Here is a 144,179-nt window from a genome sequence, read left to right on the forward strand (position 1 = left end):
GACCTGGAGGTGTAGATTTGTTGGGGCTAACCTGGAAACTGACACTAGACGCGGTCTTGTTGGGGCTAACCTGGAAACTGGCAATAGGTACTGGCGTATCAGTTCACATGAGTTCAGCCTTAGGTCAGGTTCTCCAAAATAGAGTCTGAACCCAAAAGATCTAGTCTCTCAGCCTCGGGTCACTCACACAGAACGTTTCCACTCCCAGGCGTGGAATGGCTCTGTAAGAGTTGGTTCAGGCGATCCCAGAGCAGCCCCTGCTCACAAACAATGCAGGCTTTGTCAGTCCACTTGGTTGCTTTACCATAACCATAGCCTGAGACTGTCGCACACTTCTGTCACAATAGGAACACCAAGCTGAAACAGAGCTGGACAATTTCTGTAGGCTGGGTAGCTTTCAAATTTACCATGCAGATGAGAGGGCTTGGGAGGAAGGCATCAGATGATTAGCTCTCTGAGAGCCCAGGAATCACAAAAGCAACACTTTAGGAAAGATGTTGGAATGGGTAACCAACCTCCTTCTGATTGGATCAGAGACACATTCCCTGGGTGGGAACTTATCACCCTATTAATAGCACACACTAATAAAGGTCCAAGGAGGGGGATGGAGATTAATATTGTTTTCTAAATGAATCAACATAGCACCGAGCTGCCTTTTAGAGACATTTATACCCTAAAAAAAAAAAAAAACAAAACAAAAAAATAAAAACCCAAAAAAACCGCTACCCTTGGCTTTAGTCAGACAGGCCTCCCTGCGGCGAACGGCTCTGCATGCAGAGAGGTGCCAAGATGCTGAGAATAAGCAACAGCTGAGGCCTCCGCTATAAACAAGATATCCACACAACTTCTCTAAGGCTCAGGGAACGCTAGGAAGAGAGACTAGGAAGGATGTAAGAGCTGGAAGACAGAGCAAAGGGCTGTGGAGCGACATTCATATTCATATTCATATTCATAGTCATATTCAGCACAACCTTTGCAATCACGAAAGCACAACTTCGGTTACACAAGACTGGGTCTGTCAGCCATCAGTGTTGGAAAGAGGAGAGGCTTGTGCTTAGCACCTGTTAGAGCTAAACTGCTGGGCTATGAAAGATTATAGGACAGGATGAAGTCGTTGTCCTCGGAAGGACAGATATCCCTGGGACTGGGGGTGGGGGGCAGACAAGGGTAATAGAGAAATGGGAAAGGGGGAGGAGAGAATGGTCAGTGTGCATTATGTGCACAGGAGAAGTCCTTAAAGAGAAAATTTAATTAATAAAGAACATGTTGGACGGGAACCTCTTACAATTGCACCTCCGGGACAGCATAGTAATAGGAGTGTATTGCAATTGTCAGAAGGTCCTGAAGGTTCAGTTCTCTCCACAAGAGGGCGCTGTATAACAATCACAGTGGCAGCCCTTATGCTGTCCGCGGAAGAGGAGCTCCTTCAGGACAACCTGACTGAAGTTGCATCAACACACGTGAACTAGCCACGGTAGCGCAGACTCTCTTGGCAGGGTACGTAACTTGGATATTGGGAAGAAGAAACTGTGTTCGCGGTTTGAACATGTGACTAATATTTATTCAAAACATCACGTAAACAAATACCTTAGAGGGGACAATATTTCGTGAATTTCTTATTGGGAACAACATTTTGTGAACGTCTTTAGAGTTTCGTATGAATGTTAAGAAAGGGCTGTGAAGAGCATAAGATAAAGCAATCATCACGCTGTTTCCAGGAAGCCTGCCACTCCATACTAGTAATTTTCTTGTTCTGATTTACATCGCTGCGTTTTGGATTGGCAGTTTTGCTTGGTTGGTTGGTTGGTTGTTGGTTGGTTGGTTGGTTGGTTGGTTGGTTGGTTGGTTGTTGGTTGGTTGGTTGGTTGGTTGGTTGGTTGGTTGTTGGTTGTTTGTTTGTTTGTTGGTTGGTTGGCTGGTTTTTGTATAGGTTGCTTGCAGTGTTAGGTTTTATTATAATGTTTTCAAACAAACGTTATTTCTGCTGTTTTTTCCTCTCCCTCCTCCCTAACCACTTTCTCCTCTGCGTCCCTTCACACCAAGCAGCCTCCTTCGGCCTTATCAGCACGTGTCCCTTTGTCTTCCCTCCGTTTCTTAATATCGTTCCCCCCTTTGTGGTTTCCTTTATAGTTTCATACCCTCTACCCAGGCTCATGCCCACATATAAACATATATACACACATATGTATGTATATATGTATGTATACATGTATGTACACCTGAGTTTGGGATCCTTCTCTTACACAATACTTTCCAGATCTGTTTTCCTGTGAATTTTATTTTTCCTTACAGCTGAATAAAGATTGCAATGTGTGTTCCACATTTGTATTTTCCCTCTGTGTGGTGAGGCCTCTCAGTAGCTTCCATTCCCTGGCCGATGGTGACCAGGGCAGCAGTAAGCATGGATAAGCAGGTATCTCTCAAGTATCGAGATTGAGTCTCTGGGTATCTGTGGGTCACACAGTAGTTTTGTTTTCTAGATTTTGAGACACTTCCATATTGATTTTCACAACTTATTTCCTTTCTCTTTTTTGTTTTTGTTTTCTAAGAAAGAAGCTCTCTCTACATAGTCCTGACCGTCTTGGAACTCACTATGTAAACCAGGCTGGCCTCAACCTCAGCGATCTGCCTTCCTCTGCCTCCTTAGTGTTGAGATTAAAGGTGTGCACAATCCTGACCAGCTTCGATTGATTTCTCGATCATACACATTCATATAAGCACCAGAAGGCAAAAAATTATTGAGAAAACAGTGTGAAAGAATTCTTTCTAATTTGTAGAGAGACAGTGTGACTGAGATAATGAAATGTCCTCCTAAGAAAAGCACACCCTGTAAGCATCAAAACAGAACTCTAGTTGTGTGGATTCTTAGCTCAGGCAGTATGGCTTCTGTCAATCAATGTTGGTGGGCAGGAATGAAAGGAGGAATGTATGAGTGTTCTGTGTGCTATAGGCAAGACCAAAATGATGTTCCCAGGTGTGGAAATGTACACCTTTAACCCCAGCACTCGGGGCAGAGGCAAGCAGATCTCAGTGAGTTCATGAACAATCTGCTCTATGCAATAAGTTTCAGGCCAATAAAAGTTATATAGTAAGATTACATTTCTTTTTTAAAATGGTGTATTTATTTATTATATAAAAGTACACTGCAGCTGTCTTCAGGCACATCAGATCCCATTACAGATGGTTGTGAGCCACCATGTGGCCGCTGGGAATTGAACTCAGGATCTCTGGAAGAGCAGTCAGCGCTCTTAACCACTGAGCCATCTCTGCAGCCTCCTTTTTTTTTTTTTTTTACAATAACCATATTTCAAAACACCAACAACAACACCTATCACCAACATCAACAGCACCCAACACTAACATCAACAATAATAACACCCACCACCAGCACCAATGACAACAACAACACCCATCACCAACATCAACAACACTGATCACCAACATCAACAATAACACCCATCACCAACATCAACAATAACACCCATCACCAACATCAACAACACCCATCAGCAACATCAACAACACTGATCACCAACATCACCAACACCCAACATCAACAACAATAACACCCATCACCAACATCAACAACACCCATCACCAGCCCCATTGACAACAACACCCATCACCAACATCACCAACACCCAACATCAATAACAATAACACCCATCACCAACATCAACAACACCCATCACCAGCCCCATTGACAACAACAACACCCATCACCAACATCAACAACATCCAACATCAACAATAACACCCATCACCAACATCAACAACACCCATCACCAACATCAACAACACCCATCACCAACATCAACAACACCCATCACCAACATCAACAACACCCATCACCAACATCAACAACACCCATCACCAACATCAACAACACCCATCACCAACATCAACAACACCCATCACCAACATCAACAACACCCATCACCAACATCAACAACACCCATCACCAACATCAACAACACCCAACATCAATAACAATAACATCCATCACCAACATCAACAACACCCATCACCAGCCCCATTGACAACAACAACACCCATCACCAACATCAACAACATCCAACATCAACAACAACACCCATCACCAACATCAACAACACTGATCACCAACATCACCAACACCCAACATCAATAACAATAACACCCATCACCAACATCAACAACACCCATCACCAGCCCCATTGACAACAACAACACCCATCACCAACATCAACAACATCCAACATCAACAATAACACCCATCACCAACATCAACAACACCCATCACCAACATCAACAACAGTAACACCCATCACCAGCACCATTAACAACACCACCTATCACCACCATCAACAACACCCATTACTAACATCAACAACAATAACACCCATCACCACCATCAACAACAAAAACCCAGCAACAATGTTTATTTAGGAAAACTCAGGGGTTTGGAATAAGAGGACAAAAATGACTACCCCTAAACGAAACCTCAATCAACAGGAGTCTCTTAAAAATAAAGATCATCAATACAAATCATTATAAGAATCAAAGGGAAACACACTACAGGGTATGTTTATAAGCCATTTTTAGTTGACAGAACAGTCATAACCTAAATGCCAGGCATGGGGACAGTTAGGTATCTGGGTTAAGGAACCACCATGCCATTGTTTTCTCTCTCATTAAAATGCAGGAACCCACCAAATCAGCTGTTGGCCGCAGCTCTGTGCTATCGTATGTTGGTTCACAGTGGGTGTTCTATCTATGGAATAGACTGTTGGAGTGACCTTGTTGTAAGGAAAGCTAGCTAGAAATGTGGTTTGTCTGGTCTTTTCATATTTGGTGTGTGTGTGTGTGTGTGTGTGTATGTGTGTATATATATGTGCATGTGTGTATGTGTGTGTGTGTGTTTATTGAATAAATGCCACAGTATACCTGTGGTGGTCAAAGGACAAATTGGGGGGGGGGGTAGGTCCTAGAGATCAAATTTGGGTAGTTAGCTTGCATTTATCCACGTGGCTGTCTTTTTTTTAAATCTATCTTCTGACATCTACAAGAAAGCATTCAAGAGAGGCTAGATTAGCAGTTAAGCAAGGAACAGTCAGGCTCCTTAGTTTCTTTATGATGGTTGATAGATGTTTGTTAACTGTGGGTTTGTTATAGCGATGAGTGTGTTGACTGTTAAGGCTTTTGTTTTCTGTGCCTGGCCCGTCCTCTCTGCCTCTTCAAATGTCCCCGAGGGACTATAGAATTTTTTTGGTGGTTTTCTGTCTCACTCTTCCTCATGTAGCTCCCGAGTAAACAACACAGAGACATCAGACTTTATTAACAAGCTACAAACCTAGACTGCACAGATTCTGGGTCTATTAGAACCGAGCCAAGCTGGTAATAAGCAGATAGATGCCCCATGACTTGCCAACTGAGTCTGCTCTGCCGCACGTGTGTCCTCAGTGTGGGCTTCCTCATGGTCCGTTCTGTCTGATGGTGGCCTTCTTCTCTCTCCTCCTTGTGGCCTTTACCTGAGACTCCTCACTTAATCACAAGTCCCTCCTTCCTCTCGCCTTTTATTAACCAATCAGGGATTGTTGGGGAACATTTTTTACGGCACATTATTAGGTGCACCCAGGACCTCTCAGTCAGACTCAGGTAGATTTTAGTCAATGGCAACTCACCAGTGAGGTACACTGGTTTAGAGTCCCTCAAAACTGAGACCCATTCAGGTCCAAGTAGAGTTAAAAATGTGATAATGGTTTCTTACCACTGAGTCTATTACTGTTGAGGAAGGTTGTTAACCAGCCCAGGTTATCTATGCAGACTTAACTCTTAACTCTCTCCTATTACTGCCCTAAGTGTGCCAGAACGGGACCTCTACATTGACAGAGGAGCCAGTTCTAATTCTAATGTGCCTTTGTTTGTGGACAGCCATCTGCCCTTAGGGACTACACTGTGTCCTGCACCCCCGATTCCATTCCCACTGAAGTACAAACAGCTAGACTCTCAGGATCTGACTGCATTTAGAGAAAGTTTTCTTGTGGATTAAATGTGAAATGTCCCCACAGGCTTATGTATTTGAGTACTGGTGTCCAGCTGTGGCGTTGTTTTGAAAGGCCATGGAAACTTTAGAAGGCGAGGAGGCCTGAAGATTCAGAGTTTAATCTCAGATCTCATAAGGTGGTAGAAGAGAAACGACCCCAAAGGTTGCCCTCTGACCTCCCCATGACTGCTGTGCATATGCACACACGTACACAGATTAAGTACATAGAGGTCATAATTGAGAATTAAACAATGGAGTTCCAGTCTCCGTAGGGAGCTGTGCCCTGCTCAGTAACAAGCCAATCATCAGCATTCTTGGAATACTGTTTTGCTCACTCGGGACTTCAACCAGTGGCTCTTGGAAGACAGAACTTACGGCCTAAAGAAGGGAAAATGGAGTTCACTGTCAGCGAACAGTTTAGTAATACATAAGCAAGTGCAGAAGATTATAAACAGTGTTGAGGATCAGCTGACGATGGGTTTTCATGTCCAGTCATGGTGTCCACAACGTTCGTCTACATAATTGTTTATCGTCTCGTGTCTAGCTTTTGTTCTGTTGGTTGGTGTCTGCTGTAGTAGTGGGGGTCAGACTTAGGATCATGCACATATTACATGTCTTAGCTACTATTCTATTGCTCTGAAGAGACACCACGACAAGGTAACTCTTAGAAAGCATTTAACTAGTGGCTTGCTTACAGTTTTAGAGGATTATTCCATGGTCATAGCAAGAAGCAGACAGCCATATCACTAGAGCAGTGCCTGGAATATTTACATCCTGATCCACACGCAATGGGCAGAAAAGAGAGACACTGGGCATGGTGCAGGCTTTTGAAATTTCATAGCCCACCCATGAGCATTTTCTCCAAAAAGGTCACACCTCCGAATTCTTCCCAAACATTTCCACTTTCTAGTAACCAAGAATCAAACACATGAACCTCTGGGGGCCTGTCTCATACAAACTACCACATTAGATAACTAATTCTACCACTGAGTTATGGCTTTAGCCTTTATAATAATATAAAAAACTAGATGTTACCTTAGGATATGTTTCTTGATTTGTGTACCCTGTGACTTGGCCAATGCTGTGCTCCGATCAAGGACCCGATTTTCACAGTAGTGAGTGGAGGACAAGACTAAGCAGAGTGGCTCTCAGAGAACAGAAGGGAACAGCAGCTCAACGGTTCTCTAACACGGGCTCAATGTTTCTTTAGGCCAGTTTAATGTGTTTGATCAGAATGGAGTAGATAGACCTAATAATGATCACTGTCTACAACACAGTGCACATGTGTAAAGTACTTAGTATTTCTGCAATTTATCTCTATATTTTTATGTATGCATGTATGTTTGTATGTATGTAACTCTGTAGACCAGGCTGGCCTCAAACTCAAAGAGCCTCCTGCCTCTGCCTCCCCAGTGCTGGGATTAAAGGCATGAGGCACCACCACCTGGCATATTTCTGCAAAATATGTAAAAAAACTAATAACAATTAGATGCTAAATAAGACAGGAAAGGAGACAACATCCCTCTAGCCAAGAATGTAAACAAGCTGAGGGCAGTTAGACATTTCAGCCCTCAGGAGGCTGCAGAATAGTGTTAGTGACCAGCCAGGGTGACAGTGCAGCTGGCTTCAAGACATCCCTCAAAACAAAAAGGAAAAGCAAACACTTGCCTTATACACTATGGATAGCTAGGCACAGTATTGCACATCTGTAATCCCAACACCAGAGAGGCAGAGGCAGGCGGATCTCTATGAGTTTGAGGTCAATCTGGCCTACATAGTGAGTTCCAGGCCAGCCAGGGCCTCATAGACCCTGTCTCGAACAAGCAAACAACCCCTCAGACTTCAAGTACAATTATAGCAGTATTTCTGTATCAAATTACTCTGGTTAAATACAATGCTACACACACACACACACACACACACACACACACACGTTTATGAATATATATGTGTATATATGTATATACATATACTTGTAGAAATGTATGGAATGCAGATGAAAAATAGTTTCTGCAGCTTATTGAACGACGCCTTCTGTGGATTAAACAGCTTCATCTCTTTCCACTTCAGTTTGGCTTTTGAAAGCAGGATGACGCTTTGACATTCAACCCTTTGCAAGACCCTACAGCTTTGTAAAGCAAGGCAGCATTAAATAAGAGAGAAGCAATTCTTATTGCAGTGTAATCCTAGCTACCTCTAAAGAGTCTCAGGAATTTTGTGGAGGATATTTTTTTGTTGTTGTTCGGTATGGAATTTTAATGATTTATATGGGTATTTGTTTTGCCTGCATGTAAGTGCATAGACCACCTGTGTGCCTGGTGTCTAAGGGGATCAGGCCTCAGGTTCCCTGGAAGCAGAGTTATGAATGGTTGTGAGACACCACGTGGGGACTGGGATCTCTGCAAGATCAAGTGCTTAACCACTGCGCTAACCTCCAGCCCACACTGTTTGCTATTGTATTTTACATGTCCATGAACCACGGAGTCTCCGGTTTCCACCCTCCATTCAAGTTTGAACATATCTGCAATTCTATTTGTAGAAACAAAAAAAAATTTTTTTTTAAAAAAAGATTTGTTTATTTCATGTATGTGAGTACACTGTTGCTATCTTCAGAAACACCAGAAGAGGGCATCAGATTCCATTACAGATGGTTGTGAGCCACCGCGTGGTTGCTGGGATTTGAAATCAGGACCTCTGGAAGAGCAGTCAGTGCTCTTAACCACTGAGCCATCACTCCAGTTCCAAAAAATTTCTTAATGGCATAAAACAAACAAACAGAAAAAGAAACCCTAAGCTTGGAAATAAACTAATTCCTGAGTTTTTATCAACAACTTAAACATTCTTGTTCTCCAGAAATAATTTATATAACACTATAGTGAAAAAAGACTTTTTCTGGCTCTAAGTATTTGAGTAATATTAATATTTTAAAGAGTCTGGTGCTGAAAAGGCTTGGAAAAGTCTATTCTACAGATAATTGTCTCATAATTTAAATTATTACTAAAATGCTAATATGTCTTATCTGTGTACAGCAAGTGGCCCTTCCTAATATGATTTTTTTTTCATGTTTTAAAGCTGTGATTAGACTCAGCTTGCTAAAGCTCATGGTCTGCCACTAAGCCATATCCCCAGCCCTTCAAGTCTTAGATAATTCAGCACAGTAATAGTCCTGCAAATTAGAGCACCGTTGTTCTACAAAAGCAGGCGTTTGTGAAGGGTATGGAGAGAGCATACCAAAGTCTTCATAACTGCTCTGAAGCCTGACAAGATTTACACTCCACTTTTCTATGTGTGGGTGTTTTGCTTGTATGTCTGTCTGCACCCCTGTGCAGTGCCTTCAGAAGAGGCTCTTGGATCCCCCAGGACTGCAGTTAGACGGCTGTGGGTCCTTATGTAGGCATTGGGCCTCCAATCCGTATCCTCTGGAAAAAGAACCAGTGTTCTTAACTGTGAGACAGGGTTTCATTGTAGTGTGGGCTGGCCTTAATATTTGATGCTCCTGCCTCCACCCCAAGTGCCAAGCTAACATTTGTGCACAGTTGGCCCATTTGTGCAGAGCTGGTGAGGGCTGCACATGCTTGGCAAGTACTCTACCGGGTGTGGTGGCTTGGGTATGCTTGTCCATGGGAAGTGGCACTATTAGGAGGTCTGGCCTTGTTGGAGGAATTCAGTAACGGTGGGTACTGGCTTTGCTTAAGGACTCTCCACCTAGGGCAGAAGAGTTTCCTACTGGCTGCCTTCTGATCAAGAAGCAGAACTCTCAGGTCCTCCAGCACCATGTCTGCCTACAAGCTGTCATACTTCCTGCCATGGTGATAATAAACTGGATCTCTGAACTGTAAGCCAGCCCCAACTAAATGTTACCCCTTATAAGAGTTGCTCCGGTCATGGTGTTTCTTTGCAGCAACAAAACTCTGTCTTGTAAGTTAAATTACAAAAACATCCTAAGAGGCAGCTTTAAGGAAAGATTGTTTTTCCTGCTTCTGGAATAATCATATGCCTTTGTGTTTGAAATCTAAAACTTCATTCATTTCACACACAACACCCTCTCCTATCTTTTACAGCTGTGTCACATAATTTGAGAGTTCAGGTGCATCTCAAAGATTTTGGCTTTCTTTGGTAGTTTTGTTACAGAACATTCATGGTTGTAAGCGTCCCTGGGCTACCAGTAATGTGTGTGTGTGTGTGTGTGTGTGTGTGTGTGTAAAAACTATGTTCAGATGCCCAGGAACAGAATGGGCCATGTGTCTCCTCCTGCGTCGCATGCCTGCTGCCAGAGGAAGTGAGAAGACTTGGGTCCCTCAGAACTGGAGATGTGGATGGCTGTCACCTACCATGCAGGTTCTTGGCATTAAACCCTGGTCCTCTGCAAGAGAAACAAGCGCTCTACCCACTGAACCGTCTCTCTAGCTCTCGCATCTCAAAGGAAATACGTTCATGATGACATTTTTCAAAATTTCCTTTTTCAAATGTGTATGGGTGTTTCACCTGTATGCCTGTATGTACGCCTGTATGTATGCCTGTATGTACGCCTGTGCACACGTGCAGTGCCTGGAGGCTAGAGGAGGAGTCAGATTCCTGGGACGAGAATTATGGATGCTTGAGAGGTACTGTGTTGATGCTCAAATTGAAATCCAGTCTTTTTTATGAGCAATCAGCTCTTTTAATCACTGAACCATCTCTCCAGTCCCAGAGTGCATTTTCTTGACACTCGTTGCTTGCTCAAAGAAAAGAAAGTACATTAAAAGAATTAAAAAAAAAAAAGTAAAACAGTTCACACGCCAAACTTAAACAATCTTTTTTATTATTATTATTACTTAAAAATCCACCTCAAAATTCAGTTCTGGGTTTTAGCTTTTGTTTAAAAAGAAGCGAACACTTAAAAGCATCTAATGTTACTATTCTACATTTCATCTAGTTATGAACACAGCTGTGGACTGACTGGAAAAGCAAGTGAGAACACAGATTAGGCACAGTACTGTGGCCAGTGGGCCAGAAAGCAGGGCACATTGTGTACTAAAGCAACAGTTAAGAGGTCTGAACGGAAACCGACAAGCCTTAGCTGTGGACATTCTGTTCTGTGTCCCTCCCCAAGCCACCAGTGAGTCTCAGAGCAATGCAGGGATGTTCTACTTACTTGGGTTAAAAAGGAAAATGCTACCTGTTTCTCAAGCTATGTGTCAAAGCTAGACAGACAGGTGTAATCTCAGTGACACTAATCCAGAGTTGGTTGTTGTGTTACAGGTGAGACTCCGTCCTCTGTGGACTCGGATCGGGCTGGGCGGTGGTCACCACTGCAGCCATTCACAGCACAGCAAGGCTCCAGCAGGTGGAGAGTTGGGCAGTGAGCACAAATCACAGTACAAAATTCTTAATTCATTTACTCACAAAAGCAGTAGGTGTTTGCTACATACAAGAATCACTTAAAATGACAGTTTTTTAAAAATGCAGATATAAAACATTAATTGCATAGGGATTTAAATATAAGGCCAAGAAGAATATTAAGTAAAAGAAAGAAACATAGGAAGGCCTCTGCGGCATCATTCCTAAGAGTAGTAATCTTGAATTACTGTCTCATTCATTCAAAATCACAGTATGTTGCTGCAACGGACAGTGAATGCCAACTGTTTCTTCAGTCCTAGACCAAGGTTAGGGTCAACAACAAACACCTACCTGACCACGTTAGCACATCAGTGCCCTGAACGTACCTGATCAGTCAGTCATATGATCTGCCTTTTGCAAATAATGTCTAATACACGTGAACAGGAACAAGAACAGGTCATCAATCCGTGCTGTGGATGACTTGTGGCCTTACTAGTGTAACTAAGGCAGTTTTTTAAAAGGTGCAAGATCCTACCCAGCAGAACCTTCACACAATGAACCCAGGACACTGTAATTAACAAAAATAACAAAATCCTACTATTAAAACCTAAGAAACATGAGTCAGAGAACTGGGCCTTGACACCAAAATATACATTATCCCCGGGATTTTTGTAAAACAATGGACAAGTCCAACTATATTCTATAGCTTAAGCTAATGGTTACCACCTTTAAGGGAAAAGCAAATTTGTGAACTCATTTCTCATTTTAATGGTGTTAGCCCTGTAGCTTCAACTGAAATGTCCAGAATTAAAAGTAGCTCAGTTTACTTAGTATTGTTATATAGAGTAGTGTGAGGAGGTAAAAGGCCTCCTGAGGAAATTCTGTAGGGTAGATCGGGAAGACCCAAACCAAGGTTTGAAAATGAAAAGTGCATCAATACAGCAAGACTCCAGGTGTTAGCGAGGGACAGACGCCTCTGAGCACTAAAACACTATTTCCCCAGGTTATTTACACGTCACAAATTCAAAACCACACAGCACCACTCCCAACCTAATTTGCATGAACACGTGTGAGGTCCTTTGCTCCGCCCCTGCCGACTTGAGGCTCCACCGAGGGAGCAGAAGCGGCTTCACTTGGCACCTCTCCTGCTCAGTCCCTGTCAGCAGTGGCGATGGTGTGTTCACTTCACATTCTTGGTGGGTGTCTCGGACTCTGTGGACTGCCTCCCGTCCGTCCAAGCTTCCCTGGTACTCTTCAGGGCCAGAGTCTTCTGTTGATCCACCACAACATAATCCACCCGCTCGTCGGCCATGCTGCTTCCCGAACCACTGTTCTTTTGCTAAAAACACAAAGAAATACCCCAAGGGGCCGGTGGTTCTGAGTGAAGACCAGGATTTGAAATAGATACATTAGAAACAGGTTCACATCTTTCATGCTAGCACTTGAGAGGCACAGGGTGGTAGGTGGATCTCTCTGTGTATTAGAGTTCAAGGCCAGCCTGCTCTATGTACAGAGTTCCTGGCCAGCCAGGGCTGCATAATGAAACCCTGCCTCAAAAACAAACAACGGTACATGGATGGACATATGCAATCCTGACTCACACACACAAAGGATGGCATGACCTCGGATCAGTGGTATCGTCTGTCCACTCCAACTTCACACTAATCCTCTTCATTTTAAAATGAGAGAACCATTCAAACTAACACTGCCATCACAGACAACATCCACAGAAAATCTAGTCCATCGAACACACAGAGGCCCAGACGCTCTTTAGCTTATGTTTAATTTTTATTGTCTGGCCCGGGTCAGCACCAAAGAGCTCTTTACTCTTTGTGCAAGAAAAGTACTTTTGGGGGGCTAGAGAGATGGCTCAGTGGTTAAGAGCATTGATTACTCTTCCAGAGATCCAGAGTTCAATTCCCAGCCACCACATGGTGGCTCACAACCATCTGTAATGGGATCTTATGCCCTCTTCTGGTGTGTCTGAAGACAGTGACAATGTATGGACACACATAACATCTTTAAAAAAAAAACCCATACTTTCGGCAAAGTCATATTTGTGGGACAACAGACTATAAAGCTGCCCCTCTTCTCTTAACCTTCAAGTAGATACACAGTAACCGAACCAGCTGAGCCAGGAATGCTCTGAACGCTCCTAGACAGCAAAGACATTACTGATATATGTAGGGAGGCGAGGGGAGGGGCCACCCTCTATATGGCAAAAGCCGCCATGAGGGTGGAGGGACACAGTGCGGCGGGGTGGGGGCAAGAGGTGGGAACCTAGGATACTGAGAACCAGGGCCTGAAGGAAGCTGATGTGAGCCGAGAACAGAATCTCACGGGCCTCCAAGGGAGGGCACTGGAGATGCTTTGTGGGGAAAACTCAAGTCCTCCAAGTTCTGCCATGAATTTGTAATAAAAATGTATAAACATATAAGGAGACAAGCCATAGAATGTGGGCTAACAGATACAGGACGTGCAAATTCCAGCCTCCAAGGACCTGAAATACTGAAATTACCACACGGCATTGTGAAGTGTGCGGACAGTGTTAAAGGATAAGCCAGAAAAGGCCTTAAACATACAAGTAACACAAAGAGACTGATGCCAGTTAAAACGAATCAAACAGCATTTCATCCCAGAGATAAATATAAAACAACAACATCAAAACAAAACAAAAATAGCGAAAAATCTTCAACAAAAAGAGAATCAGTATATCTGATGATAAAAACTATCCAAAACTAAACAGAGAAGTCATAGAACAGAAAAATAAAACATGTGGAAATAGCAGGTGTGCTGTATGTGTAACTAGCAGGTAATAAAAAAAAAAAAAGCAGAGAAGCAATATGTACAGTGATAGCATGTGTGTTGGTGTGTGCACATGTGCATGTGTGTGTAAGTATGTGTGTGCATGTGTGTGTGAAAGTATGTGTGTGTATGTCTGTGGTGTGTGAATATATGTGCATGTGTGTATGTGTCTGTGTGTGTGAATGTGATTATGCATGTGTATGTGTGTGTATGTGAATAGCACAACTTTCATTCAGATTAGTGAAAAGACATCTATGTCTACACACACTATCAGGAAACTGTAAATTCAGCAGGAAACCGCTGAAAAGCAGCCAGAAAACAGATAGGAAGTGCACAAAGGGTGCATTTAACAGAACAAGAGACTTGATAGCCACAGAAGAGGCTCAGTCAAGAACTGCTCTCAGAGGCTGGAGAGATAGCTCAGTGGTTAAGAGCACTGACTGCTCTTCCAGAGGTCCTGAGTTCAATTCCCAGCAACCACATGGTGGCTCACGACCATCTGCAATGGGATCCGATGCCCCCTTCTGGTGTGTCTAAGACAGCTCAGTGTACTCACATACATACATCTTAAAAATAAAAGAACGGATCTTAGTAGCTCAACTACCCTGACAGTGTGACAGCAGCCTTTTCCACGTCACATTACCATGACCTGCAGTGAGCATTTCTCCAAACAGATAATGACATCTTCTGTAAGCAAATCTCATTATTTTCAAAGTTAATTGTCAAAATTCAAATTATATTGAGAATTATCCATTATGTCACAGGGGAAAAAAAAGAACTATGATCTCAACAAAACCTGTTTCTAAAATAAAGAGACTTCAGCTACAACACAATCTAAAAAGAATTTACTACCACAAGCCCGAAAGACCTTCATTTACAAGGATGTCAACAGGACATGCTGCAGACAATCCAAGCTACAGGAGGGAATGGTAACTCAAGGGTGACACAGAGGAACCGGGAGGAGGGCCTGGCGGGGAAGGCTGTCAGGCCAGGTCCTGGGAGCCAATGCCCTCTTCTAGTCTCTGAGAGACCCTGCAGTCGTGTGCATATAACCTCACATAGGTTAAACATTAAAAAAAAAAAAAAAACCAAAACAAAGAGTTATGATAAAACTGTGCAATTGGTAGGTTTAATACAAATTAAAATTTAAGACAAAACAGCATATGACTTTAGCTTTGGACCATATTTTCCTGTTCTTTCTTTTTACAGAGAATTCTCTGTAGCACTGGCTATTCTAGAATTAACCAGGCTGCCCTCAAACTCAGAGATGTGCCTGCCTCTGCCTCCCCAGTGCTGGGATTAGAAGTATGGCTACCCCAGTCAGCCAAGCCATATTTTCTTCATTCTAAAGACAGCAAAGGCACTTGATGAGTAGAAACTGCTACCTACCCGCCTTTAGAAAGGGAGAAACAAACCATCAGTCTTCACAATTCTCTTGCTTGTGACTTAAGAAACAAGTCATTAAATTTAAATAATCAGGCCCCCCAAACCTCCCCAAAAAATATGGTCCCTCAAAGTGTGCTTGAACTCCTTAGAGAGAACGGGCTCGCTTACCTTCCGTGGTGGTGTGGATTTCCCAGAATCTAGGTCTAAGTCTAGGTATTCGACTTGTTTATCTCCTTTGGGTTTGATCATAGGGCTGTTCGCTCCATCAAGGCCGTTGCTGCCAAAGAGATTCTGAAAGAGAACAGCAAATAGTGGGCAGACATTCGGGAGACTCCCTCTTCTCCCACCCGTCGTCTTTCCCCTGGGGCATGGGGAGGGTCACTACATTGTCCAAAAATGGTCTTGAACTCCTGGGCTCTGAAGTTTAATCAGTTAAACTAATACTCAGCCTAATGAGAGTCAGGCAGTTTATGGCCGCCAAGGGAGGCAGTCCTATTTCTCAGTGGGGTAACTAGCCAGCTACTGGGTAAGGATCCCTAGCTCAAGTGAATAAGTCCTTCCTCATGCTTATGCAGGCTACCCTTCACACACACACACACACACACACACACACACACACACACACACACACACACACCCCGTGAGGGTCTGAAAGAAAATGGTCCCCTCACTGGCCCATAGGGAGTGGCACCATTAGGAGGTGTGGCCTTGTTGGAATAGGTGCATCACTTTTAGGTCTCTTTGAAGTCTCAGAAACTCCAGTCTGCCTCTGGCTCACACATTCACTTCTGCTGCCTGCCCATTTATTTCCTCCTCAGGCACCATGCCTGCTTGGATGCTGTCATGCTTCCCACCATGATGATAATGGACTAAATGTTTGAACTATAAGCCAGTCCCAATAGAATGTCCTCCTTTACGGAGTTGCCATGGTCATGGTGTCTCTTCATAGCAATAGAAACTCTAAGAAACAACACACACACCACACACAGAGTTACGAAAAGAATAATAATAAAAAAGTCATAGACATCAAGTTTTGGATGGCTGCAAAAGCTATAACAAGCATTCTTAAAACCATACAGGTCTGGGTGTGAAAGTGCACTTGTAATTCTGGTACCCCGGAAGCAGGTGAAGGATTACGAGTTCAAGACTATTCTGGGCTACAACTGCAACATTAAATCTTAAAACAAAGCAAAAGAAAAGAAAACCATATATGTATGTACTCAGTTACATTTTTATAGTGAGGGATCCTAATAATTCTTGCTTTCAAAGGAAAGGGGGATAGGAAAGAATATGACCAAAATACATTGCATTAAAAGTTTAATAAAGGGGCTGGAGAGATGGCTCAGTGGTTAAGAGCACTGACTGCTCTTCCAGAGGTCCTAAGTTTAAATTCCAGCATCCACATGGTGGCTCACAACCATCTGTAATGGGATCAGATGCCTTCTTCTTGTGTGTCTGAAGACAGCTACAGTGTGCTCATATATTCATACATAAAATAAATAAATCTTAAAAAAACAAAACATTTTAATAAAGAATTAAAGACCCATATTTAATTTTCAGGTATTTAGAAAAGAATGAGTTCAGAGTACATTAACTAATGAATGTGGGTCATGACTCTGACCTTTCCAGTAACTTCTCTGCTTTCTCTTAGTCTGATACCATTCTTTCTTAAAGAAGCATATGATAAAAGTCTAAAATCATGTAACAAAACCAGGAAGATAGAGGGCAGCACTAACAAAAACAAACAAGCCTGATGTGAAGAAACGGAAACAGACTTTGGCAAGAACTTTCAGACTAATGACACAGCTCACAATAATTCAGAAACATCTGGATGCCGAATTAAAATGGCTGGCAGCCCCCCACCCCCACTTCCTAGGTTATGAGAACAGAACCCTGAAAAGTGCAATCACAATCTTTTTGTCCTCTTAAGGACACCATCTTTCACTCTCAGCTTGGGGTGAGAGTAATACTGTGTCTAAAGGTGACCAATGCAAACACACCCATGCCTATGTGGCCCTGGCTGGGACAGTTTATACAGTATTATAAAGCCATAAAAGCATCAATCCTGGGACCTGCACAGTTAACTCCAGCTAGCTGTTCCTCAAGAGAATGTGTCAGCACTCCCAACTGTCCAATTACCAGCAGACTAGACTTTTCACCTTAAAGTAGGGCTAAAACTCAGTTTCTAGGAGGCTCTAGTGGCTCCTGTGAGGCTCAGTGGGAACAGCCTGTCTCTAGTCTCTTACCTAGTACATCCCACACAGGTTTTAGAGAAACTCAAAGATTCAGGGACCTGTTCTGTATATTCTGTGTATCAAGTCACAAAACAAAACAATAGTGCTAGGTTTTCTAAAATTCTTAAAAAGTACACAAAACGGCGTGATGCTTCTGTTACTACCCAGGAACAGTTACTACAGTAGCGTTGGACCGTGAGTCAAGTTTAGGCCACCTAGCAAGAGTTCATTATGGATGTGTGACTTGACCTTTATGCACAATCAGATGTGCTATGAATCTATCCTAACTTTTCTAGGACTAGTAATCTTGTTTACACCAATCTGATAGATTCAAGAGCAGGTTGGGTCCTGTGAATTTCCGTGGTATTCCGTCTATAGCAGAGTTCTGATGAACCTTACTTAACAATCACCTTCTCATCTGATGCAGGCTGTGAGGGTCACCGAGTCTTGGAGTGGGCAGCACAGCAAGCTGGGGAGGGGACAGTTGACTTCTCAGTTGTACCTGGCACACGGCTATTTCTACTTGGGTCATTAGAAATTTAAGTATACATGCGTGTGTTTGTATGTGGACATGCAAATGTGTGCGGGGACTTGTAGAAGGCACTAGATGCCCTGGGGGTATTGGTGCTGCCGTGAACTGTCTGAAGGGTGCCGGGAGCTGGACCCCAGTAAGAGCGGCAGGTGCTCTCAACTCTGGTTATCTCTTCAGCCCCTGTGCCAGCCACTTTTGCTTATTTGGAATTTTGAAAACTCATCACCTCATCTCTCTCTCTCTCTCTCTCTCTCTCTCTCTCTCTCTCTCTCTCTCTCAAGATTTATTTATTGTTTGTATATGAGTACACTGTTGCTGTCTTCAGACGTACCAGAAGAGGGCACCAGATCCCATTACAGATGGTTGTGAGCCACCACGTGGTTGCTGGGAATTGAACTCAGAACCTCTGGAAGAGCAGTCAGTGCCCTTAAGCACTGAGCCATCTCTCCAGCCCCGTATTTCTTTGACATACCAAACAAGTCAAAGTACTTTCCCACTTTAATGTCAGAATGTATGAAAATTCCAAATCTCATTTCCTCAGTTTGACCTCTGAGTGCAATGTCTTTCTAGTCTTCCCTTTCATTTAACTTGAAAATTATCAGAGTCCTTTCTGCAAATGACAATTTCTCCTGAAGCCTGTCATGACCTGAACCTGGAGGGTTTCATTATAACACACTGTCAGTGGATTTTCTTGACAATACTAAAAAGCAGAGACTATAATTAATGAAGTATAGCCAGGAACCGATTGTAATCCTGTGAGTATGGATGTAAAATGTCCCTCAGAGGGTGATGGTGGGGGGCTTGATGTCCACAGTGGCACTACGGAGACACATGGAATTCTTCGAGGTGGGGTCTTAATTTATGTCACTGCAGTCCTGTCCTGAGGAGGGTGTGGGACCTGGGGTCCTCTTCTCACTGCACTGACACGTGTCATCAAGGCCCAAAGAGACCAAACCGGGCACTCACAAACACCCCTAACACTCCAAGTCAGATAAACCTTCCCTCTGTGTAAGTTGACTGTCTCAGGAATTTGTTGCAGCTACGGAAAGCTGTAACAAAATCCTTCATGTGTTTTACTGATTTACAACTGCACAGACAACAATTTGGCCAAGGGTGATATCAGACTTTTTCGTTGTGTTCTCTAGTATAGGAAGAAAGATGTGAGGGTAAACACGGACAAACAGTAAGAACGTTTTAAGCGGAACTGGTTCCAGAGCGCAGCTCAGGTAGAGAAACGAACACGGGGCAGCACATACCGGGTCTTCGCCGGCCAGGTTTGGGTTCATGGGGACATAGTTCTCTTCGCTGTCGTGAGAGTCGCTGCTTGATGTCGTGCTGTGCACAGAGTCAGGCCGTGGAGACACAGGGAACCTAGAGGAGCTGGAGAAGTGGCCGCCATGAACCTCTAGGAACAGGTGTCAAAGCGCCCCACATAAAAGTAAGGGAGAACATATTCTTTCTGGAATATTCATTAGCTTACAGTTATAAAGTTATATCGGGCATTTTTATTATGACAAATGAGGGCACTCTTGACTTTGGGGCTTCTCTAGACTCGGTGTCAACCCATCTCCCTCGAGATAAGCCGTTTGCAGTGTTCTGCTCCAGCTCCCTGTTTTCAGTAAAACACTTACTCCCGAGCGAAGCTCCTGGTGATGGGAGATCTGACTGGGGCTTGCAGCTCTTCCCATTCAGACAGAGGTTTAATTTCTAGAGGTGCTGGCTTGGCTGAAAAGAAAGGGAAGGAAGGCGTGAGTGCACAGATCTTCGCAAAATAAACAAGGCTCTTTCACTGTCGAAGTGCACACTTGGTAGGCAGACACTGTCTTACACAGCGAACAGATCTACAGTGCCAGAGTCCGGTGCTCAGTGACAAAACGTAAGATAACGACGCTGCTTGACTCAGCTCAAGGTCCAACCTCTACTTGTAAATATAAATTAAACAAGAGAACAAAGGTGTGCGTTGCTTTAAGGTTTCTCTGGGCACTGTTCTCATTAATGCATTGTTTTGTGAATTTCATCTTCAGGGGACAATTAATTAAGTCATCTGTGTAAAACTTGTTCCCCACTATTGAAGCCTCAGTAAAGCATGACATGTTGTAAAATGATGTATAGAAAGCACTAGAAGCTTTGCTACATCCCAATCCCAAGCAAAACAAAACCTCCCAGGTTTTCTTACTCTGGGTTCAAAAATATGTAATCTTAGTCAACTCTTACCAACACCACAAGAGCACAAAGCACCCGTTTCAAAGCTGCAGATCACACAGGCTCACGGCTCAAACGTAATGAAGACAGTTATTGAGTCTGAGTTAGGAGCTACCTTTCCATCTGTACCCTTAAAACAGACACATGCAGCATCCTGGGCTGAAGAAAGGTGGTTTTCCTCATGTTCCTTTTTTTTTTTTAATCTTAAAAAGCTGAATAAGAGTTTATCTGTCATTTTCTAAGTCATGCCATAGTAAAAACACTGAAATTATTTCTTATTCCATTCACAACAGAAAACATATACATATACAAAGACAGGAGACAACCTGGGCTCACAGCAGCCCACAAGCAGAAGCGAAACATGCTGCTGCCTAGAAAGGGAGGGGAGATGTGGAGGGAGACGAGCCTTACTGCGAGCACATGCCATTAATCCCCATGCCTGCAGCTGCGGTCAGAACTCGGGCCCACTACGCATGTCGAGAACCATCACACTGGGAAGCAGTTTGCAATAACAGTCCTACTTAAGCTTTCCTTCCTTTTCATTTGAGGAAAAAAAAAAAAAAACCCGTAAAAATAAACAGAATGCCCCATACAGGTACATACCCTTTCTTCTTGTAGCAAAGTCACCTATGGTTTGTGAATCAGTTCGCTCTAAACCATGGGGTTTGGGTCTTAAAATTTTAGGACTCTGACCTAATTGGTAGAAAGAAGACTCTCTCATTAAAATTGTTACTTTTAATTGGAAAATGGGTTCTGTTACACAAACAAAGAATAAAAGAAGCGGAGCCATGTGCAGAAATGTGACATTAAAAGCATAAACAAAGACTTGTCAGCAAAAAGCATCCAGTCCCGATAGACAGGATTCATGCTCAGTGCAACCTAACAGAGGAGACGGCGTGCTACAGGCTCAGGGGAACAAAAGAGGGTCGGCTGAGGGGACAACCAACTGCTTGGTTTTCTTTACTTGAGGAAAGGAAGGAAGAATGTGTACCATGTTAGCGTTTCTTCTAACATGTCTTAGACGAGACAATGGAAAAGGCAGATTAGGTGGGGCAGTGAGGCTTCCTTTGGCTTCCCGCTCACTCGGGGCTACAGCCTTTACATGGTTCTTCCGCAAACAGGCCAGGTGGCTCGTCCTCTGGAGCTCAGTTCCGAGTCCTCCAGGTTAGCCTTCGACCTTAGACTCAGTGGTCACACACTGAGTCAGTCAGCTCAGGTCGAGCAGAACAGTGCTAGCTAGCACACATGTTCTTAGACGTGGAGCTGCTGCTGCTGTGAGGACATGGATGTGGCTTGGACATGACCTTGTGAAGAGCACACGCCACCGGCACATCACAAACGGTTCTTCAAGTTATCTTCAGTTTGCTGTTCACTGACTGGCTGTCCTACACACTTTTTCAGAAGGGCCCACAATGGGTTTATATTCCTCCTGACTTTTTCTCCTTAGTATTCTCCAGATCTTTTGTTTGTTTGTTTGTTGAGACAGGGGCTCCCTACACAGGCCTGGCTGTCCCAGAACTCAAAGATCTACCTGCCTCTGCTTCCTCAGTGCTGGGATTAATTAGAGTTCTGAGCCGCTGCGCTAGGCTGCAGTCCCCACATCTTATATGTGTTTGGGGTTAAGTAATGGCTGCTGTCTTGCTGTGGTTTCTCACATTTCTTTAGCTTCATACTCCAACTGCCTGCAATTGCTGTCCAGTGCTTAATGTATCACATGTCTAAACCTGCTGCACTAGCAGGGCCAGCACAGGGGGCAGAGGTCGATCCTCAGGGGGGTACAGGAAGAGACTGGCATCTCTGAGCAGCTGCATCTAGTCTGAACATGTCAATGAAAAGTGTAAATACAAAGAATATCCAATAAAATTTTAAAAAAAAAGAAAAGAAAAAAGAGCTTTTAACGGAGAGGTCATCTAGGGAGATGATAGCCTTTGTGAGCACAGCCCTGATAGCTCCTGTGCAGAATGACCTCATCTGTGAAAAACAGTGAGGCTTGCTGGTCAGTGGTGGCACCGCCTTTGATCCCAGCACTCAGCAGGCAGAGGCAGGTGACTCTCTGAGTTTGAAGCCAGCCTGGGCTACAGATCCGAGTTCCAGGACAGCCAGGGCTACATTGAGGAACCCTGTCTCAAAAAACAAAACAAACCAAACCAAAAATAGTGAAGTTCTTAAAAACAGTAAGCTCTCTTAAAAAATCCATGTTTTAAAGGGGTGGGATTGTCCACAGACAAACCAGCATCACCAAGGATATGGTTACAGAGTTTCTAGTCCCAACTCTCTGGGGTCTCACTGTGTTGGACTTGTTAAATGTTTAGTTATCTAGGAAGTGATTTTGTTTCGCTGTACTTTTTTCAGGGAGGAAGCAGTTTCAAATCAGTAAAGCAGAAAGTTCCTATCTACGTTTCCTTAAGTTTCTTCTATTAAAATCTAATATTGGTAAAACAAAACAATAAAAACTATGCTTAGAGGAAGAAAAATAGGAACAATTGACTATTTGTAAAGTAAGCTCTCTCTCTCTCTCTCTGTCTGGTCTCTGTCTCTCTCTCTGTCTCTCTCTCTCTCTCTCTCTCTCTGTGTGTGTGTAATGTGGGTATGTTTGTATGAGGGTGCAGGCATGTGTAAATGTGGAGGTCAGAGGACAACCTTTGGGTGTCAGTCCTTGCCTGAGAAAGTAATCTTGGCAGGGACTAATGAGAACTCAAAGGTCAATCTTGCTTTAGTCTTCTCCAACTAGGAGAAGAGATTTCACTGAAAGGCAGAAGAGCCTGAAAGGCATCAGCAGCCCTGCCATCTAAGGCAGCACAATGGAGCATCCAGTCACTTTCAATGAACACGACATGAGCTGGTTCTGGCAGGCGACAAGGAGTTAACAGAGGCCCCTGGTGGAGTGGCTGGTGTCATGGGAGGGGCTGCAGATGCCCTTCTCCTCATAGGCTTCTCAGGAATTCCACGCGCTCTGCACTGGTCAGACACAAGCCTTAGTCCTGATCTCCATTCTGACAGCATTATCAACCCACCTCCCTTCTGAATCCATGTCCACCCTCTAACGAAGCTCGCTAGGTTACATTTCATAAGACTGGCCTTGATGGACACCATGGCCCTTAGCCATGCGGAGGACGTCTGGTGGTCAGGTGCCGTCTGAACTCACCCAACCCTCTCCGAGCTTTCAGATGAAAGTATGACCAGAACAAATATTCAAGTGATCACTGAGAAGTGAGGCTGTGAGAGTCCCAAGGATGGCTTCTACCACAACTGGAATCCTTTGAGTCTATGTGGAGGTTTCACTTTTTTATCTCCACGTGTCTACTCCGGCCTGAAATCCCTACCTAGGTCATGCCACCTGTATAGTGAGCCTTCCCAAGGGCACTCAAGTGTTCCACAGATATGTCTTCACAATTATGATAACTCTTGTTTGTTTTATTCCAATTCTTCAAGTGTCCTGCAGAAAACAACCTTTCCAACAATGATCTCCAGGCAAAAAGAACCTCAGAACATCTCCACTATTCCAACCAAGGATCAAGAAGACCTGGGTCTGGGAAACAGGGGAGACGATAAACAAATGTGATTTTTGTACCATTTTATATCGAAGTTTAATTATTTCATTTTAAATCAGAATGAGACATCTAGTGCCAACTGATTGTCAATGTCTGCATAAAGTTCTTCAACAGAGTTCTCAGAATAAAGCGTCACCTCATTAGCCTGGACCAGGGTGTCCCCTCAGGATGTGAGAGTGTTCTTTCTTTCCTGAGCTCTCCTACTGTCTTGGCTGTGCCCACTGACCCCTGACTGAACAATCTCCCCGTTGGGAAAGATCTCCCTGCCACTTACTGTACTGAGCTCCAGCACCCCGGCACTGCCTCCTCGCCCTTGCTCCAGCCCCTCACTTCCACCTCCTTTGCAGGCTTGGCTTAGAAGAGTTGCCCTTAGAGTGCCAAAAGCTAATCAGGGCATTCACACATATGTGTCTACCTTTCCACCACCTCTGCCAAATCTAGATGGTGATCTTATCAGGGAAGCAACCCTGTCTTTCCTTGGGTTTTAGACTCCATGTCTAGCAAGGGGGATTTACTGAGGGTAAAGCCCTTAGCTCTCCAATAAACAAACCTCATTTATACTGAAGCAATTTCAGAAGTGTTCAGGTTGAATACAGTCAGGGTCATCACAAAAGAGTCCCATTTCAAACACACAGGTGCAAACCTTTGGGGAAAGCCCTGCATACAAACAGTCTCCTAATAAGTGACGCCTACATAAACTCAATGCTACTCCAGAACTTTCTGAATTGGCTTCTAATAAAATGCAGGCATACTCTTCTAAAGTTACGGGACTATTTCCAATGGGTACCCTAAAACCAAGGTGGAAGAAAAGTAACTGACAAGGTTACTTACTACCTTGGCTAACTTCAGCAGGTGACTTGAGGCAGTTGTGAAAATCATTTGTACTTGTTTTAAGTGTGTGAGGAGAAATATAATACTTTAATAATGGTAACCATTACACAGGGAAGCTGTCCTTGGCTTAGGTAAGGACATGTTGTAGGGACATATTCCATACTGCCTTCCTTTAAGCTCTAAAAGTATTATCAACAGTCCGACTTAGGAATTAAACATTAACTCCTGCTTATGAAAACTTAGTGAAAGAAGGCAGAGAGCTAGGTCAGTGGGTCAGTGGGTCAGAGCACAGGCTGCTCTTGTGGAGCATTGGGAGTGATTCCCAGCACTGACATGGTGGCTCACAGTTGTCTGTAACTCTAGCTGCACTGGATCTAATGCCCTCTTTGGGTTTCCTTAGTCCGCTACGCAAGCACTTGATGAATATAAACGTTTTTTAAAAATCTTTAAAAAATTAGTTAAGGTACTAGTATCATCCATCTGGTCTTTAATTTATTAAGAGCATAATTTTAAAGAAAGCATAATTTTTAATGATATTCAGAAGCTTCAAGGACTTGTTTTTAAAAAGTTCGAATAATAAAATCTCTATACAAAGACTCAGCAGAGCAAAACACCACCACCGTTGGTGGCTCCTCCCTCTGGAATGACCTGGAAGATGGACGCAGCAGAATCCAGATGAGCCCAGTGGTTAAACGGGGCCCTTTGTGCCATGGCTTACCTTTTCTGAAACTCAATAGATACCTTATAGAAAGTCTCCAGACCTCACACAATTCCTTTCCATTAGACACACCGAGGTGTCATAGCTACTTAAACTGTTTCATTCTGTCCCTAGAAAGTGACTTCTCTGCTTTTCTGGTATCTCCTACAATGCACTCAAATTAAAGCTCTCCTCGCTGAGCACTACAGGGGTAGAGCAGACTCCGAGCTAGTGATCAGGCTGTGATCAGATGGCTGGAAGCACACAGCAGGTGTCTGCATGCACAGCACCTCTACTTCTGCAGCTCCCTTTGTAGGAAGCGCTGGAAAAACCAGCCAGCACTATGTGTACTCTGGGGCAGGGTAAATAAAAACGGGCAAAAGCAAGACCACGCTGTCAATTGTCTGCCGGAGACTGAGAAAGCAATTCAAACAAATAAACACCCGGCTGGCTGGGGCTCTGAGAGGCATCAGGAACAACCGACAAAATCGTGTTTTCTTATGAATTAGTTCATAAGACACTGAAATAGCGGCTCACCTAATTTATCTGCAGTGACTGAATTATGCAGCTAAAGTCCTCATCTCTTGCTATGCAGAGCGAGAAAAATCTCGTGGCACAAATGGGGCACATCCTCCCAGCTCACACATATTCAAGGATCATTTAGTTGTGAGATTATAGTTTCAGTTTTTATTTTGTCTTTTTATGATTTGGATTGGGGTCTTACTGCATAGCCCTAGCTGGCTTAAAACTTACAGAGATCTGCCTGACTCTGTCTCTAGAGTGCTGGCCCCAGGCAGCTGGAACCTGGGTTTGAAACTGTGCTTTTCTTAACAGTTTTCTCACGGTGACCTGGCAAAGTATTTTGGATGCAGCAGACACTTTCATAGGCCTCCTCCCAGGAATCTTATTGATTGAAATTAAAGGTTCAAAAGAAAAGTCAAACCCCTTCTACTAATACTAAATTTCAATAGCCTCTTTAACCTTTGGCCAAGTCTGTCTCTGAATGTAGTCCCCCGGGGACTCTTTGTCAGCTCATCAAATATCTAAGCAGATCCGCCAAACAACTTATCTGGCCAATGAATCTCGGTGTGGAGCTGGGACTGGGGCTCGGAGCCTTGCACGTACGGTATACCTGCTCCTGCTTGTCTCACACTTGCTTGGTTTTTAGAAGAGTACCTGCCTCCAAAGAGTGATCCACACTTGCTTTGTTCTATCCCATGGAAATAATGTGCTGGTTTAGCTTTTAGAAAGGGATCTCAAAGCCAGGCAGTGGGGGTGCACAGCTTTAGTCCCAGCATGGGAGGTATAGGCAGATGGATCTCTGAGACTGAGGCCAGCCTGGTCTGCCAGACAAGTTCCAGGATAGCAAGAGCTACACAGAGAAACCAATAAAATTAAAAAAAAAATCTTTTAAGTTAAAATAAAAGAATTTCAATACTTTGTGTCTACAAGGTGTATATTGATCTTTGAGAGACCTGTGGACCAATTACAGATCTCTTCTTGTTCACTTATACTTTATGCCAAAAAGAAATGAGTGAGATTTCTAATTGAGTTAAAGACAGAGACAAACAAAAGGGACGAAAAGCCTGTGGTGCTCGCACCCTTTCTAAGACAACTCCAAAGGTGGTCATGAAACATGGGTGTCTGGGAGACTATGGCACCACACAGGACCATCCTCAACTGTGAGGCCAGCGGTGGGCATCTGCCCCAACAGCAGCCAGGCTACTGTGAAAAGATAACCTGGACCACTTGAGCCATCTCTAAGAATCTGAAGCCCGAAAATGATGGAAGAAGCATTGGGGGCAGATGCTTACAGGGCGGAGGAGGGATCCATGCAGGAGAACTGAGGCTACAGAAAAGTGCTGCAGGCCAAGGGTGCGGAAAGCAAAATTCAGTGAAGGGAGAGAACACGGGGGGGGGGGGGGGAGGAGAAAAGAAAGGGAGCAGACAGAGAAGATGCAGAGACGCCCCACAAGACAAGTGCACAGGGCAAGGATCACATATTACCATGGAGTACAGGAGAAACACATCCTTCTATGTAAAAATATAACCAACCCTTTAGTTTGAAGAAGTCCAAGTCTCCCACAACTACAACGTAATTAGTGTTAATGATTTAAGCCCAGGTTAATAGTAAGTTTGCATAAACATTACATGCCTGAAAAAGCTATAAACGGCACATGGCTTTTCAAATGACCTTAATTCCTCTGCAAAAAGCCAGAAATCGTCACCCTATCACACAAGGCTTAGTTGTTTATCAAGATTAAGCCATATACCACATGTGTGCTGGCACAGTGGGTTATGTTTAAAAGACGTAAGCCTAAATTTGTTTTGTTTTGTTTCTTGAGATGGGTGCAGCTCTGGCTGACGCAGAACTATGTAGACAAGACCGGTTTTGCATCACAGAAATTTACCTGCCTCTGCATCCCACACACCGGAATGAAAAGCTCGGGCCACCAAGGCTAGTCTGAACCTAAGTTTTTAAGGCTTGAGGAGACATTACCCAAAGCTCTGAAAGCTTCCTCTGACAAAGAGGACCAGGCCTCACATGCCCCCCTGCTTCAGAGGTCAACCTAGCTTACAGCATCCAGGACAGGAGCCGAAGACGCTTCCACTTAGCCCAGAACCAAGGCAGATTTTCTCTTAAAGCCACGATGTGGTGTGGTGAAAGAGAGAGGTTATACAGACATCTTCACTATTCTTAAACAACCACATCTGTGCACTATAATCTGGACTCTGACTTGACATATACAAAAGAGCAGAGCAAGGTCCTATCTAGTGCTAGGCTTGGTTTGCTTTACTTTACAAAAGCAAACTAGGCGGCAGAAATTAACAACAAAAGAATCGAGACACTGACGCACACACAACCTGGGACTTCAGGTCTCTCTTGACATGTGTGAATGCCATACATGAGCAGAGGGGACAGTCAGGCACGGGTCAGGAGCTCCACCTACATCCTCCGAGAAGAACATTCCGGATTCTCCGAGTGCTAGCCTGCTGCTGCCATTGCTCTGGGCATTCTTTGTTTGTAAGCTCTATTGTAGGTCTGAGACCTGAAAACTCATTTACAAATAGCAGAATTTCTGGACTTAAGGTCAGGACCCAGGCTTCAGTGCAGTCCCATGTCAGGTTCCTGTTTAGGTACGGTTAAATGCAGCCCTAACTGCATGCCCCCACCTTCCCTTTATTGGCCCCCACCCCCTTACCTTTTCTGTCAGGCTTGAGGTTCCTATCCACTGGGGGTGGTTCACAGTCAGCAACAGGAACTGGCCTCCTGGGAGGGGTCTTTGGGCTGGACCTGAAGCCCATATGAGCAGGAGGAGGGACTTGCATCCCAAATGAAGAAAAATCAAAGGTCCCAGGGGTCATTGGTACATAATTTGGCTCCTGAATTGGCTCGGTAAAGCTGCTGGAATGCTGTCGTGGTGGTGAGTTGGGGTTCATGGGAACGTAGTTCTCGTCCAGTTCTTCACCCGATAAGTTTCCTGCTGTCAACACGTTTTTGATTTTCTAAAACACACATACATTTCTCTTAATAAGCAAAGCCACTGTCACACAGTGTCACACACAAGTACCATGCCTGTTCCTATGGGACCCATAGTTACTTTCAAATTTCATGGTCATATTTAGAGTCTGGGCTACTAAGTCTAAAAAGTCAGAAAATGCCAAGGCCAGTGGCCAGTTATACTTACAAACTGGTTATGGAAGCCTTCCAGGGAACTGGATCTATCACCTGGAAAGGTCCGTGGAATATCATAGCAATCCTGAGAACTAGCATCTGGAATTAAGAAAACACTGTCAGTTTTTGTCCCCTTGTTGTTGCCAGCTTGTGGGTGCTCTCTTCACACCTGTCCAAGCACGCACATCCGTCAACCTTGAAAGGACACTCATGCAGCAGGATCTCTAACTGACACACTCAGCACACACCTATAAGTTTACCAATGTCATGATCTGACTATGACAGCAATCGAATGCACAAGCCTGGCAGGAGAAGGCATCTAAGGATGGAGAAAAGGAATGATATCCATTTTGAGCCACTACACTTAAAATAGGCTATCTAGCTTCTTTGAAAACCCGGCAATGGAGGAGAGTAAAGGCAAGGGTCAGAAGTTTAAGGTCATCCTCAGGTACATAGTGAGATAGAACTACATGAGATCCTGTGGCAGGTGAAAGGAAGGAGGAGGGGAGAATAAGAGGGAGGAAGGAAGACAGGGAAGAAAAAAACACATACTGATAAAATATTTTTATTCTATATTAACCCTTTGCCTTTTTTGGGGAACAGCTAGATAACTCTACCACAAGATACAGAAATGCTAACACATAGACTATAGGGCATGCGCACTTAACACCTGATTTTTCTTTTTTAAGCAAAGATGCCCAAAATACACACTGGAGAAAACATTGCTTCTTCAACAGGCAGTAGTGGGAAACTGGATATCCATATGCGTAACAATGAAACTAGATTCCAGGAGCTCATCCTGTCAAAACCAACTCCAAGACCGTATGGAGGGATCTGACCTGAGACTCAGCAGAGGCTGGAGAAGAAGGAAAACACTCCTATATGTGCACAGGCAAAGGACGCCCTCAACAGGACTTCAGCCACCCAGCACGTGGAACCAACAACTGACAAACAAGACCTCATGAAATTAAAAACCGTCTGAAGATGGAGCAGTGATCAAGTACAGAAAGGTTAAGAGTGAGAAGGAACCTTTGCCAGCTGTGAACCCAAGACGGTGCTGAGAACAAGAATGAACTAAAAAACTAAATAAGAAAACTACCTAACCAGTCAGTGGGTTAATTAGGAGCATATAGCACCCAAAGGGTGGAATACAAATGGCAATTAAAACACACACACACACACACACACACACACACACACACACACACACACACACACACAGCAATGACAAACACCTAACAAGTTCTGGCAAGGATGAGGATTAAAGAGGACCTTCAGACATCGCTGGTGAGAACATAAACTAGACCAACTATCATGAAAGTTGCCTTAAAAAGTAAGTAAGCATCACCCCATCTATCATACAGCCCACCATGCGCCATCCTGAGTATCTCCGAGTGGCGGATTGCAGGGACTTGCACAGTCTTTACCGCAGCACCACTCACAACAGCCACATAGCAGTCGATGGAGCGTCCAACAGAAGGCTGCATAAGGAAATGCGGGACATATACCCAATGGGATTCTTCTCCTCCTTAAAGAAGGATGAATTTGGTCCAGATGGCTCAGCAAATAAAGGCTAAACCTGAAAGCCTGAGTTTGTTCTCCAGGACCCACATGGCAGAAAGAGAGAAGTAACTCTTAAACGTTGTCCTCTGACCTCCTACACATAATAAACAAACAAATAAAGGTAAAAAACAAAACAAAACAAAGAATGAAGCCATGCCACTTGCTAGAAGGTGGAATATGACATAATTATATCAAGAGAATTAAGCTAATCTCATAAAGACAAATATATTTTAGGATTACTGGATTTTGTATTGATACATAAAATCATATGTAATATGAAAGTAGACACAAAACTCTCTAGGAGATGAGGAGAGCTAACAGGAAGAGTGAGAGTTGAGGAAAGGGAAGGCAGGGGAGATGGGGACAACATAGTCAACACACAGTATTTATACTGGACAGAATCTCAAGAATCTTGGAGAATTAAGCTAGACAATATCACACTCCCAAGATCTTTAGCAGGCTTTATGGGATAAGATAAGCATGGCCACCTTCAGCTAAGTTGAAGAGAGAGAGGAGAGGCTCGGTGCTCTAAAAATTGCAAAAGGTCAAAGCCCAACAATGTCTTAATTTGAACAGTGTCGTTGCCTATGAAGACAAAAAGATAAAAGCTGCTAATCGTGGAAGAAAGGCGAAACCCGGAGATATGACAGAGAAATGGTCGTAGTGACACCCAGACACAGGCAAGGACGTCGCTAGAAGTGTTTCTGTTCAGACAGCCTACCTCTACAGAAGCCCAGAAAGTGAGGGGAAACCATAAGACCAGGTTTTTAGGCATGAAATGATTCAGCTCTTTTTCTTCTAACAGAGCAGGCATATAAACATGCATGCACACAGGCAGGCAGGCAGACATGCACACAGGCAGGCAGACATGCATGCACACAGGCAGACATGCATGCACACAGGCAGGCAGACATGCATGCACACAGGCAGGCAGACATGCATGCACACAGGCAGACATGCATGCACACAGGCAGACATGCATGCACACAGGCAGACATGCATGCACACAGGCAGGCATATAAACATGCATGCACACAGGCAGACATGCATGCACACAGGCAGGCATATAAACATGCATGCACACAGGCAGGCAGGCATGCATGCACACAGGCAGGCATGCACACAGGCAGACAGACATGCATGCACACAGGCAGGCATATAAACATGCATTCACACAGGCAGGCAGACATGCATGCACACAGGCAGGCATGCACACAGGGAGGCATGCACACAGGCAGGCATGCACACAGGCAGGCATGCACACAGGGAGGCATGCACACAGGCAGGCATGCACACAGGCAGGCAGGCATGCACACAGGCAGGCAGGCATGCACACAGGCAGGCAGGCAGGCGGGCAGGCATAGACACAGGCAGACACATACACACAGATACACACCCCCCAAGCCCCCACACAGACAGACACAAACACACAGACATACACACAAAGACACATGCAAGACACTGACAGATACAGACATACACACAGAGAGACAGAGAAACACAGTCAGTCATGACACGCACACACACTTCCTTGAACACACTCTACAGGGATGTATGACTCTAATATCATGGCTACATGTGTGGGAGCTGCAGAGGTGCAGAGAGAAAGTGATAAATACTCTTTATCAGCCTACTATTCGGAAGAGAGCAATTACTGAGAAAATGGATTTTCTTGCATGTGTGTGTATGTGCACACGTGCAGTGAGTGGAGACCAGAGGAGGATGTTGGCTATCCTTCTGTATCACACTTTCCCTTATTATCCTGAGACAGAATCTTTCTCTGAATCTAGAGGTAGGCTGGCAGCCCACAAGTGCCTGTAATGCTCTGGACTCTGTTCTATACACATCCCTAGGATCCCAAACTTGAGAGGGCACTAGGATCGAAGCGTAGGTCCTATGCTTGTGCAGGAAAGGCTCATACCCATAAGCCATCAGAAACAGGCTTTCTATCACTGTCCCTAAGAGAGCAGAGCCTGCCAGAGGTTTACCTTTCCGCAACTTGTTCAAATCCACGGTGGAGACGGTGTTACTCCGGGAGGGCGGCATGCCCACTGTAGGGATACAGTAACTGCTGTCAGTGTCTGCGGCCGTGCGTGGGACTCCACTCGTTTCCACAGGAGACCGCTCATGAGTTGGATGTGGCTTTGGTGGCCGAGGTGGGGGGATGTCAGGAATAGTGTCCAGCTTTGATGACTGTGCCAGTGTGCCTTCTGGAAATGTCCGTGGAATCTGGTAAGTGTTACCAGGTGTTGGCGGAATGTCGTAACTAATAGATACGTGTCTCATCTGAGTCTCTACACTTGAAGTCCCAGTTGGGGTATTAAACACGTAAAGCTCTCCATCTGCCTCAGTACTTGAGGGAGATTCCTTTGGCAACACATCATGGGAATAGCTCCTGGGCAGGTTATAGAGGCTGGACTCTCCAGACACAGATGTAACCCGGGATGGTGGGCAGTCATACATCATTTGCTGCTGAAAAAAGCCATTCATTCCGTGTTTGCTCTGGGAGGAAGCAGGAGTCTTATGGGAAGGGACGTTGTCATTGCAGTCTGTCTCAGAAGAGGTGGGCTTGGCAGAGTCAAAATGGGTTCTGAATAAAATTGTAAATGACAAAAAAACAAACAAACGGAAACAAAACAATAATCAAGTCAGACAGATACGGTTTTGACACACACACTGTAGCTCAGCAATCAAAACACATTTTGTTTGTTAGATTTTTTTTTTTTTTTTTTTTGTGGTCTGTAAGATTCAAAAAGCACAAATGTTCTTTGGTTGTTTATAATAGAACTACCACCACCAAACTGCTAGAGCATTCTCAGTAATTCCTGTTCTATATTTGCCCATGCCCCTAGCTGCACCAAGGAAACAGGCACGTACGCACGCGCACACGCACGCGCAAATTAACTAATGTTAAAAACACAAAAACAAAACAGCAACCCGGAGGAGCACTTCCATCTGAGAGCCTGGAGGGAGGACTCCTGGAGGGCATGTGTGTGAGCTGAGTCCTGGTGGTTAGAAATAGTTTCCGCTTATCTTAGCTGCCTTCTCGAGAAGGTTTACTCTGAGCTGAGTCCTGGTGGTTAGAAATAGTTTCTGCTTATCCTATCTGCCTTCTCGAGAAGGTTTACTCTGAGAGCTCCCAGGGTGACTGAATCTCAGGGCACTGTGTCCTGTGTAATCTGTTTGTATTGTCACAGCACCTAGCACACCAGTGGACATGTGCTGGGGACGTCATAAATACTTGTTATTAACTGTCATTTCAGCCGAGTATCTGCACAGTAACTTGAAGAACAATCTCTCCTGTGCAGTAATAGTGTTCATCAGCGAAATCAACTAAAGGCACTGTCATAAGAAGAAAATATACCTAACAATGTCATTGGTCAGTTAGATTCTTAAAAACCAAAACAAACAAAACCAAACCACAGCAGCAAGTACCAGCGAGTGTCCGTAACAGAAAGCATCGGTTAGCTGCCAGGACACACGCTCACAAGTGTGCTGGTTCCGTATTCACAGCAAACAGCAGTCGTTCGTTAGTTTCTGATAGTATTAACGAGTGTTGACTTACACAGTTTTCTTGCTCTTACAGGTAAAGTACCATTACAACAGACAAAACCAGCCATGGAATGGGCCCCAGCTCCTTCCACTATCCCTTGGAATAACTCACAGAAACCGATTCTGGGAGTTTTAAGTTCTACATAAATTGTTTAAACAACTACTCTGCAATCTTATTTTAACTAATTATTTTTTAACCCAAGAAAAGAAACATTTTTGATATAAAAATAAAGCTTAATTCCTTAACACCGTATTCTATCAAACTCCCTTGTGTGTAGCACACAAGTCATTGCTGTCTTCACGCTGTAAAAAGGATTCTAGCTGGTGGCGCTGTCACCAGTAGTCCTGGGTTGTAAGCAGCAGACACCAGCTTGTTTATTGGTCTTCACTTTCCTGTCACTTCTTCAAATAATAACGTAACTTGTTTGGTTTCCTCTGCCACTTTATGCCTTTTAGCTTTTCAATATCAAATGCCAAAGATGATCAAGTTAAAAGATCTTCAGGCTTAGCATAGGAAAGGTGTGTGTGTTGGGGAGGGACTTGACGACCAAGCATCTGGAAAAGGATTTTTGGACCCTCTGGGTCAGGTATCCACTCCGTATCTCTATTTTAAAACTTGTAAGTCACGGCTTAGAGTCAGCACTGCTCCATGGCTGGGAAATGTCATTGCCACCTGGTCCACCTCTAGGATTGGCCATAATGGGATTTTACCTGTATGATTAGTTCTCACACAGACCCAGAACTACAGCACACTCACTGCAATGGAATCACTTTGCTTTCAAAGTCTTCTAGTAGTAGGTACTCCTCTCCTTCTTCAGAAACAAAAGATGACCCTTGGCTGGTTTACAATCACATAAGAAATGGAGCAAGGTCACCATTTACAAATCAGTGACATCTGTCAAGCAAGTAACACTGTGAGTGGCTAACAAAGACTGTGAGACTTTCCAAGTCAGCCTGTAGGCACAACTGTGATCTGCAATGATCGGAGAAAGTGTCGAACAACAAAAGACCTCCCGTGTAACAGAAATAATTAATCAAGGATTATAAACCTGCAACGCAAATCTAAAGTGTAAGCCTATAGAGAAGGTGCCATGTAAGCTTCAAGGTTTAAAAAATCTAAAGGCCTTTAAATGCACACACGCACGAACGCACCCACGCACGCACGTAATATGATAGTATGCACATGTACCTGGTGGGGTCAGGCTTCTTGCTTTGACAGTTGATCAGCAAGAGGTAGTCTTGTGGATCGTCCTGGAGGCCGAGAGTGTCCGGGTGTGGTGGGAGGCTGATGAGCTGGTAAGAAGGAGGTAGCGCGACTGAAGATGCTTCCGCCTGGGCGGAGACTGGTGCTGTAGTTATAGCGAAAGGTGAGTCACCAGGTGCTTGTGAGGAGCTGGCCAGCGGCTTCACAGGATCTGTAATCAAGTTTAAGTTTTAGGCCATCACAGTTGATTCTGTCGTTCTTAGACGATGCTACCTTAAAAGTCTGGAAATAGACTGTTTTAATGCACATAACCAGAATCAACAATGGAGTGTTAGTTAAAAAAAAAAAACAAAAAAAAACCAAAACAACAACACTACCTGAGGACACAGATAGTGGTACACACCTGCTATGCCAGCTAGTCTGAAGGCTGAGGTGGAAAATTGCTCACCTTAGCAGTTCAAGGCCAGTCTGGGCAAAAGATCGAGATGATATCTCTGTACTAAGCAAGAAATACTACCTACAGAGCAATTGTTATATGTTAATTAGCTCTGGTCAAAGACATCTGAAGTAGGACTTTATTTAGTTCAGGGGCCTGAAAGAAGTCAAGGTTAGGCCCGAGGAGATGCTCAGTTAGTTGGTAAAGCACCTGTCATATAAGCATGAAGCCTTGAGCTGAAATCCACCAAACTCACATGAAAAGCCAGGTAGATCCCGAAAGCTCACTGGCCATCTAATCTAACCCTCTTGATACACTCCAGACACACTGAGTGACTCTGACTCAAACGGACAGAGATAGAGAAAAACACCGGATACCAACCCCTGGCCTCCACATGCATACACATGCATACATGTGCATGTACACACACACATACCTATACCTACACCCAGTGAGGTCACACTAACGTAACCTTGAAAAATACTTAGTTTTCAAACTACTTAAAATAAAAATGTTGTATGAAAACATTTTAATGTTAATATAATTTAATGTGCATAGCTGTTTCACCTGCATATAAGTCTGTTTACTATATACGTGCTTGGTGCCTTGGAAGGGCAGAAAAGGGCATTAGTTTCTCCTGGTACTGGGGTTACAGATGGTCATAGACTCTTGTGTAGGGGCTGGGAATGGAACCACTACGCCATCTCTCCAGCCCCAAGAGACAGCTTTTTTGTTGTTCTGGATTCTACCCCGCCCCCATGACCAGGAACCTTTCAAGGAGACACTGACATTCACTGGCAGCCTAGATTCAGCTTAGATAGCCACAGTGCTGCTGAGAATTCCTGGGTCTGCTCTGCGGGTTTGCCTAGGTTGTTCGGAAACGTCTCTCTAATTCAGAATGAAGGCAAACTCATCTTCAATGTCAGAATCCCTTCCCTGAACTTTCAACTACACCCGTCTGTTTGCAGAGTTTTCAGGAAGAGATGGCCATCGAGTAAAAAAACATTTCACAATCTCTTAAGCATGTTCCAAAAAGATAAAAGAAAATAGATACACGTTGTGGAAGGTTATAACTAGAAAATAAGTTGTACATCTAGAAATAAAACCCCTCTGTAGTTTTGGACATAACAAAGTATGATTTTAACCGCCCTGACAAACTAATCTGTTATTCTGGTTAGACGTATGAGTCCATAAATAAGTAAGGAAAAGGCCAATAATCAAATGTGAAAGAGCAGAATGGATAAGGCTGGTGAAACGCAGATTTCAAACAATAAAATACGTAAAACACACTAAAAGGAAGGAAGGGGTGGATGGTCCGTCAACTCAGATTGAACACCAGTCATTGCCCGGCTAACACCCTTCTCTGGATTCCTGGAGCAATCCACACACTTTGATGGGTTTCTGTATTTACCTCATTAATAGGTGCACCACATCAAAGTTTACAATGCTTCCCCTTTGACAGGAATGCCCAGAGCATATCTTAATTGTGGAGCCTGAAGATAAGAGTATCTTGCTACCCAAGGGTCTCCATGGTGATCAGAATTGTTGCGTTCATTACTGTCTTTCTTACATGTAGCTGAGGTGTGCGGGGAGCACAGGGAGACAAGTACAGGGGAGCAGATTCAGACTCACTTTCTGTCAGACTGGAAGAGAGCTTTAAAGAGCAGGAGGCTCCCGAAAATCCCGACACCCATTTGCCTACATGTACAGCCTTGGGGTGGTTCCTTGAGATCTCTTGGAGTCCTGCTCTATGCTAACAAGGTTTGAGAATCACTTAGATTTAAAGAATTTGGCCTGATTAAATGGATAGAAGTTCTAACTTTTAATTTATGAATTTCCATGAAATGGTTATTAAAATTTTGACTTATCTAGTATGATCTAACACCCTTTGTCAGGAGTTAATTCTTATTTATGGAAGCAGAAAACACATGTGGGACCATTTACCAGTCTACGACATACTATCCAAATTTCAGTGTTTACTCTTAAGTTCCTGTTGCTACATCTAGGACAGGTTGATTATAAAGTGAGGTAGGCCGCCCCCACAAAGTGTTCAACTCTCAATTCAGTTGCTAATACAGAGATTTAACTTCAGGAGATTTCAAATGCTTCAAATTAGATGATGATTCAAACTAAATCCTTCTGGACTTAAGAGAAGTATGAAAAAAATATTTACTATTTAAGGATGAGCTCAAGAGAAGTACAGCCAACATTATCAGGGAAAATGGGGAAGCAGTTAATACATCTCAAGCTCTCTCCCAAGCGTGTGCACTTGCTACTTGGTGGCTCTCCAGCTACAGGCATGGCACTGCCAGCCTGTTCTGACGGAAAGAAAACTGAACACTGTAAAAGAACGGTGCTCGCCTTGTAGCTCTGGAAACTTTCGCCAATGATGATTTCCATAGGTCGCCTTTAGTGCTGGTTTTTGTTTGTTTGTTTGTTTTGTTAAATTTCACAGCCATAAAATAAATAAACTGAGGACCTCTCATGGGGAAAAGAAAGTTACCCTGGCAGAGGACAGCACTCCCCGACCCTGTTTTACTGTCACAGATGGACCCAGCTTCATCTCTGAGCTTTCATTTTTCCCACCCATGACTGAGAAAGACAATGGAAACTCTTGAAAACAGGCTCGGGACTCAGAAGGTCTGTTTAAAAACAATAGAGAGTCAGGCCTCACCTGTGTCTTCAAGAGACAAGAGCTGAAGCAAAAACTGCACTATGACCCAATGCAAGTTCACGAAAGGGAGACATAAGCCATGCCCCAAAGACCCCAATGACTGTGGTAAACGCCAACTTAAAAAGGGCAGAGATCACAGCATCATCTCAGTCTGGAAAATGCATCTTCAGCATCCTGTTTTCTGGGACAGTTTACTTGACTCGAGCAGACCATCTACCTGGTCCTGAGTGTGTGGATATAAACACTGTATTGTGCAGAGCTGGTGGATGGCTCAGCAGGTAAAGGTCATAGCACCCGATGCCCTGAGTTCACTCTCCAGAAGTACACTTGTTCTCTGACCTGCACTGTGGCATATATGAACACACACACAATGTAAATTAAAAATTTTTTTGAATTGTGCCTAAATAGTCTCTAAGATTTCTGCTACAGTCAGTGCTGGTCCAAAACAGACTTCTGTTTGGCCTCACAGGCGTGGGGCTTCAGCCTATTCTGGGCAACAAGCCCAGTGGTATAGATCATTCTGTTCTCTGCCTTGTTTTGATTTCTGACTTATTGCTCTAAGTATCTTCTAAGAAACAAACACTGGCTCAAGGTTTGCTTACACATGTAAAATCATTTCCCAGTTCTTAACTCAGAATGCACCAAGAGTATAATTAGCATCCATTAAAGGCCTAATAAGCCACTGGGGCAAACTACTAATTGAAACTTACTTAGAAAGCTAATAAGCTAATGTGAGGCCTTCCAGCAAGCAAGCCTTCAGTGCAGAGGGGGAGATTATGAACAGATCCACAAATGGACTGGCTCACAGGACTCCTCACCCTAGGTGCTGGTTTATCCTATTTAGGTATGTCATGCTTCCTGTTGAAAGGAAAATATAAGAGACCCACCAGAATAGGGACAAGAGGAGAGAGGTGTTGTGTGTGGCGGTGAATATGATAAAAGTACATTATGCATGTGAGTGGAAATGTCATGTCAAACCTATTATAAATTACATGTGATAATAATACCCTTTAATGAGCCAGTGAGATGGCCCAGCAGGTGTTTGCTTGGCTGTCTTAGATCAGTCCCCAGGACCCACATGGTGGAACAAGAGACATAACTTCTGCATCTGCAGGATATCCTATGACCCCCACACAAGAAACACACACACACACACACACACACACACACACACACACACACACCACTAAAAAGGGTCACGTAAGAACAGCTGGAATGTCCGTCTGCGGAGGCTCACACAGACCCGTCTGTATGAGAGGAACAGGATGGGGTGCTCAATGGGGAAAAATTGTCACATACTTCTATATGGTGACTTTTATGGAGGAGTTAATCCAGACTCAATGATTCTGCCTTTATGGAATTTAAACAGGCAAAATTCCTGAATGGGGATAGAAGTTAAAACTATCCTGCTAGAGATATGGCTCATCTGTTAAGAGCACTGACTGCTTTTCTCTGGGTCCTGAGTTCAATTCCCAGCAACCACATGGTGGCTCACAACCATTTGTAATGGGATCCGATGCCCTGTTCTGGTGTGTCCAAAAAAAAAAAAAAAAAATCTATCGCAAATCTACTTTGATGAGGGATTTCGCTGGAACTGAATCCTGAAATTTTAACTCTGAGCTAGGACTCTAAAGCTCTAAAGCACATTTATGCACATCCATGTACAAATGTGGGCACAGAAAACCTCTAAGCAATGCACTGACAACCGATGCCTGCACAACAGTAATAATGAATGTTTTCATAAAAACAGAAAGAGCAGCTGGGCTGCACAGCCTAAATTCCAGCACCCAGGAGGCAGAGGCAAGAGACTTGCTGTTTGAAACCAGTCTCGTTTTTTTTTAAAAAGTAAAAAGAAAAAATGTAAAGTAATTTTTGCTTATTAGTTTACATGAAGTGGTTTTTGTTTGTTTCTAGTTTAGTGTTTTTCCTTGTTTGTATACATGTCCGTGCTATTGGGTCCCCCAGAACTGGAGCTACAGACAGTTTTAAGTCGTAATGTCGGTGCTGGGAATTAAACCCTGAGTTCTCTGGAAGGGCAGCCAGTGATCTTAACCTCTGAGCCATCTCTCCAGACCCAGGAAAAAAGAAGTTTAGAAGTTCTTGGTTAATTCTGCTTTAAAGGAAAGATGACAGCCTCAAACCCACCCAGCCCTACACTTTCCTTCCACCTCTGAGAAACGTTTTCTATGACTCTGTGACCTTGAGCCGCTGATCCTCCTGCACCAGCTTTCAAGGGCTGACATTCCCTTATGGTGTGTTTGTGCTGTTCTGAGAATCAAACCCAGACTTTGCACATGCCGGACGAGCGCACTGCTAAGAGGTGTCCTCAGCCTGCATCTTTCTTCTTAGGTATCACATTATCTTACTAAAGGCAAGAATATCAAACAGAGAATTGCATTTTTAGATTTAAACTACTATGATCTGGACACTCTGAGGAAAGCAATTTGGGTAGCTTGCTCGGCTCATGCCCTAAAATTAGCCCAGAGGTTTTGCTAGCTGTCAGTGGCTTCCTGCAGCCCTGCCGGCCGTCCCATGCTTGTTTAGCCACTTTACAGCTTCCACTTCGGTGAGCCCAAACCAAAATAAAAGGCCAATCTGCACGTTTCCAAGAAAAACAAAAGAACCCCCATTTCTATCCCCCAATCCACTAAAGAAAAACCTTAGTAGGAGCCACACACAGTTCAGTGGGCTAGATTTTAAAAACAGGACAGCCTGCCAGCTTCCCTAGTATTCAACAATAGCAGTGGTCACCTGGGGCAGCGGAAATAACATGGTAATGATATTTTGAGAGGTTCCTGGAATCAAAACACAGGTCAGATTTTTCCCCTTTCTTTTTGTTTTGAGGGAAAAATTAGTTATTCTCAGAGGGTTCAGGAGACTTATTTTCTCAGACAATGCTGTCCAAGCATAGTCTATTTCTTCCCACATCTGGCTTAAACTCAAACAGTAAAAAGTATCTCAAGGTATCAGCCAACTTCTGAGAAAAGAACAGTGTATATTCAGCCTTTGAATTGAAGAGCTCAGGCCTTGGGGACAGACCTAAGAAAGGCCAAGGTGCCCACTGCTCTTGAGGGATAAGTTATGAGAAATGGTCGGAAACAAGATCATATAAGTTGGTGATAGAGGGGCTGGAGAAATGGCCGGTGGTCAAGAGAACTGGCTGTTTTCCAGAGGACCCTAGCTCACAACTGTCTGTAACTCCAGTCTCAGGGATCCCAAAATCCTCTTCTGGCCTCCTCAGGCACCAGGCATGCATATGATACACGTTAATACATGCAGACAAAATACCCATACACATTAAAAACCAACAAAAACCCCATCTGTAATTTCAGTTCCACGGGATCTGACACCCTCTTCTGACCTCATCCTGGGTTTCTCTAACACATGATCAGGTCAGGATGCCTGCCACAAAGCTCTGTTCTGCTGTTTAGAGTCCACCTCATCCTCAGATATAGTGAAGTTGGCACTGCAAATGCACGAGGAATGGCTGACTTTAATGCCATTACTTAGATGGAGTTCATAAACTGTAGGATTTACGGGGAGATGGAAATTCTAAGGGACTGGCTGTTTAGGGGCCAAATACAAACAAAACTGTCCTGGTATCCAGCTCACAAACCACAATTTCATATTTGTATAATGATTTATAAATTAGCTCACAGTCTTCTACCCATCATACATGATAGAAAAACACAGAGTGACCAGATATATTGTCCTTGCTGATTTCAAGTTTCATCATGAAAACTAGCCCTGTTAAGCTAGTTTGTAAAGCAAACACTGACACCTTAACCAACAAATGCTGACACCTAAAAATCAAGGAAAACATTTAATTAAATATTGAAAAACAAAAGCACTCAGTGCATTCATCTCACATGCAGCCATTTCAAAGTGTCCTTTTCATGAAGGTAGAAAGGGACACGTCTGGCATGGGGGAGTCAAGAGGGAGGGGAGCAAATGAGGCGTTGGAGGCATATGACAGGAAAGCTCAAGGGGACAACCATGAAGAGGAGGACGAGTGGGGTGGGTTTAGGGGAGGGATGTGCTGTGGGGCATCAGTGAGAACAAAGCATATGTCACAACCTATGACATAAGGTGGCTCTGTAGTTAAAGCACTTGCCACCTGAATAGGACTCACTCATAAAGTGCAAGGAGAAAACAGACTTTTACAAATTGTCCTTTGATCCCCCAGACTCACAATGTAGCATGCACATGCCACTCCCCTCCCCAAATTCTTCATGAAGACAGTTATTTAGATTGGTCCATATTAGTTAAGTTTCTCAAAACTTATACAATTTCCCTCTAAACTGCTTGGTGCATTCAGTGCCTGCTCTACACGTCAAACTCCTATTGCAAAAACAAAATATTGGCACATATCACTGAAACACAACTTTGTAACATTTCTAAAACCATCCCCCCAAAGGGGGTGGGGAAAGGTTTGCAATAACTGAATACCAAAGCCTTAAACTCCGAGTCTGGAGAGATTGGTTAGTGCTGAAAAGCACGGTCCGTTCTTCTAGGATGCTGGTTCAATTCCCAGCTCCCACATGACCAAGAAAAACCATCTGTAACTTCAGTCCCAGAGCATCTAATCTCCACAGGCAACTGCATGCATGTGGTGCAGACATACGCACAGGCAAAACACCCACACACAGATAATAAATTTTAACAATGTAAACAACATGAAACCTGGGACCTACCTTCTTCTGTGGGATTGAACCCACAGATATCACAGATACAACGGACCCACTTGTTCATGTCTTCCTCACTATCTGCCACCAAGTAGAAAATCCGGTCAATGGTGTTGATATCGAAGATGTAGCTGTTTTCAAACTCCTTCTTGTTGAATGTCAACCCAGCATCAACTTGCTGACATAAATTTAAATCAATAATCCGGATAGGCTTCTTGGCATGATCGTTTTTGTAATACTCCAGTACGTCGGGGTCTCCAGTCAAACGGCCACTGCGCAACACAAACCACCTTCTCTTCCACGCCTAGAAACAAGCAAAACACCCGCTTGCTGTCAGGTCGAAGCATTTTGTAGTGGAACACATTTATTAAGCTAATTTTATGAATGCATTGTCTGGAAAAAAGTTGTAGTATCTTGTCTCAGATCTATGACACAGCAAATAAAGCCAAATATAAAATCGTTTCAACAAATAATGTCGGGAAAATGTATCAGCCAAAGAACAAGAACAGATAGCATGTTAAGCAAAAGAAGCCATTCACAAAGGGCAGATACTGCGATCCTGTTATTTAAATTCAGAAACGGATTGTGGACTAGTTTTGAGGCTGGGGTGGAAAAGAATAAAGTTCTAGAGAAGAGGTCAAAGTAGGTAACAATGTGAATATATTAACACTGGACTGGCTACTGAAAATTAGTTAAAATAGTAAGTTGCAGGTTATTTTACCACTTTAAAAAAAAACAGTGATTTTTCTATATCTTAATGTCTAAGAAAGGCTGGAGAAAGCAGAACATGACTGTGTGTACTTCTCTATCTATCCTCTGCTATACAGAGGAGAGATAAGAAGGATGGCCGGGGCTTTCCAGGTATCAGCCTAGCTCCGTGCTCAGTGAGACCTTGCTTTAAAGGGATATGGTAGAGATAAGATAAGATAGGACTTCACTTGATGTCCTATTTGAGCCTCCACGAGCTAGCACGAGTTCTCTCTCTTCCTCCCTCCTTCCCTCCAACCGCCATCCTCTACCCCCCACACAATCCCCCACCCCTACGCACAAAAGAATATACTTTTGTGCTTCTTCAGATGTTAATATGTAGAATTATCTGTTTTCTCTGGAATGAGACAATTCGAGAGGGAAGAACAGGGTTAGATGTTTTCCTGGTTGCTTCCCTGAGATGCTGGGAATGAGTTTTTATTCTAAGGGCCAGTCTGTTCTAAAACTACTGAGATCTGTATCCCTGAATTGTCATGCTTTTTTTCCTAGCTTACATATGTGCAGTCATGCATGCAATGCGGATCTATACTCAATATTTCCTTCTTCTATATCTTTAATGACATTCCTAAAGACGGCTGGGGGCAAAGTTATCCTAAAGATGGCACAGGAGTTAACAGCACTGGTTGCTTTTATAGAGGACCCAGGTTCAGTTCCCAGCACCCACATGACAACGCACAACCATCTGTAACTCAACTTCCAGCCTTTTTTATGGCCACCAAGGGTACCAGTGTGTGTGTGTGTGTGTGTGTGTGTGTGTGTGTGTGTGATGCAATACATACATGCAGGCAAAACAATCAACACATAAATGCTAAGCCTCGAGAGAATGCTTGAGGAGTGTGTAATGCTGCTCACCACCCCCCTTCCCTAGAGCCTATACTCATTAGGTAAAGCAGGACTAGGTGGCTAATAGTCTAGTCACCTTTGACCCTCCTTCCCAATCTGGCCCTGAACCCACAAAAAGCCTCGCTGTTCTTTCAGTTTTTTCTTTGGCATACTCAGCTAAATAGCAAGAGGCAGTAAGTCTCGGTCACGAAGACACGTCTATGCTCCAGAATGAACACAGGAGATGAGGTTACCCTCACATGTTTCTGTAGCTCTAGGGCATCACGTGTGGCTACTGTTTATGTTGTGCAGCACCACACTAACAGCGTCGATGTCTTAGTTTTAGGAAACGGTACCTATACAAAGTGCATGCCCTTCAGTAACAGTGGGGACAGTCAGCTCGGGACCACAGGGTTTTCAGAGTCCATCTGCCATCCAATGGGAGTTCGGTTTTCTATGGTCTCATCAGACCCACAGTGAGCTTCATGCTTGTGCTGCAAACCTACGCCTGGCCCAGCTCAAGGACTCTGGTGTGTTCACCAACACTCACAGATGTGTGCTCATTGGAAAACACCTACAATTTAAAGCCTGCAGCAGCAACATGACAAGTGCTGCAGAGCTTCTGTGTCACAGATTTGCCAAATTTAACGGAATGGCATTGTAGTAGAAAGTCAAAACCAGCTTCACTTTATTCAGAAAATACATGGCAAGGTTTAATAACTAACATAACATCCGTTTCTCTAGCACATATTGTGGGTTTAGCCTCCACACTAACCAACTTTCACTCTTAGATTTGGACGGAGGTGCTAGGAAAGCATCAAAGGGTCTGTCTGGGGTAGCGACGGAGGCCCGAGCACCCTCTGTCCTAGTCTTTACTGATTCTCACGAATGGATTGCTTTTGGTGATATGTTAGAGATATTTGAACTCTTGATCTTTCCGTGTCCTAGGATTAGAACCTGCAAACCTTGGTTTCTGTGGTGCCGGGGAGCAGGCCTAGGGCTTCCTGCATGCTAGGCAAACACTCAGATGAGCCACACCGCAAACCCCTGACACTAATAACATGCTGCAGACGAATTTCTCAAGGAAGCAACGGAGGCGACCAGAAGAAGGTGACAAAGTTCTGTGGACGGTCTAAGTACCGGGAAGTCCCAAGGTCACAGATCCACATGAATAGGGCACTTCGTCACACACCTTCATTTATTTAATTCAAATAAACAATAGCCATCAGAGAAAAACTATCCCCCTCGAAAGGTGTGGTAGTCCACATAAGACTCTGCCCTCAGACCTTTAAAGGAATCATAAATATTAAGCCTGACATAGCAATCGGAAGCAGAAAGTCAGAAAACAGTATTTGTGCAAGGCCATCACAGGGGCCTCTCCCTCAGTAGTGTCCCCCCACCCCAGATTGAAGAGGTTCTGTCTTTAAATACACAAGTGACTTTTAAAACTTTAATGGCTCACAAAGAGATCTTTCTGAAATGCCTTACTACATAATTCATTGAACATAAGTCATCCACCTCTCCAGTGGCTCAGGCTCAGTAGTACAGGTGTTGACTTCCAGACTGCATGTCAGGGAGGGCCATCAGCCCCACCCCTAACCAACCCACGGCTGGGTCTGCCCAGTTCACCTAACAATTTTAGGTATGTGTGTGTATGTGCGCGTGCACACACACGTGTGCAGTGTGCATGCATGTAGAGGGTGGTGCTCAAGCTTGAGCTTGTTTTGGTTTTTACTTTGGTCTCACACCAGCCTGGAGCTTGCTAAGGAAGGTAGGATGACTAAACTGTGAGCCCCAGTGATTTGCCTCTGCTAACTTTTCCAGGGCTGGGCTTAAAAGCACATCCCTCCATGACCAGCTTTTTTGCACGAATCTCACTCAGGTCCCAGTGCTTGTCTGGTAGAAACGTTCTCAGCGAAACATCTGCCACAGTCCTTTACACGACTTTCCGCCCATCCTCCTTACATTTTCACCAACCATCACTTCTGTCTCCAGTCTGTATGTTCTATTTCCAAAAGCCCATTATATTTTCCTTCCCAAACTTCTAGGCCTGTCCTTCCTTGGCTACCTGCAGAGTTCCCAAAGGAAATAAAATTGTACAGTTTTGGGAATAGTAAATGCAGTCTATGGTCTCATTAAAATTTGATCAGTGCTTTTCAGACATCTTCTATGTGAGGAAAAGTCCCTGAACGGGGCATACATGTGAGAAACACATGTAAATGCGTGCCCCAAACACTGCTGTGGGAACTACAGAGCCAGTAGAGACTGGGTTTGCAGTCTTCCTGTGTGCCTTTGAGACACCTTAAGTATCACTTTCTACTTCCCATTTAACCAGATTTCTTCATTTGTACCTTCCTGTACCCAACTTCCAGAAGGCCTTTAGAAACTGCCCCAGTGCACAGTGGACCACGGAAGCTGAGTAGCCACTACCTGAGACCTGTACTCTTGAGACAGGAAACGGCAGCATCAAGACACAGAACCGAGGCAGGCAGCACCTGCCACTGTTTATTTATTTTTAACATGGTCCAAATGTGAATGTCTCGGTCACAAAATGAGTCACTCTCATTGAATCTGGCACCAATCAAACAGGAAAAACAAAAGCAATTACATAAACTTACACTTTAACAGGGCACATACAAAGGTTCTCTGGATGGTGGGACAAAGCACAATGTAGTCACAGAATAAAACCCGATGCGTGACAGGAGTTCTGTCATCAGCACCCTTGCTAATCACAGCACAAAGACTTCTCTGTTTTGTCCGAGCACAAAACAGGCCTGAATAAACCAGTCTTTGTTATCTGAGAATATCTGGGATTCTTAAAGTTTGTCCTATTTTTGCCCTGCTGTCTCGGGAGCCCCAGAGACAGCTGTACACTGCCTTCCAGTCTTGCTTGAGTAACAGACAAAGCAGATGAGCTTTCTTGAAACCCTCAAAAGCAAATACTCATATCAATTTAAAATAAAAATCTCATGACAAGCCATTCTAACTGTTAGACGTCCGTGGTGTACAGATAATCGAGCAGCATCCGTAAGGTTAGTTTAGAAAAATTACATAACAACTTATGGTGTGGTCCTCGAGCCTCACATGAGCTTCAAGCTGGATAATCAATTAAGAACCAACTTTAATGAATCTGCATATTAATGAACCTTTAGATGTGCCAAACTCTGATACCAGTTCCTTCTGCTTACTGGTTGTCTGCTTTGTATATGGGAGAGCTCAAATTCTACGAGAGGGCATAATAACTAAACCCGTATCTCCTCGAAGGCTCGCCATCCTCTTGAATCTGTCTCCTTTTCTGCCTCTGGCCCTACAACACATGCTGTTCCTGAGCACATGAGCCATCCTGGACTCAGTTCAGCCCACTTTTCCAAACCACCCCTGAGCTGACCCTCCATCCTCACTCGCCTCCCAGTCATATACTCTTTGGTACTCTTACATCTGAATTACTTGAGGGTTTGGGGAAATCTTGTCTCTGTGCCTTTCCTCCATTCTCATCCCCCTGCCCCAAAGGGAGCTTGTATCAGCATCAGATGCAGGTAAATCCTCTGAGGTAAGAACCATGTGGACATTCTCATATGACCTACACATCACAGGGAAACTGGTCTGAGCACAACCTGCTTGGCCTATTCAAGAATTGTCAGGAGAGGATAGCAGTCTATAAATTTTCAACTAATTTTCTTTCAACCTCTAGGCCCACAGGTGTCTATGAACTTCAGCTGAAAAGAACTCCGTATAAGCCTATCTACACTAAAGCAAATTAGGCTATGCTAAGCTGAGGGTAGAGCCGTCACACTTTGGCAGGATCTTAAAATAGGCTTCTCAGCTACTGGGTAAGAGTCCCGAATACACTGGCACAGAGGACAGAGAATCTTGTCTTAAGAATTCCCACCTGGACTAGCCCCTCACCATCCCTTGCTATGCTGTTAGCAACTTTACAGAACATGCCTAATTACCCTAAGTGATGCTTACGTTCAGAGCTGAAGAAAACCACTGTCTCTGCTAAACACTTGTTCTAAGCCTTCTGTAGTTACAAATAACTGGAGGCCTCTGCTTTACAGGAGGGAAGTGACACCTTCAGAGCAGCTAGCCCGTCACGATGTATACATGTGCTGTGCTTGGTGTACGTGGAGTAGCTGACTCCAACCTCTGCACTGTGTCCATGCCTCGAGCTACTGCCCTCACTCCACATGGGACCATTCTTCTCTTTCTTCTTTAAATCTTTGGGGGGGGGGATCAGCAATAACAATTAACGAATTATTAAGGTCTTGAAAGCCTTGATATAAACAGTCTAGTGTTTTCTGCCTGCCAAGATCACCAAAGAGAGCCAGTGAACTTGACGAGAAGATCTCTGGGAAAGAAACCACAAGTGGGAAGTTGGTGCAGTCAACCATCCATTACAGGATGGCACATGAGCCGGCATCTTCCAAACCAGGCTGTCTCCTGAGCTCTCCCCTCACACCCTCACACATCATTCCTCACCCGATGATCAAGTTCCTTCAAATCCCACATCAAGAAACTCACTTAAGACCCCCAACTCAGCCCTAAGGTGGCAGAATACACCTTTAATTGCAGTGTTCAGGGGGAAGAGACAGGTTGATCTCTGTGAATTTAAGGCTATCCTGGACTACAAAGGAAGTTCCAGGACAGCCAAAGGTACATAGAGAAACCCTGTCTCAAAACAAAAAGAGAACAAAGCATGCCCCAACTCCCATCCTTGTAAATCACTTGCTACTTCCTGCGCCTCCGTGCTCTTGGTAGACAGCACCCAGAGAACCCATCCACTGCCTCACTGGCTTATGGAAGCTAAGGAGAATTCTCTGGGACCCTCATTTGTTGCCAAAGCCTAACAAAGTTTCTGGGGACAAAATGCGAATGGCCACAGATCTCTCACCAGCCTGCGCCCTGAGAAGCTATGCGGTATGGAGGACAGAGGCAGTGGGACTTGTTTTGAAGTCTGCTAGAAGGCACCACCTACCTGATAGTCTGTGGGTAAACACAATGGAGTTCTCTGATGGATTCAGTGCAAACTCTACACATCACCTAGGAAACTCGTTAACTCTCATAAAAACGCTAGAGTGTTTGCTGTTTGGGTTTAGACTTTTGAGGCAGTTTCATGTAGTTCAGGCTAGCCCTCGAACTTGCTATTTAGTAGATGACAGCGCCTGTGTCTGCCTCCCAAGTGGTAGGATTGCAGTGTTGGCCACCAACGCTACTGAGAACACTGAATTAGCTTTGCTTGTTTGTTTGTTTTTCAAGGATGTTTTGTTATGTAATCCTGCCTGCCTCTGCTTCTTGAGGGTTGGAATTAATGTGCGTCCACGTCTGTCTGAGAACACTGTTTTTTAATGACAGTTGCAGAAAAATGGTTAAATTATGCAATACCCATGCAATAAATCTGTACAAACCATTTTAAGAATATAAAAAATATATGAAAAATGCCCAGAAGTTAATTGTTAAAAGAAAAAAAAAGGCGCACGGCTCTTGTCTGTCTATAGCCACAGCACCTGAGAAGCAGGAGGGCTGTGGAAACTCAATCAGACTGGCTGTTAGCAAGTGAACTATAGGCCAGCCTGAGACCTTGTCTCAGCTACACAATCACAAAGCCAAAACTGCAGCTGTATAGAAGGCAGGGCTCCATTCGTCTGAAATAATCATGTTTACGTAAATGTCAACAGTTTGGAAAGATCTGAAAGCATGCACATCCAGTGTTAGCCAAGACGAGTCTGTGATGGCATTAGAGCTGAAAACACGCTCCACATGCCCTGTTTTCAATGGTCTTCCACTTATTGCCTCTATGATAGAAAATTTTATATACTTCGAGTTTATGCCTAAAAAGGCTTTGAAAAGAAAATACACTTAAAAAAATCTAGGCATGGTGTATATATAGTGAATAGTTGTGTCGCCTGGAAATGCCATTTTGTTCCTCTGCAATTAGTGAATGAATTTAACGTTTCTCTCAGATATAGAATTCCAGGATACATCTGGAAGCAGTGTAGTCAGGAAATGGCTTAGACAGAGACTTGGTTTTGAAGACTGGATACAGGGGTTAAAAACAAACAGGCCAGCAAAGCCGGGGACACTTAAAATAGACAAGCCCATGGCTGCCCTCCCCCATCTAACATCCATAATGCTCCCACTGTCCTCTAAAGCCAAGCCAGTTACAGGCTTACACTCACAGTCTAAATAGCTGAAAACATAAAGTACGTGCCTAGGGATTTGTTTTCTCCATTAAAACTACTAAATTTCCAAAATACTGCTCCAAGTGTAAATGAAATGGAGAAAAACAAATTATCCACGAACAAGGACAAAAGCAAGCCGTGTGCTTTAAAACACTCAGTTGTTTTCCAGGAAGCTTTATTATCTTCTCTCCTCCAGCAACATAAGGAAAAAGCAGACTTCGTGGGAATTTCCACCCTGCCAGCCCTATCATTACTGCCGTCTGCTCCACACACAGAAGCCTAAAATTTCCTGTTTTCAAACCATGGTCACCATTTTCTAGACTTGCCCCGTTTGTGCTAACTTTAGCTTGATAATATAAACACAAGAACACGCTGGGGAAAGCTGCACACTGAGCCTGGCTCCAGGCCCCCAGCTGTCCAGTGAACGTCTGAAATGTCAGAGTTTACATGCTCGGCTTGGATGGAAGCAGGTTAGGCAGGTGTGGAGAGGGTGAGGGACTCTAACAAGGACCACCGAAGACCACCAACTACTACAAGGCAAAACCGCTTCGAAGGTGGAGGTGAACTGAATACCCAGGTAGGGACCCAAGCACTCTAGCTGCACAGAGCCAAAGGGTACAGGCATCATCATGAGCCCCAAACACGCCAGAGGAGGCATGGTGGCGGCAGAACCAGAACATCAGTGACTGTCACAGACAGAGAGCTGATTTTCTGACTTCACTTAGATTTGGCTGCTGTGGCCTGCAGCTGTCTTGTGGACAGACACTACAGCTTGAAATGACAATTCCATCACTCATGTGCGACACAGCATCTTGCTACAAAGCACAGCTCCAAAGGATTAGACCCACAATGATCACAGTTTAAACTGCGCACTACTGTAAGCTGGGGTGTCTACTCTGTACCACAAACGCATGCTACCCGGGTTACTTCCATTGCTATTTGGAAAACAATGGCCTTGTGTATATAATAAACTGGCATTAAAAACTGGTGTTTATGTGGTGGCACACACATTTAATGCTAATACTTGAAAACAGAGGCATACAGATCTCTGTGAATTCGAGGTCAGCCTGGTCTACATAGTGAGTTGCAGACCAGTAGGGATATATCACAACGCCTGTCTGTCCCAGGCTTTGGTGTAACTCAGCTGGTAGGGTGGTTACCTAGAAAGCATGAACCCAGCACCTGACATGTTGGCTCACGAGTGTGATTTCAGCATTTGGGATATGCAAACAGAAGCATCTCACATTCAAGGTCAAACTACACTGTAGAATGCTGTCTCCTAGCCATGGCATGGCTGTTACCCTCTATAATTTTCAGCAGCTGTGATTGTCTACAGGCTTCTACATAGGCCTGGGCCTGTAACATGAGGCCCCAACCCTCATCAAAGATTGACTGACAGCTAACATTGCTGGAAGGAAGAGAGATATTTTTCTTCAGTGGTAGAGTCGCTTGGCTCCCTGCAAACTGCTGGTGCTCCTTTAAGTAACCCTAATTAGGCACACTGGTTCACCCTGCTAGACTTGGGTGGATCACATCTTCAGTCCGTGGTTGGTACCTTTCTGGAGTGAATAGACTTTCTCCCCAGAAAAGTTCACACATAGGTACAGAGTGAATCTAGGACCAACATGGGCTAGACAGAACCCAAAGCTCATCAAAACATCAACAGCAATCTTGATTCTGGCTGGAGAGATGCTGAAGAGTCATGTGTGAGTATTGATTTTCCAGAGGACCAGAGTTGGGCTCTCAGCACCCACATCAGACAGCTCACAACAAGTAATTCCTGCATCAGGAGACTCAACATCCTCTTCCAGTCTCTACAGGTACCTGCATATATGTGCATAGCTTCCACACACAAGTACACATACACATATCTGCACGTGATAAAAACATTAAAAAGAACCCTATGTTTTGTTAAAACCCCCAGATTTCTCAATTCCATTTCTTGTTCGCCCACCCATACAAAATATTTATTTCTGGGGGTAAAATGTATGTTTGTTTGCTTCCGAGTTTTCAGCAAAATATAAAAATCATGCTTACAGTAAGGGGTTCCGTTTTGTCTTGTATGTTTTTGTGGTGTGTTCACAATGTATACTAAAGCAGAGCAGGCCACAGTAAGACCCAGGTGAGAGAGGTGGGCTGTCAGTCAAGTGAACATGCTGTCCCTACAGAGGACCGGGGTCAGTCCCTAGCACCTCTATGGCAGCTCATAATCACCTGTAGCTCCAGTTCCAGGGGAATGCCACCTTCCAAACTCTGAGGGCTTCTGCACACACAAACATACCCATAAAAACAAATAAATGCATAAATAAATAGTTTTAAAATGGGACACAGTTCAAAAACATCACTTTCATATCAATCACTGAAGGCATTAGCAAAACAAATCTCAAAACAAATTGCCATATGGTATTATATGAACTAAGTCTGGATGATGCTCAAAGCCACTTTCTTCTGAACATACAGCTCAGTTTAAGGTGTCCAGGCAGAAGGAATGAGGCAATTATGAGTTTCCCTAGGGAAAATCCTTCCAAAGAGAAAAGTCACGCTCTCGAGTTACCCATTCAGGTACGGTTTCCTGCAATATACAGAGTTGACCTGATCCAAAGACAAGGACCAGATACAAAGCAGAGCTAAAGATGGCCACCCCTACACAGAGAAGTAAGTACATTCTCTGATGCAAACTTGGAAGGCCCAGCTCAAGTGACCAAGTGGCGTTAGGGACCCAGGCATGGCTCTTCGAGGAAAATGTTCCACTCACGTAAGCAGCAGAGACAGCGTGGTCTGGTCAAGAAGAGCTGCTGACTATGCCCTTATCCCTTTTTGCACTAGCTGGTGTATTCTATGCTGTGAACCCAAACTGAGCCCAGCCTTCCTGTTTCCTGTCAGCTTTCCACTGCCCCCTTTACCACACTGGTGCCTCGTAACCTTTGCCCCGAGGACTGAAGGTAATGGCAACAGCAAGGATCTGTGTCCACGACAATGTTGGAGGGCTGGAGCATGGTCGGTGTCGTGGGAAAAGGGTTACAGTCTTTAGGGTCTTCTGCCAAGTGGCAGCACTTGATATATCTTCAACTGGAATCAAAACTATGGCCAAAGTCACACAGTTCATAGAAACAAAATGAACTCCACCAGACAGTAGTACAGTCACCTGCATGCAACCACACTGGGCAGTTAATGCTAGACAACCTACACGCTGACAAGCTCTGAATGCGCTGGAAACCCTGGGAGACAATCGGAGCCATTGAGTGGAGTATTTGAGGTACAGGCAGCAACCACAACGGCCTCTATTCAATGGCCAACTTAGCAGTTCACTAAGGTCTGTAAAAGCTAAAAATAACCACATCAACATGTTTACAGCATTTAAAAAACACAGGATCCACACAGTCATCTAAATATAGCCCGGGTTCAGACCACAGAGGCTGGCTTTGAGGACATGTCTCCTGGGACACCAGGGTACTCACATTTTGCTGTTTTACTTCAAATATGCACTCATTTGATGTTTAATTAGAATGAAGGAGGAGTGGACTGGAGATAAGGGAAGGGGGCAGCAAAGAAGATCATTTTGCCTGCCTTTAACTAGAGCATTTCAAAACTCCGTCCCAGTACAGATGGGGGAGCCTGACCTCTGCGGGGTGTCCTGCTTGTACTTTTCCACCCGGAACATCCACTCTCCATCCCAGGGCTCCCTGCTCCCTTCCCTGTCTTCACTTCTCACACAGAAGATTCAGAGAGACACAGACAGGCAATGGAGAAACACACACAAAAGTCCCTGTTAGGATTCCATCCAAGCTCCACCCCACGGTTACCTGGCACTATAAAAGGGGCTGCTTGCCCCCTCCTCACTCTCTTGCTCTTACACCTTTGTCCTTCTTCTTTCCATCCCCTCCCTCTCCCCTCCATGTGCTCATGGCTGACCTCCTCATCCCTCTCCCTCCCTCCATCCCTCCCTCCCCCCCCCCTCTCTCTCTCTCTCTTTCTCTCTCCCTCCCTCCCTTCCTCTCTCTCCACTACCTTCTTAACTCCCCTCCCCATGCCCTGAATAAACTCTATTCTGTACTATACCTTCCTGTGGCTGGTCCCTCAGGGGAAGGGATGCCCAACATGGGCCCGCCAGAGCCACCCCCTACCTCACCACACTTTCATAGAACATACCCCACAAACCCGGGACATATCTTTTCTTTATCTTTTTATAAACACAACAGTGTGTATAGGCATGTGAAAGACACAGTATGTGTCGGCGTGTACTAGACAGCAATTTGAACTCTAATCCTGTACTTCTGTTTGACTGCTTTTATTTTTTTTATACAGGGTCTCACGACATAGCCTTGATTGGCCTGGAATTCCCTATGTAGACCAGGCTGGACTCAAACTCAGAGATCTGCCTGTCTCTGCCTCCTGAGTGCTGGGATTAAAGGTGTGCATCACCACTTCAAGCTTCTAGCTCTGTACTTGAGAAGCAAGATATTCTTAATTGAATCAGGAAAAATATTTTCGATCAAAGCCCTAACACTGTTCTCAGTGGGATCCCAAGGGAGTCTCACTATGGCCCTGGCAGACCCAACTGGGCACATCATCACTGAGCAACTGTGAGATATAGGTTCAGATACTGTTGACGGAAGTTGTATCCCGCTGTCATTTTGAGAAACCTTACAAATTCAGCCGTTGTGTCTGTGTGTATGGGGGGGGGGGGGACCCAGCCCTATACTTCCAAATGATACGCTGCAAATATCTGCATCTCTTAAGTGACTGTGGTAGAATTTTCATTTCTGAAAGTTGCCCAGTGTTTCAGGAAAACATTATGAGTTATCATTTTTGCAGAGATAGTATTGTTTTCTTTATCACATTTACTTTGAAGAAATTAGCAGTAAAACTGATAAGTTACAGGACAAATATAAATAATATTACAATAAATAATATTTTCCATATTCTGGTTTTTGTTCATGCATACATACATGCTTTCAAGTACCCAACTGATAGAGTTTTCTGCTGTAGATGGAGCTTGGTAGATGCCAGGTGGGTACTCTACACTGAACTGCCCTCAGCCCTCAGTCTTTGGAGACAAGGTTCTACTAAGCAGTGTATGCTTGAACCCCCAGCCCTCCTGTCTTAGCTTCCTGGGACTGAAGGTGCACTAGCAAGGCCTGTTCTTCTAAGCAGTATGAAACAATCAGAGATAGAACGTACACAGCACCGTCCTTTTCATGAATTCCCCTTTTCGCCCCCTCACAGCTTGGTCCTCTCAGCATGGGCCTCCAGGGCCACCGTACCGACCGTGTGTATACTTGGACTTTTGCCCTCACTCACAGCCACTCTCCTCTCAGATTATCTTTATTTACCCTAACACACAATAACCCAACAAAATGGAGTGTGAGTAAGAGAATCAATATCCTCACGTACAGAAGAATGCTAAGCACCAAGATAGTCATCAATAAATGATCATTAGGATGGTGCACATACCAGAAGAGCAAGAGACACTCGGTCACAATCTGAGGAATTCCCACTCAACTTGTACAGATAGGAATATACCTTAGATACAGGAGACACAAACTGAAAGCCATTATATGAAGCATGACTACGTAGGAAGACTTGCCCCAAGTATACGGGAACAGCGAATGAGGACATGTCTGCCCCCTAGTGGAGCGCCCATAAGCAGGGGTCACTTACAACAGTCTTGCACTGCAAAAATACCAAAACAGGACGGGGCAGAAAATAAGACATAAAGCCAGAGTGAACTTCCATCTTCTACAGATTCACCACTCAAGAAAAGGAAGGTGACTGTGGAAAGTACCTTTGACCGAGACTTAACATGTCTACACCTTGGGCAAGTTGCTTCCTCGAGAACCTTTGGACAGTGATCATTACCTTGTAAGGAAAACCCCTCACCTGTAGATTGTACTAGTCACTATGTGGGTCTCTCCACAGATAACAGCCATTAGGTGCTAGCATCTAGGCTGAGAACCTGGCCCCTTTATTTGTTTTCTGCATGTCCTAAACACGAATAATTAAGATAGGAACGTTTGCACAGAGGGCCCTCAGGCTTGCTCTCCACAGGTGCAGGCGAAGCAGTGTGGCTCCTCCAAAAGCACACTTATCTCTGTGAGGGTCTTTCTGTGGAGAAGGGGTGCATGGTTTGCCATGACCTCATCCTCAACCACAGCTGCCTTTTGAAACCCGAAGTTCCTTTCATATTAGAGTTCCTCACTAACACACTTGCAGTTCCTGATAGACAGGATGACAGACAGGGTTGCTGGCCGGTGTAGAGAATCCATCGGCAGACTCCTCCCCTGGGAACTTGTGATGTGGCTTTCCAAGACAGACAGCCACAGCTATATTAGAGGCATGTGCAGAACCAAACACACAGCTATATCAGAGCATGTATAGAATACAACATAGAAAAATAATGCCTAAGGTAAGACACAAGTACAGGATATAGTTTCTGGCCTTAAATGATGGTTGGTTTACTTTCTTCATTCCTAAGCAGCCAGTCTCCAGAGGAGATTCTAAATTTCTTCCATATTTAAGGGCACATGAAACTTCTTCTGCATCAGTAGAAATTCCACTTCCCAGAGCTGTACAGCAGTCAAGTGAGACAAGACATTCGGCAATATTCTAACCAAAGCACAACAGCGCTTACTCAACCACTGTCTCACCTTCTACCAAAGTATACTGGACCGACCACTCCAGCAGTGATCAGCCTTACTGATCTGTGGCCACGCCTTGCACAGATGTAGAGTTCGCTTGAAAGACCCCTACCAGCTTTTCTGAAGGAAGAGCTGAAACAGTACAGATGGAGTACACAAAGCTTATTTATATGTCAAGCAACATCCCAGGATATAGGAAAACAAGGACTGGACTTTCTTGCTTTTCAACTGTTGTGAATGCCACGAGAGATGGACCAGTCCGGAAATTCTGAATCCATCTTCCTCTCCATTGCATTTGAACGTAATCCTTCTGCAATGGGACACATGGAAGACAGAAGGATGCCCTTATCATCACTTGGGATCTCTACCAGAAAAGCAAATCTCAACTGAGATGCCTTCCCCAAGAAAAGATTTGTTTCAGTAAAAGTTTCATGTGTCAGGAGGAAGGAGGGGGGGAGAATTTCCCCAGCTCTCTATAATATTAGATATAGCTCCCCAAGTTGATTTTTATCCCTGTCTCTTTCTGCCTTCCTGCCAAATTGTTTATGGTGGGGGAAAACAGCTCAATAATTTGCTTTCTTAAAATTCACTATATTTAGAGAATGATGTCACCACACAGTCTGAAGCACATGATATAAGACTTAAAGCATGCTTCTGTTTCTAACTTCATGTTCTGGAGTCAGTTCAAATTATTCATTAAAATGAGTAACAAAGACCAAAACCCAGAAGTAGCAGCTGTTGCATTTGGACGTCTGATTTGCAGCGAGTAGTGTATTTATAGTTAAACAGCAAACTGGGCTACGCAGGAAATCTGTTGTTACTCCTGGGTGGTTATATCACAAAAAGTCATGCAAATCGTTTACTCAAGGCTTAGTTTTTATAAATGTGTTTGTGTACATGTGTGGAGGTCAGAGGACAACTTTGGGAGTCTCTTCTCACCTTCGTCTTTGTTTTGAGACAGGGTCTTTCTTGTTTCTGTCTAAATGCTGTACTTCAGGCTAGCTGGCTCCAGAGCCTGGAGATTCTCCTGTCTCTCCTGTTTCACACTAGGAGGGTGGGAATTATAAATACTCACTAACACATCCAGCTTCTAATATGTGTTCCAGGAATCAAACCCAGGTTATCACTTCTCTGACTCCCCGCCAAAATTGTTTTTTTTACATACAGTGTTAGTGTTTTTATAGGTTCTGAATTAAACTTTTTTTTATCAATCAGAATTTGCAAACAAATCGAGGCAAGCCACGCTTAATCTGCTCCTTACCTCCTCAGTCTTAGAATGCCTGACTCTCTGTCAGCATTAGCTTTATGTATTCCCCCAAGTCCCCCTCTCCCTGCTGTTCCGAATGCCCTTGGACTGCCCCTAGGTCCACTTGCTGTGCTTAGACTTTTAACCAACAAAACTGATGCACCACCAGTTGGACAGTTTCTCTTTTAATTCTGAGGTTTGCATCAGTTTAAATCAACAGTGTAGTCACGGGTACACCTTCCCTAGGTCCCAAGATGGTCTAGGACTATATTTGCTTCTCTGCTAGCCTAGTGTCCTTGTCATGTCCCCATGTCACTCATGTATTCTCCCAGAGTCAGGCTGCTGGGGTTCGAATATGAAGGCTCCTCCACAGGCCCATGTGGTTGAACACTTGGTCCCCAGCTGTTGTCACTGTTTGGCGAGGTAATGGAACCTGTAGAGGTGAAGCCTTGTTAGAGGAAGTGGGCCACTGGAGTCGAGCTTTCAATGCTATACTTAGACCTCACTTCCTGTTCTCTCTCTGTGAGCTTCCTAAGTGCAGATGCTGTGTGATTACCCAGTTGTTGTTGACCCCAGAACCACCTCTTCTCCATCACGATGGACTCTGTCCCTTTAGAACTATAAACCGAAATAAACTTTTTTCCTGTAAGCCGTTTCATTGGTCAGGGTATTTTATAACAGCAACAGAAAACTAATATGCACCCTCTCCAATGCATGGGCACACTTAGCAGTTCTGTGCAGGTAGGTTCTGCTGGCATCTACCTTGTCCCCTTCTCCACGCAGGAAGGGGAGCTCAGAAGCCAGGAGATCTCTGCAGCATGCTGTCTACCTACTGTGTTCATTCTGTTCAATGCAGGGCCTGTGAAGGGTGTAGAAGTCAGGCCCTAAAGGACATAAGATATAATGATTAATTGTGTTTTATAATTCGCTCTGCCTAACAGAAAAGCTGTTTTAGTTCTTGCTGCACTGTCTTAGAACACGGAGAACAAAAAGCTTTGCAGGTTAAGAGTCCTGACTGAAGCCTTCACTGCCTGGGTTGCTCAGTTCCAACCATCTTGTCAAGTCACCCTTTGGCCTGGGAAAAATGAAAGCCAGAGTTGAGCTTCCCTCTGGCTTACTTGGCTGCTTATTTGTTTAGTGGAGATCATTCAAAACTCACAACATTCTTCTTAGCAAAAATGTATCTAAAATAATGCCAACTGGCAACTTACTTCCATGTGGGAGAGGGTTTTATTGGGATTTTTACTCCATTCATCTGCTCATTCATCCCAGAATATGCGCACTGCGTACTTACAAGTGGCCCTGCTGTCACGGCTGAAGGGAGGTGCTTTAATGGAGCAGTGCGTCTCTGGGTCGCAAACCCAAACTCTAGTAAAGGATGACACAGACTAACAAAAGACAACTGACCTTTTTTAAGTCTGTAATTGCCACAAAAGAAAACTCAAGCTGCTCTGTAAGTCCCAACCTTCTCTAAATCACCCTAAAGACAGGGAGAAGGGCTCTAACAGGGTCCCTGAATGTATGTCAGCAGACCCTTGACATGGTCCCTCTGGGAGATGACAATTAGCAAGCTTTTAGGCTCAGATCCTAGTTGCTGCACAGGCTTAAAAGCTCTGCAACCTCGTCCTCTTGAACCATCAGCTAAGACGATGAGGTAATCAACGTGCAGCTTCACTGTGTAACCCTCCAGTCGCATCACCAAACACCCATCCCTGGCCACCCATCACTCCACTCCAATATCCATCAACAGAGCGTACAGCTAGAGTGAAGAGAGCGAGGGAGAGAATATTACTTTATTACATTAGAAAATCTAAATAACTAAATATTCGATAACAGCAACTGTGAGTGACCAGCAAGGTGTCTAAAAAACTAAAGAGCAAAATATGCTGACTATGTATGTAAAAAGGGCCTGCGGTGAGCTTTACAGCCTACGGTTACCTACGTAAAAGAAGTGGAGTGATTAATCACACGAGCACCAAGAGGCCTCGAGGATGCTGACACTGAACACCCTCAAGAAGCCTCCAGCTTCCCCAGATACTTTCTCTCACTGTCTCCTCTCCATCTCTCACAACCACCTGAGTTCTTTTTCTGCTTTACCAAAGTACATCAAAGGACTTTAAAAAATTATTTATTTTATGTATGTGAGTACACTGTAGCTGTCTTCAGACACACCAGAAGAGGGCGTCAGATCCCATTACAGATGGTTGTGAGCCACCATGTGGTTGTTGGGAATTGAACTCAGGACCTCTGGAAGAGCAGTCAGTGCTCTTAACCACTGAGTCACCTCTCTGGCCCCATCAAAGGACTTTTGTGTTTGCTTTTTCTGAGGCAGGGTCTTTACTACATAGGCAAGGCAGGCCTGGAACGCGTCAATCTCTCCACTCAACCTCCAGAGTGCTGAGATAATGAGCCATGCGTGCGTCAACATGCCCAGCGCAAACGACCTTTGACTTCCCTTAACTTAGAAAGCATCTCCGTTTTCTGCTTATGTCTCCTTTTTTTATTTTTTAAAGCTTATTTTTCACATTTGGGTGCAGAATCAATTTGATTTTGTTTTCAGGAAAGTATTCACTATTTAAAAACAAAAACAAAACAGCCTTCCCTTCTCAATGCAGAAACCACAAAATGAGTTAGATAATTTGGATATGTACCAGCTGAAACCAAGAATGGATTCAGAAGCTCTCTCAGGGCTCTCCCGTGCACAGGGACACTGATTAACATTCACCAAGCACTCATTAATCCCAGACATTGTTCTGAGTACTTTATACATTAAGTTAATCCTTACCATAAACCAATGAGGCAGGCTACAATTATTCCCAATTACAGATTCGAAAACGAGTCACAGAGAAATTAAGTAATTTGCCCATGTCAAACTGAAAATGGTAAAACCAAGACCTGAACCAGCATTGGCCCAAGAGTTTACACCTCTAACCACAAGCATCTTGTCTTTGCGGGGTAGCAAACATTTTGTAAAGGCTAACTACTGTGAATATCTGTCTCCTGTTCTTTTTTATGCGCCCCTTCAAAACAAAGAACTTTCTTAGACAAAACCAGCCCAGCAGTCCACTTTGGTGATTTCTAAACTACAGAGTGTGTGTGTGTGTGTGTGTGTGTGTGTGTGTGTGTGTCTGTGCCTGTGTGTGTGTGTGTGTGTGTGTGTGTGTAAATTCTAGGGTAAGGTAAGCACTTGTTAATGTGAATGTGTACACACATGTCAATGCACAGAGGTCAGAAGTCAGGGGCTTTCCTCCAGTGCTCTCCTTAATTTTGGGGACAGGGTGTATTAGTCACAAACTGAGACTCATGCAGTTGGAAAGGTTAGAGCTGGACAACTAGGTACAGGGATCGAACCCAACTCTATATCCTACCCCTGGTCCCTCCTCCTCCAGGTCCCTGGCTCCCTCTGCAAAGCCTGTCTTTTTACAAGCATCCTGGGGATCCAAGTCGAGGTCCTCACACCTGACCGACAGCCACCTCCCAAGCTCCAGGATTATCATTTCCTATGACCAGACTACTCCTTGCAGAGACAGTTTCGGCAAAGACAAGCTCCCGAGTGAGAGTCCAAGCAGTCTGACACTCCACAACCCAGGACCCAACAGCAAACAACTGCACAGGTACAGGCCAGATGAGGAAATGCAAACATCCAAATCCAAGCACCGCTTTTGGTCCATGGATGCGCACAGGACAGACTGCTCTCCTCCCCACAAGAGAACCGGGTGTAATGGTCACAAACAACCTCGAGTTTCCCAATGACACTTACCTTCTCTACCTGCTGGACTTAATACTGTGCTGGCAGCACTTTCTCACTTAAGAATTAGTCTTTAGTCAAAGTCTCTTATAAATGCTGGCTCTTGTGTTCTTCTCAAATATTATCTATGCTGTCAGAGCGAAGTAAAGCAGTGCATTAACTAGTGTCTCCGTGCTCCCGGATTTGAACACCACCAGCTTCCGTTCTCTTTGGTCGTCGGAGGACCTACTTACATAAAGCACTAAACTTATCATGTTCTCGTGCTCTTAGTACATTACAGTTTCTGACATTAATTATCTTAGGTTACATACGACGACTTAAATGTCTTTTAAAAGTCAAAAGTCCTAAATCAGGCTCAGTGGGTAAAGACACACACTTGCCACACAAAGCTGGTGACCTCATCTTGACCCCAGGGACCCTCTGGTCTTCACAGGTGTGTACCCACCTCAAAATGATAAAATTGTTTTAAACCCAAGGATCCACCGTTCTCAGGTGAATTAAGTCATTTATACTGGCTCTCAATCTACCAAGATACACAGCTCCATCCACAAACCCCACCCTCAGATGTTGCTCCCCATAAGTATTTATATAAAGTTCGGCTAATTTTAGCCAGTGGGGAGGGGTGGTTCTTAGACACTAAGAAACCATCTCACTTTTACTTTCTTTCCTATTAAGTTAGGGCCACCTGTTTAGAGTAACAGCACTTATTCTTAGCAGTTAGACAAGAGGATACCTATAAAAACAGAAACAGTCACCCCTTCTCTTCATCAACATCACCGCCTTATCCAGCGCAGGGCTTCACATTCCACAAAGCTCCCAGGGTGTTACTGCTAAACATACTACGACAGATGCTTCTAAAACACCCACACAGCAGGTTAAGAATCATTCTTTCCCGATCCTTCTGACTGTTTTCAGCAGTTTCTAAGCTTGGAATGGAAGGAACCTGAGGTCTTTGCTGGCATGTGACAGTATCTGCTGAGGTCTTTGCTGGCATGTGACAGTATCTGCTGACAGGGTTCATGGCACAACTTGTCTGTTTTTAAGAACGTGTGTGTCTCTGATGAGGCAAGCCGTTCACTTCCTACTGAATGTCTAACCTCAATTCCTTCCTTCTACATGCAGAAATCTCTGTCTTCAACCCCTTGTCTCCTGGGGGATAGTGACACGGGAAAGAAAATCACAGTAAATATGTGTGTGATTGTCTCCTCATACAACAGCTGTGATCTAAACTAGAAAGGTCAAGACCACAGCCCGCGCTTTGCCGGGTCTCCGCCTTCCCTCAGAACTCTGCAGTAACGACAGCACTTCCATCAGGTTTCTTTTAGAAGCCAATGTGCTTTGCCCTTGCCGGGTCAGATTCCGGGTTAGGCGCTCCAGAACAGGCCGTTTAATCGTACACACCTGTGAGCTACAATCATAATGATCAAATCATGGCAGTAAACGTATGTACTCCTTAAGCATCACATTTCTTTTAGTTAATGTAATAAGCATACGCGTTTGTAGGGCATAGTGCAATGTTCCAACACACGCACACAATGTGTACTGTCACAATCAGGGTCACTAATGTTTCTGTCCTTATTGTTACTTTGTGTTTGTGGCAGCACAAGTCACAAGATGTGGAACCCAGCTAGATGACCATCTAGATGGCCACTGGTATAACGGATAAGAAAAAAAATGACATGTCAATTTCATGAATGTATGTAATGGAATATTATTCAGTCATTAAATGATATCCTGGGATAGGTACTGAAGTTGATGAAGCTGGAAAACATCATGTTAAGTCTGGTTAGTCAGGCATGGGAAGGTCACATGTCCTCTCTTACACGGAGATGCCAAGAGTCCATGGCATGTACAGCAGTGATCATAAGGGGCTAAGGGCTCTGGGAAACAGAGTAGCCAATCACAGTCAGAGAGGATTAGAATGTCCTAGAACTCCACAGCACAGTGGAGGAGATATAGATTAACAGCTAAGAAACAACTTTAGGAGAGGATCTGGAAAGCTCCGAACACAAGGAGAAGCAGGCCTTTCTGTCAAGGGAGCTGGGAGAGAGGGAGGAGGGGCCTGGCTAAGCGATGCTTGCTGTATGCTCACACAGCCATTCTTAGTCCTTTTGGGTTTCATCCTTTCAGAAGCAGGCTCTCATGTAGCTCAGCCTTCTATGCCTATGCTCTTTCGGCTGCCCTAGAGTTTTGGATCTCGCCTCCATCTCCTAGGATTATAGGCATTTGAAGTTACTGTAGCATCTTTCCACATGTTCTTTTCATGCTATTAGTATATGTTTAACTCCAAGGTTTTCCCCAAGTTTAAATTCAGTATTTGAAGGATTTATCTCATAGAAGATATAGGGTCTGCGGTATATATAGCTCTGCCTTTCCTTGCCCTGACATTGAGATCTTTATCTGAAATGCTGATTTAAATATTTTCTCCACTGTGGATGAGTAGTAACTGGATATACGGAGCCCAGGTAGAAGGGGTGTTTCCCAGGCTTTCTGGCAGTCTGTTGTGGACAGGTAACCTGAATCTCTCAACAGACACAGCAAAAATGACAAAAATGTACCTTGTCTAAGTCCAGGCCTACTGTCACCGGGCAGTCTGACCTCCCACGCCTCTCTCTGCTCTCCAACTGAGACACAGGCATAGCACACTCTATCCCTGACTATGAAGATGTCTCTACCAGAGAAGATGGAGCAGCAGGTGGGAGGAAGCAGAGTCCTTGAGTCCGGTTCTGCCGGCAGCTGTGGTGTGTGCCTGCAATGTCCTCCCCACCAGGGCAGCAGAGACTGTGAGCTTCTGTGGGTCAGGTTCTGAGGTCTCTGTGTGGCAGCACAGGCGCCATGGCTGGTAGCAGCGTACACGTGAGCCTGCCCCAGGTGTGTCCCATGGACGATCTCATGCATGAGTTTTGGGCACAAGCCCTGTCATTATTCCCTTATTCCCTGCTTTGAAATCAAGAAACAGACGTGGTGGCTGGATGTCTTATTGTCCCCGCAAAAGCAGTGTGGCCTGGTCCAACGGCCTGCGTGGTGTACAGTGCTAACAGCTAAGGACCACACAGATGGTGTGTCCTCAGGGAGAGCTCCTTGTCACACGGAGTCTCTGAGCTATTTCCTCTGTAGACTCTCTCATGTATCTGGGCCAGAAACAGTAGCTCAGAATTAAGGGGTTTATATTTAATTTGTTCACAAGTACACTTAATGCACTGTCTACTTTTTCCTACATTATGAGAATGTGTGTCCCACGTGTGTGCGCACGGCTTGCTGCACAGCGGCACCTTCACCTGCTACGCCACCTCACCAGTTCCCTAAGCCTCTGGACTCAGGGCCAGATTTATGTAAAACCCAAAACTTTAAAGGAAGCAGCCCAGCCAGAAACGGCTTCAGGAAACTTTATAAATCCTATGGAGGTTGCTAAGTGGTGGCACAGCAGGCCTTTAACCCCAGCACTCGGGAGGAGGCAGAGGCAGGCAGATCTCTGCGAGTTTGGGGCCAGCTTGGGCTACAGAGCGAGTTCCAGGACACCCAGGGCTACACTGAGAAACCCTGTCTCAAACAACCACCACCACCACAACAAAACCCAATAGATAGCTAGATAAATAGATAGCTAGATGAATTGGTAGATGACAGACAGACAGACAAGATTCTACTGTGTCTCATGTAAGGGAGTTCTGTACCACTGTCCACTCCTGGAAAACACGGGATAATTAGAATGAACTCACCGCCATCTGTGCCGACTACGAAAGGGCAGTGAGGCGCGGTTAGCACCACACAGGCTCTCCTAGTAAAGGAGGCTACATGCCGATACTCTCCCACCTCAGAGATGCCAGAGACACGAGCTGTGGAGGATGACGGCGCGAAGGAGATCTGCCTGGAGGATGACGGCCTTTTGTCCTTTCCTCTTTAAAAAACTTTCATCTGCCCATCTGGGTTGTTATCCTAACTTACGCTGGATAAAAACTCTACATTAATTTGCTTTTGTTCTTCAACAATTTGAGTCAGACAGGCAGAAGGAATGAGACTTCGTAGCTTTCCTTCTTTAACAGACAGGAGTTCCTGTCATCATGGGCCTGGAAGCCCCATTGTATCTAAGTTTCAAATAGCACACTGGACTCAGGGGAGGCCCCACCCCCCACCCCTGGGACTGTCTTTCCTGCTGATTCTTTTAGAAGTTCCTGGTTATCCACCTGCCTTTCCGATGTTGTGGCCAAGCTCACCGGGTTTTAATTAATAAGAGGTGAGTGAAGGATGTGAGCTGGGGCCAGCAGGAGCTAGTGTTTTTATCTATTAGTCGACTCATTGTGTGCTTGGTTATACAGACTAAGGAAGGAAGAGGCGACCCACAGGGTCAGTCATCTCCATCCAAATAAAAGCTCCCCTTACCGTAGTCTGGCTGTGGAAACAAGAAAACTCACAGACACTAGCTGTGGGTAAGGCCGTACTGTGTCACTCACAGGCAACTCTGCTTTTGTGCTCCTCCTTAGGTCTCTCCCTGGCACACCCTGAGGTTAGGGAAATGAACCCAACTTCACTGTGGAGATGCCATCGATATCGTCCTATGGATCCATTCACATGCAATCAGCACCCTCTTCTGCCCCAGTCAGAGAAAAAGCAAGGGAAAAAACACAGGACAATCTGTGGGGTGCAGGGGATGGGGAACACCCTTGAAATATGATCTATAGGGTGTGGGGGATGAGGATATTCTTGAAATATTGACATGTCACCTTGACAGCAGAAATTCACATGACAACATTAAAATAAAATCCTCTGTGTGTGTGTGTGTGTGTGTGTGTGTTTACTCTCTACTCACAGTGGCTAGAGAAAGGCACTGGATCCCCAGGAGATGAAGTTCAGTCCATTGTGAGCTGCCAGGGTGGGTGCTGGAAGCTGAACTGAGGCTCTGGAAGGGCAGGACATGCTCATCTTTCTAGCTCCCCTAAACAACTTCTTACACTCACCAAATCACTTCCTGCCTTGCTCCAAAAATCTATCTCCGAACGCTGCTTCATCAGCAGTTACTTGCACATCAACCATTCTGCTGGCTACCAGTCCTCGGAAGCATGAAGTCCCAGCTATGCCTTTGCAAGGCAATGGCTCTCAGTTCACCAAGCTGCGAAGTGTGGCACTAACTATCGGTGACTCCTGTCATTTCATTTCTCCAAGTCCCTAGTACGTGTCGGCAAGCTTCCGAAAAGGGCAAGATGGTAAATGTGTTGCACGTTGAAGCCTGAGTCTCAGGGAACTCAGCTCAGTCACTGTGCTATGAAAGGAGACACAGACACTCCACAGGCGAAGGCATGGCTAGATCTCAGCGTAACTTATTTGGAAGTACAGGTGACACCATCTACACCACTGATTCCTCATCCCTATTCTATGTTCACAGAACATGTGTGCTAAAGTGTGTATTTCACAGCCTCCCTCGCAGACAGCTATGGCCAAGTGACTATTCCGAATAGATGGATGAATGAAGGTGGCCACACAAGTCCAGACCATCCCTCTTTTCTTGAGCTAAAATTAGGAGAAACTATGTTCGATTTCAAATGTCAGAGTAGCTTTCAGAATGACAGAAACAAGCTGGAAGGAATCACATGGGCTGGAGGAAAGAGGAGGGGGGAAGGGAGAGGGAGGAAGGAAGAAAGGGAGGGTGAAGAAGAAAAAACAAACCAAAGGGGGTCTTGTTGTTTAGGGCTTTGGAGATCTTCCATAAAAATGTGAATTTCCCTGCTTAGTTCTGGGCACAAAACTGTAATTGATTCAGAAAGGAAAAGTAGCTTTATTTTACAAAAACCCAATGATCCAAGCACACCTTGGAATCTAGTGACAATCTACCAAAACCAAAACATCTAATACATTGCATATAAAAGCAACCTCCCTCTTACTTTTAAAACAACTGTTATTATTGTCACTTATAGAAATGAAGCTCGGGGTTGGGGAGGGCTGGAAAGATGGCTCAGTGGTTAAGAGCACTGACTGCTCTTCAGGAGGTCTTGAGTTCAATTCCAAGCAACCACGTGGTGGCTCACAACCGTCTATAATGGGATCTGATGCCCTCTTCTGGTGTGTCTAAGGAGAGCTGCAGTGTACTTACATACATAAAATAATCTTAAAAAACAGAAAGATGGAAGGAGGGAAAGGAAGGAAGAAAGGGAGGAAGGAAGGAAGAAAGAAGAAAAGAAAAGAAAAGAAAAGAAAGAGAAAAAGTTCGAGAGTATTTGCACAGATGTCTTGGGGACACAGAATTCTTAGCCACATTCTTTCCTCCAAATCAACTCCCTTGGGGGAAAAACAAGCCACAGTAACATTTAGTTGATCATAGGGCAATATTTAAGAGATGTCTTTGTGACTCTGGGTTTCAATTTTCAAACTGAGAAGCAACACTAAGATCCACTGGCAGATGGCTTTGGTTTAATTATGACTCTCCTTTAAGAGCCAACTAAACCAATAACACAAGGTTAAGTGCCTTACCCCGATTCCTTTGAAAAACTATGAGAATGCCAAGTGGATTTCATCAGAGAGCCACAAGGACTGCCAACCCCAGTCCTGCCTGGTGCCCTTACCTCTTCCTTGCTTGCCCAGTGGACCTTAACAATCTAGATGCTTGCTGCACCAGGAGTCTGCTAAGCAGGAGTAAATCCACTAGTGATTTTCCTATTTAATTTTCTGCCCTGTCTGTCTGGTGTGGCATCTATCCCTGCTGGAGGTTTGGCACCTTGATGGGGGCCATCTGGTTCCATTTCTTTCACCGCCCCGGCCTTTCTTGTCCTATGTTGTCTGGAGGATCAAGAACAATCAAGTACATCCTCAAGCTACATCACAAGTAGATAAACTCAAGTTAGTTGCAAAAATAGTTGACCTCACTTCAAATGAAAGGCACAACTGCTTTCAGAGGTGTTTTTTTGTTTTTTTTTTTTTAAGCGGGGGGGGGGGGGATTATTTGAAAACTGTACAGCTATGAATAATAGCCAATTAAGATTAATTATTCTAATTAATTGTTGCTAATCAAAAGACTTCTATTATATATATTATATATGTTCATATATGTGTTCATTTTGTTACTTTTGCAAAGGGTAAGTCTTTTATTTAAAACATAAAGTTTGCATAGTCTCAATTAAACTTTGAAACTAATTATTTTTAAAACTAGAACAGAACAACCAGGCGAGTGTGGCTTTCCAGGAGAGGAATCCTGGTGTCTTAGGGTTTCTATGGCTGTGCTCAAACACCACAAAAAGCAGCTTAGGGAGCAAAGGATTTACTGTGCTCACACTTCCACATCAAAGCTCACTGTTGAAGGAAGTCAGGACAGGAACTCGAGCAGGGCAGGAACCTGGAAGTGGGGAAAAATGTAGAGACCATGGAAGAATGCTGCTCAGTGCTTGCTCAGCCTGCTTTCTCTTATAGCACACAGGACCATCAGCCCAGGACTAGAACCATCCACAGTGAGCTAGACCCTACCACATGGATTATCAGTCCAAAAAAGCAAAACAGTGGCCAGTGTAGTGAGGAGATTTACTAATGTAAGAGAGTGAGGTTCTGTCTTCCACAATGACTATAGCTTGTGCCAAGGTGACAGACCCAGCTGTGTCCCTATCACTAGGAAGGCCCAGGCGAGAGATCAGGGGTTTAGGGGCAGCCTGTATTCCATGAGCCAACACCTTAAGATTTCTATTTAAAAGGCAGAGGGGTGTTTGGGAAATGATAGTCAGTAAAATGTTTGCCATGTACGTTTGAAGATCTGAACTTAATTCCCAGCACCACGTAAGACCTGTAATCATACCTCTGAGGAGGCAGACAGGGCCTGGGATCCTTGTCCAGCCAGTTTAATGAAATCTGTGAGCTCCAGGCCCAATGAGAGAGTTTCTTAGAGAGGAAGGTGGGGAGCAATGAGGAAGGTACCCATGTCAGCCTCTGACATAAATGCACACACATGAGCATACATACAAACAAAATAGTCTTTTAAAAAGAAGAGGAAAGGTGATGTCTTTAAACTCTGCTTTTTAATATTAGTGCACATTTTTCTCCAACTCTTTATAAGAAAGAACATACCAGATACAAAACTATGCAGCTAAATAATAGTTGCCAAGAATAATCTGGAATGTGGGAAATATACTCACATACTATGCTTTATAAACCTAGATTTCCAAACTATTTTAAAGTATTTTTCCAAAACGAATGGCTAGGGCTGTTGGGTGCAGTGGTGCACACAGAGAGACAGGAGAATTAGGAGTTGAAATTCTATCTCAAAACGCCAGGAACAAAATATATGAAAGTAACTCTCTCAACATTTTAACAGGTTTTCTATGATTTGGTTAAATAATTATGTTCTTCTTTATAATTTAAGAATTTGAATTTCTTTCTATAAAGCATTGTAAGAATATAGCTTTATTATTTATTTAGTATGTCTGGAATTTAACTCAGGGCCTCACATATGCTAGGCAAGTGTCTACCTAGTTACACACCCAGCCTACACACACACACACACACACACACACACACACACACACACACACGTGCATGCCCCCCCCCCCCCAGTTTTCTTTAAGACAAAGTCTCTCATTGTATATTTAATTTTTACCTGAACCCTGAGTCTCCTGCCTCGGCCTTCTAATTGTTGGAATTACAGATGCACCACTATACCCGGCCATTATTCATCCATATATATTTTTTAAGAGAACTAGGTATAAAAAACACCACAACACTAAAAAGAATAGACTTCTCCTTTCATGTATCAAGAGAATTTTAAAAAGTAGTCTGAGGGAATAGAACGAGCTCATCTCTCTGAATCATTGGCTTTGGAAAGCTCACAAATTAAACATCAAGTGAGGTCTTGGGGACACAACAGTAGGACTCTCGGGGACACAACAGCGGGACTCTAAGTACAAACCAGCAGCTATCCCAACACGTCAAGATACAGGGTCTAGACACCACAATACGCCTGAGTGATGTCCAAATTTTATTAAATTGACAGTAAAAACAAAGGGGGTGGGTGTAGTTCTCATGTATCTGTGGTCATTATGATGTAGAATTTTCCTAGGGATTATAATTCACAATTACTGTTCTTGAATTGAGAAAACAGAAAAAAGCCCCACCAAAACCGTTGAAATAATAACAAAGTGAATGTATATCACAATGTATATCACAATTTATCAGTGATTGACATCAAGTAGAATCAGTTTTTCCTTCACAGTAGAAAACCACCCCAATCATTTAGGAACACACGTGAAAAGAAAGTTTAAGTCTGGACAATGGTATCTTTCCCATTTCCACCCAAGAACCTGAGAGCTGCATTACTTATATTCAGTTATTATTAATTACAATCTTTCAACTGCACAGGCGAACACCACTGTCCTGTCTTACTGAGGGTCACATGATCCTTGGGCACTCTTTCCCAGACTGTATCTTCCCTGGCAAACAATATCTCCTTTCATGATGCCAACAGATCATCAAAGCAGCCTCCGTTCCCTGAGCGTCTGTGTTCTTCAAAGCATGGAATCTTTCCAGAGCCAAACAAGGAGCATTCCAGGAAAGAGCAGGTAGAAAGTTCAGAAAAATGCCGAATAAAATTCCGCTGCCTTTTCCCTAAACCGTTTCCCAAGTTCCAAATACCACAGCAGAACCCAAACACAAGTGTGTTCTTCGGCCACACTCCTCGAATGAAGACTCACTGACTCCAGTTAGAATTCTCTCACACAGCATCATTCCCTTAACATGGGAAACGAAAGCCAACACCAGTAACAGGGCATGTTATAAAGTGCCTACAGAAACTGCCAGTCTCCCCGAACAATTCTACCTGCAGTGAGTAGACAGGAGTTTGTGCAATGATGTCACAAAAGACTGGGACACACACACACACACACACACACACACACACACACACACACACACACACACGGCAGCAGGCAGCCTAAGCAGAGAAAAGCAGCCCAGTGGGGGAAGGCTGGAGACAGTGGATGGGATTCAGATCTACTTACACGAATAGGATGAAGAGAACAAACACACCTTTCATGTGGGCTGCCCAGAGAGGCAGCTTCCCTGGCCCCCGACTCCCAGTTCAGGAAAGTAATGTATGACTTCGGTAATGCTGCCTGGCGTTCACCCAAGTCATGACTTCAACTGCTCCACATTAATAACAAAAGCCAGCCAGAGTGGATGCAGGGAGCAGGGAAGAGATGAAAGACCAGGGCAGCCCCTAAGAGGACAGCTACCTCTTGTTAAAGAGGCAGCCAAGGCCGGTGTTTGGAAGCAAGAGTTTCCTCCAGTGAGCTATTAGCTGCTAAAAAGCCTGCTGTGAGTCCACACTGAGATCTAACAACACAAAGCTCTTCACTGCACAATGGCAGGCATGTTCTCTGCACTCGACACAACTTAGAGGCTGCCGGACAAGTAGCTGCCATCAACCTCCATTTGCACTTCAGGAAAGTGAAGTACTAACAGGAAGACACTCTTCACAGTACAAATGTAGGTTGTGTGGCTCTAGAGGCTGTGGGAAGAGGAAGAGCCATCACACTGGCTCTCAGGGTGAGCGCTCAAGGACCGCAGCTCAACCCTCGGGGCATTGCAGGTGAGCTGCACACACAGAAAGAGGGCAAGAGACTGACATTTGCTAAGTGCTCACTTTGTGTCAGATCCTGTCCTATTCCACTTTCTGTTGCTGTCATAAGGACCATGACCCAAAGCAATTTTGGGAAGTAAAACATTTAATTGGCTTATATGTTTAATTGCAGTCCATCCTAAGGAAAAGTCAAGGCAAGACTTCATAGAGGAACTCTAACTTTCTGGTTTGCTCAGATTCTTATTTATACAGCCCACGGCCACCTGCTCAACTACCTACAGTGGGCTGTCCTCTCCCACATCAGTCATTAATCAAGAAAAATGCCCATAGACTTGCCTACAGACCAATCTAATGGAGGCATTTTCTCAGTTGAGGTTCCCTCTTCCCAAATAAGCCCAACCTGTGTCAAGTTGACACGAACAAACAAACAAAGCCCCCAGCACAGCCCCTAGGTCTGGGGCAGGGTGGGTACTTCCTGCTATTCCAGTGGACACAGTTCACTCTCTGGTACCCAAGCACAGCCCCTCTAGGGCTGGGGCAGGGTGGGTACTTCCTGCTATCCCAGTGGACACAGTTCACTCTCTGGTTCCCAAGCACAGCCCCCTGGGAACTCCAGCTCCTGGGGATATAGCATTCCCTGTGGCCTCCTAAGGCATGTGCATACACATGCATGCACACTCGAACAACAGAAGCAGAAGCAATGATTCATGCTGATGTCTGTAACAAAACACAAATACTCTGACGAGGATGCCCATCATTCAATGGGTCAAACATAAGATTCCAGGGAATAGGGCACTTTGTTTGAAATTACTGAGAGGTAGAGCTGGCAATGGAACCATATTCCTGTCTCCACAGAAAGGTTAACTCTACAAAGTAGCGGCTTCCTCAGTCAACCTGAGATCAATCTTCCAGATTTTAATGGATACTTCTTTGGTTTGGGCAGGGACAAGGAAAGGGGAAGTGTATGCCTGCAAACTCCATTACAACACAAATAGACTCTCAAGCCCCACAGCATGCCCCCAAAGGGCTTCATGCTGAGCAGCGCTGTTCAAAGACTGTATTTCTGTCTTGGGGGAGTCAAACCTCTGTAAGTCATGACTATAAGTCAAAAGTCACTAGACCTTTGCCAAAACACTAAGTGATTCATTTTTACAGTTTAACGGAACTGAAGATCCTGCTACTACAAAGAATTCTGAGGTTAAATTCATTTGTAAAGGTTACATTTCTCTTATAATGATCAAACTTTCTTATTCCTTGAATTCTCAAAAGAGGTGATAGTCTATTTTACACAGATTTCTTAAGGTATAATATATAATCACTCAAATTATTTTATGTGAGCTCACTAGGTGGGTTAGCCTTAAACTAGAAGACTGGGCTACTCTACAGTCCCTCTGTGTTTGCATCTCTAAGGACTGCTAAACTGCCTCCCATGACAGCATATAAATTAATCTGCATTTCACAGCTTGGCTAAGACCATCTTGAATTGAAAAGTAGGCATCATAGGCCTGATGATTATAATTATAAAAGCATAGCGAGACTGTGACTCACAGGTAAGAGGGTAAGAGATTTAATCTTACATGGTAGAGAGGAAGGCCAGGGAGCAATAGCGAGAATGAGGGATGAGACAACAGGTGGAGGAGGGTAAGAGCGGAAGTACGTTCAAGACAGGTAGATGACAGACAGACAGATGATGGATGGATGGATGATAGAGTATGATACATCAACACATAGGGATCAAGATAGATGGAGAGTCGAGAATTGAAGTCCAGGAGTTAAGTAAATGATGTTTTCTAAGTCTTAATAGAGTCAGTGAAAGAAACACTAGACTCATTGTAATGTTGTCTACTTCCACACAGGTCCCCAATACCAGTCCTGCAATGTTAACAAAACACTAGTGTAAACGAAAGGAAAAGAAGCCTGTCCTCCTTGACACCTTACTTTGTATTAACTGTCCTGTTCAGTAAATACCCTAAGACCAGAAGAGCAGGTGAGAGGAGACCACCTCCTGCTTCAATAGTAGTCTAGTACCTCAACATCTACTGTGTAAAGTCGGCCACAATCTTACAGAGGCTAGAAGGTCTGACAACACCCTGATGTCCTCTGAAATGGCTCAGGGCTGGCAGGTGAGAGATCCTTTCACTCCAAAGGGGCACCGTGTAGTCGCTAACACTGCCATTCCGTCTGCTCCTTGAATGGTAGCACCTTGACATAAACATCAACATTCGAATACTTTCAGGTAGCCCAGTGGTCCGCTCTTGCAGAAAACCCAGGCTCTGTTCCCAGAACCCACATAGCTCAGAATTGTCTGCAACTCCTCTTCTCACCTCTCCCTTGGCACTAGGGTCTGGTGGTGTGAAACTCTCTGAGGCCAAACAGAGAGTGGCCAGAGCTGGGCCTGTGAGAACTGTGCAGAACCTGAAACTGCCAGAAGTGACAGAGAAAGACACTAGGGCCGGGGATGTTTATCCTTAAAGCCACCTTTTCCAAGATGCAGATTTCAGTTGTTGTTAACTGTTTTTTCAATTTTGACTCCTGAACATAAAGTTGATGACAAGTCCCCACTGACTCCTGTTTGGATGAACATATCCCTGCCGGCACAACAACGTATATTAAGAGATGAGGGGCTACATCAACTCTGAGGGCCTGGCAGCTTCACTACCACACATGATGTACTGTTTCTACGCAGTGTTCCACTTCACATTCTGACCGTCCAGAATTAAGGATCACTTGTTTACATGAGCATAACTAATGATAACCACGCTGACACCTTTCTCCGAGTTCCTTTGCACTTCCTTTTAAACATTTGCAGACATGCACTAGCCTGTGTTCACAGAGCAGTATGTATAACGTACAAAGCTGAGCGATTCAGTGTAACACAAGAACCTCCACAGAACTCCCACATGGTACGACGGGAGATTACAGTAAGAAGTGGGAAAGTCCCCTCTGCCCTGAGGCTGTGCCAAGGCATCTGACACGATCACGTCTGCCAGGACTCTGCAGTTATCCAACCCAGAACCCCCACCCCCTTCTTTTTGGTCAAATCAGCATAGATATTGTAATGTTTCAAAAAGTTCCAAAAAGCATTTCTTGGTCTTGCAGGAATAATTAACTTCTTGATGTTTGCCAAAATATTTGTTCGGAGAAGAATGTCTCCCTGCTAAGAGATTTCAAATACAAAGTACAGAAAGGCAGGCTGGCTTTGCAGTTATTAATTTTGAACAAGCAAGTCACCAGCATACATAGTCAAAAGGTTTTCCAGAGAGATTATATCAAGTTTAATATTTAAAGGAGGTTATAAAAATAGAGAACGGAGAAAACTCAAAGCCCGGGAATGCCTATGAACAAGAACAGGAGGAGAAATTCAGCTCCCAAAGCCTCCTGACACCTTCTTAGTTACAAAAGAAAGAACCGTCTAAATAGGGCACAGGACACCAAAGGCCTTGAAAACACGTGTCAGTGAGATCTTACCCTACCTCAGAAATAGGTGGATGACTCCAGGGTGCAGCGTTCTGCCATTTTCTCTTGGGATCTAGCTAAAGAAAGGTCCTCAAAACAGAATCTTTGAAAAGACACAGTAAGAATAATAGATAGAGATCAAAGCAGAAAGAGCTGACATGCAAGAGAAACTCTGAATTGCCTCATGTCGGTCCCAAGCGTCCCCCGCTGCCTACTCTCTGTAAGTTCTGATGGAAAAAACAACATAAACCCATTTAAAAGCTGTTTGCAATCAGAAAGTACAAAGTGTGAGAACCAAATTCTCTAGGTTATTGAGATGAGTCTTAAAATAACCACAAGCAGCTAATATTTAATTTGGTGTTCTTACCTTTCTTGTGAGGAAACCTAGTAAGACACAAAACGCCCCTTATAAAACATAACAACCCACGGTAGTCACACACACGGGCTCCTACAATGAGCCTCATCACAATGTTCGAGAGAGAAAAACCAAGTTGGCTTTCTGGCAGAGGGGAAGGAAAGGCAAATCAATACCTCTTTCTTAATATGGCTACTTAAAGTATCTTTCAAGAAGCTGGGGTACAGTTCTACAGGGCTATGCCAGAAGTCGGGGTCCAGTGAGTCCACTGAGTTTGCTAGGTTCATTTGAACTTGAGAAATGCTTACTGTGTGTCGTGCATTTAAAGAATAATGGGTCTAGACACTAGTTTTCCCGGGATGTTAATAAGTCCATATAAGCTTGTACTCTCTTACAGCTGGTGAGGCAGCTCAGCAGGTGAGGGCGCTTTACCTTTCTCCTTTGAAAGTCACATTGTCAGCTATGTATGGTGAGATGCATCTGTAACTGAGGCAGTTCAAGGCCAGCCTCAGCTACATAGTGAACTTAAGGTTAGCCTGAGCTATATGGGCCTCCCTCTCAAACAAATGAAAGAAAGTCACAAATAGCCACAGTCATCTAATCAGAGTGAATATGTGATATAAATCAGGCAGTGATGGAGCACCCCTTTAATCCCAGCACTCGGGAGGTAGAGGCAGGAGGATCTGTGAGTTTCAGGTTAGCCTGGTCTACAGAGCAAGTTCTAAGATTGCTAGGGCTACAGAGAGAAACCCTGTCTTGAAGAACATAAACAAACCAAACAAGCCAAGCATTTAAGTCACATTTACTTATTATGTGTGTGTGGGCACAGATGTGGCACTTGTGCAGAGGTACACGGGCAGCTCCTGAGAATCAGCTATGTCTTCTATCATGAAGGTCCTAGGATGGAACTGACCTGAGAACAACCAGTCTTTGACAGCGCCCTAAGTTAAAAACTAAACCAAACACATTCCCTAGTGCTTTGGCAGTTAGTGAAGACTGAACACAAAAAGGAATGTGGCTCACGAACAGAGGCCAGATGAACTGGACAGAGCCCAACCACAGCCGACGCAGTAGCAGGGCCCACAGGGCAGAGTCTAGTCTCCAACTTTCTTTTAGGGTTTACCAGAAACAAGAAGGAAATAACAGAAGAAAGGGAGGGTGGTGTGCCTTCACAATGTCCGAAGACAAGTAATTTCGCTTCCATTTTTACCTGACTATTCTTGATGCTCATCGAGGCAAGGACAGAGTTAGAGAAGAGCTAAAAGAGGCTGCTTTAAATTGTGGACATGTCTCGTCCTTAGCGACCAACAAGCCACCTCGCCACTGTAGACAGTGTGTGGATAAAATGAGACTGCAGATGACGGCATCAAGAGTGCTCGTGGTTCACTGCCATGTCATCTTGAAAAACATTTTTTCAGTTGTTGTTTACTTATTTACCAATTTACTTATTTATTTGTATTTTATGCATGTTTTTGCCTGATGTATGTCTGTGCACCACATGCATGCTTATATGCATGTCTGGATGTATGCATATGTCTGTGCACCACATGTATGCTTATATGCATGTCTGGATGTATGCATATGTCTGTGCACCACATGCACACCTGCTCCCCACTGCGGCCAGAAGAGGGGACTGGATCTCCTGGAGCAGGAGTTAGGATTGTTTCTGTGTGACAGCATGTAGTAAGGGCAGCAAATGCTCTTAGCCACAGAGCCACCACTGCTGCTCCCTGTAATGCCATTGTAAAAGAAAAATCACTTAGAGATTGGGAACAACCTGGTTCTAGTTCATCATTTAATGAAACAATGAATTAATCACTTAAATGAAGTTTGAGAATGTGCTTATCAGCTCTGCAGATGACAAAGTTAGATGTGAGACAATATTCAAAAGGACCTCAAACTGGAAAAATGGCTCAATAGTTAAGTACACTGACTGCTCTTCCCAAGGACCCTGGTTCAATTCCCAGTACCCACTCAACAGCTCACTAAGTTAGTTAACTTAGTTAACTGCCATAACCATGTGTAACTCCGGTTCCAGGAAATAGGATGCCCTCTTCTGTCCTCTACCAATACCGAGTGCACACAGGAAGCACACACATACCTAAAATTTAAACACGCACACACAAAACTAAACAAAAAAAAATAGGATCCTGACAGAAAATAAAGGGTGGATAGCAACGAACTTACACTTTAAGAGAGAAACACAGGTTACTACACCGCATACATGAATACACTGTATAGGCAGAAAGTGCCAGGGAACTGGCCTAGTGATACTCTGACACTGAGCCTCAACCAGTGCATTCTTCTACTTTTATCCTTTCACAGGTATTCAATATTCAACTGCCTTACTAAACAAAGAAAACAAAAACCTAGCTCAAGGAAATAGAAGGCATTAACCTGGAGACACCAGGTGCATTCTGGGAGCAGCAATTTAAGAAGGGATATTCATTATCCACAGAAAGACTTGCAGTTAAGGGACCAAAATCATGCTGTGTGAACAACTTGATCTGAATGGGAAGGCTGAGCCCAGGACCTGGGACAAGGTGGCTTTCTCCAGCAATTTAAAGGCTGCAACGGAGAGACCTTCTGAACACATCCCAGTTTGCTGTTGGCTGTCCCAAATGAACAGCACTCCAAGGCTTGCTGGACAGGAAGAAAGTAAGCAGGACCTCTTGGCACTCAACTGCAGGATGATGACGCAGCCCAGGCTGAGCTTCTTGGTAACTCTATCACCTGGTTGAGCCATAAGGAATTGAAACCTGAATTAAACCACAGTTTTCTCGTGACCGGGGTTAACTGCTGTCTCCACTGTTAGCGCCGACGGACAGCATGTTCTATACTCACAGGTTCCTTGTCCGTCACTACCCTCCAAGATGCTGCTGTCTGACCCTGGGCACCGAGAACAAACCACGCCCACACTGGCCGTTCAGTAAGTGTGCACGGAGTCAGTGAGAGGGAACAGGGAAGCTGTATGGACAGAAGACCAAGGCAAGAAGGTAGCTTTGTCTCCTAGAGATCCAAAAAGGGAGAGGGAAAGAAAGAGGTGGCCCGGTGAGATGGCTCAGGGACAAAGATGCTTGTTGACCAGGCCGACAACCTGAACTGCAAGCAAGAACTGACTCCCACAAGACAGTTTCTGACCTCCACAGGAATGCCGAGAACTGCCCGCTGTAACACAAGCCTCCCTCCACTGCACCGAAAACAAACAAACAAACAACATGCACAGTAAAACAAGAAGTTACAGGAAACAGATGTGAATGCAGAGAAAACTCTTTCTATTGGGATCATTCAGCAATGCAAATGAACACACCCTTGGAGTAGAAGCTTGTTCTCCTTAGCTGAATATACTCAGCTGGATGCTGAGTAAATACGCTAGGGTACTTGGCAGGGTAACTTCACACACCTTTGAGTCAAGGAATCCACATACAAAGTTCTGCGCTGTCAATGTGTTCTTTTATCAGTGGGGCAGAGCAGACGGCATCCTTTGTGAATACTAGCTTGGTGCCTGGCTTGGTGGGCAAAGCTGCCTTATCCCTAGGACTCATAAAAACCAAACCAAACCAAACCAAATCCAAGCACACCTCAGGAGGAGGAAGACAGAGACTTGTGGCCCACCATGCCATCCACCGACCTGCCCTCCAACACACGGCACGGGCAGGCTACAGACATGCTCTTGCCATCCTGACACACAACCCGAATGTGAAACTCTGAAACAATCAATAAGCAGAAAAAAAAAAAAAAAGAATGACTTCCCTAAAAATCCACCCAGAAAGAAAAATAAACTTGCTGTCTTTTAAGTCCTTAGTTCAAGTTCTTGTTGAAAATTAAAAATAAAAAAACACCGATAAATTAACAAAGTTGAGAGGAAGATTGACGTGTGAACTCGTGCTCTCGGTGTGAGACTAACTCTCCCCAAGAACCAGGCTAACAGCACAGGGCGGTACTCCACGGTACGTAAAGAACAGCCATGTGCAGAGGTCAGTGTCTGTTAAACAATCTTGTTTCTAAATCTGGGTTTTGATTTTCCTTCCCATCATTGAAGCGAGCTGTTCTGTGGCAGTTATGAAAAAAATGCTTGTACAACTGGGAGGTGGCTGGAGGTGGCTCAGTCGATGAAGTGCTTGCGGCACACAAGTGGGCCGGGTTCCATTTCCGACACCGGTGGGACGGACCAGCCTCCTGTGGTAGTGTCTGCCTTTAACCCCAGTGACTGAGGCACCTTCAGCCTCACCAAAGCTCGTCACTGCATACAACTGGTGACCGTTCTCTCCCTCCACCAGAACTAATGTCTTCATGAGTCAGGTTTCAGTTTCTCATAATTACGGGAAGCGATTCCAAAGATCGTTTCATATTAAAAGAAGCTGCTATGATGTTGCATGAGAAACTCATACGGCAACAAATACGCAGTTTTCAGCAGTTGTCCACAGAAGTGCAATTGCTCCGACACGGAGTTGCGCGCATGAGTGAGCAAAGCAGGAAGCACAGGATAACACAGAATGCAAACATGTATGTAGGCCCAGCACTCAGACACTGACCACTGAATGAGGAAACTCTTCTAACTTGGAAATAGTGGTTGCTTCTCTGCAGGTTCTGGGAAGATGCAGGCAATCTAAGCGTCGTTAACGATCCAGCGATTTGAGTTATAGGCTTTACTTAACATGGCAGATCTCTACCAATAAGAGGATTGTTATTCAGAGTCGTGATCTACAACACAGGAGGAGGAGAAGAAATGCCGTGCAGAGAGGTGGGGGAAGAGAGGTGTGGGGATGAGAAAGAATAAAGTAAGTTACAGTTCATAAACTAGAATAGGAAAAACAAAGTTTATTTTGCAAATACCAGCAGAGCTTTTCCCGTGAAAACACAGATGTCCATAGCCAAGCTCCAGAGATACCAGTGATGAAGGCTTCATGGGTAACTGATCTTGCGAAGCCTGAGCCACTGAACACTGAAGACATATTCTGCTGTGTGCCTGAGTGACTGTGCATGTGATGGTGGCCCAAAAGAATAATACATTGTTGCAAAAACTACACACACTAAAAGAAACCATTAAAAAAAAAAGATGTGTCCTTTTTCTTTTTCATTTGGGGTGGTAGTGGCCAACACTCCAGACAGAGGCAGAGAATCTTTGTGAGTTAGAGAGTTCCAGGACACTCGGAGCTGTTAGACAGAGAAACCTTTGTCTCAAAAAACCAAACAGATACCAGCCAAAAGTGAGTATTCATAACACGCATATATTATCCTTATGAACTATCACATAGACTTTTTCTTCCTTCCTTTCTTTATCTATTTACATTATTATTTTATTTATTTATTTATTTATTTTTCAAGACAGTTTCTCAGTGTAGTCTGGCTGTACTCTAACTCAAAGATCCAACTGCCACTGCCTCCCCAGCGCTGGGATTAAAGGTATGCGCCACCACGCCAGCATCACAGACTTTTAAAGTAAAACTATCTGGATCTTAAGTCTTTACCATGCTACTTTTATGTTATTTTCTTGATGTGTCATTATTATTTTTATGATTAAAAAAAAGAGCTAGAATAAAAACCCACTGTATGGTTTTTAACACAACTGCAAAAGCACCCGAACCTTACGACCAAATTTGACTAACAGGACCCATGGGGTGAACAGACAGAACTGACTCTAAAAATTCACTTCTGACCCATGTGTCTGCAAGCATAAATGTGTACACACACACTCACGCACACTCACATACATACACATACACATTCACTCATGCATATACACACATAGAACATACATATACACACACACACTCGAGCCCACACACACATAAATACATTCAAAGTAAGTAAAATAAATTAGAAAGGCTAAATCTCTTCAAAGTTAATAACTTGTTATGCCCCAAAATACAGCGAAAGAAAAGAAATAGCACCACGCTGTTTGCTTCTAGGCTTGTGTCCTGAGCAGAAACATTTCCAGGTCTTGAAAGGGTGACGCTGCCATTGGTTACGTGATAATGTCACTGTACTTCAGTTCACTGTGTATAAAAATAAATTTGGTAACAGAACCACGTAAGTCAAGGAAAACAGGCAAATGGATAAAGTAGTTCCGAAGCCACAGGGTCGCTGTGTCACATCTGGAAACCACCTCTAGGCTGAGTTCAAGTCTTTAAGTGAAAGCTGATCTGACCTCTGTGCGGTGTGGTCTTTCTTATTCATGTGTGAACCCTCCAGAACCATTGTGCAGCCTGCTCTAGGCACACCACAAGTACACTTGAAATAAACTACCCATGTTTGTCAGATGAAGGAGATTCATTTAATGTAATAATTTATATTCTCAGAAGACAAGGCGTCTTTTGCTCTAGCCCTTCAGCAAAGAAATGGCCCATTGTTCATTAATATGAAAAGTGGTTAAAAAGCTGCCCGGGAGACATGTGATAGAGGTCCCCACTGACTGACAAGTTCTCACACAGGGCTTGGATGCAACAGATTTATTAGAACTCAGAATGCATGTTCCCATAGAAACGATGTCAGCTATGGTTTACTGCTTCGACCAGCAGCCGAGAGACACTAAACACCACACACACATGCAGAAACTACTCAAAGCCTGAGTGGAAACCACCTGCAATGCTCTCCAGAACAAAGACTCCTTCAAATCAGTCTAGGAATGCATGGGCAAGGACAGAGAGAAACAGCAGACTCCAGCTCTCCTTCTGATCCTTGCTCACTCAAGACAGATACATAGGTAGGTGTTACATAGACAGGCAAATTTGCTTGTTTATTTATTTGTTTGTTTACTGGTGGTGTTGGGGAAGGATCCCTGGGCTTAACATGGTCTACACCTTAGCCCTACATTTTGAGTACCACCTACATGTCACATTCCCTGCTAGACACGGGTTTTTTTCCCTTTTTTTTTTTCTTTTTTTGATTTATTTATTTAGTTAGTTAGTTAGTTAGCTAGTTAGTTCGTCAGTTAATGTGTGTGAGTGCCCTATCTGCATGTATACTCGAATGCCAGAAGAGAGCATCAGAACACATTACAGATGGTTGTGAGCCACCAAGTGGTTGCTGGGAATTGAACTCAGGACTTCTGAAAAAAGCATCAGTGTTCTTAACCACTGAGCCATCTCTCCAGCCCTAGACATGGTTTCTAACATCAGGGAAAAAACTAAAAACAAAATAAATAAACAAACAAACAAATCCTGAGGGGTTAGAAACAAGAGGGGCAAGAGCAGAGGGGTATGAGGAGTAGAAAGAAAATGGCAGTCAGGAAAGCTGGTTACTGGGTCCCTCTTCTCCATTTGCATCTGTCCCTCCCCTGGGATGAAGAGAGATGAACAGGAACAGATCACCAAAAGGACACACCGGGAGGTTTTATTCTGAGTCCCTTCTTCCACCTCTTTCAACAGATCTTCGTGACAAGGAGCATGGGGAAGTACTCATCTGCACAGATGTGGAGTGGGGCAGGGTGGAGGGCAAGCCAACCCAGAAGCTGCTTGCTGGATTTAAGGAAGAGCTCCGTGTGACCCTAGAACAATGGAGAGAAGCTGGAACCACAATACACAGGTTGAGGCTGCACAAAAAAGCAAGAACTTCTCAGCCCAGCAGAGAAAGACGCCACTCTGTATATTTAACCCCGTGTGCTCCGCTGTAGACCCACTGCACCCATGGCTTTCAAGAGCATGCTCATTCTTTCTGCACTATGACTGTATCTTGGTGTGAGGACCATTCACACACATTCCTCAGCGTGTATGCGTGGGGTGGGAGCTGGTACTAGGTTCAAGTTCCTTCTACAAATGCCAGAGTATTTACACAAAACTTACCCACATTCTCTGTGCTGCCTAAAGCACCTTCATTCTAGTAACTAACACGTGGACATATTCTTAAAGACCCGAGCCCACGCATATAGAGCACACAAAATGTTTTCCAAGTATTTTTTACCTATGATTATTGAAATCCAAGAAATACCAAAGCCACGGGAACACATAATTTTATCCCAGGCCCAAGCACTATGCAGTTCTCTCCAGAAGGATGAGCAGAACACTCTAGACACGTTTCTATTTTGCTTATTTTTTAGTTTTCTATTTATGGGTGTTTTACCTTCAAGACTGTATGCATACCGTGCACATGGCCGGTAGCCCTGGAAGCCTGCAGAGGGCTGGAGTTACAGATGTTGTGAGCTGCTATATGGATGCTGGGAACCAAACCTGGTCCTCTGGAACAGCCATCCACAGCTCCAGCCCAGCAGCCACATTTAAATCCTCACCCTTTGGGAAGTGAATTGCAATGATCCTGCAAGGTGACGTCAGGAAAGGAGACAAAGCAGAGGTCAGACTGGATGGAAGTTATCTCGAGGCCTGGCGAGTCAGAAGGGAGGTGGCAGAGTAGCCTCAGAGTGTGAGAGACCTACAGGCGGACTCTGGGATTCCTACAGGGGGGCTGCCTAAAGCAACAGATGCAACTGCAGCATGGGGCATGGGAAAACATTGAGAGTGTTCTAGAGATTCTAACCCATTGCCAAAAAGGAGGAAGAGTAGCCACACTGAAAAACAACTGAAAACCAGAAGCACAGAACTGCACCTGTCCCAGAACAGGGCAGGCTTTTTTTCCCCTTTCTCTGAGATCGTTGTACCTCTAGGCTGATTCAGACAGAGAAGGTAGGCAGAAAACACAACTGCAAATTACACAACGGCAGCGGTAACTTCCTGCTTGGCCAGTTCACTCCACCTTCTCTGGAGCACCTGGCCAGGATCCATTTTCCTTTTAAAAGTGTGTTCTGGCTCAGGCAGAGGTTTCCATTCTGGCCCTTTTGGCTTGCCTCCTGCCAAGCTAGAAACAATCTTCTGATAGTCCCTACTTCTCTAAGGTGCCCCTGAGCCTGTTGGTTTCTTTCCTCTCCTGGGACATATGGATTCCTCCTGTGAAAGCTCCTCTAGACTTAAAGCACAGGGACTCTTTCACCCCATGACTCCAGAGCCTATGGTGTTGTCCCTCTCCCTCCCCCCCCCTCCCTGTCACTTTCTGGGAACATCTTTCAACTCAAAAAAAAAAAGATAAATCACTGGAATCATGGATTAAGGGATGTCATGCAGAAGCACCCTGAAAATTACCTCTAAGAGAGGTTCTGTGTTCTCCTCTAAGAGATTTCTGTGAGGAGAAAACTGGTTCAAAGGCCAGAGTAAGGGTTTTGAGCAGTCATGTGTCTTTGAATCTGTCACCACATTCTAGCTGCGTAGGCTGGGGAGCCATTCTGAGCATCCTTCTGTGTAAAGAAGGGAGCAATGGGGCCAACAGCAACAACAGCAACAAGGAGGAGACAACCTGGCTTCTCTGGAGAGCTGACCAGAGGGGAGTCCAGGGGCTAATACCCTAGAGCTACAGGTCTCTAGAAGGGCCACTTGCACAGTGACAGAAAGTGAATAGGACAAGGCACAGCAGGTGCTCAAGGTGTATGTCCAGGCTCATCACTGAACCTTCCGAGTTCTGGAGGGTACAGTCTGGGAACGATAACGTTTGGAACCCTAAAATAGAGGCCCACTGGAGCTCAAGGGATGATCAAGACTGTGAGGACAAACATTCCACCGAGAGAAAGGGGGAGGGACTGAGAAACACAGAAGAGCCACCACTGAAGACCACTAGGCCCACTGTGCTCCACCCCTGCTTGAAATAAGCCTTGAGACCCCACTCCTCAGCCACCAACCACATAGTAAGTCTTCCCTAAACCAAGTCCCTACTTTTGTACTATTGTGAGAATACTGGCTATTGGTTTTACTACAGCTTTCTCATTACTATTAACAGACACTTCATATTTTTCCCATTCATTCTTCGTGTGTGGGGCTATGCATGGGGTGAGTCAAGGTCAGAGGACAACTTGCAGAAAGTAGTTCTTGCCTTCTGCCGTGTGAGTTCAAGGGACCGAGTTCGGATCCTTTCTTCCTGGACAGTCCCCCTGGCCCCAGATAATACTGTTTGGTTAGGGTATTTGGAAGAGTGGGGCTCATCTTTAATTCTTCTACTTGACCACATGTCACATGTAATGAAGAAATGTGGCACATGTGATAATCGATTCTTTTCTGTTACCCAGTGTCTGAAATCCCCTTCTTGGGTCAGAAAATTCTTAACCCCAGAAAACTGAAAATCTCAGATAATCATTTTCTTATGAACTCTGTATCCCAGTGGCTCTCAACCTTCCTAATGCTGTGACTCTCTAATACAGTTCCTCATGTTGTGGTGACCCTCCCCCAACCCCCCCAGAGAAAAGTACCTTCATTGTTACTTCATAACTGTACATTTGCTACTGTTATGAATCATAAGGTAAATATTTTTGGAGACAGAGGTTTGCCAAAGGAGTGACAACCCACAGGCTGTGAACCACTGCTCTCTAACCTAAAATATAGGCACAAGAGCCACCTCACCGGTTCACTCAGAAAATCTGCCCCAGCTTTTGAATCATCTCAAGGAGCAAGAATGAGGCCCCAGACATGGGTTGCTGAGTCCCAGAAAGCCTATGAGCTATGGCACCCCCAAAGAAAGGAAGGGCTTGAGGGAGGGAGGATCAGGTGACAGCTACTGTTCTAGTCAAAGCCATGGATAAGTTTTCAGAGCAAACACGTAATGAATCACCTTAGTCAAAGTCTCTAAGTTGCTGAGCAAGCACTCATTGGCATTCCTGAATCATTTGTTCAGATTAATGAAAAAGGATCAATATGTTACCATAGTGTTCTGTGGTTGTCATTTTGGGTTTGTTTTTGTTTGTTTGTGTTTGGTTTTAGAGACAGGGTTTCTACATGTTGTCCTGGAGCTCAGTTCTGTAGACCAGGCTGGCCTTGAACGCAGAGAATCACCTGCCTCTGCCTCCTGAATGCTGGAATTAAAGATTTCCGCACCACTGCCCAGGGCTCTGAGGAGCAGCAACTTACAAGGAAACATTTTTTAGCACAAGGGATGGGGAGGGTTTGGGGAAGGGAGTTACAGGAAAAGGAGATCACACTGCCAGCTAGCCCTCATGTTCTTGATGCTGAAGCTACTTTTTAATAAAATGTCCGAGGAGAACGCCTCATGCTAACCCTCATCTTCCCCTTTGTCCTCTGATGGGTACCCAGTGGCAAGTGGCCATTGTATGAATGGAGGTTCTCCGATCCTCAGTTCATGAACACAGAAAGGCCACAGTGGGGCCTAAAAGATGCCTCAGTGAGTAAAGGCACATCTGAGTTCAATCTTTGGAAACCACATGGTGGGAGGAAAAGACTGACTCCTACAAATTATCCTGACCTCCACATGCATGCCAGACCCCCCCCCCACACACACAAATAGGTGTACAAATTATATACATAGGAAACTTTCAAAGTGTAATAAAAAGTAGCCACACGTGGTGGTTCATGCCTTAATCCCAGGCAGATCTCTAGGAATTGAGGCCAGCCTGGTCTATAGAAAGAGTTCCAGGACAGCCAGAACCACACAGAGAAACCTTATCTCAAAAAGGAAAAAAAGAGAAAAAAAATGTAAAAAACAGAATCAGAAAAAAAAAACAAAACAAACTGAAAAACATTCCAATTCCAGAACTAATCTTTTAAGAAAGACACAGCATACATAGCATTATCATGTGGAGCAGGGAAAGCTCCTTGCACAAAGAACTGTTCTGTCTGCAAGCCAGGCATACAGTTAGCTCATCAGTACAAGGCCACACAGTTTTGGCCTCTTCCTCTTCTCTCCGATTATCCAACACCAGTGCTGCTAAGCAGTCAGGCAGGTTACAACCTGTCTGACCCACAGAAATGAGAGACTCTTTTAGGGTATTTCAAACTAAGAGTGACTCATTGGGGGCGGGGTGGGGACACACAGGTGGTTGCTAAATTGATCTTCTAAGAGTTCCCTGTCTCTGATCAGAAAGTGAACGAGTGGGGGAGGGGCCGGCATCCGACTTCCACTCTGCATCCTAGAGAGGTGATTTAATGGAGGAGAAAGGGAAAATACTGGCAAGGCACAAAGCCCTTCACATAGCACTCAAGACACGTCCTTCATGTGGCTAACAGGGAGACTGTGCTGTTCTGAGAAACCCGGAAGTAACCTTGTAACTGAGGGGACACAGGGCCACACAGAAATAGTCCTCACCAAATACTCTCCCACACAGGTCCCATCCAGCCTTCCCTGTTTTCTCAGTGAGCACTGGCTGCTCATGAGGTAGGAGAGGATCGATCTGCTGTTAGCCCATGACATCTGTAGTGTCAGACATGACACACTGCATGTCTCATGTGGAAGGTGCTGTCATCCAACCAGGCCTTCTTTACTACAGTTTCTTCCTGTAACTCAGATAAAAATGGAAACTGACCCAAATGAGGCAGCCCCTGGGTCCCTGGACACAGTGCCCTTCAGTGAGTAAGTCAATCTTCAAGCGCCGTTTAACTTCTAATACCATTCAAAATGTTATCGCATATTTACTTAAGCTCTGCAGTTTATAACAAACCCACCAAACAGGACAAGCTGGTCAGAATTAGACAATACCCCACGGAGCCGGCTGCTCGTGGGTCGGCAAGTCAGAACAAGGGCTGGAAAAGTCAAAGCTCACACCTGAAGACAGCATCCAGGCTCACTTTTCTCGTGGAAGTGCTTTTACCCCCCAAAAGAGGGAGAGCCCAAACAGTAAAAAGGCTGTACAGGTCCCCACAAATATAACCAAGCGGCTGCGAGCTGGCAACACCCACATGAGAAAGTGACAACAAAGAAACGCATCTAAGCTTCCCCTGTGATATCTGTGGTACCAATAAATAAGTCTTACTTGGGTCTGATAAAGGTAACGAATTCTGAAGAGGTTTTTAGTAATTAGGCATCATCACCCCCCAACCCCCCAACATGCTATCAGCTTGCGCTCAGGCAAGGAGCCAGCGCTGTTTTATGACCTGAATAAATTGTTTTAGTTTCATGCACGTACTTGTTGAAGAGGAGATTTTACATCTACCACCTCCATGGTGTTAGGAGAGAAGAGCAAAGCAGTGAAACTTCAGAAATATCACCCTACAAGCCAAGGTAAAGGAGCCCCGAAAATAAAATAACATCCTACACCGAGAGGAGAAAGGTTTTCTGAAATGGCATTCACAGGTGTTCACCAACAACACACACTGCTTCACAGGGACTCAGAATGTTGTTGTTTTTTTTAACAGTCGGTTATATCTCAACTGGAAAAAAGAAAAGAAGCAAAGTTATGTTTTCCCTCTCAATTGTAGATAGTGGCCATATGAACATTAAATCACAAGCAGTACTGTCAAAACTACAAGTCCGGCACCGAGCTTCAGCAAGGGAGCACCATAAACAATACAGTCATGAAAGCCGAAAGGCTGCTGGATAGGAAGAGGATGGAGATGTGAGTGCATATGGCTCATTACAATATCTATAAAATGTTACACACGGCTAACATCTGTAACCTCAGCATTTGGGAAACGGAAGTGGAAGAAAGAATTTCCTCAGTGTGAGGCTACCCTGGGCTACAAGGAGTGGTATGGCAGCCTTGGACACGGTTTTCCAACTTCAAATTCCCCGTTTCAAAGGAAAGAAATAAACAGAGGCACAGTTTCATTTATAGGGCCAGAATTCTTCTCAGTTCTAAAAGGAACGTTTTGGGGGGCATGTAGCCAAGGCTAACCTTAAACTCTCCATGTATCTGAGGATAATCCCAAACTTTTGGGTCTTTACACCTCATGAGTGCTAAGATTACATGTATGTACCGGCATGTTCAATCTATAGGGAGCTAGGATTTAATCACAGGGTTTTCTGCAGGATAATCCAAAAACTAAATGCCAACTTCAAAGGCCTTTTTAAATAACAATAAATGTGTTCTTTCCTATTTCTGATACCCCATATTATATATACACAAGGCAAATCAGAAGGCTAAGACAGGAGAATCAGGAGTTCAAAATGATCCTGGGCACCATAAGACCCTATATTTAAAAACAGGTATTAAAAACAGGTTTCAAAGAGATAAAAGAAAAAGCATAGCCCCCAAGTGGGTAGGGGAACCCCATTTCTGGTGAGTCTACTTTTTTAACTTGTTTTTGATTTGTCTCATTTTATGTATATGCATGTTTCTGCCTGCACGTATGTGAAACAAGTCGTGTTACAGAGTTCAGGCATTGGATCTCCTGGACTATATGGATGTGAGCCACCACCGTCATTGCCGAATTATTATTATCGACAAGGTCTGTCTAGATAGTCTAGGCTATCCTCAAACTCCCATCCAGTTCTCCTGCCTCGCCTGCCTAAGGGCCGTGATTACAGGCATGCAGCTTCATTTCATAGTCTTGGGTAGATCAGAGTTGCTGTCTCTAATCAGGAACACTCCATCTCAGAGAAAGCTGGGAAAGCAGCCCCTATGCCTGCCTCACATGTGAGACCCTGGGTTCAATCCCTAGCACTGGTCAGAAAAAAAAAAAAAAAAAACAGAAAGAACAGAGTAGGAGTGGGCAGTAATAAGGAAGCACCACACTGGGTACAACCAAAGGTGCCTCACCACAGAGTCATCACCCCACACACCCGTCACTCTGAGAGGCTCTCCGATAAGCAGTGCTCCTCTGACTTGCCTCCCAAAATGAGAACTGAGCACCTATATCTCATCACTCCACACACACACACAAAACCAAACCAAAACAAACTGCAAATGAAAACATCTAGAAGCCCTTTTTTTCAATTCTAAATTAGAACCCAAAGTTTTGGTCTTGATCATGAGTCAAGGAAATGTCAAGTATCTGGACAGATACAGATCCCAGGCCATGAATATGGTATCTTTATAGTGTGAGCATCACTCTACAGAAACCAAGCATTTATGGGTTCACATGTGCACCTGCGCTCGCTTTCTCTCTCCCTCTCTCTCTCTCTCTCTCTCTCTCTCTCTCTCTCTCTCTCTCTCCCTCTCTCCCTCCCCCCTCTCCCTCCCTGCCCCCCCAAGCACCTCCCAGAAGGTCTTTCTTCCAGAAAAAGCTTCAAACACACTAGACAAAGGTCAGCTTACCAAATAACTCCTATACTTTTTTTTAAATTAAATTAAATAAAAAAATCTGGGTGTGGTAGTGCACACCTATAATCCCAGGACTTGGGAGGAGGCAGAGCAGGTGGATTACTCAAAAATTCAAGTCTAGCCTGGTCTACATAATGAATTCTAAGCCAGCTCCAGCTATACAGAGTGACATGCCATCTTTAAAAAAAAAAGTGGTAGAAAGAGAAGATCCAAATTTCCACAAAATTAAAACAAAACAAAACAAAACAAAAAAAATCAGAAAGAGACTGCTGGGAAAGTGAGGGTAACAGCCTAATGGCGAGTTCTCAAGTCATTCTCTCCCAAGAACAAAAAGGAAAAAGATTGCAGGCTCACATCTCTACCCTCCTCTGAGAAACTCCCACTGCTGCCTGGCAGGTTTCCAAATGCCTGGCAAAGCTGGCACACATTCCAATATAGTTATTCAAAATATGCTAATGAGGCTAGCCCAGGGCCCACAGCACACAGGCCCCGCCTTTGCTCTGTGGGAAGTGAACTGTGCAGGTTAAAGCAGGTGGGCCCAGCACTGCTAAGTGAGAAGGCGAAGTCCGGAGACCTGCCATCATCAGACAGGCTCTTAGGAGAGCACAGCGGGGTTGGGAATCAGTCGTTGGCTTCGTACTCTGCTCTACTGGTATAAAAACGATCATTAATAGTTTACATTCTTTGAAGTTATCCTAGAGATTTCAAGGCTCCTGACCAGAGCTGTAAGCTCTGAAATAACTTCGGTGACATAGTTGCATTGTAAATAAAGAAGTCTGTATAGAGGTTAGAGGTTAGCCACTGTGCAGGTAACAGCAGGAGTTCACTAACAGTGGTTCACGGTCAGTCCATAGAGTGACATCACAAAACAACCAGTCACTCAACTAGTCTGAATTCAAAACCTCAGACTGCCCTAAAATTGTCAATCCTCCTTTTCCCTACCTCCTCAGAAAAACATTTGCTTTCTTGTCTGAACAGACATTCCAGTCATAGCCCACATTTCAGAGCTGAAGTTACGAAGTCTCATTTGCAGCTGAACTAAAAACTCTGGGAAAGAAAGAGAGAGGGAGGCAGGGAGGGAGGGAGAGAGGGAGGGAGGGAGAGAGGGAGGGAGGGAGAGAGGGAGGGAGAGAGGGAGGGAGAGAGGGAGAGAGGGAGGGAGAGAGAGAGGGAGGGAGAGAGGGAGGGAGGGAGAGAGGGAGGGAGGGAGAGAGGGAGGTAGGGAGGGAGGGAGAGAGAGAGGGAGGGAGAGAGAGAAGGAGGGAGAGAGGGAGGCAGGGAGGGAGGGAGAGAGGGAGGGAGGGAGAGAGGGAGGGAGGGAGAGAGGGAGGGAGAGAGAGAGGGAGGCAGGGAGGGAGGGAGAGAGGGAGGGAGGGAGAGAGGGAGGGAGGGAGAGAGGGAGGGAGAGAGAGAGGGAGGGAGGGAGAGAGGGAGGGAGGGAGAGAGAGAAGGAGGGAGAGAGGGAGGGAGGGAGGGAGAGAAGGAGGGAGAGAGAGAGGGAGGGAGAGAGGGAGGGAAGGAGGCAGGGAAGGAGGACAGGAAGGAGGAGGGGAGGAGGAGGGGAAGAGGGGAGAGAGGAAAAGGAAGTTTCACTGCTGTTCTCAGGTTTGAAAGCCGACTTCGTGTCATGTGCCAAGGTCTTCAGTTTCTAAAGCTGACGTGAAGGTGGAAGGTATGAGCAGGATTGCTCACCACTCCAAGGTGACTCACTCTCATATGCTCAGGATTAAACACAGCTCTGAATCTCCCAACATCAGGAAGAAATTTTTCCTCAGGGGCAAGAAAGGTGTGTGGGATTTCCAGAAGTATACAGCAGTAAGATCATCTGCGTAGGTCAGCTGTGCAAATCACACACAAAATTACCTTCTTCCTGCCGTAAGAGTGTGACTGCCACAGAGGTGCACACCTTTGCGAGAGGTGTTGGTACCAAGCCCCTCGGATTTGCTGTGCACTGCCTCCAGAGGCTGGAGGTGCAGGGATGAGGAATGGAACAATGAGGAGCACTAACGCTCTATCAAGTGGCCAAAGAGCAATGGTGACTCATGCCTACAAGCCCAGCCTGGGGTTGGGGGTGGGGAAAGTGCAAGCTCAACAGAGGGAGGCTATCTTAGCTGCCGAGACCTGAGGCCTGGGCTACAGGGCCTGTACTGAAATAAAACAGAAAATGGGTTTTAACAACATTTAACAAACTGAAGAGGCAACCTGGATGAATGTATGATACTGCCACTGCTTTGGCGGTCCCTAAACGGCTGGTTCTTTTGGTGTGGAAAGCTTAACAGTGACCAGTTTCTTAGGCTAGAAATATTTGCACACTGGGAGGAGCCTCGGGCTGTCCACGAAGCAGTCTGTCTGGAAGCCATATTCGAATTCTCGTCCAACTCTGACTGCTTGAACATGGGTCTTGTATTCAGAGTATTTCTTAGGCTTCCTTCTCTGCTAAGTTTCATTTTTTCTCATAAGAACAGCAAGAGGTTTGGGGGTGGGGGAGAAGGCTCAGCGGGAAGGTGCTTGGCCTTAATGCAAGGCCCAAGGAAAAAGCGTGGGGAGAAAGCTGGCCATGGTGTTCTACAATTACAGCCCCATCATTTTTAAGGGTCTACCTGGAGTCAAACATATTCTGCAGGGAGTTGGAGCCAATCTCACAACAGTTAAAACTTCTGTCTCAAAAACAGTTGCCGGACATAGTGGTACATGCCTACCACCATGCCAAGAAGCTTCTGCAGAAGGACTCCCACAAGTCTGCGTGTTATTAGTTTGGTGGTTCTTCTTCCTAGTCCCCATATTCCCAGGAATGAGACTTATACTCAAAATATTACAAATTACAAATACCTTGAACCTATGGCTAGGGTCTTCTCTAACTAGCTCATAACCCATTTATTCTAACCTATAATAAATGGCTGCCATATGGCTGATTACCTGTGCTCAGGTACCATGCGTCTGCCTCGTCTCCTCTCTCGGCGATTCTCTTGCGCCTATCACTATCCCAGAATTCCTTCGGCTCGCCAGACGTCCCACCTCCCATTTCCCCGCCCAAGCTATAGGTCACCAGATGTATACTGACTGACAGCTCTCACGTCCACACAGACACAAGATACTCTCTCAACGGCTTAGGTCTATCTGGTCTACATAGAGAGTTTCATGCCAGCCAGGGATAATGAGACCTTGTCTCAAAAGAAAACAAAAGAAAAAGTAAGAACAATGAACTTTTTTCCATTCATTAAACTAAAAAAACCCGGACGTTATCTGTGCGTGAGTGCGTGAGTGCGCATGCGTCCTTCTTCCATTATCCTCCATTTTGTTTCCAAGACAGCGGTTCTCTATGCAACTCACCAAATATGGTAGCAGGCCGACTGGCCAGCAAGCCCTAGGGAGCCCTGCCTCTTCCGCGTTGGGACTGCAAAATGCACCACCTATTCGGTTATCCTCCATTTTGTTTCTAAGACAGCGGTTCTCTATGGTCTGCAACTCACCAAATATGGTAGCAGGCCGACTGGCCAGCAAGCCCTAGGGAGCCCTGCCTCTTCCGTGTTGGGACTGCAAAATGCACCACCATAGGCGGTCTTTATACACGGGTCCTGAAGAGGTCCACCAAGGTCCTTTGCCCAAAGCATGTTCACCTGCTCCGTGCACTTATCTTTCTCCGATCTCTTAAGTGTTTCAACAAACACTTCAGAATTAGAAGACACGTGGTTAAAACAAACAAACAAAAAACCACCAGAAACTCGTGTATGAAAACAGGACTGTGTTCAAGACAATAATTTAATTCAAAGATGTGAAGTATTTAAAGAGCCCGCTCCCGCTGCCCTTCGTACTAGCTCAGGCTTCTCACTAAACAACTAATTTTCCAAATTGGAACAAAACACTTTTTTAAAAATCGCTTTCCGCTGCAGCAGCCATCTTCCAGTTAACTGGCCAAAATGATGAACACAAAGGAAGGGAGAGGCACTTGGTATATGTTTTTCAAGCTTTTTAGGAAACATGGAGTTGTTCCTTTGGCCACATACTCGCGAATCTACAAGAAGGGTGATGTAGACATCAAGGGAACGGGCACTGTTCAAAAATAAATGCCACATTAAGTGCTACCACCGAAGACCGGAGGAGTCTACAATGTCACCCAGCATGCCGTGGGGCATCATCGTAAACAAGCAAGTTAAGGGCAAGATTCTGGCGGAGAGGATCAGTGTGCGGATCGAGCACATCAAGCCCTCGAGGAGCTTCCTGAAGCGGGTGAAAGAGAACGATCAGAAGAAAAAGGAGCCAAAGAAAGGGGCACCTGGGTTCAGCTGAAGCGCCAGCCTGCGCCACCCAGAGAAGCGCACTTGGTGAGGACTAACGGAAAAGATCCTGAGCTGCTGGAGCCCGTTCCCTATGAATTCATGGCCTAATGTACAAAAGGAATAAAGAACCCGGACTGAGAAAAGAAAAAAAAAAAGTCCATGTAAATTGAATTGGAGCTTCAGGAATGGAGTTTCAGCAACAAGACTGGTGCAGATGGGCAAATGGATGATAAACAAAGTAATAACCTTGAAGCAAAATTAAAAGTTCCTCTGTTATAGATTTTTAAAGGTTTAAATATACTGGGACTATTAAGATTTATAACCTAAGCCAGGCACAGTGGAGCACGCCTATTTAATCCCAGCACTAGGGAGAGACAGAAATTGATCTTTGTTGAACTCAAGGCCAGCCTGGTCTACAGAGTCCCAGGCAAAGCCAAAGCTGCACAGTGAAATCATGGCTCTACCTCAAAATAACAATAGTATTACCTAAAATCAAATACCAACATAGTATATCAGTCTATGTACATATTCTATTTAAATACAAAGTTATAAAACATAAATATAGACTAAGTTTAATAAACATTTCCCCATGGGCTATATAAGACCCTGTCTGAAGGGAGGAGGAGAAGGGTTGGGAGGGGGACTTAGAGGACTTTCAGGGTAGGACTTGGGGGTAAAAGTATTTCCCTTTAGCAGCTTATAACATCATTGTAAATAAAACCACTTATTGTCTTATAACCTTTTTGAAAAAGGGTGCTGAATCCCAAAAGAACACTGTGAGCTACAACGCTTTTACGGACAGTGTGAACAATTTTCAGTTGTACCTGGATGACTTCCTGACTAGCATCCTCCCCAACCCCCCAACAGAAACACTAAGATTCGTTTCCTGTAAACATAAGGAGATCACTGGAAACCTCACCTCTTGGTTAAATATATATGGAACAGAGTAGACTCCAAAAATAAACTGGGAATACTGAGGCCAGTAAGAGGCATCAGATATGAATATAGCAGCGCCAAACAGCAAGGGTATGAATGAAGTCACCTGGAAAAGGAAACACTCCTGTGCCTGGTCTTCAGTGCCTAGAGCAGAGTGGTAGCCATGAAGAGCGCCTTCCTGGGCTGCCAGCATCAGTGGGAGGAACTCGGCCACTACCAGTACGCCCAGATGACACTCCCGTTTGCTTCAGCAGCTAAGGATCCACTGACCCAACTCACTAGGGCTCTGAGCAGTACACGGGTGTGGCCTCCACTTCCCATAATGACAATAATGATCCTCAAACTGACAAAGCAGATATGAAGATGCCCAGAGATCTTTCAGGCAGATGGGCAGGGTCCTTAGGAGGATGGAGTGTTCCTGAGTAAATAAGCCATGGAGAAAGGGGGTAGGGGGGAGGGAGAAAAAGAGAGGGAAGACAGACGGGCAATGTAGTCAGCACAACTGCAAGGCATGAGTTCTAAGGAACATTTTAAGTAGAAAAGCAAAGATGTTGGTGCCAAGATGGACGGAGTTATTAAGATGGACAGTTTAATAAATGTGGGTGACAATGTATCACATTATACATATCCCCCAAACCAGTATTAATATTTGTGGTCAGTATCTGTGAGGTATCTGAACAAAAGATTAAAATTCTCTGAAGGAAATCCTATATCAGCAACAAAACCCAGTTTTCCACATGAAAACTCATTACAGGAGTAAATGCCTTTATTCCTTCATTCTTCTGCTAGGGTTGAGCAGCCATTCTTGCCTGGCTCACTTCTTGGATGATTTCCTATAGTAGACTGGGTCTCTGGGCTGTCACTCCTGAGTGTGGACTTTGGATTCTACACTTACATAAAAAATAGTTGAAAAATAGGAGGTTTGACTTCTGTTGTTAGGTACAACCAGTTTGGTGCTCCTAACTGAACCAATCAATCTGAAAACAGCAAAGCAGGACAAGCCAGTTGTCCTGTCTTCAACAGGCAGGGGTTAGAATTTTGAACTATTCAGGAAATCTGACTTTAATAATATGCTTTCAGATCCTATAACCAGAATAACCAGAAATCGTGAAGAAGAACTAATCCTCCTTCATCTCTCTTCTTCAGTTTTAAGCCACCCACAAAGTCTGGATCCTCTTTGGAATGGATTCCCATTCTTGTCTAATGGGTGTCAACTTAATTCCTTCTTTGACTTGACATCGTTTGAGGTCTTAGCAATGCTTAGGTACTTTTTAATTCTAACCATTCTGAATGTTCTTGTTTATTTTTGTCATCTAAGCACATCCTTTTGAAGGGATAAGCTGATGTCAATCACAATGAGAAAACAGCAAAACAAAATGAAAAGAGGCAAAACTAAACACCTGTATTTCCAAAAAATCCTCTACTCCCCCTCATCTCAAAGGAGAAAAAAGAAAAGAAAACCAAAGATAAACTTTCTGGGCATTGATTTAGTCTTCCCATTCCAATGTAAATAATATTTGCTTTTACTAGGTTTTTCTTCTTTTTCCCTTTGCACCAAGATCAGTATTTCCCCAACTATTATCTGAGGCTCACCTACATCAAAAAATCAGGGTTGTTCAAATGTTTAAGGTGGGATTCTAGAGCTGGGGAGAGAACTCAGTTCCAGACCTCCAGTAGCCACATTAAGAAAAAAAAAAAAAAAAACAAAGCCAGGTATAGCAGTGTATATCAGTAACATTAATGCAAGAAAATCAGAGGCAGGGGGACTCCTGGAACCTACAGACCAGACAGTCTAGGCAGGTAGCGTGTTCTAGGTTAGTGAGAGATCCTGCCTCAAATAATAAATAAATAAATAAATAAATAAATAAATAAATAAATAAATAAATAGTGAAGAGCAACTTAAGTCATAGACTGCTCTCTTCCAGGGTATGTATATACATAAATATGTATATCCACAAACCCACAGGTATACAAAAACATAAATATTTGCTTTTTAAAAAAATTAATTTTTCATCTATGTGGATGTGTTATTTGTCTGTATATGCCACCTGTGTGATGGGCAGATGACCTGGAACTGAGCCACCGCTGTGGATGCTGGGAACAAACCCGGGTTTGTCTTCTGGAAGAGAAGCACACACGCCTTCCTGCCCAGCCATCGCACCAGCAAAACACTTACCTTTTGCTTTGTTTTTAAAACTTTCTGGTCTTTTACCTATACATGCTAAAACTGTCATCAGACAGAAAAAGGGAATGGAAACAGCAAGCCTTCACTTTAGGAGTGACCCAGGTGATGTCATGAACATAGATTTCTGAGGATCATTCCTTCAAACCCTTCATTTTTCTTAAACAAGGACAAGAAGCTTTCTCCCAAGTTCTAGTGAGATGTCCATTACATCTGAGAGTACCCAGAGCAGGGCTCCTCGCCTTCCATTTGCAACACAGGAGGAGGAGACAAGTTGAGTTTGTCGAGCAGAACCAGCACCCAACATGGGAGTCAGCACAAATGCAGACTGGTCAGCCCGGCTTGGTGGGGACCGCCAATTACAGTAGCCAGACCTGCAAGAGGGCTTGATTACATGTAATTTATAAAAAAGTAAACAAGCTGGGCAGCTCATGAACAATGAATGGTGATCTGCCAGCCAAGAGGTAATAAAAGCCATGGGTAAACTCATGAATAAAAGCATGACTCAGCACCCCCCAAACCCCCAAACAATAGGCTGCACTCTAGCTGAGAGAGTGAGGCAAAGCCAGCATTTGGGTTCTGATGTAAAGGACAACAGCTTTGGAGAGAGGCTCTGCCTACCAAATGAAGCCTTTTACAGCCTGTAGTGTCCAAAATTAGCCTCTTAAGGGACTGCTGTTCGAGACCTGACCAGAGTGAGAAATGCTCTGACTCCAAGCATACAGCAGGACTCTGCGTCTCAGTGGCAGCTTCCAGTTGAAGCACAGGGAAAACAGCCAACAGAGAGCAGGAGTGTTAAGTAAAGGCCGAACTCCTCTACAGAGGGCACACTGAGGGAGGAGGTTGGGAGGGGGAGCAAGCCGTGGTTTGTGACAGGAGAACTGGGCACAACCCAGTCCCTATTCTACTAAATGCTGCGAGAGAAATCTGTCTTCAGACACAGCCTGCAGTGTGCAACACAGGAATCCCAGCCCCACACAAACCTATGTTGGGATGTCTCGAGAAATGTGCCTGTTAGTAAGCCAACTCAAGGAAGCATTTTTAAATCATAAACTTCTCAATGATTCTTGTTCTTCAATACATATATGGTAGTGAATATATGGGCTTTAAGTATGTCTGTCTAATTTTCTGAGATGTGTTCTATTCCCAGAGACTATATAATGACATTTTAGAATTATTCTGTCAGCTACCTGGGTGATTACAAAAGTGTCACCGGAGAGCTGAGTGGTCTTATTCCCTTTGTCCTAATCCATCAGCTGACATAAGCTGTCGACATCATTCAATCATCAATTCAACCACTACACAAAACAAACACGCTTGGTGACCAAGGTACTTTAACAAATTGAGCTCAGATTCTATTTATATTGGAAAATATGATTTTTGCTTTTCCCTAATACGTCTGTAAATGTATACACTCATACAATTGTCCAATTTTCGGGAGTCAGTTCTCCCTACCCATCACACTGAGATCTTCAGCTTTTAGGCAAGTACCTTTACCTAATTTTTCACTGTCTGTTTGCTTTGGGTATCTTGGTAACGGCTTTCACTGTGCATCCCTGGTCAGTCTGATCCTCTCACTGTTCTCAGACGTGAACTCGTGAACTCGCCGTGCCGCCGCTTCCCGAGTGTGGAGATTAGGGACATGTGCCTTCATAGCTGTTTTTCCATCTACACAAAGGGATCCATGAGAGGAGGAGTAGCTGGAGCTCTCAGAAGTCACAGTGCATGCTACCCACCCACACCACACGGTCTGAGGGAAAATGGACAGCTACAGAACATAAGCAAATACAACCACGAGTGGCCAGTTTTACACTCACCACACAACAGTCTTGTGCACTGTGTCTGTGCTGGTGACGGAGACCAGGGGAGGGTGGCAGAGAGAAGAATCAGCAGACGTGACAACTAAGCCCTCTGAGCCCCGGGGAAAGGCCTAAGCGAGGACAGTCCAGGGGGACGGACCACCATTAGATTTCTGCTTCAGAAAAGCTGCCTGGCTCCCTTCACAAAGAGATCTTTGCAAGGCTGGGTTGAGAGACCAGTTAAGAACTACAGCATTCCAGACAAAGGCAGCAGAGGGACAACGGTCTGTTGGGAGCTGCTGAGGTGGTAACTGACAGGGTTTGTTTTGGTTCCTGCGTGTGCACAATAAGGAAACCTGTATTCTCAAGCCTCTGGAGGTGGATAGCTCAGTGCTGTCCACTTGGGGGCGCAACAGGGAGACCAAGGCTGAAGGCTGAAATGCTGGCACAGGCCCTTGGCACTTCTGCAGAGCATCTAAGCAGCTAGACCCAAGAGAGAAGCCTTGGACTATCAGCATAAAACTGGGAGGCATCTGACTATGCATCGAGACTTACAGAGACTTCTGAGTTTCTAAAAGTTCTTAGGAAACTGAAAGCGCAGGGCCTTTTGTTTAACGTTGTCTTAGACCACACTGTGAGCATGAGCAGGCAGCCAGGGTCTGTTCTGGGGATCAAACATGGGTCATCATGCTTGGTGGCAGACAGAAATCTTCCTTTAAAGCCGGTCCGGCAGACCCACCTGAACACAGGACTTTTATGTACAATCTTACAGTGGATGACAAGCCAGACTGGAGCACTTAGGGACTCCAGGACTTAAGCAGACTACAACCTGTGTCCCTCAGTATATCAAAGAAGTTCATGGAAGAATTCTATAGTACATCCCCCAAACGAGGTAACAACGGGTCCATGGTAGGAGTTGGTGAAAATGTTCTGACTGCTGAGAGAGCCAACAGCCACACCTATACAACCAACTCAAGGGGAGTCGGAAAAGGAAGAGATGTATCCCTGGAGTCCTGCTCCCCCTTTTGAAAGGATCCCTAATTAAGCTCTGAAGAGGTCTTCCCCTTACGAAGCCTTCCTAGATTCTCGAATCAGTCCCTTTTTGCTGAATTCTGTGAGAGTGCATCTCATACTCATCTCAGAATGGGCCACCATAGGATGCTGTGTGTGAATACATCCCATGTCCTCTACTAACATACGACCTGTTGAAGGTGACAGCAGCATCCCCCTGGCCTCTTCTTTTGAGTTTTCCACTGTGCCTTGCTTACACTAGCTCTCACTGGCTGACTAAAGGATCTGACCCTGGCCGGACAGCTGGTTATGTTGTATGACCTTGGACAGATCGATTAGTCTCCCTGAGGCTCAATGCCAATCCCTGTAAAATGAGGGGGTTGGGCTCTTCTCCACCAAGGAGATGTGACAACTGAATATAAAAAAAAAATTAATAGTAAATGTTTTTGCTGTGCAAATCAAGGGCAGAGTAATGAAAAGCCAGAGAGCACTAAACACACAGAGAGGAAGGAGTCAGAACAATGAGGAGACACTGGACAAGGTGATTTAGAATTCTGGGCTCTAAAGTCTACAGCTATTTGGATATACTGTTCAGGAGATAACACAAGGTCCCACGTTATGGTTTACACGAAGTGTAGATACCTTCTGGGATGTCATATCCTGCCACAAACACAAAAGAAGAATAAATGAAGCAATAAATACACACTCTCTTTTTACTGTGAGTTCTGTGGGTCATTATGGAAATCCTCCCAAAAACTACAGTAGGCAGCTTGCTGCTGCTGCCCAGGGCACAAGGCTTGCTGTTCTTGTTTGGAGCCCTGTATACTGGTAAGTTTGACCCTTGACAAGCTGGTGACTTACAGAACAAGACATGAGAATACTAACCCCTCAAATCTGTTTGATTCTGGCCCTTTTCTGGGGGGTAAATGACCTAGCTATCCCGTGAGGAGGCTTTTGGGTACCAGCAGCACCAGATCGAACTGCCTTCATCAATACTGAGTATTCCCTGTCCCTTTCTCTCAAAGCTTCAACCCACTTTCCCAGAAACCATCAAGGAAAACTTGTCAGGTCCGTTATAACTGCAGAGGGTGGAGGTTCAAAAAACACCCCCTAACTGAACAAGGCCATCCTTCCTCATCAAACCCTATATCACCATCAGAACTCCAATTATGGAAGGCCGTTGTCTTCCCAAGTATTTCTCATCCCAAACTGAAATGCTAAAGAGCTTGTCGCCTGTGAATCAAGTGGCATTTTGCCAACCAGCAGAAGTTAAATCTTGGCTACTAGACTCTGGCTAGAGCACCAATGGGGAGGCTGAGCTATTGACTAGAGTTGCTAATTCTTTAATTAGTCACCTCTGGGCGGAGTCCTGCTAGTCAGACGTTGGCCAGCCACATTTCCCAGGGCACTAGTAACTAAAGACTGTGTAGCAGGAGGGATGAAGCAAGCTGCCTATTGAGTAAAATCTCCACAGCTCCAGTCTTGGCTACCTTACAGTAGTAACACAAGTTAAGAGCTAAGGACTCCAGGAACAGCGACAGACTTTTTCCTCTGATCAAAACAACTTTACAGCAACAGGCAAGCCAGAGCACTAAATACAACAGAAACCACAACAAAAATAAGCCAAAACTATCAAAAATCCCTAGGGCCACAGTATATATCTGAAAAAACAGGCCTCCTGACTAAAATTACAGTTACCTGGGGAGGTGACTCAACCCTTAAGACCACTTACTGCTCTTCAGGGGTCCCAGGTTCTGGTCCAGAACTTACAAGGCAGGTGACTCACAGCTATCCAGGACTCCAGTACCAGGGAATCTGTTGCTTCCCTGGGCTCCCCCGCTGTGCACTAGGCATACGCTCATATTGGTGCACAGACAAGCAGTTCCAGCAAACACCCATCCATGTAAAACTAAATAAATCTAAAGAATTTTTAAAGAAATAAAACCCCGCTTATCTGCTTGTTTCATGTCCTGATCTAATGCCAAGATAAATTCAATTTAATCTAGTGTCATGAGTGTAAGTAAAAAGGCCTTACTTGCCTTTTTTTTTTTTTTTTTTTTTTTGGCATTTTCTCCCTTCAGAGGTCAGGCCTCTCTCCTAACAGACAATGGAGCTGCCATTGGGCCTCCATGTGCTCTATACTCTTAAGAAAACCCGAACATCCAGCTGGACTTAAGCTATGTGGGTAAAAGCAAAAGAAAATAAATAAAAAGGGAGGAAGGAAACACAGTTAATAGTATAGTTAAAGCAAAGTTTAGTATTTTTCTTCCTTTAAAAAAATGACAGGGGGGATTTTTAAATTGAAAAGGAATGTTTAGACTTTAGTATATTGTTTTAAATCGAAAAACAATGTGGCAGTTTGATCCTCACCTCCCTTTTAGGATGTTGGAGGGGGGTGTTTTTGTTTTTGATTTAAGAATAGACACATATCTAGGGCAAAAGAGAATTCAAAGCAAGAAGCTAAGACAGAGAGAGTGAGAGAAGAGAGGGAAAGAACATGTGAAAAAAAAAAAAAAACCGTTAGTAAATGCGGCATTCTTTCCAGAGCAGAAAAATGAAAGATAACTCAGTTAGAAGAATGACAAACATTTCTGGACAACATGCCAAGGCAAGGCAAGGACAACAGTAGGAAAATACTGAATTACTCACATGACCCCTTCTAGCTGCTCTCCCTCCTTTACCTACTCACACCTCCACCACCGCCACTGCCACCGCGTGCTGTGCTGTGTGGCAGAGCTGGGGCAAACCACATGGAAAGTTTTTGTTCCAGATAATGGTGCAGGACGGGACTTGGCGGCTACAGGCTGTAATCACCAAGCTTCAAGAGCTAAAGTGAGAGAGATAAGGCCCAAATATGCATTACAAGGCCCTGCCTCTGAGAGGCTGCAGGCCAGCCAAAGCCCGAGCTTACCGCGGTGCTATGATTTTGGAAAGAACTTTTCAAATAAGGAGATTTTTTTTTTTTACCTTTCTCTAGATGGATTTAAAAAAAAATTGTGTAAAATATAAATTCTTCCCTTCATGAATCCTTGAATTACTTACAGTACCATGTGAACAAGTCTGCAATGGTCTATCAAAATCCCCTGGTTCCTGAGATGACTTTCCCCAGCAGTTCTATAGGCTTAACTGTTGCCTACAATCCCTGAAAGTTCCTAAACCACTCCAGGCTAGTAGGCAGACAGTCTACGAATGTAACAAATGTGGAAATTCATATCACCACAGACAGCTTTCCCCTCAATAATCTAACAAATACTAATTTTACCTCTGCTCAAATCCAAGGGGAGAGGAGAAAGAGCCTTGAGGGTCTAAGCTTTCTGTACTTAGTGGACACAGGGGCTGAGATAAAGAGAGTCACAGAAATGTGACTTCAAGTTCAAATGGCAGATTAAGAGGGAGCTCAGGATGGATGGAAGCAGGCCGCCATGTTAATGCCAGGAATGTGAATGAGGGGACCCCCAACACCCCACCAACAGTCAGAAGAGCTTTGGAGTGAGCCAATGGAGTTATTCTCACCCTCCAACACTGGCTGGCCCTCACACAGCTGGGCTAAGATGGCCTCCAAAGTCCAAGTTCAGGCGCTAGCAGCCCAGAAGCAAATGAATCAAAGGCTCCTTTATTCTCCTTCCCACACGAACATGCTCCCTCTCTGTTGTAAACTGAAGGCTTGCCAGAATGAATTACTTAGCTCAAAACAGACATAAAGAATTCTTAACGAACGCAGGTCCCTTGGAATTTTAATAAGCCTAGGTGGCCGCACAGGTTGCTGTGTTTCTGTCTTCTTGGTTGCAGAAAACACACTGTGGCTGGGTGCCCATGAGAACCCTATTAAGTCATAGCAGAAACAAAAACTTCTCCAGTGAAAAGTTACAGCTGACATCCAAACCCCAGGCATGAAGCTCCAGCATTCTGAGGCACATCTTGTCGCTTCTAAGTCCTCTTCGTTTATCTAAAACCTTCCTTCCCTTAGGATTTTGCTACTGTGGGGGGCTGCACCTCAACTCTTCCTGGAACCGCTTGAAATTCAGGTGGGAGTTTTCTGGGGTCATCTTCTTTCCTCCCTGCTCTCAGTCTGAGAGCTCTTAGGCAACTACAACCTGTAACCATCATTTGACAACTAATCCCAGAGAGCTACAAGGCTGATCTCTCGGTAGAGTGATCTAAATGCTCCAGCAGCTATGTCGGGTTCTCACAGATCAGAAACTCCTCACAGGCAGGGAGTGGACAGGTACCTCCACTGCATTCCACACCTAGGCCCGAGAAGCACAGCTCCCGAAATACCTGTTTATTTACTCAGCCAGCAGATAAGGTATGAAACTCCCATCCCGAGCCAGGTACTGCTTGTGGGTGCACCCAGCACCCGAACACTGCAGCCAACTGTGCATCTGTGTTCTCCTGCACGGAGACAAACACTGGGGAGCCCGCAGAATTCCTACCACGCTCACGTAGCTACCAGGGATGAGCAGTAAGGCCCAGCAAGTAAGTAGCTCTCTGTCTGACCTCTGATGCTCGACCCCCACCCCCAACGCCCCACTGGAACCCTACTGCCTTCTCCTCCCTTCCAGATAAGGAAACAGGATCAGACCAGTGAAGGATCAGCCTGAGTTTTCTCCCACAGCGAGCAGAATGCGCTTGTGTTCACCCCTTCACTGTTCTGAGACAGGGTCTTTACTATGTAGTCTCCGACTCAGCCCTCCTGCCTCTACCTCCCAACTGCTAAGACTGCAAGTCTGAGCCACAATACCGTGCTCATAAGTAATTAAAAAAAAAAAAGACATATTTTTTAAAAAATACTAGCTTCAAAGTATGTGGCTAAGGTGACCTTGAACTTCTCATCTTTCTGCCTCTACCTCCCAAAGGCAGGGATTACTGCTGTGGTGCGCCATGCCCAGCCCCATCAGTGCTGAGGACCCTGGGCTTCAGCTGTCCTAGGCACCCACTCAACCCTCATCCCCCACACCAAAAGCGATAAAGCTGTAGTCCTGACCGGTGCCAAGGTGGGTTAGCGGAACTTGGACCTCTAGTCTTGTTTGCCCTCAGGAACGGGGTGTCTAAATGCCAGCAGTTCCTCTTCAGGTGGGCTGGCCAGGCTGCAAACTGGTTGGATCTAAGTTGGCTGAGAGAGCGCAGCAGATGGTCTCCAGCTCTACCGTAAGCCCATCGGCACTGCAAACGACACAGTTCCCAATGTCAGTACGGTTTACAGTCGCCATGTTGGTACTGGAGAGGCCCATGAAACAAAGAAAAGCGGCGTCTGAATTCTCCAAGCAATCTCCTCTTCTCAGAGAAGGCATGAACGTCCCTCCTCTCATTTAAAAGATTTATTTGTCTGTCTGTCTATCTATCTCTCTATCTATCTATCATCTATCTAACTGTCTATCATCTATCTCTCTATCTGTCTATCTATCTATCTCTATTTATCTATCATCTATCTGTTTGTCTGTCTGTCTCTATCTACCTACCTACCTATCTTTATCGATCTATCTATATATGTATGTATGTATGAATGTATCTATCTATCTATCTATCTATCTATCTATCTCTCTATCTATCATCTATCTAACTGTCTAACGTCTGTCTATCTATCTATCTATCTATCTATCTCTATTTATCTATCATCTATCTGTTTGTCTGTCTCTATCTACCTACCTACCTATCTTTATCGATCTATCTATATATTTATGTATGTATGTATGTATGTATGTATGTATGTATCTATCTATCTATCTATCTATCTATCTATCTATCTATCTATTTTTGCTTGTATCTATAATTTCCCCAGTTGAAAAGCTTCTAAATTTCTTTCCCACTTCCATTCCTGGCAAAGCTGAATGAATGCATGTTTTGGGTTGCACAAGTTTAGAAAGAAAAGAAAAATGCAGTCCGGGGGTTAAAAAGTGGTAACAAAACTACCATCCAAAATGAGATAACTTCCAAATAGGAATTCTAAATCTCCAAAAGGTAACAACTGTATTAAGGACTCAGCAAGCTTAACCAGAGAGCATTGTACAACTTACCCTTCTGCCCAGGCACACAAAAGAACTAACTATCATTAACTAAGTAGAAAGGCTTAATGTAATTGTGAGTTAAAGACCTGTGTTAACAGACAATGGTCCTGCCGCACTTCAAACTGGAGCAGCAGAAACTTGAAGTGAATGTTCACTAACATGAAGGCCACAAGGGACAATGTCCTTCAACAGGACAGCTGGAGGGTTTCAGAGCTAGATCATGGGCTTCAAGATTAGCACAGACCCTAAGTTATCCTTGAGCCCAACAGATACTGCCCAGGCTCCCCTCACCCCGTCAGATGTCAGGTGCCCACCCAGTGAGAAAGACTCTTCTCCTGAACATGAGGCGTGCTTCCAAGGTCCAGAGAAAAACTGTCCTGTTAATTGGCTGCTGCAGCAGACAGAGCTCAAGCCGGGTGACAGATTATCCACGAAGAACTGGCTGAGGCCTTGCTGCAGGGCTGTCTGCTATCTGCTGTCAGGTTACTTTGCCCAGCCTTTCCAGGCAGGTTCTCCTACTGAGGGAACACCTGCTCCTCACTGACACCTGCCCAGAGCCCGCAGCCTGCTGGGTGTGGGAGCCTCACTGGGTGTCCGGCTGCAAGCAAGCCACATGGAAGCAATAGTGAGGGCCAGCTGGATTGAAGCAAGCCTTTATTTATCCATTTACATTTATTTCTGTGAAGGTTTCAGATCCTGATGGGAATGTCCACCATTGCTTAAAAAAAAAAAAAAAAAAAAAAAAAAAAAAAAAAACCTTCTGTTGGATGTGTTCTTTGATGTTTTCATGTGTGTGTCATGTGTATTCTGGATATTATAACCTTCACCATTACTTTTTAAAACAAGACCTTAGGAAAATATGCCAAAGTGTGTGTTTTATAAATTATCAGGAAAGATATTCAATGGTTGCCAGCGCGCACACACACACACACAGAATGGTCACACTGTGCCCCAAATGTTTAGACAGCAGTGAAAACAAATTTTTTTAGATGTTTCCTTGGCGAGCCTCAAGTGTACTAGTAAAAAAGGATCTTATTAATTTAGTTTTTAGTGTGTGTGTATGTGTATATGTGGTATTTGTTCTATGGAGCTTGGGTTGAGGTCAGAGAACAACTTTTAAGAGGTAATTCTCTCCTTGCAAGGGCCAACCCGAGGTCGTGAGGTGTGCTCAGTCTGCAGTGCCCATGTCCCCATCTCCCGCAGCCAGGACTGAGCTTGAACTTTGGATCTTCCTGCTTCCACCTCCCAAGTGCTGGGGTTGCAGGCTTGAGGCAGTGTGATTGGCTCAGAGGGCTGGATCGCAAACACAGGACTTCCTGTACACTAGGCAAGGCTGCGCTACATCCCCAGCCCTGCAAATTTAAATTTAAATAAGAAATCTAAGCTGAGCTGAGTACCCTCGACTCTGTAACCCTGGTGACTAAGCTCTGGAGGTCACTCAGTAAAACTGAAAGAAAACATGAGGGTGTTCAAACCCACTGTGGACAAACCTCAGCAAGCTCCCAGGGGGCGGCCCATATTAAAAGGTCTTCCTCTTCTGCATGGGAAAGACCAGAAAATAATCACTCTGAGACTCGGGAGTCTTCCTTTACCTCTTGTCACTTCTCCAAGAGAAAGTTCTTGTGTCATACAAGGACAAGGAAGAAAATGAGGCTGTGACCATGACCAGACAGCGTGGACACAGAAGTTGGAACTGTACACAACTCATCAGGGCCACAATTTGAGATGGTTTTAAAGATAAACTCAATACTTTTTTTTCTGCATATACAAGTGGGGTGCATGTTTGCAGGTGTATGTGCATACACATATGTTATGTGTGTTATGTGCGCAGGCCCACTGATGACATCAGATGTGCTTCCCCGTGGCTATTTCATGTATGGGAGAAACTCTCTTCAATGGAGGAGTTTGCTGTCCCCAAGTATGCATAGCTCCCTATAGCTGGCATGCAAAGCTGCCACCACACCTGCCCTGGTTTTCACACGAGTTCTGGGTCAGATCCCCAGTTCTCACATGCTCAAGCAAGACCCAACGATTCCTCCATTAACCTATCTCCCTGACCCAAAACCTTGGGGGTATTCTGTTTGTTTGCTTGCTAGCTTTTGTCACTTACAAGCCTTCACAATCATTTGGACCACTCTATAAATACTGCAAATACCGAGACAAAAGTCAAAGTCCCACAGGCAACATTTCCCAGCAGAACCATGATGCTCGAACTCCCTGAAGTCTCACTTAATAATTACAGTGCAAGCATCCAAGACAAGCATCTCATGGTGAATATGCTCATTAAAAACCATTATCAGGCCAGAAAGATGGCCCAGAGGGTTAAGGCACTTGCCCCTTCACATGGCAACCACAGTTGGATACTCACTCAGGACCCACATGGGGGAAGAAGGAACAGACTCCGGAGTACAAGTTGTCCATTGACCTTCATGGCGTGGACATGAGTATGCACAGGGGCACTCGTGCACGCGCACACACACACACTTGCATAAAAACATGCATAAAAAAAACATACATCCACATGAAAGAAAGAATAGAAGAGAGATTTTAAAATATTGCTAGGCATGGTGGCACGTGTCTTTTATCCTAGCACTTGGCAGGCAGAAGCGGACAGATCTCTGTGGGTTTCAGGGCAGCTCTGGCTACAGAGTGAGATCCTATCAGGAAAAACAAAACACAAAAAACAAACAAACAAACAAACAAAAAACTGTCAAGAGTGTGAAAGATAGAGCCCAGTTGTAGAAGATTGAAACTGTGTTTGAGGCCTCAGGCTCAAGGCATTGGGCTCTACCCCCACAGATACGCACATAAAAATTAAAAAATTAAAAACCATTATCATTCTTCGGCCTACTTTGCAGGATTCTTTTCACAAAAAAGGGGGAAAAAAGAAGGAAAAGAATAGAAAAATGCATGTATTTATGCCTTTAACAAAAACAAAACCGATGGATACTCAAGTCAAAGGCTCAATACTCTGAGGATGTCAAATCTGAGGACTTATCCTGGCAGGTAAATGTCACTTAGCAGTCCTCCATCCTCCTCTTGGCAGTCACTTGTCACTACCATCCTGCACCACCCTCACCTGCTCCACTAAGGCGTAAAACACTAGTCAGCTGGAGACATGACTCACAAGAACCTCCACCCAGCCCCAGCTCTATATAACAAGCCAAGCTGCTGTGCGGTATAATCCCAGTGCTGGTGAGGCAGAGACAGGAGGATGCCTGATCTCACTAACCAGCCTGCTGGCCCTAATCCGTAAACCCCAGACCCCAGGGAGACCCGTTGAGAAAAGCTGGTGGATTGCTCCACCAGAATGACATGCTGAGGATGACCTCTGACCACCACACATGCTGCCTGCATGTATACTCTCTCTCTCTCACACACACACAAACACACACACACACACACACACACAAACACACACACACAAACACACACACACAAACACACAAACACACACACACACAAACACACACACATACAAACACACACACACACACACACACACACACACACACACACACATGCACACCCAAAGAAACCACTAGTTTTCCACCAGGCAAGAAAACTCTTGGCTTCCCCCCAACATCCTGCTTACTGAAACACAATTTAGCGACTGAGTTTTCTCCTGAAGGCATCTATAAAAATCAACACCACTCAACTTAGACATGCAGATAAAAACCACTTTGCATTCTGGCTGACTTTCTCTGCACTTACTTTAAGACTTTATTGTTCCCCAAACCTTAAAAGCTACTTAGGAGCAAAGGCTGGGGCACTGTGTATCTGATTGGTACTTCTTCCTTGAGTTCTCAGCTAATTCACAGAAACTATAGACTGAAACGACTTGATGACTTAATCTGAGCTTCAAATTTCGCTGGACTCCCCCCCAACCCGCCCCGAATTTGCCCACCCTTCCCTGATTGAGAAGCTAACACGGTTTGGTATAATTCAGACTTGAATGGAGAAAATCACTGGGGTTATATAATGTTACAGGTAAATATAATCATACACATATTCTCAGTCTATTTCTACATGTGTATTTATTATTAATATTTTTATAAGTAATCAATTTGCTTTTGTGTTTGTGTGTTTTGTTTTTGAGACAGAGTCCTGGCTAGCATGGAATTTGCTATGGAGACCAGTATGCACTGGAGCCTCCCATTTCTGTCTACGGAATTCTGGGTGGTATGGGCATATACCGCTTGCCCAGTTTTTATTTTATTTGTCCTTTATTAGTTGTCGATTTTCCTTTCTGCATTGCTTTTCTTCTTACCTATGATTCGTGCCTAGTACAGAATTCAGCATGTCAGTGACAGAATGCACTGAACCACATTATCAGCAAATATATTGTACTTTAGTTTCCTCAAGATCCTAAAAGGTCTTTCCTAAACAGTGCCCCATCTCTATCTCCTCACCCTCAACTCTTCACACACAGACATCTCTCTAGAACCAATTCTGAAGACGCCACTAGCTCTCTCTCAAATTTTTGGAACCAAGTTGGCATCTTTACCAAGAAATCCAGGCAAACTGTGACAGATGGAGAGACATCTTTGGGGAACCTCTGACAATTTGTCTAATCACATCTTTCAATGAAATTACTTGACTGTAATAAATTCTACCAGAAGGTAAGCCAGAAACTCGCTGGTAAGCTCCATGAAAATATTGCCCGGTTTCACGAAAGCAAGCAAGCAAGGGTATCAGATGGTACTTAGTGTAGACTCCCCCCCCCCACACACCAGAAACAGGTTTCATCAAAACAGGTAGTAAACTCTACTTAAGTAGGTACACGTTTTGCTTTTGGAAGACACATTTTACCCTAAAAATGTCTGCTTCAAATACCAGGACAAAGTGTCATTTCTTTTCATGGCAGGGGACATCGTAAAATTAGCTGGATCTGAAGGAAGACTTGGGATCCCAGACTCCTGGTGAGAACACAAATTTCCACTAAAGTATTATAGGTTCCTTCAAGATACAGTTTTCCTAACAGTGAACACAGTCAACTTACAATCAGCATCTTGAATCAATTACGCAAATACCAGTTAAGCCATTCTGGTGCCCGGGAAAAGAATTGCCAACACCAAGAAATCCCTGTTGGCTTCAGCTGTTCCCCCAACCCCCCGCGGGGCTTGACAGAAAGTCTAAGACACCCATATACACCAGCCACCAGGCTCCCCCCAGCGCCCTCCTGTCGCATCAAACCGCCAGGGTTCTCGGGCCAAAATCCAGTGTCCCTCAAAGCAAAACCACGAAAATGTGAACCCTGCTAAGCAGACGGTAGGGCTCGTAAGAACTTTCCCCCCATTTCCCTTGAGCGAATATTTTGAGAAGTTTGCCTATAATATTCTCTTCTCCCGTCCACGGTTCACTTCCCTCCACCTCCTGGAGGCGCAAAGGAGAGCGGGTGCGGAACCAACCCAGAACCCGTGAGTAGTACTACCTCCGCGGTTTCTCAGTGAGGGGAGATTTAACAGCTCCAAGAGAATCTGATACAGATAATAAAAGAAGGCTCTTTCTCCCCGTTTCACCCCACCCTTGCTGAATGACATTAACAACAACCAAAGTATGCAGCCAGCTTTGAGCTGGAAAACTGGGCTCCTCTAACAGGCGACGGGGCCTGCAAGGGAGGCGGTCTGCAATATGGAGGGAGAAAGTTTGGCCGCCAAGTGGACGTCAGGATGGGAGTGGACTGCACCCGGTCCGGAGCCCGCCGGCCGGCGGAGAGAGGGATCGAGGAAGAGGAGGGCGGGATTCGTGGAAGTGCCAGCCCGGCGGCGCGCAGGCTGCTGCTGCCGCGGCCGATGGTGCCCTGACCTGTACTTACATAACGCTTCAACTTCTTCTCCGGGGGGGACTTGCGGAGCCATCCCGAGCAAACCACTTCGCCGCCGCTCATGGTGCACGCCGTGAGGGCTCGAGGACCAGGCACCGGAGGGGTTGGTATTCACAGTGGACGCTCTCCGGGCACGGCGGCCACACGCAGCCCAGAAGACGTCGCAGATTCCCACGACGGGGCAGCCCGGCTCCCCGCGCCCTGTGTCGGCGATCGAACCCCTCTCCCGCGGACTTAAGAGGAACCCGATCGGGAACCGAGGGGACTAGAGCTCGCCGGCCTTCTTTCAGTGCACCCTCCTGGCCGCCAGGAGCACCGTCCCGCCGCCTAGGCAGCGGTCGGGCTTGGCTGGGACTCTGCCCGGACAGGGAGCCGGGAGCTGGAAGCCCTGCGCTCCGCCCCTTGGGGACGGGACCTCCCGCGGGCTCTCCCCGCTGCGGACCCCACGCTGCTCGCGCGCGCACACACAATGCCCGCCCGCGGTGTCCGCTCCGCTCCGCCCGCTGGCGCTTTCACACTGAGAGGGGCTCGATCTTCTCCTTCCCTCTGCTCGGAAAAGGGCGCCTGGGAAGGCGTGGGGCGTCCCGGTGGCAGCCGGAGCAGAGGCAGGTCCTGATAAGCCACCGGAGTTCGGGGACCAGCGGCGAGGACTGGGGCGTCGCCGGGCGTCGGGGAGGTCGCGGGTCCGCGGCCGGAGGGTGGGTCTATACTCCAGCCACCGATAAGGGCGGGGATCAGTGCAGGGACGAGGCGCAGGGCGGCTCTGCTCCGGGGAGGGACCCCTCTGTCCGGTCCCCTGCGCTCCTCCCCCACCCCGGAGGCGCGCGGCGGGTTCAGGGAGGCGCGGCCCGGGGCCCGGCCCTCCTTCTCCTGGCCTTTCTGCCTCCCCTTCCCACGATCGGTCGCCTCTAGCTTCTACCCAGACTTTCTCCGAAACTCCTCCGGAGCGCTTCCAGCCAAAACAACAAGGGCTGGGGAGGCGGGGCCGGCGCTGGGAGGGAGCGAGATGGCAGAGGCACCCTGGGATCTGTAGTCAGCAGGCGCGCTGGGGTCCTCGCCGCCCCGCCGCCCCGGGCCCGCGCGCTGGGGAAGGCGGAGGTCTCCGGGAACGCAGCGCCACCCCAGTGTGAAAGGCGGGAGTGCTGGCCACGCTCGGCCAGCTCCGGCTGAGTTTGCCATCTTGACAACACCCGGTGTCAGGAGTTTGTACTCAGCTGTGCCCTCGCGACCCAGAGTTTCAGAGGGTTTTCTCTACTTGACAGCCTGAAAAGATAACCCAGCCAGGAAGGAGAACTCACTTGAGCGGGTCCTAGCTGCTTGAGACTAAAGGCCTGACACCACCCCCCTCCCCGACCAGAAGCGCGCCAGGACCCTCACTGTGCATCCAGAGACCAAGGGGGACCATCTGGATGCCTAGGTCCTGACCCAGGAGCGGTTCTTCCCCGTGGTGCGACCACTTAGCCTCCACAAAGCATTCAACTGCATGTATCTCTGAGACAGGATAAAGTCTCGCACTACCTCCTTATGTTTGCTTAAAAACTGCAGTGGGTTGTTGGACAGGAATCAAATTGTACTGGGCACCCTAATTCTATTCGCCTACTTGTGTGCTTTGCAATTATTATACCTGGGCCCAGTTTGACTCCATCTTGTAATTGCGCTCTTCCTTACGGGAGTGTTTGAAACAAAGCTTTGGGACAAATTTTAGAAGACAGCATAATCAGATAAATATGCTGAAGAGTGGGGCGTGGCGATGCGTGTCTTTAATTTCACCATTGTGAGGCAGAGGCGGGCAGATCTCTGTGAGTTTAAGGCCAGTTTTGTCTACAAAATGAGTTCTAGAAAGACCAGAACTACATGGTCCCTGCCTCAAAAGGGGGGCTGGCGTGAAAATACGAATAGATAAACAAGCATTTCTGAGAAGTACAAGTTTGGGGCTCTCCTATTAAACGTGTGTTGAGACTGAAACACTGTAGGTTGTAGAGAGGAAAAACGTACTGGGAGCCTGGCCTACTGGTACCCCTGCTATCCCAAACCTGAGGAGACAGAGCAGGGTAAAGAAAGAAAGGATCGAGGGAGAAATGGAGACCGGAGTGAAGAAATGAAAGAAAGAAAAGAAAATTAGGGGTTAAGTTAGTAATAAGACCAAAGCCTTTGCACATAAGAAGAGGCAATGCCCTTTTTTTTTTTTTTTTTGCCACAAAGTGCTTTTCAAAAAAAAAAGCATAATCGATCTTGTATTATTTAACTTTTGGAATTTCAAAGAGTTTTTTTTTTCAAATAACTTTCAATTATTTCATTTCTTTTTTTAAAATTTTTATTAGATACTCTCTGAATTATTTTATTTCTATATACAAAAATCTATACCTGCATTTGGCAGCTTGCACCTGGAACCCCAGCACCTGGGAAACTGAGGCAGGAGGATAGCTGTGAGTTCTAGGTCAGCCTATGCTAGACAGATTATAAGAACCAATCTCAACAAAAGACGATGAATTTAAAGTATTGCATTAAGACCTGGAAAATGACTCTGGGGTAAAGAACACTGGCTGCTCTTCCAGGGCATCTGGATTTGATTCTTAACAACTATATGGTCCCAGAGGAGCAGACATCCTTTTCCAGACTCTGCAGGTACTAAGCATGCACATGGTTCACAGACATACATGTAAGCAAAACACATATTCACATAAAATAAATAATTTTTACAGTATTGCCTTAGATTTATGTTTGATCCCATGAGATAAGCCTCCACATACGACACGGGCAGTAGGAGACCATGTACAAAAGGTATAGCTTGAACATAGGAAACCTCAGTTCCCCCACTTCCAAACACACACACACACACACACACACACACACACACACACACGCTTCCTCCAACAAGGCCACACCTCCTAATAGTGCCATTCCTTAAGGGCTAAGCATTCAAACCCCTGAGTCTATGGGGATCATACATATTCAAACTACAACTCATTATTATAGAAAAAAACCCGATATTTTCACATCATCATTGAATTGCATTTTGTGTGTGTGCATTATAAGATGTGCTAGTGTAAGGGCTCATGCTTCTGATCTTAGCATTTAAGAGTCTGAGGTAGTGTGAGAACCTGTCTCAAAAAAAAAAAAAAAAAAGAACAAATAAGTAGCAACAATATTACATGTAAACAGGCTGGGTTTTCTTCACACAGCAAATGGTTACAGAATATCTGATGCTGGAACACCATAGACAGGAAGGGCAGACGCGTTCTCCTCTTGTCTATTTTGCAAAGAAAAATATTACAGGTAATTAACCTCCAAATGTCCATAATTTAGTTGATAAATGCTATGGAAGAAAAATGTACAAATATTTTGGGCATATGCTGAAGAATTCATCCTTCAAGAGGGGAGGGGAGCAGGCTGAGAATGACCCCTTTGAGCTAAAGACTTCCCAGAGAACGCTCAGGACCTGCAGGCGCAGCTTGGAGAGGACACGGACTGTCGATTACAGGTGCTGGGGCTGCACAGGGCTCTGAAAGAACTGGGTACATTCAGTGACTGGGAGGGGGTGCAGCATTAGCACTGGGTGAGATTACAGAGGCAGCCTGAGAGGTGCTTGCTGGGGGGGTGTTTGGCCTGAGAGGGAACGCAGGTGCTTGCTGGGGGGGTGTTTGGCCTGAGAGGGAATGCAAGCCCTTGCTGGGGGGGTGGTGTTTGGCTTCGTTTGGTTTGGATTGTCTTAAGATGTGTTCATTTGAATCCCCTATTAGCCTCAATGCATGGCCTTGCACTTTTGATTCCCCCTGCCTCCACCTCATTGGAGCTAGGACTACTAGCCCGATTTTCGAATGTTTCTGTGTTCAGACCTCTTCCTTAAGGTGTATGACCCTCGCAGCATCTCATCCAACTCTGTAAAGGTAGTGCTACTCCAGCCTCCAACTTTAGCTGCACACCTCCTGCCTGATTTTCTCTTTCACTCTATGACATCATTCTTGTTTCCATGCTATGCATATGTCCGACATTTTTGTAGAACATGAGACACCCCCTTTATGCATCATGCTCACTTCTGTAAGCTGTGGTCCATGGTTTGATAGCATGCTCATGCCTCACAAGAGTCCAGTTCCAGTAGAACTTACCCGTGCAGTTTCCTGCACCCAAGCAGCCAAGTCAGAGCCAGACAGCCCTCTAGAATGTTTAGTGAGTGATTTCGGATCCTCACCTAGCCCTTCGATCTTTCTATGATGGGATCTAAAGTTTATACAGTACAGAGAGTCCTTTGGAAGAAAGTCATTTAAAGGATGTAGCTCCATTGGTAGACTGAAACCTTGGGTGTGATCCCCAGCATTACATAAAACCAGGCATAGTGGTAGTAGTAGTAGTAGTAGTAGTAGTAGTAGTAGTAGTGATAGTAATAGTGGTAGTAGTGGTAGTAGTGGTAGTGGTAGTTGTAGTAGTGGTAGTAGTAGTAGTAGTAGTGGTGGTGGTGGTGGTAGTAGTAGTAGTTGTAGTAGTGGTAGTAGTAGTGATAGTAATAGTGGTAGTAGTGGTAGTTGTAGTAGTGGTAGTGGTAGTTGTAGTAGTGGTAGTAGTAGTAGTAGCAGTAGTGGTAGTAGTAGTAGTGGTAGTAGTAGTAGTGGTAGTAGTAGTAGTAGTGGTGGTGGTAGTAGTAGTAGTAGTAGTAGTAATAGTAGTAGTAGTGGTGGTGGTGGTAGTGGTAGTAGTAGTGGTAGTAGTAGTAGTGGTGGTAGTAGTAGTAGTGGTGGTAGTAGTAGTAGTGGTGGTAGTAGTAGTAGTGGTGGTGGTGGTGGTGGTAGTAGTAGTAGTGGTAGTAGTAGTGGTAGTAGTAGTAGTGATGGTAGTAGTAGTACACACTTGTTATCTGGCATTGAGAGGTAGATGCAGAAAAATCAGAAGTTCAAGGTCACGGGGTGGATGGGTGGGGGTTCAATGCTGGCCTGGAATACATGAGACTCTGCCTCAGAAATAAAGGAAAAAGGTATTTAAATACAATTAGTATAAGTATGTATGTACAATGAGGAAATAAGTCACCAAAGAAATGACTGTGGCCTTCTTTCTAAGATTTCCAGATGACATCCCCTCTCCGCTAGTACACGCTACCCTTCCCTCCAGGGCCCGTGCAGGAACAGGCCTTGTGCAAAAGCCTCATCAGCTTTGTAGATATCTCCTGGTGTTCAGGTCCATTGAGGCTGTTAGAAAGAAATGCATCAAGCTGGACAATTTGCAAGTACTAGAACGTCACATTTTAGACTCCAGGAAATCCAAGACCATGGATTCAGCAGGTTTGGTCTCTAGTGAAGGCTCATTCCTCATAAAACGTGCCTTCAGTGACTTCATGAGATACCAAAGGTGGCTAAGTTCCCTCAGGTCTCTTTAATAAAGCATTAATTAGTGGCCTCCAGAAGTCTGAGCTCATTGTCCCAATGGACAGTGCTTTCAACATGTGGATTTTCAGGAGACACAGACAGGCTCCCTACAAGCCCACTTACCCTCTTACTTGATTTTCTGTTCTCTGTAATTATCTATCCCCTTTCTGCATTGCTAAGGTTTGACCCCAGAGTTTTATGGGGGACAGGCAAGTAAGTATTCTTATCACTGAGCTAATTCTAGGTTCCAATTTCTCTTTCTTTATAAAAAAGTGTGTGTGTTTGTGTGTGTGTGTTAGTTTGAATGAGAAATGTCCCCATAGTCTTGGGAACTATGTTAAATACTTGGCCTGCAGTTGGTATCACTTTTGAGGAGGCTTAGGAGGTGTGGCCTTGCTGTAGGAAGTAAGTCACTGGAGGCAGGCTTTGAAATGGCATCCTCTGGCCATTTTCATCTTGCTCTCTCTGCTTTTTACTCTCTTGGTTCCCATTCCTGCTGCCTTACTTGCCTCTTGCCATACATCTACTCGACTATCATGAATTTAGTCTCTCGGAAACTATAAATCAGAACAAATTCTTCCTTCTATTAAGTTGTCTTGGCCATGGCAACAGAAAAGGTCATGTAGACCAAGCTAGCCACAGACTCTCAGAGATCTGCCTGCCTTTGCCTCCTTAATGCTGGAGCTAAAATACAACACTACATCCAGCCAAACACTGCATTCTTGAAATGAAATGTGCATATAGTAAGGAGATGATCTATTAAACAAGGAAATAAAGCATGACTTGTATTTCAATACAAGTATTATGGGGTGCGATCAATGTAAACGTATACTGTGCCACTGCCTGCTTGCTGACGTTAGGTCCCTAAATGACCATTTCAGATCAACACAGTAAGCACTGTAACAAAGCCCGTCACAGGTGACAGGCGGGGTGCAAGGTGACAGCTTTCCAGTAAATGCTGTTGGACCAACAGAATATTCACAGGGAAAGACAGTTCATGACCTCACCATATGATACAGACAAATACAAAACTACAATGGTAGATTGTAGGTTTGAGAACTACCATTGAGTTCAGGGTTGTGGACCTCAATGGTCGTGTTTACTTAGCATCTACAAGACTCCTGTTGATCATCAGTGTCGAAAAGACATGAAACAGAGGGCTAATGAGAGGGCTCGGTGGGTAAGGGTGTCTGCCACCAAGCCTGATGATCCGAACACCATCCTAGAAGTCTTCATGGTGCGGGGACAGTGCTAACTGTCCTCGGATGGTCACATATATAACATGACACTTGTGGACACATAGACACACACACACACACACACACACACACACAGTGTAAAAAAAGTATGTTTCAAAAATGGGGAAAAATAAAAATATTCTAAAAGATTTTTTTAAAACTCTTAAACTTTGAGAAAGCTAAACAGATACAGAAAAAAACTGATACCTGAAATTCTAAAGTGATATGTTAAATATGTTAAAATTGAAAACATCTCTTGGTCAAAAGGCTTTTTAAAATATTTGGTTATTGTAGATGGTCCAGAAGCTGTATTTTAATGTTAATTTCACTTCCCCAAGAAGGGCTGCCTAGGCAGTGAATCCAACTGAACCTCCCCATTTTAATTAGTAAAATAAAGGAAAGCCAGTGACTGGGCGGGGTGAGGGAAGTAGAGAGGATTAAGAGGTCTGAGGAAGTCAGAGGAGGTGAGAGGATGGAAGGGGAAGATCTTGGCAAAATGAAGCTTCCCAAGGACCAGCTGGACTCAGGTGGGATTGATTGGTGTTAAAAAGCTATGAACATTAAGGATTTTATAGGTCTAATATCACATATAGAAGGCAGTTTGTATCTTTGTCTATTTGATGCAATCTTGTTGTGTAGAGGGTTTGTGGATTGAGAGCTGAATATATAAACCTGTATGAAAAGGTATCGGGCTGTAGAGTTGTGTTTGTGGGATTTGGGGTACAGAGGTGGAGAACAGGCGGTAGTAAACTGCCAAGGGAAGGGAGTTGTGCGGACAAGTTGAGCCATGGTGGCGGCTCAGACCGGGTGCCAGAGGTGTGGCGGCTCCCTATCAGGGTTGGGCCTAAGGAGTGAGACCTCAGGGACGGAAAAGAGATAAACCATTTTTATTTTTTAATATTTACTGCAACAGGTTATTATTTATTTGTTTATTTCTATTTTCTGAGACAGCTTATCCATTGTACCTCTGTCAAGTCTGGAATTTGCTGTGTAGACCAGGCTAACCTGGAACGTTCAACAATCCTGATGGCACTTCTTCCCGAGAGCTACTGTTGCAGGCATGCCTGTCTAAGACCCATCTTTATACAACCTGCACACAGTATACACCCCTCACACACTATACACCCTGCACACTATACACCCTGTACACACTATACACCCTGCACACACTATACACCCTGCACACACTATACACCCTGCACACACTATACACCCCTCACACACTATATACCCTGCATACTATACACCCTGCACACACTATACACCCTGCACACACTATATACCCTGCACACACTATACACCCTGTACACACTATACACATGAATATATAATATAATTTAAGAGAAAGAAGAAAACAGGAGAGTGAAAAACTGGGCTCCGAAGGTTGATACCTGTGTAAAAGCAACTGGTGTGTAAGTCTGACAACTGGAGTTCACCCCCCTGAACTGAAGTGAAAAGCCAGACCTTGGGCAGATCTGTGCCCCAGCTCCTATCGTGGTACATACACAAGTGGAGACAGAACAGCAGGACTGCCCAGACGCTCTAGGCCTTAATACAAGAAACAAGAGACCCTGCCAGAAATGTGAGAAGCAAGAACTGACTCCCCCAAGTTCTCATTTGACTTCCACATACACACTGTGACACACATGCACACACACAGACACACACCATATACATATATACATACATACATACACACAAATACATACACATACACATACATACATATACACATACATACACACACACCACATGCATATATACATGCATATACACATGCACACACATACTCACTAATATTTAAGAGCAAACATCATGGAATATTAAATATTTTAACAAATATATTTGCCAAAGAGCTTGTAATTTTTTAAAGATTTATTTTATTTTTAATTATGTGTGTGTGTGTGTGTGTGTGTGTGTGTGTGTCTGTGTGTCTGTGTGTCTGTGTGTGTGGTACATGTATGTAACTGCAGGTGCTGGAGGCCAGAAGAGAATGTCAGCTCCCATGGAACTGGAATTGCAGTCAGCTGTGACCATCTGGATGTGGGTAATGGAACTAAATTCACGTTCTCAGAAAGATCAATGTGTGCTTTTAGCCACTTCTAACCATTGAACGGCATCTTCACACCCATTTGTTTAGGTGTTTTATTTTTCTTCTTTCTTTCCTTTCTTAACCCCACCCCCCTCTTTCGAGACTGGGTCTTATGTACTCTGAAACTCAATAAAAAATGACCTTGAATTCATGACCCTTTTGTCCCCACTTCCCAAGTGGTGAAGTCACAGGTGTGTGCCACCACACCTGGCTCACTGCATTTGGATTATACAAAGTTCTTCTAGAATAAATAAAGATACACAGGCCACCCAAAACTTCTGCTTCTAACAGAGATGGAGGAAAAAAGAACCAAGCCCCTGACTGAAACAGCATTTGAAGGACCACATACATGAACAAATACTTGTTATGACAATGGCTATGAGGCCACAAAGGACATTCCCATAAATCAGGGAGATCCCAGTGAGGATCTCAGCCTCCTGCTGACATTCTAGGCCACAACACAAGAAGCTTGAAAAACTGAGGAAGTGGAATTTCAGGTTCAGGGAGGTTAATGCCCTTCAAGGCTGCAGGATAGACTTCCTGACAGAAAACAGCCAGAGTGGCCTCTCTTTGTCAACTGAGTAGTGGTCAGCAGAAGACATAGACTGTAGGGGCTGAGAGGGACTCACAGTGCTAGGAACAGAACACCAGAAAGGAAGAGAGGACTCAATATTACAAGAGACCATGTATGTTGGAAATGTGAATAGTTCTTCAGAATTTACAAGGCATGCTAAATTTCTCTGAAGGGACATTGTCTCAATAGTGATGTGAAAATAGCCCCTAGCTAGGTAAGCTGTGATCTTAGCTAATAGAATTTAGTGATAGCATCCTAAGAGTTTAACTTTTTCTAAGTGAATATGTATGAATACATATTTAGAGGAGACAAACTTGAAACATCCAAAAAAATAAAATGTATGGGGTCTAATACTGTGAAGCTTGATATTGTCAACTTGACAAAATACAGAACCACAGAAAAGACAAACCTCTTATATTGCTGTGAGAGATTATCTAAAATAGGTCAACTGAGGTGAAAAGACACCCCCCCCCATGTAGGTGGAAGCATGCCATTGTGCTGAGGTCCTGGAATGCCTGAAGGGAAGCATCTTTCCCCTTCTTGACTGTGCACACAGTGTGACAGCTGTTGTCTGCTCCAGCTGCACTACCTTCCCTGACATCATGGACAGTGTCCTCTGCAACATGAGCCAGAAGAAACCCTTCCACTCCTTAAGTAGCATTTGTCAGGTACTTTGTTACAGCAACAAGATGAGCAGCTAATACAAATATCCATTCAGAAATGACAAAAAGTAAATACAACCCAAAATGAGGAGAAAAATCATTTGGGACCAGCTAAGAAATAGTAGGTTGTGCCTATAATGTCAGCACTTAGGAAGCTCAGTATAGGAGGACCATGACTTCGAGGCCAACCTAGACTGAACAGTGAGTTCAAGGCTAGCCTGGACTATATGGTAATGCCCCTATATATAAAGTTCAATGGAAGTGACACATATGAAAGAAATTATTGGTCAAAAACATTAGAAGGTTTGATATGGACTGGGGGTGTTGCTTAACGGTAGAACACTTGCCTAACATGTGTGAGGCCCCAGATTCACTTCTTAGCATTGCAAAAACGTATGCCACATCCCATGTTCCGGAAGGTCTAAGAATGACATTAATGTTGGATAGAAAATAAGGAAAAATATGTTACAAGGACCCAAATCAAACATTTAAACATAAAAACTGTGATGACAGACAAAAACTATGATTAACAGCAGATCGTGAATCAGATTAGTGAATGTGATACATGGAATGGTTTGGAGAGTATTGTTATTGGGTCTTCTATGAAGGTCTAATAGAATTTTGCACTAAAATCATCTGGTCCTGGGGTTTGTTTGTTTGTTTGTTTGTTTTGGTTAGGAAATGTTTAATGATGCTTCTATTTCTATAGGGGTTATGGGGCTGTTTAGATGGTTTATCTGATCCTGATTTAACTTTGGTACCTGGTATCTGTCTAGGAAATTGTCCATTTCCTCTAGATTTTCTAGCTTTGTTGAGTATAGGCTTTTGTAGTAGGATCTGATGATTTCTTGAATTTCCTCAGTTTTTTGTTATGTTTCTCCTTTTATTTCTGATTTTGTCAATTTGGATACTATTTCTGCACCCTCTGGTTAGTCTGGCTAAGGGTTTATCGATCTTGTTGATTTTCTCAAAAAATCAGCTCTTGGTTTTGTTGATTCTTTGTGTAGTTCTTTTTGTTTCTATTTGGTTGTATATACATCTTCTTGTATGTGTTGAGGCCTCTTTTGTTTTTCTGGTAAATTAGGATATCCACTATTTGCAGTGGTGGGAGAACTGGTTTCTGATGCTGCCCGGTTGTCTTGGTTTTCATTTCTTAGAGTCTTGCACTTGCCTCTTGCCATCTTGATATAGGTGATGCTAGGTGATCTTGCTGTCTCTTACTGGAGCTTGTCTCTCCTGTGGGTCTGTGGGCCCAAGGTCTCCAGAGGGAGATTGTTCCTGGGTGTTCAGCTCTCTGGGGAGGCTGTGAGTTCTGATGGCAGTGCCCAGTCCTGATGCAGCTGGGTTGGGTCTGGCCTTTGGCCAAAGTATGAGCTCCCAGGCAGTACTGCCACCTGTGCTGTGAGAGTTATGGGCAGCCTCTTGGGGGTAGACAGTGGGGATGAAATGTGGACTCTCTCCTCTGCTCAGAAGTGAGAGCCCTTCAGCAGCTTTTCTGAGCACCCAGAAACCTGTGAGCAGGCTGCTGGTCCTGATGAAACTGGGCTCAAAATGCATTCTTAAGGTACCAATTTCTTCCCAGATCAATATGTAAGTTTAAGAGTTTCCCAATCATTACACCAGCCAACTTGAACACAACCCCCCCAGTTAACATCGTTTACTTTGAAATTGCCTATGTGCAGACAGTATGCATGTTACAAAGGCAATGGGCGAAACAATGCTGGAGTCCAGATGACTTGAGTGTGGCCTTCCTCCTTCCACAACAAGACTATCAGTTTTCTTTTCACTGAAAATGTCTCTCTTCCTAGAACTCCCAGGATTTGGGTGTGACCTTATCAGCTGTAATTCTATCTAGTGTACTTCAGGAATCACATTTGTAATTCTGCCTTGTGCACCCCAGGGACCATGGGGTGGTTTTATTTAAACTTCTTAACAATCCTTTTATATAGTAATTTCAGGGCTGGAAGAGGGCTAAGTAGGTGAAGGCGCTACACCAGTCTAATGACTTGACTTGACCTTAGATCCCTAGAACGCATGTAAAAGCCAGAAGAGAAAAAATTAGCTGACATGGGTTGGAAATTTCTACAAGATGGCAGTAACAGACAAGGGAATGCTCTGGAAGTTTGGAAGTCTGCATAGCATCTAACCTGTAGTACCTATCACAGTGACAGACGAAGAGAGACCCTGTCTCACATTATATGGAAGGCAAGAACTGATTCAACCTGAGGTTGTGGTACACACACACACACACACACACACACACACACACAAGCACACACAAGCACACACATCATACATACACACATACACAAAACTAAATAATGCTTTTTTAAAAAAATTAGATTAATAACTTTAAAATCCTATCTATGGTTATTGACAAGACCAGTGTGTGTGACTTTTCTTAGCAGTCCACACACTGTTAAGTATCTTATTTCACTCCTGAAGGCCTCCCTCTCTTTCCTCTCCTCACACAGGGTTCTGTACAAAGTCCCTTTTGATAAGCCACAGTCCTGTTCCATCTGGCTCATTCCTCAACTCCTGATTGATTCAGCTTTACCTGAGTCTCTAGAAAGAACTCTCAGGCTGTTGCAGGAAGCTGTGTGTGCCATGTCCCCATGGGCACTAATGAGTAGAATGCACATGAGGATAGACAGACTGCTGACATGAGGACAGACAGACTACTGAAACAGAACAGAGCCAAGGAAAAGATGCACACAGATAGGATCCATTGATTTTGACAAGAGCGTATAGCCAATTCAAAGGGAAGAATAGCAGATCTTTCCAAGGATTGATCCTGAAGCAATCAGCCATAAAGTGCAAACTTCGATCCGTGCCTTGAAGCACTTGCCGAGCCTGCTGTCAGTCAATCACAGATCTAAGTACAAAATCCGCTTCAAAAACCAGCCTTTGAGAGGAAGATGCAAATTTAAATCTTACCATGTGGAACGAGGCAAAGATATCCCATATTAGAGTCCTAAGTTACACACACACACACACACACACACACACACACACACACACACAGTCGGGGGTGGGGGGGAGAGTTGGTATTCTAAAAATTAAGAATCTTTGTCTTTCATCAATTTGTTGAGGGAATGGCAAAGTTAAACCACAGCTAAAAATAAATCAACAAATTCATCTAATAAAAACATTGTGCCCAGAATACGTAAAGACTTATAAGAACTCAATAACAGAAACACAAACCAATTTCAAATGGGTAATATTTGTATAGACCACCAAAACTAGACATTAAGAGATATACCTCCAACTGCTAGTCACTAGGAAGATTGAAACTAAAGTTACAATGAGACATTATTGTGCACATATTAGAATGTCTGAAAATACTGACCAGAGTAAGTGTTCATGAGAAGCCTGAACAATGAAAAGTTTTGTACACTGCTTGCGGAAATGTGAAATGGAAGGTGTTTTGTCCGTTTTTTATAAAGTTACAAGCATATGCCTTGGTCATTCCACTCCCATCTACCAAAGCTAAGCTTACAAAAAGACTTGTGCATAGAACTCTGTTGTCTTCATCTTTAAAAATCTTTAATTTTTTAAAAATCTAAAATATTATAATGTATATATATTATACTTAATATATAACATATATAATGTTTACATATAATATGTAGCATATATTATTTGTTATTTAGTGTTAGTTTTCACAAAAGCATGTATACACATGCTATGCCATGCATTTGTGTGTGTGTATGAGCATGTTCACACATGCCATGTGCAGGTTGAAGGATCACTTGAAGATGCTGGTCCCCTCTGTTTTCTTGAGGATCACAGGAATCAAACTCGAGTCATTAGGCTTGGTGGCAAATACTGAGAAAACTTACCAGCCTTATGGTTTTGACTTTAAGAAGCTTCAAGAAGGAAACAGTCTAAATACCTCCCAACAGGTTAAGAAGTACAGTTTGAGGCTTTGTGGGAGATATCTCAATTAGTAGAGTGTTTCGCACATATTAAGTCCTAGCTTTGATACCCAGAAATAAATACAGAGATGGGCATGTGGTAGGAACCCACTCAGACAGGAGAATCCAATGTTCAAGATCTTCCTCAGCTTTATAGCAGGAAGCCAGCCTGGGCTATACAAGACCCTCTCTCAAAAAGAAAGAGGAGAACAAAAAGTAAGAGAGGCAGAGAGAAGGAGAGGAAAGAGAGAAGGTAGATAAGCTGTTTCTTTGATGCATTTATAAAACATACTCTTTTCAGTAATGAAAAAAATAGCTTAGCTATATGGAAAGATATCAGTGAATTGTCAAACTTTTACACTTAATGAAGAAGCCAGAAAAAGATAAACACTACTACATAATCCCTTCATATGTGATTCTAGAAAAATCTTAAGCCCTTTACATCGCAGCCAGAGGAAAAAGTGACTGCCACCAAGACTCAGGACACTCCTGCACGCAGCTGAGCCCCCAGAAAAGCCTTGCAAGTGCTCTCCCACCTGAGCCCATGGAGACAGAATGGAGCCACTGCCATCAGAACTCACTACCTGTCTGCAAACAGACAAACACACAGAAATAATTTTTTTCCTAAGCATACAGACCCTCAGATCCACACAAGAGACAAACCCCAGTCAGAGACAACAAGATCACCTATAGTCACAGACAACAAGACGGCAAGAGGAAAGTGAAGGAACCTAAGCAATGGAAACAAAGACAACTTGGCAACATCAGAACCCAGCTCTCCCACCACAGCAAGTACTGGATTGCCAAATGCACCAGAAAGACAAGACTTAGACTTGAAATCATGCTTCATGATGATAATGGAGATTTTTGAGAAGTGCATAAATAACTCCCTTAAACAATTACAGGAGAAATCACACAAAGAACTACTAGAAAACACAACCAAACAGATAAAGGGATTGACAAATGAAAATAGAAAAAATAAAACACACACACACACACACACACACACACACACACACAGAGAGAGAGAGAGAGAGAGAGAGAGAGAGAGAGAGAGAGAGAGAGAGAGAGAGAACCCTGGAGATAGAAAACAAACAAAAAAAATCAGGAGACATAGATGCAAGCATAACCAACAAATCACAAGAGATGGAAGAGAGAATCTCAGGGACCAAAGACAACATAGAAAACATTGACACAACAGTCAGAGAAGATGCAAAACCAAAAAGTTCCTAACTCAAAATGTCCAGGAGATCCAGGACACAATGAGAAGCACAAACCTAAGGATACTTGGTATAAAAGAGGGTGAAGAATATCAACTAAAAGACACAGTATATATCGTCAACAAAATCATAGAAGAAAACTTCCCTACCCTTAAGAACAAGATGACCATGAACGTATAGGAAGCCTACAGAACTCTAAATAAATTGGACCAGAAAAGAAACTCCACCAGACACATAATAGTCAAAACACCAAATATTCAATACAAAGAAAGAATCCTAAAAACTGTAAGGGAAAAAGGACAGACCAATCAGAATTACATTAGACTTCTCAACAGAGACTATGAAAGCTAAAAGATTCTGGACAAATGTCATACAGACCCTAAGATAACACAAATGCCAGCCCAGGTTACTATATTCAGCAAACCTCTCAATCACCATAGATAAAGAAACCAAGTTATTCCAGGACAAAACCAAATTTACACAATATCTGTCCACAAATAGAGCCCCACAAAAGATGATAGCTGAAAAATTCAACACAAGGAAAAAAACTACACCCAAGGAAAAGCAAAAAAATAATCACACAAGGAAACCAAAAGAAGAAAAGCACAAAAACATAAGCCTACCTCTAACAACAAAAATAACAAGAAACAAAAAATCACTATTCCATAATTTCTTTTAACATCAATGGACTCAATTCCCCAATAAAAAGACATAGACTATCAGACTGGATACGTAAACAGGATCCAGCACTTTGGTGCATACAGGAAACTCATCTCAGAGACAAAGACAAATACTACCTCAGAGTAACAGGCTAGGAAAAAAACTTCCAAGCAAATGGGCCCAAGAAACAAGCTGGAGTAGATATTCTAATATCAAATAAAATAAATTTTCAACCAAAAGTCATCAAAAAAGATAAGGAAGAACACTTTTTTACTCATCACTAGAAAAATCTATCAAAATGAACTCTTAATCCTGAACATCTACATGCCAAATACAAGGGCATCCACGCTGATAAAAGAAACCCTACTAAAATTCAAAGCATATGTTACACCACACACAATAATAGTGGGAAACTTCAACACCCCACTCGAATCAAGGACAGATCATTGAGAGAGAAAGTGAACAAAGACACAGCGAAACTAGCAGAGGTTATGAACCAACTGGAATTAGCAGACATCTACAGAACATTTCATCCAAGAACAAAAGAATATACTTTTTTTCCCCTCAGCACATCATGGTACCCTCTCCAAAACTGACCATATAATCAGTCACAAAACAGGCCTAAACAGATACAAGATGATCGAAATACTCCCATGCATCCTATCAGATCACCATGGACTATGGCTTTTCTTTAATACCAACAAAAACAACAAAAAGCCCACATACACGTGGAAGCTGAACAATGCTCTGCTCAATGATAACTTGTTCAAGGAAGAAATAAAGAAAGAAATTAAGGATTCTTTAGAATTTAATGAAAATGACACCACTACATACCCAAACTATGAGATGCAATGAAAGCAGTACTGAGAGGAAAACTCATAGCTCTGAGTGCCTCCAAAAAGAAACTGGAGAGAGCGTACACTAACATCTTGACAGCATTGCAGAAAACCCTAGAACAAAAAGAAGCAGATACACCCAAGAGGAGTAGACAGCAGGAAATAATCAAACTCAGAGCAAAAATCAACCAAATAGAGACAAAAAGAACTATACAAAGAATCAACAAAAACAAGAGCTGTTTTTTTGAGAAATTCCACAAGATTGATAAACCCTTAGCCAGACTAACTAGAAGGCAAAGAGTATCCAAATTAACAAAATCAGAAAGGAAAGAGGAGACATAACAACAGAAATTGGGGAAATTCAAGAAATCATCAGATTCTACAACAAAAGCCAATACTCAACTAAAGTGGAAACTCTGGACAAAATGGGTAAATTTCTAGACAGATACCAGATACCAAAGTGATATCAGGATCAGATAAACCATCTAAACAGTCCCATACACCTAAAGAAATAGAAGCAGTCATCAAAAGCCCAGGACCAGATGGGTTTAGTGGAGAATTCCATCAGACTTTTATAGAAGACCTAATATCTATACTTTCCAAACTGTTTCACAAAATAGAAACATAAGAAACACTATTTTACTCATTCTTCGAAGCCACAATTACACTCATACCTAAACCACATGAAGACACTACAAAGAAAGAGAACTTCAGACCAATTTATCTCATGAACATCAATGCAAAAATACTAAATAAAATCCTTGCAAACCGAATCAAAGAACACATCAAAACAATCACCCACCATGACCAAAGTTGGCTTTATCCTAGGAATGCAGGGATGGTTCAACATATGGAAATCCATCAATGTAATCCACCATATAAAAAAACTCAAAGAAAAAAACAACATGATCCTCTCAATAGATACTGAGAAAGCATTCGACAAAATTCAACACCCCTTCATGATAAAAGTCTTGTAAAGATCAGGAATCCAAGGCCCATACCTTAACATAGTAAAAGCAATATACAGCAAACCAGTAGCCAATATCCAACTAAATAGATAGAAACTTGAAGCAATCTCATTAAATTCAGGGACTATACAAGGCTACCCACTCTCTCCTTACTTATTCAATATAGTACTGGAAGTCCTGGCCAGAGCAATTAGACAACAAAAATAAATCAAAGGGATTCACATTGGAAAGGAAGAAGACAAAATATCTTGCAGATGATATGATGGTGTACTTAAGTGACCCCTAAAATTCTACCAGAAAACTTGTACAACTAATAAAAAACTTCAGCAAACTGGCTGGTTATAAAATTAACTCAAACAAGTCAACCACCTTCCTCTACTCAAAGACTATAAAATACCTTGGGTGACCCTAAATCACCAAGTGAAGGATCTGTATGACAAGGATGTCAAGACTCTGAAGAAGGAAATTGAAGAAGACCTCAGAAGATGGAAAGCTCTCTCAGTTCATGGATTAGCAGGATCAACACTGTAAAAATGGCCATCTTGCCAAAAGTAATCTACAGATTCAATGCAATCCCCATCAAAATTCCAACTCAATTCTTCATTGAGTTGGAAAAACCAATTTGAGAATTCATCTGGAATAACAAAAAAACCTAGAATATCAAAATCTATTCTCAAGAATAAAAACACGTCTGGGGAAATCACCATCCTGAATCTCAAGCTATATCACAAAGCAATTGTGATAAAAAAAAAAAAAAAAAAAAAAAAAAAAAAAAACACCATGGTATTGGTACAGAGATAGGCAGGTTGATCAATGGAACAGAAACTGAGACGCAGAAATGAACCCACAAACCTATGGTCACTTGATCTTTGACAAAGTAGCTAAAACATTTAATGTAAAAGGGACAAAAAATGGTGTCTCTTCAACAAATAGTGTTGGTTCAACTGGCAGACAGCATGCAGAAGAATGCAAATCAATCCTTTCCTATCTCCTCGTACAAAGCTCAAGTCCAAGTGGATCAAAGACCTCCACATAAAACCAGGAATACTGAAACTATTAGGAGAGAAAGTGGGGAAGATCTTAGAACACATAGGCAGAGGGGAAATTTTCCTTAACAGAACAACAATGTTTTATGCTCTAAGATCAAAAAATGACAAATGGGATCTCATGAAATTGCAAAGCTTCTGTGAGGCTAAGGACACTGTTAATAAGACAAAATAACAGCCAAGAGATTGGTAAAGGATCTTTTCCAATTCTACATCTTATAGAGGGTTACATCTGACAGTATCCAATATATTCAAAGAACTCAGGAAGTTAGACTATAGAGAATCAAATAATCCTATTAAAATGGGGTACAGATCTAAACAAAAAATTCTCAACTGAGGAATACTGAATGGCTGAGAAGCATCTTAAGAAATGCTCAACATTTCTAGTCATCAGGGAAATTCAAATCAAAACAACCACAAGATTCCACCTCATACCAATCAGAATGGCTAAGATCAAAAACTCAGGTGACAGCAGATGCTGGTGAGGCTGTGGAGAAAGAGGAATACTCCTTCACTGTTGGTGGGATTGTAAGCTGGTACAACCACTCTGGAAATGAGTCTGGTGGTTTCTCAGAAAATTGGACATAGTACTACCTGAAAACCCTGGGCATATACCCCAAAGATGCTCCAACATATAACAAGAACACATACTCCACCATGTTTATAGCAGCCTTATTTATAATAGCCAGAAGCTGGAAAGAACCCAGATGTCCATCAACAGATGAATGGATACAGAAAGTGTGGCACATTTACACAATGGACTCAGCTATTAGAAACAATGACTTCATGAAATTCCAAGGCAAATGGATGGAACTAGAGACTATCATCCTGAGTGAGGTAACTCAGTCACAAAAGAACACACATGATATGCAATCACTGATAAGTGGATACTAGCCCCAGAAAGCTCTGAATATCCAATACCCAAGAAACAATTCACAGACATTATGAAGCTCAAAAAGACGGAAGGTCAAGATGGGAATGTCTCAGTTCTTCTTAGAAAACTTAGAACAAAACTCTCATGGGAGGAAATGCAAGGTCAAATAGAGGGACAGGGATTGAAGATCACTCAGAAGCTGCCTCACCTTGGGATCCACCACATATGCAGTCACCAAATCCAAGCACTATAGCTGATCCCAAAAAGTACTTACTGGCAGGAACCAGACAGAGATGCCCCCTCAGGGACTACGCTAGAGTCATATAGATACAGCTGAGCATGCTTGCAGCTAACCATTGATCTGAACTCAGGGACCCCAGTGAGGTTGCTAAAGAAAGGACCTAAGGAGCTGAAAGGGGTTGCAACCTCATGGGAAGAACAACATTATCAACCAACCAAACCGTCCAAAACTCCCATGGAGTAAAACACCAACCTTTGTGCGCACTTTGAGAGACCTATTGATCCAGTTGCATATGTAGCTGAAGATAGCAGTGTCTGGTATCAATGTGAGAAGAGGCTTTTGTTCCACTGTAGGGGAATGACAAGGCAATGGGTTGGAGAGGGAGATCAGAAGGGAGTGCACCTTTTTGAAAGCAAATGGGCGGGAGCGTGTTGGGGTAAAGGGATAATATCTCAAATGTAAATACAGAATATCTAATAAAAAATCTTCGCTCGTTTCTGATAGAGGTACATCAGTAGTTGCTTGGGTTGGGGGTGACACATGTGCTCTCTTCTCCACATTTATCTGAGACAGGGGCTCATAACCTCAGGCAAGCTTGAACACTCCATCCTCTGTCTCCACTTCCCCATTGCCAGGATTATTCATGTGTTATCACACCTGTCATGTTCCCTACCTTGACTGTGGTAATGGTTTCATGTTGTGTACATGTGCCAAAATATGGCAAAGTATGTATCTTTTTCCACATCAAGCGCACATCAAACAGTATTCTCTAAGCAAACAAATACAAAAACAAAACAAAAAAATCCAAAGCTAGGGACAAGTAGGACAGCTCAGCTGGTAAAGGTGCCTGCCACCTTCCTGTCCCCATGTGGTGACAAGAAACCTCAGAGGGTTTCAACAGGAATGTTGGGCTAGGCTCTTCCGCGGGTGGAGCTGGGTGGTTGCAGGAGCCCAGGGATGGGGTGGGGAGCAGGCACTTGACGCTAAAAGCTGATTCTGGGGTTTAGCTCCTCTTGGAAGCGCACGCAGCTTATTTGTGCACATTTTTTGTCTTTGTGCTCCGTTTTGTACCATAAAGCTCATTTCTACCGAAAACAACTCTCTTGCAGCTGCCCTCCTGGGTGGAATTTTGCTAGGGTGGCTGCGGCTCCGTTTCAGGGTAGGTCGTGCCTGTTCTGGGAGATGAAGCCTCACCCAGTGCTTTTCCAGGTGGTAGAAATTTTTTTCTTTGGAAGTTTCTCAGAAAGCTGTTTATTATTTTTATAAGTGAGGGCTGTGCCTATTTTAGCTTCAAAGAAATCAGCAACCTCTTCCAGACAGGAAATTGCCTGGGAGATGCAATTAGATTGTTCAGGACACTAATGCAGTTAGATTCTAGTGGGCGGCGCTTTGGCCCTAGCCAGTAAGGACCTTGCGTGTCTCTTTCCCTGGGAACTGTCTCTCTTCCCAAGCGCACGGGGTGGACTCTTCGGTCATGATTTTCCTCCCTCACGCTGCTGTGAGCTGTGGGGAACTGTTGATAATCTGGGCTGGGAAAATCTAATTTGTTCTGGAAGAGTTTGGAACTGGAGCAGAGGTTTCAATTAGTTCCCAGTGGGTCTTGGGGCTGGAAGATCTTAGGTCCAGTTAGATCCTGATGGCCTCAGAGCTGGATGATCTTGTAGCTCTCCAGAAAGGGGGAATAAAGTGTTGGGGAGGGACTAAGGTGTCATGAAGCACGAGAAAGATCGAGCCAGGCTCTGGAACCCTGGTAGAAGTAGTCCCTGAGATCGCACAAACTAAAAAGCACTTTCCGGTGTAACGCACACGGAGTGGTCCTTCTTCCGTGTACCAGATGCTTTCGAAGATCCCTGGTGCGTGTGAGTGGAAGTGAAGTCCTCAGTACATGCTACCCAGCCGACTGAGGCAGGAGAGCCTGAGCTCGGGGGTTCAAGGCCAGCTTCGGCAACATAGTTAAGCCCTGCCTCAGAAGTAATAAATGAATAAAATAGTTCAAAATAAACCAAAATCTGGCTTTTGATAAAAGGCAAGAGTCCCACCGGTGTTGATCTGAGATTGGCTATAAAACTTCAAGCCATCTAAGCAAAGCTCCGCCCTCATTTTAGGAATTCCTTTGCTATTTTTTTCCTTCTCTACCCCTTCAGTTTTGCATTATTGCTCTTCTTTCTGTCTGTCCTCCAATAAATATCCATTGAGTGTTTTCTAATAGCCAGACATTATTCTGAGTGCTTGACATTAAGCAAATCAGACAAAAATTTATTTATTTAGTACTGTTTTTTGACACAGGGTCTCATGTAGCCTATGCTGTTCTTGAACTCCTCACCTGAGGATGATGTCAAACTTCTGGTGTACACCAAGTGATGGTATCATCTTGCCCAGTTTATGCAGTGTTGGGGATTGAACCCAGGACTTGATGCACACTAGGCAAGTATTTTACTAACCGGGCTCATTTTTCAGTTCCTGGACTCAATACAAAAAAAAAAAAAAAAAAAAAAAAAAAGCATAAATTGTACCAGTGAGGTAACTCCTCGGATAAAGGGGCTTACAACTCACAATGCAAGCCAGAGGACCTGCTTCCTGGGATACGTGTAAATGTGGAAGGTGAGATCCAGCTCTACCAAGCGGGGTTTTCACCTTGAAACGAATATTTTTCCTTATTATGAGTCCCCTTATTGGAATATAAACATTTCTTCACCAAGGCAGAAGATTTATTATTGCTGTTATCTTTATGACCGTGTGTGTGCGTATGTGTGTGTGTGTGTGTGTGTTTTCAAAGTTGATAGCCAAAAATATTGAGGTCTGGGACTTTGACTGCCATGGTGTGGTCTCATTACCCTCCTTGCTCAGTTGCAGAGGAGGATTTCAAGTAGCCGTGTTACTCTGGGATACTCTGGGTACTTGGCTCCCACCTATATTAAACAGAATCCAGATTGTTGGCATATAAAGCTGGAAATGAAGGACCGTTCATGTCTGGAAGGCAGACTAAGGTCTGGGGGAAGCAATGTGACACCCATGAAGGAACATCACTGCCGGGTTTTCTGCTGCTGGTCCAACTCTCGACTCCACCCAGCCCTTACGAAGCTCACGGCACAGTATATCTAACTTGGGTCCTATGGGACACTCCTGTTACCAGGGGTGAGAGTCAGAATACTGAAGTCAGTACTATGTGGGAGCCAAAGAGTCAAAGCAGATGCCAATGATCATCAGCTCACTTACCGTAACCTGGGCATCTCACCTCACTGGCAGCCTAGAGGTGTCGCCCGAACGCATGCCTGCCCTTGCCTAAGCCACCTGTACTTTTTCTGTACAGACAGAAGTTAATAACAGAGTCTCTGCTCTGGCTGAGCAGTTGTTCTGGAAATCCAGACCTCCCCGTCTTGGTCTGACTCCCTTGGTTCCTGTGACTACCAATGATTACATTATTGGTCATGATGGTTAATATTAACTATCCAGTTAACAGAATCTAGAATCATCTGGAAGCTGGGCCTCTGGGCACATCTGTTCAAAGCTTATCTTGAGTTAATTAAAGTGGCATGACCTGCCCGTTGTAGGTCTTCCCTGGTGAACTCTGAGAGAGAGGTAAGCAGTATTCCTCGAGCCTTGTCTCCTGGGTAGAGATGTGATATGTTTGGCTGCCTCAGGCCCCTGCTGCCTTGACTTCCCCACCAGAACGGGCTGTACTCTTGAATCAGGAGTCAAGATAAACCCGTGCCTGATTTTGTCAGTATTTCATAGCAGCTGAAACACACACACACACACACACATAAAGTTCAGAGTAATGTGACTTCCTTACTCTAAAAGCAGATTCTTTTTTGGTATGCATCAATTACTAGGAGAGAGTCCAAATCAACTGTCACAGGCTACCTGTGTTTTGCACTAGCTTTCAGAACTCTTGAGAGCTTTAAAAATCTCCATCACGGTAGCCGCCTCTGATAGCTCATCCTAGTCCAGGGCTTTGGCCCGTCACCCGCTTGCGTGCTTACTGAGGCTTGTTTGAACCATCTGGACTCACATTTAATGAGTTAGTAGAGCCCTACTGGATAGCAGATCTTGCCCGGCATCTGGATTTCAGTTAGACAGCTGAGTTGGTGACAGGCGTTCTTCGGAGAGGCCTGGGGATGGGTCTTAGTAGATGAAGGGATTCTGAAGACAAGAACACAGTTTGCCTGCAGGGCAAAAAAAAGGCCCAGTGATATAAGGGAATCTGGGTCAGTTTAGCAATCAGGAAGTACTTCATGAAATGGCAAAGCTTCTGTGAAAGGTCAAGGACACTGTCAAAGGAACAAAATGGCAACCAACAGATTGGGAAAAGATTTTTACCAACCCTACATCTGATAGAGGGCTAAAATCCAATATATACAAAGAGCTCAAGAAGTTAGACTCTAGAGATTCAAATAATCCTGTTAAAAAATGGGGTATAGAGCTACACAGAGACTTCTCAACTGAGGAATATCGAATGGCTGAGAAGCACCTAAAGAAATGCTCAACATCCCTAGTTATCAGGGAAATGCAAATCAAAACAACCCTGAATTTCCACCAGTCAGAATGGCTAAGATCAAAAGCTCAGATAACGGCAAATGCTGGTGAGGATGTGGAGAAAGAGGAACACTCCTCCACTGTTGGTGGGATTGTAAACTGGTACAACCACTCTGGAAAGATACTCCAACATCTAACAAGGACACATGCTCAACAATGTTCATAGCAGCCTTATTTATAATAGCCAGAAGCTGGAAAGAACCCAGACGTCCTTCAACAGAGGAATGGATACAGAAATTGTATACACAATGAAGTACTACTCAGCTTTTTAGAACAATAAGTTCATAAAATTCCTAGGCAAATGGATGGAACTAGAAGCTATCTTCCTGAGTGATGTAACCCAGTCACAAAAGAGCTCTTATGGTATGAACTCACTGATAATCGGATACTAGCTCCACCCTGCCCCCCACAAAAAACAAAACAAAACAAAACAAAACAACAACAACAAAAAAAAACTCAGAATACTCAAGAAACCATCCACAGAATTTATGAAGCTCAAATAGGAAGACCAGAATGTGGATGCCTCAGTCCTTCTTAGAAGAGAGAACATAACAGGGGAGAAAATACAAGGTCAAATAGAGAAGCAGGGATTGAAAAAAAGATCTACAGAGACGGACTCATCTGGAGAACCACCCCATATACAACCACCAAACCCAAGCACTATTGCTGATTCCAAGAAGTGTTTACTGGCAGGAGCCAGACATGGATGTCTCCTCAGAGGCTTTGTCAGAGTAATATTGATACAGATAAGGATGTTTGAAGCTAAACATCAGACTCAACACAGGGACCCCAAAGAAAGAGCTAGAGAAAGGACTAAAGGAGCTGAAAGGTTTGCTACCCCGTGGGAAGAACAACATCATCAACCAGCCAAGGCACTGAGGTGGAGAGGGTGACTGGGAGAGGGAGCACCTTTATGAACAGTTGAGGGGGAGGAGGGAGGGGAGTGGGAAGGAAGGGTATAACATTTGAAATATAAATACAGAGAATATCCAATGAATTTGAAAAAAAAAAAAAAAAAGGAAACAGGAAGTTGTGATGGCAAACTAGTTTCAGAAGATTGAGCCCAGAACTGCTCTTGTCTGCTTGAGAGGTGAACTCAGCTATTCCACTGGCTTCACACACCGGTTCCATGTGGAATGGCTCTCTTGCCATTGATTTTACATTTGTTTGTTTGTTTATTTGAGACAAGATGTTACCGTGTGAATCTGTGGCAGGCCTGGAACTTGCTATGTAGATGAGACTGACCTTGAACTCAAAGATCTGCCTATCTCTTTCTCCTGAGTTCGGGGATTAAAGATGTATACCACTATTCCTGGCATGTGTATTTATATTTTGTGTGCATGCGTGTGAACTTGTGTGTGTGAATGTGGGCATGTGTATGCTACACCATGTATGTAGAGGTCAGGGGCCTTGAGCATGAGTCCTCACCATCCCCCTTCTTTGAGACAAGTCTCATGGTGCTTTTTCTGATATGGAACCAGAGTCTGCTACCATAGGAACACTGGGATTATACATGTTTGTTCTCCTGTGTCTGTCTTTACATTGATTCTGAGGAGTCAAATGCAGTTCTTCATACATGGGCAATAAGCCCTTTTACCCTCGGAGCCATCCCCCCAGACCCTGTCTGTTTGTTCTGAGGTAGGGTCTTACTTTCTAGGCCAGGCTGGCCCTGAACTCGCTGCAGTCATCTGGCTGAGCCTCCTGAGGTCTGGATTACAGCTTTGAGCCACTACACGGGATTCTCAGCTTCCTCCCTGAGGTGGAGAATATTTGTGTTATTCATGTCCATGCCTGCTCAGACAAATGGTGTCTCCTTGGAGATGTGACAAGGAGCAGACACCTTTGTCTTCCATCTCCTCATCTTAGAAGGTTGGGTCTTCTCTATGGCTCCACCCTGGAAATGTCGGACAAGCCCTGGGGGAGGCAATGAGCTTGCTTGGCCCGTCACCTTTCTTCCTGTTCTCTCCACCCAGTTTGAGAGAATGTTCTCTCTCCCTCCTGCCTGCCCTCCTCTCATGAAAGAATACTTTACAACATTTCAAGCTGATGATGCAGCTCTGTGTGTAAAAATGTCACCTGAGTTCTATCCCTGAGGCCACATGGCCAAAGGAGAGATCAACTCTCATGAGTTGACTTCTGACCTTCATATCTGTGTTGTGGCAGACACACACACACACACACACACACACACACACACACACACACACACACGATGAATAAATCAATCAATAATGTGATAGGATATATCTTTTAATTCTATTATCACTGAAACAGCATGTCAAGGAGTAATTATGGAGGGTAGAGGACAAAGTGGTATACTCAGTTCTCTCCATCCACCTTCCCGTGTTTCCCTGAACTCAGGTTGCCAGGGTTACACAAGTACCTTCACCTCCTGAGCTGTCTCAGCGACAATAGAATTAAAAAGTATATATTATCACATTAACTGATTGATTCATTCAGTATGTGTGTGCGTGCGAGCGCGCGCGCACGCGCGCGCGCGTGTGTGTGTATGTGTGTGTGTGTGTATGTATGTGTGTGTGTGTGCCACAACACAAATGTGGAGGTCAGAAGACAACTTATGAGAATCATTATCTCTCCTTCCACCATGTGGCCCCAGGGATAGAACTCAGGTAAAGCTCTGATTCATTAAAGAAAAATTACATTTTCTTGTGCAGGCACATGGCCCTGGAGAACAGCTTTCAGGACCTGGCTGTCTCCTATCACATTGTCCCTGGGGAGGAAACGGGAGTCAACTCATATCAATCTTAGTGGCAAGTGGCTTTACCCACTGAGTCATCTTGCTGGCCCACAGATGGTTGTTAAAATGGAAGATATACTGAGTTTCTTAGTTCATTTATTTTGTTATTGTTGGGAGTGGAGTCTTTGGCAGCAAAAAAGATTGTTCTCTGCTGGGGGAGGCAGCTCTCATTAAACCAGAGTTCAGGAAAGACCCACGGCTCCTACCGATTTTATTTTCATCAGTGAGTGTTGTGTCATGAGGAATGGGGTGGGGTGGGGTGGGTGTAAGAGCCAGTCTCTATAGTCTCTTTTTAGTGTAGAAGGAAGAGATGTTCACCACGGCAGATGAAGTAGAGGGAGTATGCCAGGCAGGAACACCATTGAAGACCTCAGCTGCTTTTCTCATTGCTGTTCTAGAATCCGGCAACAAGGTAACTGAAACCAGCAGGTGTGAGCTAAGCAGAGGATGCTGGCTTCACTCAAGGGAGCTGGAGGAAGCAGACGCAGAGCAAGGAGCGGCTCATAGGCTGGTCACTCCAAAGGTCCTTGGTGACAAAGCCTGAAGTGAAGGGACTTTCTTCTTGTAAGTGTTTGCTTAGTCATATGATTTTCACATGGGAAGAGCACCTTTGTTACAGGGAGAGGATTACAGGGAAAAAACAATGCAGGTAAGGTCCATCAAGACATTGCTACTGAAGAGCACTACCTTAACTGCTTTTCTGTCGCTGTGCTAAGATACCACGGCCAGGCAAGGTATAGAAGAAAGGGATTGTGTGGGCTTATGGTTACAGAGGGATGCAGGTCTGTCACCATCACAGTGAGGAGGCATGGCAGCAGGCAAGCATGGTGACTGGGGTCAGGAGCCGAGAGCACACATCCTCAACTGGCAGCAGCGCAAACTGGAGGTGATGTGGAATCTTCAGATCCTCAGAGCCTGCCTCCAGTGGTGTGCTTACACCAACAAGGCTTGCACCCCCTAAACTTCTCCCAACAGTGTTACCTATCGGGAACAAGTAGTTAAGACATCTGAGCTGAGATAGGCGTTTTCATTTAAGACACGACATGAATTGATGTGGGGCAGGTGGGCCGAGCCACTAGGTCAGACGCTGGAAATCTCATAGACGTGAGATCGGCAGGAGTCCAGCCACCCCATTTCTGTATCTGCTCTGGAACATGTAACCATGACATCCCAGGGAGAGGACCGTGGCAGTCAGCCATGTAGAGAAAACCCCTGGAGTTCTTCCCCACGCAGACAGAGCATCACTAACGTCAATCTGAGCCATAAGAATCATGTATCCCTAAATCTCACTCCACGCCTCAGCGTTTATATGGTCCCTGTCCACATGGAATAGAGCGTCCAAGGTGTTTCACCAAGGATCGCATGAGTGGCTCTTACTGAGTGTGACTCTCCTGAAGCATTCATCGCTGGCCTGGCCAGGCTGACATTGCTGCCACCCCTGCTGTTGCTGCCCTCAGCTGCCTGCCCTACATAGGTCACCTAAACCTCCTCCACCCCGACTCTGCTCTGCCTTCCTGGTGGACAGCGGAAGTCACCTTGATGGTGACTCAAATTATGGTGGTGGCAACTAAAGATGCAGAATTGATCTGTTTCAAGACAGAATCTTGCTATATAGCCCAGGTTGGCTACTTTCGAGAAAAATAAATCAAAGATTTACTGCAGGACTCTCCACACTCAGCATCAAGGAGGAAATGTCATGTGAGAGATGAAGCAGTTTTTGTTTTCTTAAAAAAATCTATGTGTATGCATATGTGTTTTTATGTGTATGGGGTTGCACATGCACATGTGTATGTGGAAGGGAGAGGACAATCTTAGTGACACCTGATTTGAGGAGACAAGGTCTCTCACTGGCTCGGAGCACTTCAAGTACAGATAGGTTTGCTGCTCAGCAAGCCCCAGGGACCCGCCTGTCCTCCCTGCTCCAGTGCCAGGATCCGAACATGAGCATGCACCATGACGTGTGGGTTTCGTGTGGGTTGTGTGCCTTCAGTCCTTGTGCTGATGTGACATTACTTCACCAACTAGCTAACTCTCCAGCCCCCAGCCCCCACCTCCGTTGCCAAGAAATCAGGCACTGTAGCCTTATAAACAGAAATCAGGCACTGTAGCCTTATAAACAGCAGTTCAAAGAGTGTCTGAGACAACGGGCACATGGGGAAACAGAAGACTGGATGTAGAGTAGCCATGTGGAAAAGAAATTCCTGGGCTGTGGCCTCAGTTTCTTCCATTTTCAGTGAGGGTGGGCTTGGTATTGCCTTGTCCTTGTGTCTTCAAAGCAGAACAGAAGCTGAAACAGTGGGCACTAATGGAACCAGGCCTCCCAGGCTGGGTGTCCAGGCCTGTAATCTTAATGCCTGGGAGACTGAGGCAGGAGAATCAAAAGTTCAAGGCTAGCCTGGGCTACACAGTGATACAATTCTTTGATGTAGACCAGGATAACTTCAAACTTGCTATGTGGCAGACGTTGGAGTTGACCTCCTGCTTGTACCCTTCAAGCCTGGGGACTATAGGAATATGTCACCACACCCAATTTCAAACTTTGAAGTTGGGTCTGTGGCCAGGCTAGGGATATAAAGTAGATACCAGCCATACTGGAAAGGAGCAAGCCTTAGCTCCCCGCTATCTCTGTGATCTGCAAGGAAGCACCATCCCTCATTCTATAGAACACGGTGCTGCCAAGTTCAGGTCTTCTGCCACAGGTCAAGGTATTGTATTACATTTTGAACTCATGATCTTCTTGATTTACAATGGTGAAGTTATCAGGACGCAATGCCATCCTAATCAGAGGATAACCCTTACCTCAGAGGTATTTAAAACGACATAGTGAGGGGTAGACAGTGATACCAAACTGTGTCCCAACTCTAGTTTCCGAAATTAGGGGAACCCTTGTAATATCAGAGCTCCCTTTTCTGCAAATACACTTTGTGTAATCCCAGAGAGACCCTGGTTGCTTTCCAGACCTGTTGTCTTGGGCTTTTCTCAGTGAGCCTTGTTTTCTCTGGGTCTGGGAGACCCCCATGTCCTTCATAGCTGCAAGGATGTGTTGGAAAAGGACAAAGGTTTATTTCAGGATT

The 144,179-nt window shown here is 44.4% G+C and overlaps 1 protein-coding gene across 4 annotated transcripts; it reads right to left on the reverse strand.

Annotated features, from left to right (window-relative positions):
- Nucleotides 1-10,853: 10,853 nt before the first annotated feature.
- Nucleotides 10,854-115,706, reverse strand: GAB1 (GRB2 associated binding protein 1). 4 transcript variants are annotated; one of them, XM_080936600.1, is made up of 12 exons: nucleotides 114,121-115,706; nucleotides 43,382-43,676; nucleotides 35,563-35,788; nucleotides 35,131-35,211; nucleotides 32,810-33,411; nucleotides 29,272-29,357; nucleotides 28,786-29,089; nucleotides 21,107-21,196; nucleotides 19,933-20,026; nucleotides 19,558-19,681; nucleotides 15,704-15,826; nucleotides 10,854-12,683 (listed from the first exon to the last, which is right to left on the reverse strand). In XM_080936600.1, the coding sequence occupies exons 1-12, from the start codon at nucleotides 114,190-114,192 to the stop codon at nucleotides 12,525-12,527; spliced, it is 2,256 nt and encodes a 751-aa protein (XP_080792726.1). In that variant the 5' UTR covers nucleotides 114,193-115,706; the 3' UTR covers nucleotides 10,854-12,524. The 4 variants fall into 4 exon arrangements, with proteins under 4 accessions (XP_080792726.1, XP_080792727.1, XP_080792728.1 ...); XM_080936601.1 differs by lacking the exon at nucleotides 35,131-35,211; XM_080936602.1 differs by lacking the exon at nucleotides 21,107-21,196.
- Between the last annotated feature and the right edge of the window lie 28,473 nt (nucleotides 115,707-144,179).

Source organism: Micromys minutus (assembly GCF_963924665.1).
Source record: "Micromys minutus genome assembly, chromosome: 24".
Classification (NCBI taxonomy): Eukaryota; Metazoa; Chordata; class Mammalia; order Rodentia; family Muridae; genus Micromys; species Micromys minutus.

Bases quoted from the DNA above. Each gene is read 5' to 3' on its own strand.
- GAB1 (XM_080936600.1), bottom strand. From the start codon at position 114,192: ATGAGCGGCGGCGAAGTGGTTTGCTCGGGATGGCTCCGCAAGTCCCCC. The intron at 43,677-114,120 runs GTAAGTACAGGT...GCTTGTTTCTAG, and splicing joins AGAAGAAGTTGAAGCGTTAT to GCGTGGAAGAGAAGGTGGTT. The intron at 20,027-21,106 runs GTATGTACCTGT...CTTTCTTTTCAG, and splicing joins CTTTGCTACAAGAAGAAAGG to CCAAGCCAGCACCTCTAGAA.